The sequence below is a fragment of the Thamnophis sirtalis genome, unplaced genomic scaffold (assembly GCF_051295495.1).
Source record: "Thamnophis sirtalis isolate CommonGarterSnake01/CBP01778 unplaced genomic scaffold, rThaSir2_p1.2 scaffold_4, whole genome shotgun sequence".
NCBI classification, from domain to species: domain Eukaryota; kingdom Metazoa; phylum Chordata; class Lepidosauria; order Squamata; family Natricidae; genus Thamnophis; species Thamnophis sirtalis.
The window spans coordinates 38,845,013-38,967,300 of record NW_028261384.1 but is presented as its reverse complement, the minus strand read 5'-3'; the positions used below and the strand labels follow the sequence as shown (position 1 = coordinate 38,967,300).

The window sequence follows — 122,288 nt, the reverse complement described above, 5'->3', positions numbered from 1 at the left end:
AAATCTGGGTCCGTCTTATAAACTTAATACAGCATATTTTGCATCCCGAATCCTCACCCCTTTCACCCAATTGGCCGTGCATAGCGTTTAGGAGGCAGGCTTTCAGAGTGCTCCTGGGGGCTGAGGAGGGCAGAAATGAGCAAAAAATAGGCCCTTTTTTTTGCTCAGTTTTGATCCCCTCAGCCCACAGAAGCACTCTACAAGCCTCCTAAAGGCTATGCATGCCCTTTTTTGGGGAAAAAAACCCATAGGCCCATTTTTATGAAAAACGGGCCATTTTTGAGAAGTCTGCAGAGTGCAAAAAGTTTTTTTTTAATTTGCCTCTTCAAAATCTTGGTGCGTCATACTCTAGTGCATATCATACTCTAAAAAATATGGTACATATTTATATACCAACACAGAGTGATTTGGGTCATGCATTAAATTAAGGCATATTTTTTTTCTAAATTATGGTTTGTTAAATGATCAGCTGGGATTTTCAAAACATGGTGAAAATATTTGGATAATTTACTACATCTCTCTATCTATATCCATCCATCCAGCTATCCTACTTTGCAACCTAGGTAGTTCTTTAATATTGGTCCATGGGACTCTTAACGTTATGCATGTTGGCTTAATCCAGATTGGTTACCATTTCCAGTTAGCATGAGCTGAAATAGTGGAAACAGTGGTTTTTCAAGATTTAGATAAACCAGGCATTTTCCAGACGTCCAAATTGCAAACATAAAGGCTTCAATCCTACATAAACTTCACCTAAACAAAGAAAATCACTATAGAACTAAGTATGAATCAGATTGCAGTGTGTGTGTATAGAAATGACATGGAAAGAGTAAGACACAAAAGGGCTTTCTATAATCTTTACTTGCTTTCTTTGTGGTCCAAAATCCAGGTCTGTTTCAATAGTTATTGTTTAAGCCAGTGTTTTTCAACCACTGTGCCGCGGCACACTAGTGTGCCGTGACATAGTGTAAGGTGTGCCGTGGGAAAAACACTTTATATATAGTCAATATAGGCACAGAGTTAAATTTTTTTAACATTTTCTAATGGTGGTGTGCCTCGTGATTTTTTTCATGAAAAAAGTGTGCCTTTGCACAAAAAAGGTTGAAAAACACTGGTTTAAGCTAAGCATATCACTCCCATTTAATATATTTAAACAAGTACAAAATGTGTAGTACTTCTTAAAAATAGGGTTGCTCACATAATACATTAGAGACCATAACCTCATTGTCCATCTATAACCAAATTCCTCTTTTGTTCAAAGAAATGTCATTGTAGTCCACAGCAATTATTAAATTTGCAAACCAAATATTGCTGAGAAATTCATCATTTAAAGTACTCACTGTAGTTGAGTTGGAGAGCCAGTTTTTTGTAGGGGTTAAAGCATCAGATTAGAATCCAGGAGATCATGTTCTAGTCCTGCCTTAGGCACAAAGCCAACTGGGTGACTTTGGGTCATTTCCTCTCTCAGCCCCACAAAATATACAAGGCAAATCACTTTTGAAATCTTGCTAAGAAAACTGTAGGTACTTGTCCAGGCAGTCAGACAAGAATCAAGGCTGACTTAAAAGCAGACAGACAGACAGTCAGACATATGGAACTTCTTGTTTCAAGTTCAGAAAAGGAAAAGGGGTGTACTTTAAAAAATTAAACACAATGATGCCTCTTCATAGAATGAGTAGGCACTCAGAGGACACACTCATTGTTAAGCTATTTAGATACATATGTATTTAATCCTTACATTGTGCTGTTAAAATATGACTCTTCCAGGTGCTGAGTATTAAACACTGTAACTCCAACTAATATAGAATTGGCTGAGTTGGTTGGGGCAGCAACCTCCTACAATACAGGTTAGGGGTGGCTATTCTCTTCCTTAATTGGGCATATCCCTCTCTGAAACCTGAATTTAATTGCCTTATAAACAGACAAAAATACCCAACCCCTTGATTTCCCGATGTTGATTACAATACCAACAGTATACAGCAGGTATAGTTGTGGGAGAATTAATAAAACACATTTGGAGAGCGCGAGATTGAGGAAAGCAGCACTCAATACACACAGACTTGCACGTGTAGGGAATGCGCTATCCACAAAACAGTTCCGAGTCTTTTAGACAACGCTGTTCCGCTGCTCAAAAGTTATCGAAGAGGACAAGTACGAGGGACAGTAGGTTATTAAAATTGTCCTTTACCAGCGAGGAAAAGGAGGTGAGAGTGCAATATCCTAGCCGAATTTCCTTTTTTTGCACAACTATTCACGGTGGCAAGAAGATCCTCTTCCGTAATTTGCACTCACTTATTAAGTCTACATTCTCACCAACCACCTCCCCAGCCTCAGATTTCAATTCGGCATCTCCTCACCTATGATCTTCTGGTGGTTCAGCACGCGGGGTGGTTCAGCTATAAGCTCCAAGTACTAAGCCGAGCGAGGATCGTCCTTCGGCGTCAAGGGAAAGCTGACAAATGCCCTCGCCTGGTGATGAGATGGGTTTAGGTACCTGCCTTTTACCTAGCAAGGTTAATGCAAGGTTTCGCTCGAAGCTATTCGGGAGTTACGCCCAGAGATCTCAACTTCTCCTCCCGGATCGAGTTTCAGTAAGGGTCAAAAAAGCTGTTTGATTTCAAAAGTAGCCCTTCCATTTAACAAGCTTTCTTAAGGTCATCGAGAGAGAAATCATTGTCTCCCTTTTCTCGTCTTTTAAAACAAACCAGAATGTATAGAAGTAACCGATCATAAAGAAACAGACTATTTGAGAAATGCAGTTCAATTTATAACCTCAGTAATGATTTATTTGCCTCCGGGGTTTTTTCCCTTCATGAACTCCATTAAGAAAGTAAAGGTTTGATATTTTCTGGATCATACAAAACTATCTCCCTTAGCTATAATTGCCATTCAGTGAAAGTCAGTCAGTCAGTCTGTCAGTCAGTCTCCCTACCCCCCCCCCCTACCCCCACTTTCCATTCTGGGTTATCTTCTGTTAAGTGTGTTTAGGACTAGAGGAGTGGTTTATGGATTTGATCAGGAAATCATGTCTGTTATCATATACTGTTGAATTTTATTTGTCAGTTTTCAAAAGCTGAAATAAGTACAACCAATGTCAAATAGTACCTTATAAATATTTCTGGATTATTAAGGCCATCTCTGAATGTTTCTCAACTGTTGCTTATTGTCAACTTTTCTTCCCTTTCCATCAGAATTTTGTCAAGTATTGCCCAATCACACTTCAAAATCAACTCTCCCTTAGCAAACCACCTTGTAATTTAACATGTTTCCCAGTAAACCATGCATGTCTGCAGATATTGCATTGTATCACATTTGAATAGCTTTTATTACTTTCTCACTTTTACTTGGCACTTAAATCTCTGCAGACTCTTTGACTGTAGAGCCAAATAGCATGACATAATCTTCAACCAAGTAGCACTGAGTACTGAGTCTTAAAGCAATTCCTCTTCCCTGGAAGGCAGAACTGAATGTTCATAGGCAGTCCTGTTCTTTGTAGTGAGCCTAAGGCTGCCAAATTGATGAAGATTTTTCCTCTAGTTGCCAATATTAGAACTGGTGCATGTGTTTTATTTCAAATAGCAAATGTCTGTTGGTATGATTGTTTTATTATTGAACAATTGATGTTCTCGTACCTGAATAATTTAGAACAGAGAGTTCTGCGAGGTACACCTTGCCATTTCCCTAAAACACTGATTTTGAATAACATATTTCTTTATATATATATAAAACCACCTCTTTAACTTCAGAGTAAAAACATACTGGATTAGGCTGCCCCAGCTATAGGGGAAATGTGAACACCTTTCTCTTTCCACCTGAATTTTCTTGTCCTTCTACTTCAGCTACTATTGGCTATTTGCATATTCTGGGATATTCAAGAATCCTGGGGGGAAAAACTCACATATATTGAACACTAAGAAAAGTTTCCATTAAACACTACACTTTATCTTTGATTAGAAATAAAGAGTTGAAGGAAGCTGGTTTCTGGAATATACTGAGGAAATTACCTTAAAAAAGTAAGAAATTTGTTGGAAAGAAATGGGCCTTTGTTAATTGAAGTAAGTAGACATTGTAGTTCATAGATTCCATACTTGAGCAGAAGATTGTAGAGAAACAGTTAAAAAGATATTCCATAATGAAATTATATTGTATGGAATTGACCAAGTCCAGACAGACTTAGTGTGTTAATACATGCTGAATAAATTAATCAGTTGCAGATTATTATTTAACTTGGTTATGAGAAACTAGGCAATGCATCTTAATTGACCTTGAATAGATGCATACAATACGCAGACTATAGGAAAAAGTCTGGTAAAATAAATGAACCTGTCTGTAACTCTGAGGTCACAGCAGTTCATATTTCAGACTAAGACACGCTCTGCAACTTTTTATTAGGTCAGTAAAGTCTACTTTATACCATAAAAGGAGAAGAGGAGAAAGCATAATATACTGTATCCAGTCCTGTGATGGCAAACCTATGGTACGCATGCCACAGGTGGCATGTGGAGCCATTTCTGAGGGCACTTGAGGCATTGCCCTGTCAGCTCCAGCGCACATGCATGCACTGGCCAGCTGATTTTCAGCCTTGATTTTTGGCAATTTTTCGCCCTCCAGAGGCTTCAGGGTAGCCTCCTAAATCTTCCGGAGGGCGAAAAACTGTCAAACGCACAAACCAGAAATTTGGGGATGGACTTCCAGTTTGCCCGTTGGGCTGTTTTTCACCCTCTGAAGGCTTCAGGCAAGCCTCCTGAACAGTCTGGAGGGAGAAAAACAACCCAACAGGCAAACTGGATTCCATTCCCAAACTTCCGGTTTGCATGTTGGACCGTTTTTCGCCCGCCCCAGGGTTCAGAAGGATTTCCTGATGCCTGTGTAGGGTGAAAAATGGCCCAACAAGGCCCACTGGGAGTTTGGGAACAAACTTCTGAGTTGCCCATTGAGCCGTTTTTCTCCCTTTGAAAGCTTCAGGGGGCTTTCCTGGAGCCTGTGGGGGGCCAAAAAGGGGCCAGCACATCTCCTGGAAGTCTGGAGGCTTTAGTGAGGCCTGCACGCTTGCATGGGGAGTTGTGCACGCATGTGCAGGGGGAGGGCATTGTATTATGGGTGGGGGCATGTGTACATGTGACCTCCCCCCACATTCCTCACATTTTTGGCACACCTCGACAAAAAAGTTAGCTATCACTAACCTACTCTAAGCAATTTTATAGGTATAGTGCTCTGAACACATTAATCCCATCAAGATTATAGTAACAATTCACTATTATTATAATAGTGAAATCTTTTGATTTAAACTTTACAGGTGATTGATGGCAATTTCAATCATTTTTACGCAGATTTAAATGCCACTGAGTTGACTATCATATAGTGGTAATATAGGATTGTGTTTCTTAGGTTTATCACAAAAAAATGGATGCATCAAGATAACTATTATAAATATAGTAAGACTGTTCTAACATTTGTAGAAATTACAATTATAATACAGTCCTTTGGAAATCATTTGGAATATTACAGTATATCTAGATCAGCCTGAATTCATCATAGTTGAGTAGACTGCAATGATTAAAGGTCGACCCCTAGGCCACTCAAATGTGGTGTCTTGTCCCCCCTCCTATTTAACATCTACATGAAGCCGCTGGGTGAGATCATATGGCAGCACGGGGTAAAGTACCATCAATATGCAGATGATACACAACTGTATCTCTCTGCCCCATGCCAGCTCAGTGTAGCAGCGGACGTGATGTGCCGATGCTTGGAAGATGTCAGGATCTGGATGGGGGTGAACAAACTTGTGCTCAATCCCGATAAGACTGAGTGGCTTTGGATGCTGCCCCAAAAGGAGAGCCCAGACAGTCCAACCTTAATCCTGGGGGGTGAAAATTTGCACCCCTTGGAGAGGGCCCGCAATTTGGGGGTCCTCCTGGATTTGCAGCTGACACTGGAACACCATCTGTCGGCTGTGACCAGGGGGGCCTTTGCCCAGGTTCGCCTGGTGCACCAATTGCGATCGGGAGGCACTTCAAACGGTTACTCATGCCCTTGTCACCTCAAGGCTGGATTATTGCAACACGCTCTACATGGGGCTACCTTTGAAAAGTGTTCGGAGACTGCAGCTAGTCCAGAATGCGGCCGCGCGAGCGATATTGGGTGTACCGAGGAAAACCCACGTTACACCTGTCCTCCGCGAGCTGCACTGGCTACCAATTGGTCTCCAGACGCAATTCAAGGGGTTGGTTATTACCTTTAAAGCCCTACATGGGTTAGGGCCAGCGTACCTGCGAGACCGCCTACTGCCACATACCTCCCAGTGGCCGGTAAGATCCCACAGATTGGGCCTCCTTCAGATGCCCTCAGCCAGACAATGTCGGCTGGCGGGCCCCCAGAGGAGAGCCTTCTCTATGGCTGCTCCGATCCTTTGGAATGAGCTACCCCCAGAGATCCGGACCTTACCCACTCTGGCCTTCAGGAAAGCTGTTAAAACCTGGCTATTCCGGCAGGCCTGGGGCTGTTGACCTCATTGTTGAGGTCCAGCCCCGATTGAATGAATGCATGTGTTGTGATTTTAAATCTGCCTTTTTCTAATTTTTTTTGTTCCTCTTCTTCTTTTTTGTAAGCTGCCTGGAGTCCTTCGGGAGTGGGCGGCATATAAATTTTAATAATAAAATAATAAATAAATATTATCCTCACTCAGAATGGCATATACAATGTTGCTCTACATCTGAAATCTCTTTTCATAATGTCTGGACAAAAACCCCTTCTTGATACTCTGTTTTATATTCAGGCCCTTTATAGATGGTCCTTGGCTTATGTACATTTATCCAGCATCTATTGAAAGTTACAGCGATGCTGGAAAATAGAAATACAGCCAATTAATGAATTTCCAGTTATTGTACCATCAGCTACATGATCATGATCTGGGCACTTGCAGGATGATTCAGTCACTTGATTGCCATTTATGATCTTTCTTGCTGGCTTCTTCCAAAGCAAAGTCAGACAAAGTTAATGCAGAACACCACAGGGAAGATTGCAAGTTGCTTTGGTAAGCCACCTGCCTTTTTTGCACTTATGTGATGCCATATCCTCCATCGTATGCTCTTCCTGCACTTGCATTTTACCAGAGCATCCACCTCCCTGCCATCCACAATTCACACTAAATCTTTCCTGAGGCTTCCAGAAATTCCTCAGTCTCCTTCATCAACCATTGCATCTACAAACACTGACTTCTACCAGTTCCCATTTGACACAGCCCATATGTCTTCATGTTACAAGAACAACTGGGACTGCTAGAGAATGTTGTTAATAAATTGAGTAGTCATTTAATGTTGTGCTTTAAAATCACATTGCTTGGCAATGACAATTTTGGTTCCAAAGATAACCCAAAGACTACCTCTAATCATTATCCACTAATTATTTCTATCTTTCATTATCAAATACTAAATTAATTTGTCTTTTAGGTTCATTCTTTTGTCATATAATAACATGAATAGTGTTCTGTTATGACTCAGCAGTTCTGCTGAGAGTCTTTTCGGGATACAAGATTCAGTATGCAGCTGGGGCTTGTGGGAGGAGGTTTGGAGATAAAAGGACAGATGCTGACATGCCCCAGTCGCTGGAGTCAACGTCGTTCCTTCACGTGTTCCTTGTTTGGTACAACATTGCTTGATGATTAATCATGATTTATGCCTGTTACACTTGGATAAGTGCTTTGGTGTTTCATGTAAACCTGATCCATGGAGACTGTGGAAGAAGTGAAGTGCTTGTAAGAATCTTTTGTTTTGCATTCTTGTCGGAGACTTGTATTTATGTTATTTTTGGGCTTGAAGCCAGTTTGAACTGAAAACTGATAAAGAAAGACTTCCTTTTAAGTTGCCTGCCTGCGTTTGTTAACGAGCCGTGAAGGGGTGGGGGGACAGAACAGATTGACTCCAGCCTGACAAGCCTTAATCTCAGTAATTATGGAACAGTTTATGGCTGAGAATAGATTAATGGCGCAGCAAATAACAATGTTGTCAGACCAAATTCAACAGTTGCAGAGAGCTGTAAGACCCCCCCCCCCCCAGCCAAGGAGGAAGTGCCCAGTAGCCATGCCAGATAAATATAATGGGAGTCTGGCTATGTTCGCTGCATTTCTGGGACAATGCCAGCTGTTCCTGAGCCTGAGAGCAGAGGACTTTCCCACTGACCGGACGAAGGTGGGGATTCATTATCAGTTGCTCTCAGGCACGGCTGCCCGTTGGGCCACTCCCCTGTTAGTGCAGCAGAGCCCTACGTTGGATGACTTCCAGGGCTTCTGCCAGCATTTCAAATGGATGTTTGAAGATCCGATCAAAGGGGAAACAGCTGCCAGAAGTTTGAAATCACTGCAGCAGGGTACTGGGTCATTGCAGGAATATGTGTCTGAATTCAGGCTACGTAGCCAGGATTCCACATGGAATGAACCAGCTCTAATGGACACATTCCAAGATGGATTATCTGAGGCCTTGCAGGATGAACTGGCGAGGGTGGACAGGCCACCGACATTGGACGCGTTGGTTCACCTGTGTCTCCGCATAGATGCCCGGCTGCAGAGGCAAAGGCCTCACCGGGTATTCCAGGAAACCACCAGTATGCCAGTTCAGCAAGAGACTGCAGTGGACTGGGAGGACCCCATGGAATTGGGTGCTGTCCGACCTCGGGTGTCATGGACAGAGATGGACAGAAGATGTGTGGACGGATTGTGTTTTTACTGCGGGGATCTTGGACACTTGGCAGGGGGCTGTCCCAAGAAGAACAGGAGGATTGCGCAGACTGCAGCCATCCCTCAGCAACGCACGATCAAGTCGGACAACCAGCACGTTGGTGCGGCCATGTTACCCCGTTCGCACAAGATAGTGTGCATTCAGGAGGTGTGGAGTCCCAGGGCGGATGCCCTGCCGAGTAAAGTAAAGAACTCCGACCCTGCGAACTCGCTTCCACCTCGGACTGTTCTACCCGTTGCAACCTGCGCTGCCGTTTGTCATCCTGGGAGCATGCAGTCTCTGGTACGGGATGCGCAGCGGGGTGACGACTGGGTGGAGCGACAAAAGGTGGAAGGGAAGCCGGCGTCTCCATGGACTTTGGAAGGGGATCTTTTGAAGTGTTGGGGCTGGTTCTATGTTCCCGCAGGGCACATCCGTCGACGGTTGCTCGTGCAGATTCATTGCATGTGTGCATCAAAACATTGGGGGTTTGTTCAGAGGTTGCACCTGGCCTCCCATCAATTTTGGTGGTCCCATCTAAAAAATGACATACGGAGGTGCATGGAGTCATGTGCTCAGTGTCATTGGGCCAGGTCTACAAAAAGAACCCCACCGAGATTCCAGTTGTTGTCGACTCCGGTCCCCGCAGCACTGGACTTTGTCTTTAGGGTCCCAGAGGGGTACAAGGGTCTTAGACTGTGCTCTGGGGAGGCTGTCACCAACCCTTCTGGGCCACACCCTGATCATCAAAACCGGGGGAAGGGCTCTGCAGGAGGGGATTGTGTGGTGGCTCAGCAGGAGTTGGTAGAGCTGCCATCAATCTCCGACGGAAAGGGGGTTGGTGGATCGGCCTTGCAGAAGGTGGAAGACCCTGGACAGGGTGCTAAGGCTTGGCCGAAGTCGGTAGAGCTGCCGTCAACCTCCGACGGAAAGGGGGTTGGTGGGTCGGCCTTGCAGAGGGTGGAGGACCCTGAACAGGGTGTTAAGGCTCGGCCAAAGTTGGTAGAGCTGCCATCAACCTCCGACAGTAGGGGGCTTGGTGGGTTGGCCTTGAGGATGACCCTGGATGGGGTGTCGACACCGGGAAGGGTGGAAGGAAACATGGTGGCCACGGGATACCGAAAGCGTTTTGATTCAAGGGGGCTATGCCTCCAGAGGTTTGGGATTCATGAAAAAGGCACCAAGGGAAATGGGTGCAGGTCATCTTGGGGACACGTCATCCCGACCATCAGACCCTGGGGAAAAGGCCCTGTGGTGGGGGATAGAGTTGTGACTCAGCAGTTCTGCTGAGAGTCTTTTCAGGATCCAAGATTCAGTGTGCAGCTGGGGCTTGTGGGAGGAAATTTGGAGATAAAAGGACGGATGCTGCCACGCCCCAGTTGCTGGAGTCAACGTCCTTCCTTCGTGTGTTCCTTGTTTGGTACAACATTGCTTGATGATTAATCGTGATTTATGCCTGTTACACTTGAATAAGTGCTTTGGTGTTTCATGTAAACCTGATCCATGGAGACTGTGGAGGAAGTGAAGTGCTTGTAAAAGTCTTTTGTTTTGCATTCTTGTCGGAGACTTGTATTTATGTTATTTTTGGGCTCGAAGCCAGTTTGAATTGAAAACTGATAAAGAAAGGCTTCCTTTTAAGTTGCCTGCCTGCGTTCGTTAATGAGCCGTGAAGGGGTGGGACAGAACAGTGTTCTAGCTGGGAGAACGCGGTCAGACAAACGGAGGCGAGCCAGGACTTTAAGTCAGCTAACCAGGGACGTGCAGTCACTAGAGGCAAGGGAGGCGGAGCCTCACCAGTCTCCTCAGGAAAAAGAAAGAAATTTAAATATATTTTTTTAAATAATTAAAGCCAAGATAGTTGCTCCCAGATTCCAGCTCACAGTGGCTTGGTGTCTGCTTAGTGTTAACCAAAGCAGGAGGCGAGAGAACTCGGGGCCTCTTTTCCATAAGGAATTTTTTGCCTTCTAAAAGTTAATAAAGAGTTAAAAGGCAAAGAAGTTCAGATGGAAAAGAGGCACTAATTCTCCTGCCTCCTGATTTGGAAGCAGCCAATCGTGTCTTCTTGAGCACGCTTACGTTGGGCGGGGCGTGCTTCAGAGGAGAGAGGAGTGGGCGAGGAGGAGGCTGCCTCTTTGCTGCAGACCTGGGCGCTTGGTGGCTCCCGCGATGCAAAGTGCCCCGTTGCCCCCCTGCTGTCCCGGCCTGCGTCCGCTGCTTCTCCAAGCTCCGCTGCTGGAAGTCCCGGATCACCTCTGGGGGAAGGCTGAGTGAAAAACGGAGCGAAGCTTCTCCGCGGCCTCCCGGCACTACGCAGAGGCTCTCATAGGAGCACGTGTCAGCGGCCGGCGGCCTGGAGCGGCCCCAGCTGTGAGACAAGGGAGCACTTAAAGCAGCCTCTGCCACCGCTGCCACCGCCCCTCCTTCGCCCGGGGGGGCGGTGGTGGCGGCAGCGGCAGCCACCACTGCAGTCTGCAGCTTTGCTGCAGACCCGGGCGCTTGGTTGCTCCTGCGATGCAAATTCCCCCCCCCCCCCGCCGAGGCCGACCGCTGCCCTGCTGAGCCTCACCAGGTATCAACCTCACCGCATGTCACTGCAGCTAACAGTTTATTTTTAACAGGTTGCCAAATGCGGCACTTCACATTTCGCACGTATTAGCTAACTGGCAACAGCTGAGCCCTGTTTGACAGCTCTTTATATATCCCAGCTGTCAAACAGGTAACCAATCCATAACAAGTACATGCCCCCCCTAACTGAATAGACCAGAGAGGAAACTGTAGTACACAACAAATAGCATACTATTAAACACACCTACTTGAAAGACTTAGTTTTTTTCTAAGTAGATATTCACCAAACAGTCATCATTCTCATTCATTCTGTAACTTTCTGGTTTTCATTCTCAACCAGTCACTGACATTACCTGACTTCAGTCATCATCATCCTCAATGTTGCATAACTTTCCCCCAAAATCATCTATGGATCCTTAAGTATCACAATTCATAGAAATGTTAGTTTTGTTGTTGTTATGCCATCTTTATTTTCTACACCTCTGAGCAGCACCAATAGTGCTCCTGCATCCTATTTTCCTTCAACTATACTCTTTGAGGTGAATTGGGTTGAGAGAGAGTAGGTGGGCCAAAAGTCAGCCAGTCAGTTTTCAATTGTCAGCAACTTACATAATTCTATTTTTATGTATAATCACTGTTGAACTAATTAGCGAGTATGCCAACAGAATGCATTTCAAGATCAATTACATGTGTAATAATTCAACATTCCAAGATTATTATCCCTGTAGTGTATTTCTCAATCCAAATATGAACAACTTTAATATATTCTCAGTGGGTAAATACTGCCTTGTCACAAAAGCAAACAGAAAGGAGTTTACATCTGAAGTAGAGTTAGAAAGAAATTGACAGTACTGTCTTCCCATTCTAGGGAGTATGTATATTCAGATTAGTAAAATTTAGTAGTTTAGAGGGTAAGCAACTGAAAGCAGATATTCTCATAACTCCACAAGACGTTCCGTCATCACTCAGATCTACATGTACATCTCTTTTTCCTTTCTTTTCCTTTCTTTTCCTTTCTTTTCTTTTCCTTTCCATGTCATTAATTAATGTTTTTCAAAATATACTCTTTGCAATTTTAGATGACCTTGTGAATATTGCCCTCCACTGCCATCATAGTATTGGTTGGTACATAATGCTTTTTAATAAAATAAAGAGTGTGTTCATTTATCAGTGTCAGTCATTTCCATGACACAGGCAGAACTCTGTTCATGATAAGGATCCAATAACAATCAGTTCTGGAATATTTTGCCTATCACATCAAAAGTAAACTAAAAACTAGTTTTACTTGCTGATTCTATTCCATACAGGACAGAATGTTTAATCCAAAAACAATCTGCATCCCATGATCTAGGAGGTATGGGATTGGGATTTACTCTTGTTAGAGGCACTTTTGAAGATTATATTATACTACATCAGTTTTCAATTTTTTAAAAATCATTTTGGAAGTCATTATCTTTTCCCTTTCTGACATACGGGACACTCTCACCAAGATAAGTGAAATTAAAAGACTAGGAGAAGTAATGCGGCTATTTTAAGTTGACAATTATTTATATTTTGTTTAAATATAACGGCAGGACAGAAACCAGCTGAATAGCTCCCACTCTGATGCTTTTCTAAAAGGTGCTGAAAAGTGATTATTCCCCAGTACCTTTGGGCAAGGTAGCAGACTTGCAAGACTTTGTCTCTTTTTTTCCTCTGGCTTTTCTTGAAGCATCACATTTAGCTAAAATCAAAATGTTTCTTCTGTTTGAAATGACCAACACAAAATGAGACAAAGCATATAATCATCACGATACGATTACACTGCATACAAAAGTCCCTCTTCAATGATTTTCTGCATTCTTCCTTGCAAAATAGCAGAGAAACCTGACATACCTGTATTGCAGCCCCATTAATATTTTTCCTTCCTCTTCACATGGCTAATCCCTTCCCACCATAAATGTCCAAGTGAATCAAAACTTTCTTTGATTTGGACTAGGAATTAGGATTTTAAGGAACTATGATTATTCAATTAATATTTCAAAGACATTTAGTAGTAAATAGTGTCCGTCTTTCAAGATTAACTATCAAGAAATCAGCAGTCAATATATGTGATGAAGATTAGCACTCTGTAAAGTAGCAATAAAAGTCTGGGAAAAGGCATTCTGATAACAAAATATATCTTTACTTACAAAGATCAGAATCATTCAGGCAATGTTTTTCATTATGATGCTTTATTTTTAAAAAAGGTGGATTTTGAAAAAGCAGGATAGAATTTTGTGAATTTTGGTATTAGAGAAAACATCTGAAAGTGCCATCGATATTCAGAAAACAAATACTTAAGGCATAAATAACTAGATTCAAAATGACCAAAGGCTGAACATACCAACTCTCTGGAAAAATCCACTATGTAAGGAATAGTATGAGGAAAGACAAGAAGGGAGTGACCAGCAACCAGACATGAGCTCAATACAGGTGGTCTTTGACCTACGACCAAAATTCAGTTTGGAACAGAGGTGGGTTGCAAATTCCAATTGGTTCACTCCTATTCCTATTGGTTCACTCATGCTCACGTGATCACGCTCATGCTTGTGTGTGTGCCTAATGCTCCTGCGCATGCACAGAAGAGTCTGGATGGGTGGGTGGAGCCTGCTGCCACCACTACCAGTTCGCCTGATCTGGGCCGAACCAGGAGCAATCCATCTCTGATCTGGAATTATGGTCTTAAGTCACGCCAGCCACTAAATGTATCTTCTTATCACTATGTCCAATTTTATCCCCCTTTTTGCAGTGATGGTTAAGTGAACAGCATGGTCATTAAACAAATGCAGCAGCCATTGAATGAATGTTAGGGCTATTAAACAAATACATTGCCCACAATGGCTTTTTTGGGGGCCCAGAAATCAGAAGTAAACATTTGTTTCCAGCAAAAAAAAAGTATTATATCACATGATATGATTACAGAACACTGCAAACAGTTGCAAATATAGTCTTGTTGCCAAACACACAAAATGTGAATATGTGACCATGGAGGAGATAAATGTTGGAACTTTGAAGATAGATCTAAGTATCTTTGCAGAGGTCCATTTTAACCTTGAATCATAATAGTGAACCTATGGCACACGAGGCATTACCCTCTCAGGTCCAGAGCATATGCACCTGCTGGCCAGCTGACTTTGCCTTTCATTTTTGGCTGTTTTTGCCCTGCCCAGGCTCCTAGAAAGCCTCTAGAGCCCAGGGAGGGCAAAAAATGGGTCGCTTGCACATGCACGGGGAGGTCAGGCATGCATGCATGTGGGGGTCAAACGCATGGGGGTTGTGTGCATAGGATTATGGGTGAGGGCATGCCCATTCACGACCCCCCTGCGCTCCCTCCATTTTTGGCACGTGATGGGAAAAAGGTTAGCCATCACTGACCTTGAATGATCACTAAGCAACCGATCGTAAGTTGAGAACTAACTGTACAAAGACAGTGGGTATATCATTGAGAGACTCAAAAAGAAACAGATCATCATCCTGCAGAAAATCTAGGCAGTCAATTTGATAGCAGATATTCAGTCAGACAACCAATGAAATTAAAATCAAATTAGTTTCACTTGCTTTGACATTTCAAATCTGATTGGGCGAAAAACACTCTATAAAGGCCATAAAGAGGGAAGCTTCATGAATTTGTATTTATTTATTTATTGTATATATTTAGTTTGTCACTCATATACAAGATAATAGGAATAAGAATAAACATAAATAAGAACACAGAAAATGGATACAAATATATGGGGACAGTAGGACATAGACATTAGGCACTCTGGTGCACTTATGCATGCCCAAACAACTTGTCCCAAACAACAAGTGGTTTCTTAACAGGCAAACTGCAGATAAAATAAGGCATAAAGTTCATTTTAATACAGAAAGAGCATTAAGGAGAAAGCAGTGAATTTGGGGATTGGTTTTGGAAAACTCATAAAATACAGATATAATCTGAAAATGGTAATCTGAGTAAATCAACTTTCAGAGAAACATATTTATTGATTCACTGAATTTTATGAAGCCTGGATACTGGCAGGAACTGGCATAATAATTAACTATAAATTTACTACAAGTGGTGTATTTGTAACTAATGGAAATATACAAAATGATGTCAGGTTTGAACGGCAATCTGTATCTTGTTATTATGCAATTGCATTTTCTCCCTTCCTCCATGGCCATTAGGTTTTTGTGCAGCATTAGCTACTTGTTTGTTTGTAGCTAATGTTTTTAAGACTGGTTGAAATAAAGAGGGTGGAGGGAGGAAATAAATCAACTTATATAAAGGAATCAGTTTCCTGATAATGTAGTTGGTATTCTGGATACAGTTTCTTTCTTTGACTACATCCTCTCATTTTCCCAGCTGACACTTTCCATAAAATCCACATGGGATATTTAAGTCAAGAGCAATTGGATAGCCAAGTTATACTTCTTCAAATGAAAAAGCTTGGAAACAAGTCTTGATCTGGTGTGTCTTTTCTCTGAAAAGAAATTCAAAGGATTGCATAATTAATGGATACTTAGCATAATTTTTTTTTCACTGACAATTGTTTTTGTGGTGAATGATGTTCAAGATTTAGGTGACTTTTTAAAGATTGGATCACAAATCTTCAGTGATTATGCTAAAGTAAAATTCCCATACATCACTTGCTGCAGTTAAAAGCTAGCTCTTTAAAATTTGCAGTTCTCTTTTAGAGTTATTTTAGAAAGTTGCCCTTTCAAAAATAAAGCAAAAGGAAACTAAATCCTGGTAGTCAAAAGATAGTTGTTGTTTCTTTATCTTCAAAAATTGTTTGAACCTACTCTGTGGGTGTGACCTCCTTTGTGGGAGTGGTTTGCCACCCATGTGACCCGATGGGAATGGTTTGCCGCCCATGTGACCGGATATGAAGATGCTGACGACACTTGTCAGAACCACCTTAAATTACCTCACACACAGCACTGGCATGCATAAGAATATGATGTAAACTTGTTTTTTAAAAGGCATCTTTGGTTTGCATTAAAACAACTTCAACACATGCAATGTTCTGGCTTCCTGGGAGGAGCCTGCTGGTGGTGGCAGCAAAAAATCAGCTGCCTCCGAATTCCTGGCTACGTACCTGTTTAGAGGATCTTCCATCTGACGTCTTATCAGGTTTTCTTATCCTTCAGGCAAGAAGAAAAGAAGAAATTGTTTTGCTGGCAAATGCTCTTCGATTTTTGCAGCTTTTGTGCTTGCGGGAAGAGGGGGGCTAGCCCAAGGCAGAACGGCTGTCCGTGCTGGGAACTTCAAACTGCCTTGTGCGGGACAAAGTAGGCCCCCCCCACTCAGTTCAAAGTTTTGTTTGATTTAATCTTATCACGAGCTGGATACGTATTACGAGTGCAATAATTGTTTATCAATATTTTAGCTTCTTTTCTTTTTCTCCTCCGAAAAACTATCTACTTAGAGGCTTTTAAAATGGCGCCAAGCAGGCTGGTTTCTCTGGTTAATAACGAAACTTTTTGTTAATTGTCACAAGAATTCAAAACAAAGGAGACAAAGAATTCAAAACAAAGGAGATTGCTTATCATTTGTTTTGTTTCACAATGCTTTGTAATTAGTTTCATTTATACAAGAATTTCACTCCCTCATTAATCTTGCTTATCTGGAAGTTAAATGGTGATGAATCTGCTGAACGGTCTTGTTACAATGTTTACTCACTGAAAGTTTTGCCAAGCCTTAAACTTCAAAATAAAAGGGGAACTCAGCTTCTTTACTTAAAGCTGCATATTCAGGCAATAGAGTTTTATTAACTGCAGGCAGATAAATTTTGAAATGGCTTCAAAACTAAATATTAACTTGAAGTCATCACCCTTTACTTCCAGGGGCACATCCTCAGTGCCTGGCACAAAGCTGCAGCCTCCGCTTCCTACGCCCCGTGCTGGGAATGTGTTAACAAAAGAATTTTTCCTGAGCAATCTAAGTGAGGCTCTTAATGCACTGACAATTAAAATGGAAGATAAGTTTCGAGATAATAGAGAGGTGGTAAAGCAGGAGAGAAAAGAGGAAATAAAAGAAATGAAAGAAGAAATCAAAAGTGAAATAAAAGGACTTAAACAGGAGCTGTATGAGAAAATTGATGCTAAGGTTGGTAAAATTAGAGACAAAATGCTGAGACTTGTAACTGTATTAACAGAACATACTTCTGGAATGGAAGATACTCTAGAGGTTCTTAATGATGCCAATATTAACTTGACATTGAAAACAGAGGTGGTGGAACAAAAAGTGGAAAATGCTGAAAAAGAAATTATTATGCTACAGTACCGACAAATGGAGTTCGCATTAAGAGTAAGGGGGCTGCGTGAGGAGAAACAGGAGAACCTGAAACAGATCCTATCGGAAGCTTTTGACCGCCTGATGGGAAGACCAGGGATCAACCTTGACTGGCAAATTGACAAAGTTTACCGCATTAACTCTTGGCTGGCAAAGCAGAAGCAGCTTCCTCGAGACATTGTTATATATTTTACTACAAGAGAGTATAGAAATATGGTATTGCAAGCGTCTTATAACACTAAGCTTCACATTGGTGGTCAAGACCTGACTGTTTTGAAAGAGATACCACCTCAAATGTTAAGAGCCAGGAGAGATTACGCTTTTTTGGTCGAAGAACTCAGAAATCGTCAGATACAGTATAGATGGGATGCACCATTTGGCATTATTTTTACATTTGATAAGCAAAGGTATCGTCTCAACTCTGTATGGAAACCCCGAGATTTTTATTATAATATATTGAAGGCCGGATACCCTGCACCATCTGGACCTAGAGAAAGACCACAAGAAGGACAGGATAGACAGCAAACTACACAACCACCAGACAAGATGGAGCATCTCTCTTTTCTAGAAGTGCAAGGTGTTATGGAACAAAGACCTAGCCGCATGACTACTAGACGAATGGAGAAACAAGCTAAAAAGCAACAGCATCAACAATCATTGGCCATCAATCAAGGAACTACAATAACAAATCTGGAAGCAGTGGGAGGAGCTAGACCTAAGGTTAAACAGGCCATGCAGGAAGCTCTAAAAATGCTTCAGCCAACCAAAAATGACAACTAAGATTTTAACATGGAATGTCAACGGACTGAATTCTCCACAGAAGAGGAAGAAAATATTTCATTATCTCAAACAGTTTAAGAATGATGTAATTTGTTTGCAAGAAACTCATATCAAGTCAACTGATCAAAAATATTTGATCAACTCAAAACTTGGTCAACATTTTGCAGCTTCTGCTATGGAAAAGAAGAGTGGTATAGTTGTATACTTAAGAAAAGCTATGAAAGCTGAATTAATAGAAGCAGATCCCTTCGGAAGATATATTGCTTTAGACTTAATCCTAGAAGGGAAAAAGACATTACTTTTGGGAATTTATGCTCCCAATCAACAGCAAGATAGATTCTATAGAAATCTTCATGCTAAATTAGTACAGTGGAACTATAGTTCCTGTATACTATTGGGTGACTGGAATGGAGTGATAGACACTAAGAGAGATAAGAAGACTTCCCGCCTAAATACTAAGATGCGAGCAAAGTTACCCAAACCTTTCTTTGACATCATGGATGACTTTGAATTGAGAGATATTTGGCGAGAAAGAAATGCAGAGGAATATGACTTCACTTTCTTCTCGGACAGGCATCAATCCCTTTCAAGGATCAATTTTATTCTAACCACTAATGATTTGCTTTCTAGGGTCAAGAAAACAAAGATTGCGGCTAGGGTCCTTTCGCACCCTAACCCAGTTTGGATGGAGTTGGGAAGGGTAGTGCAGGTAAGAAGGTCTTGGAGATTGAATGAAAACTTATTTAGATATGAAAAGTATATTAATGATTTAAAAAATTATTATCTGAATATTTTGTTTTGAATATGAATAAGGGTACATCTATGGAATTTGTATGGGATGCAAGCAAAGCGTATATGAGAGGAGTCCTGATGAATATAAATAAAACACATAGAAATAAACAAGGGTTAAAACGAACAGAACTGGAAGAGGAAATTAAGAGAAAAGAGCTGGAGTTAACAATGAACCCAGACGATACAAAGGTTAAGGAAGCTATTAACATATTAAAATCTCAATTTGACATGTTGATCTCTGACCAGGTAGCCACTAATTTATTATATGCAAAACACAATACTTTTTGTAATGCAAACAAACCTGGCAGATGGTTAGCTTATCAGATTAGGAAAAAAAGGAAAACTTGAAATATATCCAAACTGATTTACAGAGGGAAGGAGGTGTTTCAACAGGAAGAGATTCAAAAGGCTTTTCGGGAATTTTTTACAGAATTGTATAAAGGGGATAAAATTAATGGTTTAGACATAGACAAATATTTAGACAAAGAGAAAATACCTTCAGTTAAAGAAGAGCACAGACAAAAATTGAATCAACCAATAACCTTGGGGGAAATCTTGCAGGTAATTAAGCAATTAAAGTCAGGGAAAGCACCAGGTACAGATGGCTTGACAGTGGTTTACTATAAAAACTTACAGTTAGAAATGGTAGAACCTCTTAGAGAATTATTGAATATGATCCAAATGGAAGGTAAAGTGCCTCCATCTTGGAAGACAGCATTTATATCTTTGATACCCAAAGAAGATCGAGATACTACTCAACCCAAAAATTATAGACCTATTTCATTACTGAATGTAGATTATAAAATTTTTACTAAAATATTAGCAAATAGGTTAATGTTGGTTATTCAACAATTGATACACACAGACCAAACAGGTTTTATACAGGGGAGACAGATGAAAAGTAATGTCAGATTAATTATTAATGCATTAGAATATTTGGGAAAGAACAACCAGATCCCTGCTGCGTTTATATTTTTGGATGCTGAGAAGGCCTTTGATCGAGTTAACTGGCAATTTCTGCTGGAGATATTGCAAAAAATGCAGATAAGAGATAATTTTTTACAGTCAATTAAAGCAATATACCAACAGCAAACAGCACAAATCATAGTCAATGGAAGTTTAACAGACGCTTTTCAAATTGGAAAAGGTACAAGACAGGGCTGTCCTTTGTCCCCATTATTGTTTATTATAACTTTGGAAGTATTGTTGAATTAAATACGGGGCTTGGATGGTTTAAAAGGGATCAAGATTAGGCAGCAAGAATATAGAGTCCGCGCTTTTGCGGATGATTTGGTCATAATATTGGAACAACCGCAGGAATCCAGTATGGCTTTAATGAACACGATTAATCAATATGGTCAAGTGTCTGGCTTTAAAATAAATTTAGGAAAAACCAAAATATTAGCTATAAATATGAATATTAAACAAAAGGAAGAATTAGGAGTGATGCTAGGATGTGAGGTAGTTAAGAAAGTCAAATATCTTGGAGTTAACATTTTAACTTCAAATGGGAAATTATATAAGCATAATTATGAACCACTTTGACATAGTATACAGACGGAGATGAAAAAATGGGAGAAATTGCACTTATCTTTGCTGGGTAGGATAGCGGCAGTGAAAATGAACATTTTACCAAAAATTTTATTTCTTTTCCAAATGTTACCTATACTTAAAAAAGATGCGAACCTTTTAGAATGGCATCTAGGATCTAAATGCCATCTATAGAACATCTTGTAAAATTTGAAAATATGAATATAGCACAAAAATAGGACAGAATTACTTATAGACAGCTTCTTACCTCGGAAAGGGGGGTATTACAATTAAAATCTTTAGAGGTATTAAAAGAGGAGAAGGTAGTTCAAACATGGGTCCAGCATGGGCAATTACAGACTAGGTGGTAAATAGATAAAAAAATTGGTTTTATCCAAGTTGAGAGATCAAAGCTTAATGCGTATAAAGAGGATATATAATGTATTAATACAGATGGATTCGGAAACAGAATTAGTTAAAGATTGTATGATAAAATGGGCTCAAAATATTGAAGAACCAATAATGTTGGATACATGGGGAAGAATCTGGGTAAGAAATGTGAAATTTACACAAGCTCAAAATCTGAGAGAAATTTTTTACAAGATGTTCTATAGATGGCATTTAGATCCTAAAAAGTTGGCTTCTATGTATCCGAATGTACAGCCTAAATGTTGGAGGTGTGGTTCTCTCGATGCTACATATTATCATATATGGTGGACCTGCCAAAAGGTTAAGGCATTCTGGATAAAAATATAGTGGATTATGCAAAATATTTTTAAAAGAAGGATAAAGTTTATTCCTCAGTTATTTTTACTAGGTATATGTACTGACTTTACAGTGGTAGAGACTAACTTGATTCTGCATCTAATAACTGCAGCAAGACTGTTGGTGGCGCAATACTGGAAGAAGGAAGACTTGCCTACAATCCAAGAATGGACATTGAAAGTCACAAACTTAGCCGAGATTTTTTTTTATTTATTCACGCACAGTTTTATGTTTTTTTTGTCTTGCACTCCCCTTCCCATGATTTGTAAGCCGCCCTGAGTCCCCTCAGGGAAAAGGGCGGCCTATAAGCTTTAATAAAATGGAAAAAAAAAGAAAAACGAGATGGCTAAAATATCGGCATATCTTAAAGATCACTCAAATGAGAGATATAAACGAGACTGGAAAAAATGGATTGACTATATACAAAATAAATGCAGGACCAAGAAATTCCAGTTAGCCTATGCTTAAGATCAGAAATGATTTAAACTGTTAAAAGTTAGTTCAGTAAGAAGAAGCTAAGGTCAATGTAGAATGTCAATTTCTTTATTTCTTTTTTCTCAATAGATTTTAGACTATGTTAATTAAAAATCCATACCGTGTACGGGTTCTGGGAAGTCGGGGGGGAAGGAGGAGGGGGGTTGGGGGGTGGAGGGAGGGAGGGGCATACAAAAAAATTGTACTTCAATGTTTTAATGATTGACGAATGATGAAATATTTGTGTTTTTTAAAAGAAAATGAGAAATATCAAAGCAATTAATTGTCAAAACATACTAACATCTCATTAAAAATGCTATATCAAAACACATGCAATGTTCTGATTGCACTACAAACGCAGTAGTCATCCTTACCTTTCACAGAGGCACTGTGTTTTATAAATATGAGCATGATAGTGTAGAATAATCCTATCCAAGGACCAGTGGTGGGTTTCAAAAAAATTTGGAACCTCTTCTGTAGGTGTGGCCTGCTTTCTGGGCCCACTGGTGGAACTGTTCTAACCGGTTCGGTAGATTTGACAAACTGGTTCTACCGAATAGGTGCGAACTGGTAGGAACCCACCTCTGTATTATATATACATCATGAATATATTGATGATAAAGTGAAGTAATAGTAACTGCAGCATTCCTGTTAGAAGTAGAAAATAGTAGCTTTCAAGAATTTTGTTTGCATTTTTTCCAGCTTGTCTTTCTTGGCTTGAACCTGTGTGCCATTTAAGATTTGGACCAAAGATTTGGCTTTAGAAAGTTTTAATGCTGCTGATATTATTAGTTTGTCCTCCTTCATTACAGAAGAGATGCTTAAAAGCAGTGATCATCTTGAGACTAGATGTGTAAACAATCTTGATATGTGCTCCAGGTCCAGAGGTGGGTTATAGCAATAGCAATAGCAATAGCAGTTAGACTTATATACCGCTTCATAGGGCTTTCAGCCCTCTCTAAGCGGTTTACAGAGTCAGCATATCGCCCCCAACAACAATCCGGGTCCTCATTTTACCCACCTCGGAAGGATGGAAGGCTGAGTCAACCTTGAGCCGGTGAGATTTGAACAGCCAAACTGCAGAACTGCAGTCAGCTGAAGTAGCCTGCAGTGCTGCATTTAACCACTGTGCCACCTCGGCTCTTGCCAGTTCTAACTTCTTCTATAGAAGAGGTTCCACAAATCTACCATGCCATTTAGAACTGGTTCCCGCTCCCTTCCCATGCCCATTAGCACCACGCTTGCCCTGCCTGCCGCTCACTGATTGGCTGGCTCACCAATTCCCCTGCCCACCTCTGAGAGTCCTATCTAAACCTTAAAATCTTAAAGCTGTCAACTTTGACCACCCTTGGGGTTTTTCTTTCTAAAGGGTTAGGGATGCAAGGGTCTTGTAACTTGACAGCTTTAAGACTTGCACACTTTAATGCCAGAGTTCCTGAGCCAACATGACTGGAGGAGGAATTCTGGAAGTTGAAGTACACAAGTCTTTAATCTGTCAAGTTTGAATGCCCCTGGTTTTTTTTTCTAAAGGATTGGAGGTGCAAGGGTCTTGTAACCTGACAGCTTTAAGACTTGCGTGCTTCAAATGCCAGAGTTTCTGAGCCAACATTTTGGTTGCTAAGCAAGAGCGTGTGAGTTTCACCACATTTTACAAGTTGGCCATGTCCACCCAGTCATATGACTGCAAAGCCACTCCCACTCGGTCACATGGCTGGCAAGCAACTCCCACCCGGTCACATGGCTGGCAAGCCACTCCCACAAAGCAGGCCACACCCACAGAAGAGGCGTGGTATGACAAAACCGCACGGTGATTAAACCGCGTCGCTAAAGCTGCGACGTCATTACCGCGCTTCATCACCGCTGTGACAACAGCGCGGTGACAGAAGGGCGTTCTACATGCTTTGTTCTTTGCCTCTGTACCTCCAAAGGTAGCCCTCCTCCTCCAGCTGCTCCTGTGGGCTGACAGCAGCAGCGGGCAAAGTGGGCTGCCCTCTTCTTCCTCAACAACATTTCCTTGGACGGGTGGCCGCCACCGCCAGGCAAGCCTGCTTTGCCGGCCCTGGAAGAGCCTCAGCCGCCGCCGCCGCCCACCCTGCCTCTTCCTCCGGGGGAGGCGGCGGCGGCGGTAGACGCAGCAGCGGCAGCGGCTCCAAGGAGATGTTGTTGAGGAAGAAGAGGATGGCCTGCCTCCGCCACGCATCGCCGCCCCGCTTGCGATCCTCTAGGTTTAGGGTTAGGTTTAGGGTTAGGTTTAGGGTTAGGTTTAGGGTTAGGTTTAGGGTTAGGTTTAGGGTTAGGTTTAGGGTTAGGTTTAGGGTTAGGTTTAGGGTTAGGTTTAGGGTTAGGTTTAGGGTTAGGTTTAGGGTTAGGTTTAGGGTTAGGTTTAGGGTTAGGGTTAGGGTTAGGGTGCTTCGGTAGGCGCGGATTTACCATGGTTATGTCATCGTGGTAGGGTCGTTTTTTTCTTAGCAGTTCGGACAGCGCAGATTTGCCTCCGCACTTATGTCAGCGTAGATAATGGCTTCGCGGTTTTGTGGTGAAACCCAGAAGAGGTTATAAAAAAATTTGAAACCCACCACTGTCCAGGTCCATTTGGAGTAAAAACTCACCTGATCTTCTTAGGCTCTGATAAGAATCTTGGAGCCTTAAGGCACAAAATATTTGAGGATATTTGAAGATATTTATGAAGCTAATCTTATTCCCTTCTCTGATCCAGCTTTGCTATTTGACTTTCCTGTAAAAACAAGATTTTTAGTTTTTGTTTTTAAATTAAGTACCAGATGGTTTTTCTTGCCATAGTGAATTATCATTGTAACAGCTTGTGTAAATCCAATATTTCTCTGTGATATAACAGCAGAATTGTCTGTACAAAAAAGTTTGGATATCTTTCATGCAACTTTGAATTTATAAAATATCCATCATAATTTAACATATAAATAAAGATGGAACTAGGATACATCCCTGATAAGCTCTTTTTAAATGCTCAAGATCTTGGATCTACCATTACCAGTAATGGGTTTTGGCTCTCGTTGCAACCAGTACGCTGCAACGGGAGCCGGGCATGCACTATGGGCACATGCGCTGTGCATGCATGCGCACTTACCGCATGTGATGCTCCAGCTGTTTGACGGAGCGTTGCACAGGTACCGTATGCTGCGCATGCAGGCGCAAATGGTCCTTCAAATACAAAATGAGGGCAGGCAAGCGGATCCTCCAAAGCACCAATAGCAATAGCAGTAGACTTATATACCGCTTCATAGGTCTTTCAGGCCTCTCTAAGCAGTTTACAGAGAGTCAGCATATTGCCCCCAACAATCTGGGTCCTCATTTTACCCACCTCGGAAGGATGGAAGGCTGAGTCAACCCTGAGCCGGTGAGATTTGAACCGCTGACCTGCTGATCTAGCAGTAGCCTGCAGTGCTGCATTTAACCACTGTGCCACCTTGGCTCAGGATGGTGGATGCTGCTTCCAGCAGGCACCGATACACACGTACCGGGGTGTACTACTGCCCATTACCAATATACTAGGACCATTGTCATTTCATTGAATCCATGTGCATATAGTACTGCTAAAATTACAAGCAAATAGTTCAAATACAATAGTATGAATTGGGCAAGGGCATTTTTGAAAGCTCCATTGTTCAAGTTGTCTTAACAAAGTATTTCACTATGGCTAATTGTGAAATAAAGTGAAGTATCCACAAATAATTAGCAATTCCATCAGGGTATGAAATATATAGATAGGGAACTAGTTACTCCTTTAATTATGGCTACAGTTGAAAAGTTTAACACTGGATATAGTTTTACAGCATCTCCAAATTGCACCAACCTATGCTATACTGGTGGAGTCACCTGGTTTAATATTTGAGTCAATGGTTTCCACACTTGTGATCGGTCAAGCAGGTGGCTGCTATCACTTTGCCTAGCAGATTTTATTCCCAGATGAGCACTAGATTGTCACTAGATTACTACCAGGGGTGGGTTTCTCGCCCCGTTCCAACCGGTTCGGTTGGAACGAGGCCGGCAGCATCCTCGCGCACGCGTGCGGCATGCGCATGCACGTGCACGGTGCACGCATGCGTACTAGCGTCTGTGCGATGCTCCAGCTGTTCCTGGAGGATCGCGCAGGCACTGTATGTGTCCTGCACATGTGTGGAAGCACAGAATTCATCAAAACCGGGTAAGGAGCGGGCGCGCGGGCGCGCATGGGCGCGGGGGGGGGGGCTTCGCCGTTCCCGGAAGTTACTTACTTCCAGATTCGGCGACCAACTGGATCGCAGGGACCGCCGCGAACCGGTTGAAACCCACCCCTGATTACTACCTTTGTCACAATTACATTTTTCTAAGTGCAGGACAGTGATCAGGTGCCCAGGCAATTGGTTCTTTTGTATCCAGAGACATGAACATGCCTGTAAAAATGGGATTTTAATTTTTTAAGTTTAATTTTAATTATTATTTCAAGAAAGCAGATTGGAAAGCATAGTAGAAAAAGCATACATACTAAGCTAGTTAAAACTCAAATCTTTTATAAGCAATTAGGAAAGACAGCAGAGATCCCCCATGGATGGCCAGTTTCCACAGTACCTGATACCCAGTACCTGGGTTCTCATTGAAAATGGAAACAAAATTGCTCAGGGCTGAAAATCATAAATGTAAAGCTCAGAAACCTAAAGATAAAATAAAAAAGAAGATGCTTTTTTGAAATCCCTAAAAAAAAAAAAAAGTGAGCCAAACCACAGGGAGTTCCAGAATATTTGTCAAAATATCTAGCACTGAATGGAGGAATAATACACAAACTCAAGAGATAGGAAAGGAGTCTGTTAGTCATTTCTCTCATAAACAGCAGCTTCCCCTATTTCCCCTTACATGATGAGAAATCTCATGAACTTGTGCTTGTATCTTTAAAATAAAATGAAAGCTTCGTATAGTAAACCCATCATTCCAGTATTAGATATGTTTCCTCATAGCCCTAGTATGAGGATGAATTATTCAATTTCTGTTGGGAACAATGCAGGATGGTATTCCCAACCTTGCTGCTACTAGCAGTTAATGCAGCTACTGCAGCTACTCTGTGTTTCCTGGAACCATGTTATATGTACTATTTTGTATTCTGCTTGTTGATTGAACTCTAATTCATTATAATCAAAAGTATTACCTTCCAATTACCTATTCTCCTTGTTCTGGATATGCTACCCTACTCCAATAATTGATCACTGCATTTTTTTTAAAAAATATACAAGTTTATACAATGATTTTGTTTTATCAAAAAGGTAAAACAATGGGTTAAAGAAGGGTAAAAAAGCAGGAACTCCCATCAACCTGGAGTCATTGTAAATGTAGCTCAGATTGAACATCAAGTCCTTTTTCTGGTCAAAGGAAAGGAAAGGGTTGAAATCCAGAAAAAGATCTGATAAGATTTAATTTTTAGCCAGTTTACAAAACACATGGAAGACAAGCAGTTAAGAGGAGCAAGGCTGAAAAATCATGGAGCTTCTTTAATTCTTTTAAACTCATGTCATCTGTGGCTCTTGTGTTTGTTTTCATAACTAGGCATGAAATTACAGTATGTATTTGTATCTAGTGTATACAAGTATATTACATAGATCCATGTGTTCTACATTCTTGTATCTTCACTTCATTTCATTTGTCACAGACTTGTTTGTGATGAATGCCCAAAATTCATGTCTGAATTAATTTTTGAAAACTTTTAATGTTTCTGAAAAATTGCAGCTCCTCACAAGAAATAATCAGCTTAGACAATGGAGATCCCATGTAAAGGAGAACATAACATCTAAATCACAAATTACACATGAGTAATGCAGACTTTTTCAGCAAATTATTTAGAAGAAACTTTTAAAAAGCCAAGAAAGAAGATTATAGTAAAGATAAGAATGTAATAGAACTAGAAGAAAATATAGATGAAATATGTATAATGAATCAGAGAAAATGAACATTTTTTAAAATTTGAATAGCACGTGTAATTGGTGTTACTGGTAGCATAGAAAAATGTAAGTATGAATAATAATCTTTGAAATAATGATAACGAATCAGCTAAAGAATGTGCTTATGGGGAAATTCAGGTCTTACAACAGGTGAAATAGAATTGCTTAAGGTAAAATAAAGTTAGGTCAGTATCAGGGCCCTATGTCAAAAAAATTCAAGTAATTGTCCCCAGTCAGGAACTGGAAAACCAGGAGACAGAAGTATTCTGACCATCAGTGGTGGGATTCAAATAATTTAACAACCGGGTCTTGGCCCTAATGATCAGCTGGGTAGGTGTGGATCAGTGATCATATAATTAGATGGGCATGGCCAAATCAATGCTACTCACGTCGATCGGCACTTCGCCTTAACTGTATGTAATAAAGGTTAACCAGAGAGACAGTTCTATAAGCGGATAATAAAGATTAGGCTAGAAACAACACCAGAATATTTCCTTCTTGCTTTCCTTACAGGATTAGCCTTGTAAAGTAGAAAAAAACAAAATGAGAGTTCTTGCAACAACCGGTTATCCAAACGGCTTAGAAAGTTAATAACTGGTTCTCCTGAATAGGTGCGAAATGGCTGAATCCCACCACTGTTTACCATGCTCACTTTTTAAAAGAACTATTCATAATCACAGAAGTGACAGTCAAGTGCTTTATCACTTGACAAGATATGTTATCCTTATCTGCCAGAAAGTGGTTCTCTTTCTCAGATTCATTTATTGTAACTAGTTCAGTTAGTTATTATGAAAATATACAATAAAAAGAAAACACTGTAATCTTTCACCAATACTGTTTTTGGACCAGAGTGTAGTCTACAAATCATCCAAAATTTAAATGGATTACAAATTGCTGCAATAAATAGTTAATTAAATGATAGAATACAGGATATGAAGAATTACAAACTATAAACACTTAAGTAGAGAAAAAGATAAAGGGATGTAGAATCATTTTTTATTATAGTGAATGGAGTCAATGTATAACCATTTTAGGACAATATGTTCAGACTGCAGCATTGGCTCAGCAGGGTTTGGTATACAACAGTAGTATGCTAGGAAAGAACACGTGTCATGATTCTCATTCACAGAATCATGACTTACGTGAGGTTTCTTGATATGCTACTGTTGTTTTTTTTATCCCATACCTAAGTTCATAATCAATCCACTTGTAATAACTGAAATTCTCAAATATAATAATAGATGTGCAAAGAAGGATAGGATAGGATGATATGTAGGTAGGTAGGTAGGTAGGTAGGTAGGTAGGTAGGTAGGTAGGTAGATAGATAGATAGATAGATAGATAGATAGATAGATAGATAGATAGATAGATAGATAGATAGATAGATAGATAGATAGATAGATAGATAGATAGATAGATAGATAGATAGATAGATCTTCTTGGAGGTTGGCCAATCACACTAAATATGCTTTGGCTAGTTTTTAAGTCAGTAAACAATGTGGTTAAATCACAGCTTAGCGTGATAACTTAGCAACCCAATACTTCTGAGCTAACTTAGCAGCCAATACTTTTGGGCTTTTGTTTATTAAATTTTTAAAAAAGAAACTATAATAAAACAATCTGTGTGTGTGTGTGTATGAATTCCTAGCATTGTGGGATCAGATCAGTGGTGAAATTCAGCCATCTCTATCCAGTTCAGGCAGACAGGTAGCGGTGGCAGCTGTAGAATCCTCCCACTTACCTAGGCATCATCACGTCCTGTTTTTGATGCTCTGCGTGCGCTCATATTGGCGAACTGGTAGAGAAGGTAAATTGATTTCATCCCTAGATAGGATATTACTATTATTTCCTGATTCTGATTTTATTGAAGTGTTTTAAATTCACATTCTATTTTCATGTAAGGAAAAATCCTTACATGAAAATAGAAAAAGCAGCATATTCTTATTTCTGTCCAGAAGAGATTAACTACAGGTAATCCTCTACTTATACCACAATTGAGCCCAGAATTTCTGATGCTAAATAAGTCAGCTAAAACTCAGTGTAAAATGAGTTTTGCTCCATTTTACAACCTTTCTTGCCACAGTTGTTAAGTGAATCACTGCAGTTCTTAAGCTAGTAACACAGTTGTTAAGTGAATCTGGTTTCTCCATTGACTTGGCTTGCCAGAAATTCACAAAGACCTCAGGACACTGTGAGTGTCATAAATTACCAAATGTTTGAATTTTGTGATTATGATCACATGATCATGTGACCATTGATGCTGCAATGGTTGTAAGTGTGAAAAATACAAATATAAGAATATAAATATGAATAATAATCTTTGAAAGCATGATATTTTTTTCAATGCCATTGTAACTTTGAACACCCAATAAATGAACAGTTGTAAGTTAAGGACTCTCCGTATTCTTGTATTTGAGAAATTCAGTTATTACAAATGATACTGACAGTCATTCTATTAATGCCTTCTATTAATGATTTCATCAGCAGGGGATGAAATAAACCAACATTACTTTGTTTATAAAATAGAATGGTTGGCTTGCTGATAATGTGGTAAAAGGGGTAGGTGACAAGGTTTTTTCTCTCTCTCCATCTAATCTTCCTTTTGAGGAAGGGCTGTTATTAATTCACAGTCATTTACTAATACACAGAAATTATTTACAGAAAACTTACATTCTGAAGTTTGAGAAACTGATCTAACCTGTTTTTCAGTGTAAATCATACCAATGATGTAACTAACCCCTAGCAAATATATATGTTCATTGTAAGGTCAGTGTTACTTTCCTTTATCGTTCTATCTTTTATCTGTCACAAAGGTGAAATAACCTCTACAGAGTTTTGTAATACTTCCTTTTAAATTTTAATCTTCTTAAATTTCTTCTTGCCATATCAGGATTTTATATAGTCACAAAATTTCTAAATAATCACATAATATGTGTGTTATGGAAAATGTGAAAAAAAATTAAAGTAGCTGAGGTCTTTGTTTGCATATATAGTGACATATACTACAATCATTTTATATAATTGTCTACCATTGTTGTTTTTTTTTTAGAAAAAACCTTTGGATATTCAGGAAAGAGCTCCAGCCCAAGTGAGAGCAATATTTTAGCGTTAGTGACTAAAAAATAAAACACTGTTGTTGTGTTGGTATGGTAGTGTTAAAACACTTCCATACAAGTGATTTATTCCACTAAACAGGGAGAAATTTGCAAGGATTAATTATTCTGATCTACAAAATCCTAATGTTGAGATATTCACTTATCTCAGATACTAAACAAGAGATAAAAATCACCTTTTTTAGATATGAGCATTAAAAAATTTACATTTTTTTGGAGGGAAATTGACTAGATTGAAAGCATAATCCAGCCAAAATTAAGTAATTTGATATTTATCAGTTTAAATGAACAAAAGTTATGATGTAGTTAAGATCAGTAGCTTGGATTCCAGGTGATAATAATGTTCCATAATAGAACGTTATGAAGCTATGGCTATGAAGCTCTCTCTAGAATTGGAAATAGGCAATATGAGTTTCAACGTATGAAAATTGGGCTGTAAACCTGGAATAGGCTCCTAAGGGAAAGATTCAAAATCACCTCATGGTGACCTCATAGATTCCTTTTGTAATATCCTCTTTTGAAATGTATTTTTTACTTCTTAGTTTAGTCTACACTGCTATTCTCCCAACCGAATATTAGTGAAGTATGACCCTTATTATTATTATTATTATTTTTGAGATCAGCCAAGATTAATATTAACAATCCATCACTATCACGTTGCTAAATTTAAAGTATGTAATTATAAAAAGTACACACAGATTAATTATTGGCAGGATCACCATTGGCAAATGCAAATTGTTTGGCTCTTATTTTTTTGTATGATTCCTTTTCTTGTCCCTGAAGTTTTCTTGCCAAGATATCAGAAGTGGTTTGCCATTGTCTGCTTCTTAGGGCTAAGAATGATTGGCTCAAGGTGGCACCCTCTTGATTTTGTGCTTAAGTATGGGATATCCAAATTTCTAGCCTAATGTCTTAATCATTAAACCAAACAGGTTTTCTAAATTAAATATTTAATGCCCTTAAAATTATCTCATCTTATTGCAGAATGAGGTGATGAGGCAACACATTTTGAATTCCTTCTGCAGTGAACTAATGCCAGATAAAGCTGGAACAACTTCTTCAGCATATTACCTTTATTCATCGGGGTGAACATAAGTTAAAGCAATAAATATATATATTGATTATGAGAATGAAAGATCATTACAGAATGAAAATTACTATGCCATAACCAGCCTTTCCCAATGTGGCGCCTGACAGACAATAAGAACCTATAATTCCAAACATGTTTAGGGATTGCGTAAGTTGACATACAGCATATCTGATAAACATTACAACCTTAATATAATTTCTATTTATGTTGTATATTTTACATTGCATTTAAAGAAAAAATACAGATTCATAATAGAATATTGATGATCAACCAATAATTCTCACTCTGTATCAGATTTCTATACCTATGAAAGTATTCACAATGTCACAAATAACATTTCCATGTACATTTAATTACTTTACAGTATTTTACCCCTTTTCCTTAAAGTGTTAATTAAAACCCATTTCCATTTTCAATGCTTCCATATTAAAGACCTACTGAATAATTGCTTGCGTTTCTTGCTTCTTTCAGAGGATGTTATGGTTACCTTAGAGAACTTTCCAATTCCCCTCCTTCCCATCCCTTGCTGGATATCAAGCAAATATACCTAATGGGTGTTATAACGAGAATAACCCTGGGAAAGAGGAAAGGACTAGACAATTGTCAGATAACAATAACAGAATAACAGAGTTAGAAGGTACCTTGGAAGTCTTCTAATCTAATCCGCTGCTTAAGCAGGAGACCGTATATCATTTCAACAAATGGTTATCTATTATTTTCTTAAAATGTCTTCTGTTTTCAACCACAACTTTTGGAGCAAAGTTATTCTCTGACATTGTTTTAACTATCAGGAAATTTCTCCTTGGTTCTAGTATGGTTTTCTCTTTGATTAGTTTCCATCCATGACTTTTTGTCCTGCTTCAGGGCTTTGGAGAATAGATTGCCCCTATTCTTTGTGGCAGCTCTTTAGATATTGAAACATGGTTAGTACTGTCTCTCGGCTGTGCAGTTGATTTGGATTTTGAAAGGTTCATAGGCTGGTTTTAGGTCAATGTGTCTGTTGATGAAATTGCTGTGGAATGCCAGGCTTCAATGAACTCACGGATGTAGCATGTGGTAGCATGAGCACTGATTTTATGTTGCTCCAATCAAACTGGTGGTGTTTGGTGTCAGTGTGGATAGAGATTAAAGATTTGGGATTGTAGTATTTAACTTTAAGTTTATGTTGACTTTATTGTCATTGCACATACAATGAAATTAAATGCCATCTTCAGTGTACATGATACATATAAAAACATACATCCTTCACATTCTGTACAATTAAATTGAAAACCCCTGGTATTGCATTAATATTGCATTATACAGTAGAATTCAACAGTTACTGCTCTGGAATAGCTGTTTTTTCAGCCTATTTGTCCTTGTTTTATTTGTCTGTACTGTCTGCCAGATGGGAATAGTTCAAAAAAAGGGTGCCCAGGATGAGATGGATCTTTAAGAATGTCCTGAACTTTCATAAGGCAGCAGGAGCTATAAAGCTCTTCCAAAGAGAGGAGACACCAACCAATGATCCTCTGGGCAATGAGGTTAACCCTCTGGAGCACTGTCCTATCTGCCACTATGCAACTGGCAAACCATAGAGAGGTGCAGTAACTTAAAATACTCTCTATGGTGCAGCAGTAGAAGATCACCAGCAATTTTTCATTCCGTTATTGTTTCCTGAGAAGTCTCATGTAGTATTATCTCTGTTGGACCCTTTTGACCAGTGCTGCAATGTAAGTGTCCCAGGTCAAGTTGTCTTTTTATCAGGGTCCCAAGTAACACCCCAATAGAATTAAAACTCCGAGGCAGGCATCTTCCTTAAAGTATAAATTTTTTAGAGGTGTCATATTGGCACATTTGGGAAAAACCTGAATCTGAAAGCCCCATGTTTTCCCCACCCAAAGTAAAATCAAAGTTCATTCCTCAGAATTCACATCTGCATCACATGGCCCAATTAAGCAATCGTTCAGTTAACTTCTAGTCACACCTTCCCAGATACTGGCTAGATGTCCTTGACTCCCAAGGGAAAAAATGTTGTTATGATTATACACCCCACACCAGATTTTCAGATTGGTAAAGAGGGACACCTTTGACCGGGGGGGGGGGGGTTTGATTAAAAATTTTATACAGAAAAATTATACAGAAAAATTATGGACTGTGCCGAAATGGATAAATTAACGGAAGAAATACAGTTGGGTGAGCTCTCCGGTGCCCCATGCTTTCCTGCCTCCTTCCATCATGAACCGGATCACAGACAGTGGTCACATTGAGGAAATGGGGATTTTATAGTATCCTTCCCCTGGAGGGGGGAGGAAATGGGGATTTTGCAGTATCCTACCCCTGGAGTGGGGAGGGAATGGGGATTTTATAGTATCCTTCCCCTGGAGGGGGGAGGAAATGGGGATTTTGCAGTATCCTACCCCTGGAGTGGGGAGGGAATGGGGATTTTATAGTATCCTTCCCCTGGAGGGGGGAGGAAATGGGGATTTTAAGGGTGCGGAGGACATGCCTCTTGTCGGTCGAGGCATTGGCTGCCCTCCATTCTTCTGCCTTATCTCTCTACCTTTGCGTTGGGAAAGAGGAGTGGAGTGGGAAAGCAAGACAGATTGCCATTGTCAGTTGCCAGGCTTCCAGCAGGTTGGCTGGACGCCGCCCCTGCGCTCCCACCCAGTAGCAACAGCAGCAGCAGGGCTGGTGCCTGAGTGTATGGCGGAGACACCCACAGCCTTCTCCGGCTCACTGATTCTCCCCAACCCCGCGGTTTTCCTCTTTCCAGCTGGGTGGCAGGAGCGGCTGGGATCTCCCTAGGTCAAAGCCAAGAGGAAGGGGGGAGATTCCATATGAAGGCATCCCGAGGCTCTACTTTAACCCATGCGGGAAGTTTTTTTGGGGGGTTACATCTTTTCCCTGGCTTCTCCGAGCTTCGTTCCTCCCACTTCTGCTCCTTCACCGTGGAAAGGTGCCCTGGGGCTTCTCCACACGCCCCCCTCTCTATTCTTTTCCTCAGTTCCCACGCCCCGGCGGGTCTGCACAAGTTCCTCACCCAGTTAAGCGCGCCTTGGATCCCAGCCCCAGGGCACCTTTCCACGGTTGGCCAAGCTCCTGCTCTCCCCGCAAAAGGTAGCTTCGCCGCCGCCTCTCTCTATTCCCTTTGCCGGTGCAAACTACCGTCAGTCGCCCCGCGCTCATGAAAACAAGTCCGGGGAGAGTAGTGTTGGGCAGGAAGGCTGGCGGCTCCCGGGCGGCGATCCCACGACCATCCGCTCATGGCTCTTCCCACCCGGATGCCCAAAGCCTTCCAGCCCGCCCGGGACAAGTCAGCTGCAGTGCAGCCAGTGGTGGGCAGGAAGGCTTTTGGCAGCTATCCCACTGCCATCCGCCCGCTCACTCGCTATGCTATCCCGCCCATGCTCGTCACTTACTCTCTTTGGGTGAGTTCGGAGAAGCGGCGGCCCCGGGAGCCAGGAGAGCTGGGACAGGCTGGGAAGCAGACGGAGCCGGAAGGGGTCCCGCGGAGGAGTCTCCGGCCATTGCGCTCGCCTAGCTCCCCGGTCCCGAAGTGCGCGAGAGATGCTTTGGCGGAAAGGCACCGCTTTCAGATCCCGCCGAGGGCCACACACACAGATGGCTCTTTTCGGAGAGGCGGAGGCTTTCCCATGGCTTGTCCGGGTAGAAGTGGGGCTGGAAAGGCAAGCTCGCTCCCCCGCCCATCCGCCCGCTCACTCGCTACACTACCCCACCCATGCGAGCGGCAGCGGATGGGTGGGGGAGCGATCGATCGAAGAAGGCACCAAAATTAAAAAGTGGGATCTTTTGAGAACGGCCCGGGACACGGGAAAAATTATGAAAAAGCATGCCTGGCCTGCCAAATGCGGGACATCTGGTCACCCTAAACTAGCCACTTGCTCCGCTTGGTCTCCATTGATAACCAAGGGCTGGATGTCTGATCTATTCCTTCTATAGTCCACTGTAAGCTCCTTGGTCTCCTTGATATTAAGGTTCATGCATCTTAAGGTTGTTGAAACTTAGAAACCATGCCATGTTAGGATTAGGGTGCCCCTGGCAATTAGGGTTCCTAATTACTAAGCTAGAATTACACTTCTTCAGCAGAATGAGACTTAGTGTGGTAGAAGGAAACTTTTAAGATCTGAATATTGCAGCCTTGGCTCTAAGGCAATAACAGCTGTGAAATGGTATTGATAAATGGTTTACTGTAGCTCTACACTTAAAAACATAGCTGAACTAAACAAAATCTTATCAGGATGACAGAACATTGTGCATACCTAAAATGGTCCACTAATTCTAATAGTGTGCCCTATCTTTCCTAATAGTGTGCCCTATCTGTGTGTTTCATTACAACATAATTCCTAGCCAGCTGATTTGAAATTCTGGAGGTTGAATGTTAGGTCAAACACTTCCAGAGAGCATTGAGTTGGGCAAGGTTATTCTAGATACTTAGAAGTTTTTGGTCACATATAAAATTATTCTGCTTTGTCTTCTTATCTGACAACACAAATGCAACATGAAAGCAAGTTCTTGTAATATGTCCCATGCAATAATATTCACCCCAAATGATCCCTGAGGGCTGTTATGAGCACAAACAGCATATCCATTGCACTGAATTTATAGGCAGCAATCTCTACTACCACGAGATGGCATAGTTGCTCTTTAAACCAGTTTGAGCTGAGCTTGCTTCTTTGAAATGAATGAAACCAAGCCTCCTCCTCCTCCCTAGCACACTCCTGCAAGTGCAGGCTCTGCTTTTTGGTTCATTGAATGCCACTTTGCATGGTCAGCTGTGTCTCCAGGATGCAGGCCTATGCCTAGCAGATTGCATATCTTTGAATGAAATGAAACAAAGGATTCCAATCTCTCTTAATTTTTCAAATATGACATCCCCAATGTCATTCATAATTTAAACAAAATATACTCGTTTAGAACTGAACAGGTCAGTTTTGGACTGTGTTTGTCTGTTCAACAATCACATTCATATCAGGTTGAATAAGTCATAGCCAAAAAGGGTAGCTATTCAAATTACAATACCCTTGCCCCTTTCTTGGACTTTTCATCTCCACCACAAACTTCCCAGGAATAATCATAATTTTTTTTAATGGAATAGACAGAAAGTTGAGTATTCTAATCAGGGAAAATTCTTAGATATACATTTCATTATCTTCCTGTTCCAGGAAGTTTAGAAGCTTAGATTAGCACTGATAATTTACGCAAATTAAATAATCATTTGAACCACATTCTTAGAGGCACATTTGAACTTCTATTTGCCATTGCTTCGTAGGTAATGTTATACATAAAAACAGTATAAATTGGTTCAGATTTCAGATGTATAAACATATATGGGCTTTCATTATATAACTAGATCAGCCTTCAGAAGAATTCCATTGATCATTTGGGCCTTGTTAATCTCTGCTTGCATATTTGATTCTGCAATATTAAGCTCTACAGTTAGTATGACAATCTAACTAAGAAAATCAACATTAATTGGGTAATGATACTTTTTTTGTCTTTGAAGAGGTCTTGCTTAATTCATATACCACTTTAAGTTGTTAGTTAATTTGAGTTATTGCATTGACAATAGTATTCAAATAATATTCAATTATCTATTATTATTCTTTTTCCTAAAGCTCCCAAAGCCAGATGAACTACATGTGCCGAAAGTGGGAATATCTCTTAACAGTTTGAATTGTTAAGCAAACAAAACAACACAGACAACATGATGTTTATTAAGCACTAGTTAAATGTAATAGTAGAAAATCAATAAAACTGTATTTTTTTAAAAAAGAAAATGGGAATATCTCTGAAAGTTGTAAGTATCTGTTAAAAAAAAGGAGGTTTAGAATATCTGTTCCCCCAAATAAGATTGTTACTAGGCACATTATTGTGAGTCTCTTAAAGAAGTAAAAACCCAGATCTGGTCACATGCCTGTTTTGTGAATGCTCCCACCTTTAGGAATATGGATCTCCTGTGCTTTGGGGAAAATAAATAATTCATAAAAAGTTTGTTTCTTGGATAAAAATCAGATTTGGCCTTAAAATATTATGCATTAGCGCTGCCCCTCTTTAATTTACAAGTAAACAATTATAATAAGATAAATTAATGAATGGGTAGCTGATCCTAGATGTCTCTTCTAATACAGGAACAGATAGAGACCAGTCTCTGAAATGTTTATGATTTTACATCAAACTTCTAAGAAAAATTTCAGATCCATAATCTTTTCTGGCTTCAATCTAATACACAAATGAGATAATTTTAACAGAATCTTGCTAGTAAGAATGATATGGACAATATCTGAGGCTGGCCAGAGTGGGAATATCTCTGAACATGCCATACTAAAGAATCCTTTTGTATTATCTGAAATGATGCTGTCCAGACATGGGAAATGTTCAGGCAGAAACACAGTAACCAGTTTCAGTGTTGTTCTGGCCATTGAGAGAAATCAAGGTGTTGAACAGTCAGATGGGGCTGCAAGTAGAAAATATTCTAATGCATAACTTTCTCCAACAATCTCTAGAGAAGATACTAGATATGGATGTTATGGGATATTTTCCTTGTTTCTATTCAGTGTAAATAAACTTATTAGAAACACAGAGTTTATGACAACATTGTCTAGGTCTGGGACAAAGTGAATATAGAAGAGAAAGGACTGATATAAAAAGAAAGGAGAAAATGAATCTCATTCCTACAGGTTGTATCAGATTTAGAGACTTCATTTACATTGAGACAAGAATGGTGGACAAAAATACATTTCATGAAATTATTTACAGCATCAAGTCTTAGGAGCAAGTGAAATAGTTCCATTTGGTATTATGGTCCACAAAACCATCCAAAGGAAGCCTATTTTCTAAACCAGGGCTGTCAAACTCCCGGCCCATCACGTGCTGGTCACACCCACACCCAGTTTAGCAAAGGGGAAAAACTCCTGATACATCACATGATGCTGCCATGATGTGAGTTTGACACCCCCATCTAAGGTCTTCAAAAAGGAGTAATGGCATTTTAAGCTTATTGTATTGTTTCCCTTTCATGAACATCAAAACCAACAGATGTACATAAACAGGTATGTAAAAAAGAAAAAAAATAAGTGATTCTAGGTGAACGTTGTTGTAATAAGTCTCAGTGGAAAGACAGTAGTTCTGTGTAGTTTTACTAGCCACAAAAATACTTGACAAAAAAAAATGCTTGGCAAAACCCAGGGATAATAATTCAGATTTCATTCAGGTTTCTCTTTAAAATTTACCCTCAGAATAAAGTGATACATGTATGTAATTTTTAGGTATTTTTTTATTTTTAGGTATTTATTGGACATTTATAGGCCGCCCTTTTCCCTGAGGGGACTCAGGGCGGCTTACAATCAAAGAGGAAAGGGAGTGTAGGACAATACAAAAAGAAATGTGAACAAAAGTAAATTAAGCAGTAAAACTCAACATTCACTCAGCATTCGGGGGGGGGGGGCGAAAGTAGACTTATCCCCAGGCCTGACGGGCTAGCCAGTTCTTGAGGGCTGTGCGGAAGGCCTGGACGGTGGTGAGGGTACGAATCTCCACGGGGAGATTGTTCCATAGTGTCGGAGCCGCAATAGAGAAGGCTCTCCTCCGAGTAATGACTAAATGTGAGAAAAATTAAGCTTCACCATTTTATTATTCGTCTTAGCTGTAAATATATAGAATAAAAATAAAATATTTGATAGATAAATCCTATAGAAATAACTTTTACTAAAATTAGTAGAAAATTAGTATCCTTGATTGCCCAGGATGAGATGCCTATTTAGTTTACTGGTTGCTATAAACTACACAGGGATCTGAGCATTTTCATGTATAGATATTATTAAGTTTAGAAATGATTGTTCATCTTAAAAACATTCTCATTTCCAGGCCACTGACATCCTGGTAAAATTCAAACATCACACCCCAAGCAATGTGGTGTTGTGGTTAAAGCATACAGTATACTCTCAAGTATGGCAATTTACCAGCAAACGTGTGATACAGAAAACAATGATTAAATATCACATTATCATGGTTGCCATCTTAACTATTTTGAACATGCTGTGGATACCATTATGAATTGCTATCAATCAGGTCACTCTACTTCACAAAATTGTGAAGTTAAAAAATAAAAATGATCAAAGGATTAGTATATATTGCTTAACTTGCTATAGCAAAGGTGGGAAATAGGCTTAATAAATAGTCACAAACATGACTTGTCAGATGTTTAAGACAATGGACAATTTGAGACAAACTTGGAAGAGGAGTAGCAGAATCTGGGGAATGGAGTTAAAAGATGAATCAGCCTAGAATCTGTTAAATCCAAACTCCCTGTAATTTCATTAACTTTTACTTAGCACCAAAATGGTGCTGTTAGTTGAGAAGATTCGTGAGCATGGGCATGAGAAATAAAGTTCAATTGGAGCTTCATGTTTACACTTGGTCTTTTGTGCCTGACAAGCCTTACGTGCATGACTCATATTTTCAAGAGATATATTTCAGGTACGGAAGAATAAACAACTCTTCAATGAAGAAATTATTAGTTAAAAAGGAGGAGGAAAAAGGTTCCTATAATGGAATTTCTCAGAGAGGAATGGCAATTTTTTAAAAAAGGTTTTTTTTTTTTAAAAAAGTGTTCAACAGCTCACCTTCAATAAAATAGATCTAGTCACCAATACATACAGTCTACATAGAGTTAAATGTATGTCAACAGACTAACAGTTTAAGTTCAGTTGAAAGCCATATTTCATAATAGTTATAAATAGTAATGTAATAATGTCATATTCTTTGTCGTAGTCAATGGGATAATGGGTGGGAATGAGGTGGTGTAATTCTTTGATCGACAGATTAAACAATCTCTCATATCATATCAGAAGGTGCACACACTTGGTACTCTTATTTATATTTCTATGTATCTTCAGTTTCTTTAAATTAAAGACCCTTAAATTGCAAATATTTTCCTTTAAGATATAGCCCTTTTAAAAATACGCAGAATACTTGTTATAAATCACAAAGTTTAATCCATAAAATCTACATGTATAATCAGAAAATAGATGTATCTAAAAGATTCTCTGGCCTCAAAACTGCAATCTAATTTTTCTGGGTTGCAGTCAAGCAAGAAGGCTTGGAAGAGATCTTTCAATTATGTAACAGTAGAAAAGAAAGCTTTGTGCTTGCTTAAGAACCTTAATTCAGCTTAATGTCTTAAGATCTCATGACAAGCAGAATTCAAGAGATATATAACAAACTGAAGTGCAACACTGAGGTTGTTGGTGACTAGGGTTTTAAAATAGTTAAAAAAATAAAAACAAATGTTATCACAATGAATATTTTTTTAAGAAGCATACCCAGATGTTGCAAAATATTTAATGTACAAAACATCCATGTATCCAACAGGTGGTTTGGCTAAGGTGACCAGATTTTCAGATTGGTAAAGAGGAACATCTTTGACCGGGGGGGGGGGAGGTGTTGATTAAAATTTTTATACGGAGCAACAAAAATTTTCATACAACGCAAAAATAGTATTGTAATGTTTTTTTTTATTTCAACATAACTACAATTTACAAATATAAATTGTAACTGTTGCCAAACATCCAAATTTTGATCACGTGACCATGAGGATGCTGCAATGGTCGCTAAGTGTGAAAATGGTCGTTAGTGTGAAAAATGGTCATCAGTCACTTTTTTCAATGCCATTGTAACTTTGGTCACTAAGCCCATTATACCACCTTTCTTGCCACAGTTCTTAAGTGAATAAATGCAGCTGATAAGTTAGTAACGTAAGTGAATCTGGTTTCCCCATTTGACTTTGTCAAAAGGACACTGAAACCATCATAAATACGAATCTGTTGCCAAACATCAAAATTTTGATCGCGTGACCATGAGGATGCTGCAACGGTCGCTAAGTGTGAAAATGGTCGCTAAGTGTGAAAAATGGTCATCAGTCACTTTTTTCAATGCCATTGTAACTTTGGTCACTATACCACCTTTCTTGCCACAGTTCTTAAGTGAATCTTAAGTGAAGATGTTATATCTTAAGTGAATCTTGAGTCTTAAGTGAAGATGTTATACAGTAGAACCTCTGGTCACGAACAGTTCTGACCAAAATATTCACACACACCCCCCGCTGCTGATTTCCCTTCTGCACCATTTTTTTTATAAGCGCCAAATTTCCAAAATTAGGTTTGATTCATGACCAAATCAGTTTGCGACCAAAGTTATGGAACGAATTATAGTTGTGACCAGAGGTTCTACTGTATTCATGCCTTTACATACTCTATATCACCTCAAAATGTTGCACAGCCTTCATAAGTTTCTAATACAGATAAAATTAAATACAACATCAAAACCATAAAAAAAGTAAAATTAACCTGGCTGGAAAATCCTATGCCTGTCTTGCTATTATTACTAACACACTTGCTGCAGTATTTGATGGCTAAAAGAAAAAAAATATTGTTAAAGTGTATATTATATTCACTCCCTGCTGCGTTGATTTTGAATTCATTAAAAGAGCTTATTTTACATCAAATCCCTCTCATATTATTCTCCTATGTTCAATAAACCCTAAGAGACAGAATACTATACATGAAATTCCTGTAACTGTATATTTAGTAAATTGTGGAGCTGAGCTGAGTTTATCCAATTAACTCAGTTTTTGGACTTGAGTAATCACATACAATAAAGGAAATAAAACTATTTAGAATGAAGTGTATGAATAAATGAAGTTGGGTATTTGTGATTAAGGGTGTCATGCAGAAACAATTATAGTTTTGATCAGGAAAATACCCTAAAAAAACCCTTTGTTCTTTCAGGTTTTTTTAATGATTTTTCCATGGCACATCATAGTGTTACACATATTGTTTTGAATAAAAAAACAGCAACTGCACATTTTAAAAAACCTACATTATTTTAAAATGCACACTTACCAGCAGGCAGAAACTCCAAGTCAATATTTTTCAAAGAAACTTTCCCACCATTTTGGAGGAGTCCTCCAACCTCCGTGCCCCTTCCCTTGGGAAAATCCAGGAAGTAACAGTCGCTTCCCTCTCTAGCCATTTCCTGCAGTTCTATGGTACTAGATCATTTTTTAATTATAAAAGTGAGTAAAAGTGGCACGGTGGGGGGGGGGAAGGTCCGTTTTGTTGCTTTAACGTTTTAATATCTTCAATGAAAGTACTGAGACAGAGAGAGGGATTAGACAGGGTGTCTTTTGTCTTGCCCCGGTTAGGATTTCTTAAGCAAATCCACTGGGCTTTCAACATGAAGCCAGAAAATCGGGACTTTTTTAAAAGGCAGAGGGAAAAATTGTTATAAAGCGTGCTTGTTACGCTGAAATCGGTACGTCTGGTCACCTTAGGTTTGGGGTAGTTACATGTTTTGCTCTGGTTCTGGAAGGTTCTGTTCTGATAATGGACCAAAATTCAGATATTTAGTGGAGAGTAGAAAAAGCCCTGAATAAAAATGCTGATGGACATTTTGGGAGACATTGTTGGGAAAAGTGGATCAAGTGTTCCTCATTTTTGGATTCTGTTTTTGTCCATAAAAATCAAAATGTTACTGATTTTATTTCTGTCAAACTATGGTTGATACTAGAACATGTAGGATGTCAAACTTGGTGCTTTTTTGTTTTATTTAATTGAAATTTTATTGTTAAATAAAAATAACAAGCTTCAAACATTGATTAGAGACAATAATTGAGACTGTATTATCTAGTAGTAATTTAATGTTCAACTATTGTACCTTTCATAGAAAAATAGACTTTCTCACAATATACTAATGTGACAAATCAATAAATAAATGGAAACAAGAGTTAGTCACAGACACTACAAAATATTTAGTAAAACAGAATAGGAATTCAACTTCTTAAAATTATTAATTTGATAAGATATTATTCTCTGCATATTTCTTTCCTAGAAAGAATCTACATAGTAAAATCTAAATCCACAAAAGCACAACTGATTCACCCTTTTTTGCTTAAAAAAGGAAAACAGAACAGTACACATTATATAAAAGCATCAGAAAACACTAAAAAATATACATTTTCAGTTAGGTTTAGTTTAATTGTATCTATATAGGAAACTGTAGAAAAGCCTGATCAGAAATTCTAGATATTGTACTAGACAAAATATTTTAACACTTAGTACCTTTTTTTGAGTGTGCAAAATAGGGACCTAACGACAATCCAAATAAAACCACAGATTTTATTTTTCCAGTAATAAAATTTGTTTTGCAGTTGTGCAATTTAAGCATTAACAGAGCATATGTCCAATTTCGTAGTTCTGTTAAAATAAAAAAATAAAAATAATGTACAGGATATGTGCATATTTTCAGATATTCAAATTTGCCTGGAAATTGCTATCGGTATAACACACCAATAGAATACCAATAAAAATTCCATCAGCAGGGTATTAAGATGTGAATTTCATGTACGATCAAGTTTTAAATACTATTGTATGTTCTGCACACTTAACCAAAAATTAAATCCCTCTGCTTTTGGATAAAATTTTGGGCTTAAATATATTAATTTTCATTTTAGTTGAGTAGCTTTAATTTGGATCATACCATCAGATTCATGATCTAGATTTATTCTTATCTGGCAAATTTGCCTCCTCATCTTTTTCTGAACAAAACCAATAAAAATTACTCCAACTGAACACTTTACTATATTTTTTTGCATAACAAGTGAAGAATTCGATGTATTTTACTGCAATATTTTAATTAAAAAAGTTCATTACATTTACTCCTATCTTTTACAGAAAAAAATATCTAACCGATTTTTAGGAAGACTTTGAAGCAAACTAAATGCAACAAGAAAGTAAATAAACATTATGTAGTGATCAATTTCCTGACTCATAGGATTTGTGCTTCATTTGGAAATAGGGTGTTTGCAGACTATAGTAAAAAAAAAATACATAAAGATGGCGACTACACTGATGCTTGATGCAGCAAAAAAAACAGGCTAAGCTTTATTTTTTTACTGTCAATGCCGCCATCTTACTTCTTTGACCTTACTCTGTAGACATCTTTCCTTAGGCATGTGGTTTTGCCTTCTAAGATATACTCACCTGCCAGGAAGAATAGACTCCTCATAATAGCTTCTGAACATTTGCAAGCAATATTGTCATGGAAATATATTCCATGAGAATTACTACTGTATAAAATATGTTTGGGACAATTTCCATATATTTTGAGCAAACTGGATGAAAGCATACTTTTTCACTTTCTTCCAAACTAGTGCAATTAGAAAATACTGGGCTTCCAATCCACCAAGGTTGGAAGAATACGGAGCAACTGTACCTTCTAACAGAGTTTTTAATATTCATTTGTTTTATCCCTGCTTTCACTCTCTCCCAAATGTTCAGAATGGGAAGACTCATGGATATTTGATTTATTTATTTCTGTCAGTTACAGTTTTCTAGAACAGGATTTTGGAGTTTGTGATTATAATCCTCATCCATGTTAGCTACTTCTAAAGTGAGAACAGTGCATTTTTACCACAAATGTTTTAATTAATAATCTATAACACAACTAAATAAGTTATATTATGTTAAAGTGCTACAATACCAAATGGCCTTAAGAATCAATATAAAATCCAAGTTCCAGAACACTTCCATGTAAGCCAATGTTATCCTATCACTATTAAATGGGACTCAACTGTATGCTAATCTAAATACATTTTAGCTGCAACCAGTATTTTAATCACATTAAACAGTAGTTAATGCACATTTGTTTTTGTTTTGAACAAGCAGCTCTTTCTGAAACCTAGGCAGTGTGCAACTAGGTTCCCAAGTCAGTTTTTTTTTAAAATTACAGTGTTCAAAATTGTAAATCCCACAGCATTAAAAAATATATTTTAAAAAACATTCTCAACCAAGAAAACAAAAGATCTGAAGAAACAGATTCTTGTCTTCAAGAGCTGCATTTGAATGCTTCATTTATTTGTCTCCTGCCAATGTTTATTTCTTCAGGCTTGTCACGCCGGTAAGTTACTGTTTTTGCACAAACAGTAGGCAAGAAGGTCTTATCCTTGAAGGAGAAAATATAGCTGGTCAGAAGCTATAAAGACACAGCCAGCATTATAATTATGTTCAAGAAAATAATCATCAGTTACCTTTTTGGCTGCAGGCACTCTATAACCTGCTGAAGACTTGATTCTACTATGGTCACAATATACAATTATCTGACGGATTATGCATACTTTAAGCAAACCAATCAAAAACGTTATTATAAATATAATGAAAAATATTCTGAAATAACTCGGATCATCAGAAAGGCATTCTGCAATGAAACAGTAAAAGCAAAAAATAAAAACTGACCCTCACAAAACAATAATATTGTGAGAAAACCCAGACAATATATTTCGACTGCAAAACAAACACCTTACTAAGTCAACTACCCTGCTTCCCTGAAAATAAGACCTCCCCAGATAATAAGGCCAATCGGGCTTTTGAGTGCATGCACTAAAATAAGCCCTCCCAAAAAATAAGTCCTCCCTAAAAATATTGCAACACAGCAGCAGCAATTAAATGACCACGCTCGCCGCCTCCTGCATCTCAAAAATAATAAGACCTCCCCGTAAATAAGGCCAAGCGCTTATTTCGAGGGTCAAAAGAAAATAAGTCCCTGTCTTATTTTGGGGAAAACACAGTAGTTAATTAACCAGCTTATATTAACAAAGTTTGTCCATGTTAAAAGGAACTCTCTAATAATAAATATGAATAAATTGATAATGAAGTATTTATTGTTGGAAATATATTCTGTTTTTCTGCTGAAATATAGTTACTACTTAAGGTCACACAAAAATTATATAAAATTAGAAGAGAAACAACAAAATTACTTATTATTATATTTTTTTTTACTGATTTTGTAAGTAAGAACGAATGTAGTTAATGCACATCTTAAAGAGCATATATAATAACTTATAATCTTTGCAGAAGGACACACATAAAAGATTCCCTCTAAATGTATGGCCAAAAGAACTGCTCTTTTACATCTTAAAATAAGGAAATATTTCATAGTCAACTAAGCTTTTAATTGGAAATCTGCATTCCATTCTACCTGCACCCTTTCTGCCAATTATTTTCTAACATTTTTTAGAATCTCTTGAGAGTTACCCATATCTGCAATTATTCTTCCATTACAAGTAATTGAGTTGTTTTTGATATATAAGATAAAGTTTTATTGAACTTGACAAGACATGATTGACTTGATGACATCAAGGGAAATTTCTAGGGAATAATAAGGAAATGATTTGGCAGTGTGCCTTTCAATGTCTTTCTTCAAAATTCCCCATCTATATACTAAGGAGATTGGATTTACCATTCTGAGATTAACTAAAGTCAGCTAAGTGCATCATTATCTGGACAATTATATTTGTGCTTTCAAATCAGTGGTGACTCCTGGTGATTGTAGGTGTATTGGCAAGATTTTTAGGAGTAGTTTGCTTATTGTCTTCTTCCTAGGATCAAAAGAGAGTGATTGGCCCAAAGTCACCAAGTATGAGACCATACTTGGTGACTTTGGGCCAATCACTCTCTTTTAGTCCTAGGTAACATAAAAGGCAACAACACTGAGCAGGTCTAAATGTAGTGAACACCTTAATTATTATTCTGGAAAGGCCTAGGAGTTCCAAGTGAATCCCATCATACACAGACACTAACAGAACTGAAAAGATCATAAAGATAATATTTTGCCTAAGGAAGTATAAGCTGCTATAGTGGTGCTTGTCCATTGAAAAAATTCCCAGAAGGAACAAGATGAGTTTGTCTTAAAAGTTAAAAAATAGCTTCACATTTTCTTTCAATGGGATGTGCAATAAGGACAGCCTTTATGCAGAAATGACAATATATAATGATGATCTGAGGGAACAATTTTTCTTGAATTATTCTGGCCAGCTTTGCCAGTAACAAAATTAATTCTCAAAGGTCTCAGACTATGTAAAAATCAACATTTTTTCAATATTACTTTTACTGTTATTAGATATTGCTTCCCACAGGAAAAAGTAGTAGTCTTAGAACAGTTAAAGCATTAATACATAAACATTCCTCTGAGTTTTCTTAATCAAACTGAAAACTGAATGTGATTCATATGTGAGGAGGGAAATTCTAAGTGTTTAGCAATATGCTGGTGAAAGAAAGGGCAGAAGAAGAAAAACACTAAAATATATAATTTGATTACCATTGGAAATTAATCCACAGCCATTAATTTACAGACATCTACAGTATCCATTTTTAACTATGAGTTCTAATAAAAGGAATTGCACACCAGGCAAATTCATATCTGAGGATTAAGAAATATTTCATAAACAAATCTTTCTTAAAACTCATAACAATGAAAACTCTAATTTAATAATTAGGTTGAAGAAGGCTGATATATAAATACTTCAGTTGGTATTTTTTTTTTGCCTACCTGATCTTTCAAGATAATGCATTCTATAATTGCAAGTGGTTTTGCATTGGCCAAGTGTATTATGTGAAGAGTTGAAGTGTCGGCAAGATTCACAATTGCTGTAAAACAAAATTAAGCAGACCGGGTTTTTAATTTTATTTTTGTCTCTGGACTTCATAGCAATACAAAATATTAGCCATGGATGTAAGTCTGAACATTGATTCATTGTCTCAGTACCAATTAGAATAAGAATTATTATTTCCTATTTAATCAAACAAATGGTTTGAAAACAAATAGGCAATCATAAGGATTTCAGCTAGCTGTGAATAGAAAAGGCTTCACAAGAAATATTATAATTTATTTTGTCTTTCTTGGAAGGCCTGCTCATTGTGCCACATTTCCCTGTTTGGCAATAATTCTTGGATGGAAAGGTGGAATCTATGCTGCAACAATATATTTCAAAGTTCACTTTATACAACAATCATCATTTTGTCTCAGCCCTTCTCAATACCATTTCATTTAAATGGACTCTGACAATGTACACAATATTTTGAGTTTGAAACAGACACCACTGGTATTATATTATATTTATATATTCATACATCTTCCCAGTTCTATAAGGAGTCTGGGCAAAGAGATAGAATATTGAATATTCAGCTCCTTGAAAACAAGGTTGGAAAAAGATGGTCTGATCAATCTTTTAAAAGTGTTTTGACGCAAAACAAAATATTTATTTTTTAAAATACTCCAAATCCCTTCCCCTAAAGATTGTCATCTGGTGGGACTTTGGAGGCATACAACTTCTCTGTAGCCCTCTCAGCCCTCTGGAAGAGCCTCCCACCTGATTTGGGAGACTGTCACTCTTTTAGCTTTCTGGAAGGCCATGGAGACCTAGCTGACCTAACTGAAACACCTAGCTAGGATAGGAATCAAGTGAGGAGGTCAATAGTTTGGCTGGTCTGTCTTGTGGGAAGGATTAGCATTTTTATTCTTCTACTTTTATTGTTGTTTTTATTGGTTGAGCCACCTAGGACCACTTTATGAGATAAACAGCTATTAAGGTTTTTTTAAGTAAATAGTGAATGAGAATGGCAACTCTAGGCAATTTTATTTTCTCTAGGCATTTCATTTAAGACACCTTCTCCTCCCTTTCCTCTTCTTTCTCCTCATTACAATTAATTTACCCTCCTGAAAGCCAAAAAACTATGTTACAGACAATTGATATGTTTTCTCTCCCCTGAAACTCCTATAAATTAAAAAGTAGACTCAAACTACTTTGTGAAGCAAAAAGTTCATAGAGAATTTAATATATTTGGATTTAGAATATATTTTTTTTAAAAATGACAAATATTTCCCAAACCACAGACTTACCGCTTGTCATTGCAAACTTTCCTACAAGAAGGACAGAATTCACACAAAGATCCTAAGCTGTTGGGGTCAGCACACCTGCATTTCCCACATACACAAATTCCTCTTCCACTGCAGATTTGGCCATTTGAGTTCATGCAGTGTTTTTGCAAAGATAAGGCGCACTGACAGCGATCACCTTCCCAGCCCCTAAAACACTTGCATTTGCCAGCTTCACATTCTCCATTGCCTACAAAAGCAGATCAAGAAAGAAAGAAAAAAAGAAAGAAAGAAGGAAGGATGGATAGATAGATGGATAGATAGACCCGATTACATTATTTGCTAGAACAATCTATTAAGTTATTCCATATTATATTTTTAGGCAGACTCTTTAGAACAAATGTCACCCTACTTCATTATGAAACCATAAAGTGTATTTTCATGAGGAAAATACTAAAAATATGAAAAAATATTTCTTTCCTTCAGCTTAGATTTTATTCCTGCATAATACACTTGGTGTGAATTGTAAGTAGCACTTTAACATCAAAACATCAAAGTTCTTAGATTCATTCACTGGCTTCCAATTGCTTTATCCAGCACAACAAAATAGCTATTATCTTTAAAAATGTACTGTCACCTCAGGCCTTATTGTTTATATATACCACTACTTCAAAGCTTGTTCAACTTGTTTAAACATCTCCAGGCTCTTTTAAATGATCCTGTTTTTTCCCCTTTGCTGCAATGTACATTCTTTAAAATGATTGAACATTTTCTCTTTCTTCTTGCATATAAACTCTGCCGACCTTTTCAGATGGGGCCATACCTACTTCCAGAACTGGGGGAATTACTTTCAAAAATGGCAAACCAATTCTGCAATGTCTAAATTGGAGTATTTTGGAGAGAAAAAATCTAGAACATTTGTTACCACACTACATTTATTTTTGCTTATACAGTTCTATGTTTTAAAAGTGATTTGCAAGAATGAAACTGGGGTGTGTGGATGTGTGTGTGGGAGAGAATATGCTTCTTAGCCTGGGACTTAGTATTAAGAGAGATTATAAATCATATGAAACTAAAATATGAATAAAACCTTATAAAATTCCAACCTTACCAGCACATAGTTTTCCAAGGTAATATGGGCAGGAAAAGTCATCTTTTTCACAGTATTTACCATATATTGTACCATATTTGTTTTTATAGCAAATGCATTTCCCGTTTACACATTCTCCCTGTCCACTGCATAGAAGATGGTCCAGTTCCATCTTACATTGCTCCGAAGATAATTTTTCACTAGAACCACATATTCCATCCTTGCAGGTGGATATTTCATCATCAAGAGGGCTTTCATTGATGCAGATTTTTTTGTGCTTTCCACTGTCCTCACATTGACACACACATCTTTTATGGATGTTAATTCTAGAGGATTCGTTGAAACCAAGGGGTTTTATCATCACATGGTTTCTTCTGCCAGTTGCATCACATTCTTTCATGGCAATAGAAATATTAAAGAATACCTATGATTAAAAACATGAAGTATTGAAATTACTACATCATGCAAAATGTCTCAATGGAGATTTAGGGGAAATGAATGTGAGAATTTTGTGCTGATTTGGAACCAACCAGAGATTTCTGTCCTGACAATTGAACCATTGCAGAGATGGAAAATCAGCATTTTGGATGAATGATATTGTGCTTCTATTTTTCTACTGGGGGACTTTTGATTTTGATTCTGTTCTGATTGATTCCTAAGCTTCACTGTTCTGTAAAAGAAATGCTAGCTTGACCCATTTGCCATTCCCACTTATAAATAAATGACTTCAAGTCAGTAAGACTTTTGGTAAAATGATAAGTATTTACGATGACTTGACAAGAGCATACAGGAATTCTAGAAAATAAATGTTAACTTGATTTGAGCTTATTGGAAAGTCTAAGAATAAATCTTTTAGTTAGGATTAATTTAAAATAAAGCTCCCCAAAAAATAAACTATGGCAGAAACATGGAGAACGTAAGAACTTTAATCCTCTGAAATTCAGTTTTAAATCCATAGAAAGCCTTATTCTATTGAAAAATGTCCACAATATCATGAACAAAATATTTCATCTCCCTTGTTAAAAAAAGAAATGTTCATACTTCAGTTGAGGATTTGACGTTCTTGCATCCCTCTGAACCCATTTTTCTACTTCCATCAGGACAGATTGCAGTAACTTTGACATGTATATCTTTGAGGGTGTTATCGACTTGAATTTTCACTTCAGAAAGCAGCTTCTGAAAGAAAATAAGAGCAAAATAAAAATAATGATAGTACTGCAGCAACATATACTACCAATTAGCAAGTTCTACTCAATTCATTTGGAGTGAAATAACCTGTTGTTCCAGGAATAAAGGAGACAATTGTTTTCTGCACAGATTTTTGTTTTCACAGCCGTGTGATTCAATGGTTTAGGATGACCTTCCTTTTCATTCTGATGCCACAGGCAATTTCTCATATTACCCTCTTAATTGGACATTATGTGTAAGTAAGTGCTTAGGTACAGGGCGGGGCATAACCTTTTCCTAGGGGGTCACAGCAAGATCGACAGCAGTTTACAACTTCCGCGACACCTCATTTTAAAGCCCATAAAAAACTGAATTGAATGAGCTATTAAATGTTAAATTTGCTTTAAGAATGGCTGGAAAATTCGATTCGGAAGAACAAAGGATCATTGACAGAATAAAATGCATTGCCTTTCGAGAGGCTCGCGATGCTGGAGCGACGTTTATTAATCGAAAATGGATTGCAAACAAATTGAAACGTCATCCGGATTGGGTTACTGATAATTGGAACAAAACAGCCCAAGAATGTTTCACAAAATTTGGAGAAGGGCGTCCTCTGCAACTGTGCCAAGAAAGCAAAGCCATCATTGCAACTGGCAGTCGCAAACAACGAAAAGGAAACCGAAAAGTGGCCCAAGAAATCCTTCAAATTCGTGGAAAACGAGTTGATCAAAGGACAATCGGCCGATATCGAGAACGAGAAGGTTTGAAGCCATTCCACGTCATTTGCAAACCATTGAAAACTCAAACACACGTTCAAGATCGGCTTTGGTTGTGCAATTGGTTGTCTGAATGGACCGAGGAAGATTTTCTTCATTTGGCGCCATCTGACGAATTCTTCGTTTATGCCATTCGAAAACCGAATTTCCAGAACGATCGAATTTGGACTAAAGACGTCGACGACATCGCCAAACATGAACGATATCGACAAATCGTTCGCAATCCGACTTGCATCGGGATTTTCGTCATTTTCACAGCCAAGAAACTGCATTGGGTTTTGAAGGATAAAGGGGAATCCTGGGATGGCAGTTATTTCCGTGAGAAAATTTTATTGGAGAATGTCATTCCATTTCTCAGTGATCCAGACAATGTCTTGGTGGTTGGTGAGGCTGTCTTTCTTCATGACAAAGCTCCTTGCATGCGTGCAAATGCGACTCAGCAATTGTTAAAGGAAAACAATGTCGAATTTTGGGGCAATGACGTCTGGCCGGGAAATTCGCCAGATCTCAATCCGGCAGAGAACATTGGGGCCATAATTAAGGATGAAGTGGAAGCTCTGATGATTCAGGAGCAAGGTCAAAATCGATATTCGGTTGAAACTTTGAGAATGAATTTGGAAACTGTGTTGAAAAATCTGGAAAATCGAACGGAACTGTTTGAAGATTTGTTGTGTTCTTATCCACCTCGTTTGAATGCTGTTCGAAGGGCTAATGGTGGTCATACTGACTATTAAATCGTGTCAATAAACTCAGTTTTTGATGGGCTTTCGAATGGTGTATGAATTATTTGTGTTGTTATTACAAGTGTTGCTGTGACCCCCTAGGAAAAGGTTATGCCCCGCCCTGTATTAAAACAGCAACTTGTTTGAACTGTCTGCTATTAGTTCAAGATTATGAGAGTTTTTCACCTGACTGATGTCCAACCATCAACACTACCTAAAGCATATAGGAACAAGAACACCTGCAGAAGTGTGTGTGTGTGTATCATTCGAAAAACAAGAATACAGCAGCAATGTAAAAAGGGGATACTTAATGATATATTTTTCAATTTGCCTACAATGCTATGCAATAATTGCACATATCATATATATGCTATATATTCAATGGCTTTAAACAGGCCTTTTTTTCCTTTGAAGAAGAAATAAAAATATAGCTGGGATTTTCATAATATAAATATGACAACACAAATTTATGGCATTATAAGCAAAATGTGTTTGTGTACTATGTAATAACAACAATTATCACTGTCAAATGCACATATTGTGCAATAGTCAGGGTTGAAGAACAAAATGCTGAATTATATGAATCACAGCAAAATCATAAATATGCTAAGAAGTATCTATGATAAAAATGTCATATACATGCATAAGAAATACTACTAGCAATATGAGAAGCACAACCTAACTGAAAATTGGCATGAGAAAACAGAAAGATAAGTGTGTAAAAATAAACCTGCGGAAGTAGCAGGCTTTTTCTTTAACAGCATTGAGGTAGGCAGTCTGCCTCCCAGATTTTTTGGCACATACCTTCCAAAATCTTGCCATAAGCCAAGCTATCTGAGGTTACAGAAAGTTTACTTGAATTCCAAAACATCTGCAGGATTTTTAGTTTATTTCTCAAAACAATCCAATGTTTTACAGTATTAAAAAGATCCTCATTGATATGAAAGTTGTAGAACTCTTAATATATTTTATTCAGTTTATTGTACATATATCAGTTCTAATTGTTATCCCAAAAAGCAATTGGTTAAAGCAATCACATTAATTTATACAGGGAATTGTATTTTTATACTTTATAGAGGTACACGAACACATTAAACATCTTCCTGTATGATATGTTTAGAATCTACAGAACTTCAATTATTTATTATTGTTTATTATTAACTTCAATAACCACCATATTATAATGATATATTAGTGTCACTGGAGCATACCTTGTAAGCTTCTAGTACCAAATCTCCAAGATTTGCTGTCTCTGATTCTATTTGTTTTGCAACAGTTCCAGGTAGCAGAGGCAAAAGATCCTGTGAAAATATTAGTTTATGGTTATAATGCCAATGTATAGCTTGTCTCAAAGTAACAGAATTGTTTTATTTTTAAATATACCTTATACCAGTGATATTGGCTTCCTTGGACTGCAAATATTACGTTAATATTGTTGTCTATGAGCTTTTCAGAAAGTTGGCCAAGTGATGGGTACTCCTATAAATCAGAAAGAGGAGTCATAATGTGGCTTTTATAGATTATTGTAATGACCAATTCTAACATTTTACTTAAATAAACTAACGTATGTTCATATACACATGAATATAAATAGTTCTTTAAAAATTCCTATTCCTTTTAAAAATAAACTACATACACACATTTGATTTAGGACCAGGGCCCTTCATACAATTTACTAGCCACCTATGAACATGCAATAAAATTAAACCATCATACTGAACACTTACTAAAATCCAACCATCGCCAAAACCATTGCCAAGTAATGGAGAAGCTACAAAATTTCCTAGTAAGATAATTTTATACAAATATCCTTTTCACATTAATAGCCCATAATGCAACTTAATATAATCTTTAACAAGATAAGATTTTTTCCTGTTTAGTAACAGAGATGAGTTACAAAAGTATTTATTTATCATCCCAAGTGTAAGGGCCAAAGCTGGCAAGGCAAAAATCACAGAACCGTTGGGCAAACATTTACCAATTGCTTCTGGCGACTGTCAAAAGTCTGGCTAAGCAGCCATTTACTTGAAAAGGCAGAAGAAAAAGGTTTAAACTCTGGGAGACAGACTACATAAAAAGTTTGACTTTTTTGCACTGCGGTCGCCAAATCAGCTGTGCATACATGATTTTGTTCTTCTTTGCAATAAAGAGCCTAATTTAGCTGAATCTTGTGTAAGTCGTCTACTGTGTATGCCAAATTCTTAGTAGGAGGTAAAGTATATGGACAAGAAAGATTTAATGCCAAATCTGAGCATGGAGCTAGTCACCTAACCTTTTATGATTGAAAAGTTGGTGAACATATACTTGCATTAAAAAAAACATCATAGATAGCCCTGGTCAATTTGCATGTTTTGATAAATTCTTACATGAATAAACGCTGGTATATTCTTTAAACAGCATAAAGTTAACATGTTTTTTACAGATAAGAAAACACTCAATGTAAGTGCAAAATTTTGAACATACTTTCAGTCAGTTCTTTGGGACAAATAATAAATTCTAAATGTTCTCTAAAACCATCAAAAAGAGTTTGTCTAGAGTATTTTTTTAAACTACAATTATTTGCAAAGTTCTTCTGTCTCAGAAATATTTTTAGGTCTCCTTTCAAACTGTGCATGTTTCATATCTCTTTACAAATTTTAAATAATATTTAAATCTGGGGATTTTAAAGGCCATTCCAGCTTGCCACTGACGTCTTCCAGCTTTGTTTGAAAACTTCATACAGAATGGAGAAAATGAACATGGCTACAGACTAAATTTATGGTACTTGTTCAATAAATAGACCTTCACAGTAGGTTTTCAATTTCTAGGATATCTAAGTTTTGAAACATTTAGAAGCACACAATGAAATACTTTTAAATCGAAGAAATATGATGTTATAGTAATTAAAAATTCTGAACACTGTTTTTCTGAATGAACTGAGACTTTTAAAATAACACATGTACAAAAGAAACATGCGTAGTGGAAATGGAGTCACAAAAAAATCTTTACTATAGTAATTTTTTCCATTCTGGATATAATTGCTTAAGTTTCTTGACTTTAAAAAGACAAAACAAAAATTACAATGCAGAACCTAATGAGATATCAATTAATCAACAATCAACAACAACAAAAGGTGTGCAGTCACATTTCAACTTTAAAGAAAAATTTCAAAACAATGAAAACCTGAGTATTCTGCAAGTCAGGAAAGGGACAATCTTGTAAAACCATGCAAGTGCTTTAACAGACATATTTTGCATTACGCTGGAAGATGCATAAATCATCTCTGTTTGCATCATCAAAGCAACTCTTTTTCTAAGCTTGTACAACTTTAGGAATTGCTTCTAGAGCTCCCTGTATGCATGTCAAAGCTTAATCACTTCAATTTTATTGCAAAGTGATATATTTGGGGGGGGGGGGGGGAGGAGAGAATGTTTTCTTCAGTTTTTCATATTTCAATAACAGTATAAAGCCAATTTTCAATTTTAATAGTCCTAATATCTAAGAGACTCTATATTTTTCTTGCGAGTATGACCAAGAACAAATAGGTATTCTCTCTGATCAATTAAAACCATGAAATAATTTGAATAAGTTCCTTTGAGCAGAAGTTCATATCTCTCAGAACAAAAATATTTCTAATGTTTTAGGAATTAGTCCAAAAGTAACATTTCATTATGAAGTATACCTTACCATACTGTTTGCTTTGATATACACATTCTCTTTCAAATGACATTTTCCATCATTTGGAATTACTATCCCTGCTAATTTACTGTCAAGAGCCAAATGAGATGTCTGATCAGTCATCATGAGAAGCAGCCGTTTTGCTTCTTTACGCCAACCAATATGGCTCTGCAATAAATAAAGGAATGTAATATATGTAGTTTAATTTACTTTAGTTTACTTTATTGTCATTACATCTCGTGCAACAAAATTAAATGCCATCTTCAGTGTACATTACAAGTATAAAAATAAAACATAAATACACATCCTTCACATTCTATAGAGTTGACTTGAAAACCCGATATTGCATTAAAATGGAATTATATGGTAGAATTCAAGGTAGTTACTGCCCTGGGATAGAAGCTGTTTTGGGGCTTGTTTTTATTATCCTGTACCATCTGCCATGTGATAATAGTTGAAAAAAAGGGTGCCCAGGATGAGATGGCTCTTTAAGAATGTTTTGAACTTTCTTAAGGCAGCGGGACCTATAAAGTTTTTCCAAGGAGTGGGTAACCAATGATCCTCTGGGCAATGATGTTAACCCTCTGGAGTGCTGTCCCATCTGCCACTTGCAATTAGCAAACTATACACGGGTGCAGTAAGTTAAAATATTCTCTATAGTGCAGCGGTAGAAGATCACCAGCAATTTTTCATTCAGTTGTTGTTTCCTGAGAAGTCTCAGGTAGTATAATTTCTGCTAGGCCCTTTTGACAGTGCTGCAATGTAAGTGTCCTAGGTCATGTCCTCTTTTATAACACTCAACAATTTAAAACTGGTCACTTGCTCCTCTCAGTCTCCATTGATAATCAAGGGCTGGATGTCGGATCTATTCCTTCTATAGTCTACTATAAGCTTCTTGATCTAATTGGTGTTAAAGACCAAGTTATGTCTCCACACCACAAAAGCAACAGGTTCACCTCATCTCGATAGGCAGACTCATCCCCCTCCCCCCTGGAAATGAGTCCCACCACCTGTATCATCTGAAAATTTAATAATAGTATTACTGGCATGAGTGGGAATGCAGTCATGCACATAAAGAGTATAGAGTAATGGACTCAACATGCAACCCTGTGAGGTACCAATGTTAAGAATAAGGGCTGAGGACAGGAAATCCATGATCCAAAGGCAGATTGAATAAGAAAGCCCAAGATCAATAAGTCACTAGTCTATGTGGAAGTATTGTGTTAAATGCAGATCTAAAATCTACAAAAAGCTACCTCACATAGTTATAGAGCCAAGGTGGCGCAGTGGTTAAATGCAGCACTGCAGGCTACTGCTAGATCAGCAGTTCAGCGGTTCAAATCTCACCGGCTCAGGGTTGACTCAGCCTTCCATCCTTCCGAGGTGGGTAAAATGAGGACCCAGATTGTTGGGGGCAATATGCTGACTCTCTGTAAACCGCTTAGAGAGGCCTGAAAGGCCTATGAAGCGGTATATAAGTCTACTGCTATTGCTATTGCTATTGCTATTCCCTCCTTCCCCGTTCCAAATGAATTAGAGCAGTGTGAAGAGTGATGGCTATAGCATCCTCTGTAGATCTAATTTGTTCTGTATGCAAACTGGTGTTTATCAAATGTATGTGGAAAACCAGAAATGATATGCTGGCAGACCAATTTCTCAAAGCACTTCATGATAATAGAAGTAAGTGTCACTGATCTCTAATCAAAATGTAAGGGAAAATACAAGAGTTAAGAAATATTGTACTGCTTTAAAAAAAACCATTTGTAAATTCCATTATGACAGGCACATCTGGAATTCTGTGGGCACTATGGTCGTGGGGAATGAATATGTCCAACTCACAAAAATGGCTGAAAAAAATTGAAATGGCCTATAATTAAACAAAAATACCACACTAACCATAGCAAGTGCCAAGGGAGAAGGTCACATGGTTGACCAGAAGCTCCACTATAGTGATCCAGGACAACTGAAAAGGGTTTAAATCAAGAATCTGAAACATTGCTGGTTGTATCAAATCTTTCATTTCAAGGACAATTTATTTGTATCCAAAGTTTCACTGTAAATATATCCCCAAAAGTATTTTGATGGCTATAGAAGGCAAAATGGGATTATAAATACATGAAAGAATGTAAACCTATACATATTATATGTCATTTAATATAACATTACTGTCAACTTGTAAAGTGTTTCCATGACTTTTATCAAATTGACATGGGAGGGAGAATTCCATACATACCTTTGGCCAGAGTTGGATCTCAGGTTTCTACAGCAGGTGTGTGAAGCGCAAAGTTCACACCTGCTGCAGCACTTTGTTGGTAGATATGATTTATGACACAGACTGAGGGGAGGGGAAACACAGGGGTAAAGTTCAGAGACCATTAAGTGGAAATCAGTTTCGGCTCTGCAGAAGAATATGCCAAAATGTTGCTCCTCATAAATGACTGGATTTCTTTTGAACTTTGTCTCGAGGCTTGTAAACTAACTAGGGCATCCTTTGGAAACTTCACAATTACAACATTACAAGAATAAATCATCCCCAAAAGAGAAAAATAAAATGTCAAATTATCTGTTATTGCTTACCTGACAAACCACTGCCTGAAGCATAGCATCAAAGCCTCCTTCAGGTGTATCAATATTTCCAGATATTTTCTGCTTATTAATTACGCTTCTGAATTCTGATATTTTGTCAGTCAATGATAAAACATGAATAAAACCATGAGGTGGCATACAATCAAGTTCATAATCACTGTTTGGATGAAAGAATAGTAACTTGTAACTCCCACAGAATTTTTTTTTAAACTAGTTGCATATGGCAATGTAGCACAGCAAATAGATATTTAAAACATTATACTGATAACCTCAAGGCTTTATAAACTGAGAGAGGAATTATCTTTGCTCTTCACTGGTAAGCTTTTATTTAACAAGTCTTCCTTTAATTCAGGTTTCTCACTATGACTGGTTATATCAGCATAGTTCAGGAAAAAAAACACAACTATTTTTTGGGATGTGCTATTCTAAGGATATGAAAGAGTGTAAGTGTCAATTATTTACATTTGGTGGCAAAGTTTCTATAAATATCAAGAAGGGGACAATTTTAAAAACATCTCTATTTTTTCTATCACTGAATGTGTACAGTATAGCCACATAAAATTGTGACTTTAAGGAGTAAGCTGGTCTCATAAATCTACCTCTAATTTTCTGCCTAAGAAGTGAATTATATAAAGAGAAAATATGCCATTTGAGAGAGAAAATAATACAAATATATATTTCTTATTTTAAAAAATGATTATTTTCTAATGCAATTGGTGTCAGTAAAAATAAACATCATTTCCATTCTCCTACTACTAACCTACTACCAAACATACATCAGCAAATGAAATGTAAAACTTTTAAAACTAGGGTGCAAATTAAGTTTTTTTCCAAAATTAGTATTACAGTTAAATGATTTTTATCAATGAATATTATTTATTAATAGTATGAAACAGGTGCATCCAAAGAGTATGGTAGAAAAAAGTTGATAATGCAACCAATGATGCCACTTATAGTCTTCTACTTTTTAATGCACATATGCAAAAACAATAGGCATTGTTTGCATCATTGCAATTGCACTCTCAACTACTTACAGATAGTCCTGGAAAATTAAAACTTACAATTTTGGGATCAAACAAATACATTACCATCCTTATCCATAATACTGGAGTAGTCAGCTATCTAAAGCTCCATGTTATAATATGAGTAATTTATTTATATGCCGCCCTTTTCCCTGGGGGGACTCAGGGCAGCTTACAACTCGAAAAGGGAGGGAAACAAACAATTGACACATAAGACAATACATCATTAAAAGCACGACATTCATACTATTCGGGTGGGTTACAGTCTTTAATCCCAGGCCTGACGGGATAGCCAGTTTTTAAGGGCTGTGCGGAAGGTCTGGAGGGTGGTGAGGGTACGAATCTCCACGGGGAGATCGTTCCATAGGGTCGGAGCTGCCACCGAGAAGGCTCTCCTCCGCGTAGTTGCCAGTCGACATTGACCGGCAGATGGGACTCGGAGGAGGCCTAATCTATGGGATCTAATTGGTCGGGTGGAGGTAATTGGCAGTAGGCGGTCTCTCAAGTACCCAGATCCACTACCATGAAGGGCTTTGAAGGTGATAAGTAGCACCTTGAAGCGTTCCCGGAGATCGACCGGAAGCCAGTGCAGCTCGCGGAGGATAGGTGTTATGTGGGTGAAGCGAGGTGCACCCACAATCGCTCGCGCGGCCGCATTCTGGACTAGCTGAAGTCGCCGGATACTCTTCAAGGGCAGCTCCATGTAGAGCACATTGCAGTACTCCAGCCTAGAGGTCACAAGGGCACGAGTGACTGTTGTGAGAGCCATATTATAATATAACAATACATATTTATTTAAACCTTGTAGCAGATAAAGCAAATGCAAATTCACTTATTAGTTATTCTACTTTTCCAAAAGAGAATTAGACACTGAATGTATAAGTGTGCACCCATGAATGCCCCATTGAATTATGTATATCTATTTTTTTAACAATACTTACCTGCACTGATTATGGATTCTTTTTGGATGAATACTAATATAGGGTGATACTGTTTTATCTACATAGGATCCAAATCCAAGTTGCAAATCAATTGAGATATTTTCCATCTTCTGAGATAATTCAAATCCAACAGAGTTTAATCGTTCTATATGTCTGTGCATAGATGCAGATACATCAACTAAATAATAAAGATCAACAGGATATTTTTCCAGTGGGCGGACTTTCAGCATAAAACTTGCTTCAGAGCCTAATAATGCAAAAAAGCAGATCTACAATCAGTACTTCTGAACATTCACATTACTTTAAAATCAAATCCTATGCAGAATATTTTTCCAGTTTTACTAGTTTAATTTAGTTTAGCTTTTAAAACTGTAAGTATTAAGTATTAAGTGTATTTTACACACACACACACACACACACACACACACACACACACACACACACACACCTTTTCAAGCCATTCCATTTTCTATGCTTTTCTCATGATCTTACTGACAAAGAGGCAGTTTAGTTGAAAAATTATATAATTATACAGTGTGTATTACTAAGTATAACAATACTTTGGATTTCAGATATGTACAGGTAATCTTTGACTTTCAACAGTTCATTTAGTGACCGTTCAAAGTTACAAAGCCACTGAAAAAGTGACTTATACCCATTGCAGGGTCATGTGATCATCTTTTGTGACCTTCTGACAAATCAAAGGAGAAACAAGATCTACTTAACAACAGTGTCACTAACTTAACAACTGTAGTGATTTACTTAACCAAATGTTGTAAAATGGGGCAAAATTCACTTAATGAATGTCTCACTTGCAACATAAAATTTGGACTCAACTGTGGTCATAAGTCGAGGCTATGATCATAAACTGTATTTACAAAAACTTTCCAATCCTGAGTGAATGAAATGCCCTATCACAGAGATGGTTAATCTTTTTGGCACTGAGTGCCGAAACTGCCACGCGTGCATACACATCTGCTGGAATGCCGGAACACAGAAGAGAGCAGATGTCCAGTGTGCATGCGCAGGCCAGAACCCAGCTGCTCTCTTCTGGGTTCCGGAGTACACATGTGCACTGGTGAGCTGCTCAGGTAACCCTCACTGTTCTAAACAAAGCATCTACCAATGACAAAGTGATTCCTTTCATGCTAGCTTATGGTTTGTTTGTTTTTTCCTTATAAACTGGAGTCAAGTGCTCTCTTTCTGGTACTGAAAGAAAACTGTATATGCAGGTGAAAATAACAAAATGTAGCTGAAATTACCATCCCTTAGTTATTAATTTGGGGGGGGGGGGTGTGAGGGTTTCACTGCAGCTCCAAAAGGAAAAAATACCCCTATTCTATTCCCTTTGTTCAATTATTTGCTAATGGAATATCATCTAGTGATATCATTCTCCTAAAATGCTAAAAGAAATGTCTCCCCTTCTCCAAATAATTTACCTTAGAAGCAGTTCTTTTTCTAACAAAGGTGATTAAATTGACATATATTAAACTGTATTTAGAAGGACAAAAGTTGGGATTTCATTAGGATCATGGTCCAATAAAAATGTTTGCATACCTTTCTTCTAGAAATAAAGCAGGAAAAAGACAAAGAAACAACCTGGCCAATACTAGTGAACAAAGGCTACCAATGCATAAATACAGAGAACAGTTCCTAAGGAAAACAAAGCACAAAAGAAAGCAAATTTGGATCAAAAGGTTATTCTAAGAAATAAGATATTTTATGATAGATTTCAACTTGATTATTTAAAAAAAAACCAAGATTTACTGGATGAAACAAATTTAATGTTAAACTTATTCAGTTTTAAAGTATATAAATTACTCTAGTATTAGGTGAAGAAATAATATTTTTGTTTCAAATTGTGAAATATCTGCATTTAACAATTCAGAATTGTGCATGAATCTATTTGTTGCTTTTAGCCCTTATTGGGAAGTTGGTATACACAAGTGGTGTACATACACACACAAAAAACCAGCATCATTTTGCCTAGCTCTGCCCCATTCAGGCATGTAATATTTCCATGGGCTAAGAAAAGAGCTGAACTTTGTGTCACAACACTGTGATTATGATGCTGTTACTGTGAACCACTTTTCCTCTTCTTCTGATGGTTCTATGTCTATTTAGATTCACTGTTATTTTTTCAAGTGCTTGGACTACTGCATGTGGCATGACATTCTTGTGGTTGGAATAAAAGCTATTATTTCAATGGCAGTTTCCCACTTGGATAGTCCATAACAAATAAGGGAGTCTCAAATAAGAGTCACAACAGAGACATGGCAGAATATAAGTAAATAATAAATAAACAAATTCTCGTCTCTTACTCTCTGATGATGTTATCTTGTTTGGGTAATGAAAGGTCTGCAAGAAATCAAACAAGCTCAGAGAGCACCAAGGACTCCTCTTACCTAATTTCCCACATGAAAGGGGGGGGGGGCACCAACTATAGTCTAGCATTAATAAGGATAATTCTCAGAGAAATTTAATATATGCCCATCTGCTCTCCTCCTTTGCTGGGGTCACACATTTAGAAAAAGCAACTGCTATCTTAGGTTATCAGAATTAGGTATGTATGTCACTTTGACCAAAAAATAAGATAGGAATAAATATTGTATCTGTCTCTCTGTATTATCTGGATGTTTATATTATTTTTTTTAAATGTATGTTTTGTATTCTAAAGATGTCAAAAGATATCATTAAGATAAATCCATTTTACATCAGGGTTGGTATTTCAATAGTGGGGGGGGAGTACAACACTCTACCAGGGGTGAGTTCTAGCCGGCATTACTGCTGGTTCGCTTGTGCGCATACTGGATGCGCACTGCACGTTCATTTCAATGGAAATTGTTCTGTGCATGTGCAGAATTCCAAAAAAAGATGGCTGCGGTGAGAACAGCGGTGACTGGGGAACTGGTTAGGGAGTGTGGCCAGCCTGGGTCTCTGCCGGTTCTGCGACCCAGGCCAGCATACCACTACTGGTTCAGCCAAACTGGTAGGAACCAACCTCTGCATTGTACTTCTATAGTAATTAAAAAACTGTAAGACATATTGTATATCCTCACTTATTACTGTTCCTGCTCCTTTGATAGAAAGTAATGAAAAGCATATGATATTTCAAAATGATATTTTTCTCCTTAGCACTTTCCGTTCGAATTTATGGAAACTCATTTCTTGTAGCAGAATAAGTAATAATCTATTCATAACACTACTTCAATGAAATAGTACCTCTGCCACAACTGTAATTTCCTGTGTTTTGCTAATGATACTAAGAAAATTATGTATGTTTATATAAACAGACAAACTATGTGGCTTTAGGCAACCCCTACTTTTTCTAACAGGGTTGCTACAAGCCAGGGACATTGGGATTAACTCATCTATTTTATGCCAATTTCCTTGAAAGAGGATAAAATGTGAAATATGTTAGAACTTTAAAAAGCTGATTTTCAACGGACTAAGATTTTTTTCCTGAAATGTCAGCTGGCTCAAAATACTGCATTCTTTTATTTTCAGGCACACAGACATCTATTATAAGGGGATAGAATGGAATAGGATAATGAAAAGATTGGCCAAGTTGCCCTGAAAAATAATCTAAATTTATAAGATCATTCCTATTGGCTGAAATCAACTTAAACCGTCTTATAATCATCTATGAGTAGATTTTAGAACTATAGCAGGAGCTTTGCCATAGAAAACAACAGACAATTTTCATACCACTATGTGCATTTCTGCCTATGCGCGAAGGCCTGTGTGCATGTACAGAAATCTGGTACAACTGGGTTTATCCCATCACAATTAATCCAGAGTAGATTCCCTTTTACAGATATTCATGTTCTATATATACTTATAGTTCCCTGAGGTATAAATAAAACACTGATGAACCCTGTAGCAAAGCCCTTTAACAGCACTACAGTTACTTAGGCTTTTATTTAATATAACTTTTTATACCAGAAACGTGAATAGCTAAACCTTGACCTATGACCACAACTGGGCTCAAAATTTCTGCTGATAAGCAAAGCAGTTGTTAAGTGAGTTGTGCCTCATTTTATGCCATTTTGCCACAGCTGTTAAGTGAATCATTCAGTTTTTAAGCAAATCTGTCTTTCCATATTGATTTTGCTTGTCAGAAGCCAGGTGTGAAGGTTACAGATGCTGATCACATGACCATGGGCAGTACATAAAATATATGCCAGTTGCCAAATGCCCAACTTTTGTTCGTGTGACTATGATGATGCTACATCAGATGCAATTGTGAAACCTGGTCATGAGTCACTATTTTCAATGCTGTTGTAACTTTGAATGGTCATTAAATGGATGGTTGTGAGGACAACCTATAATCTTTTCTTAATAGGGAGCAATTAAGTAGTTCTCCCTTACCGACAGTACTGTAGATGTATTTAGTTGGTAGAAATTTCACAATGCTAATTGAGCACACTGATGCATTTTAAAATTTCCATGCCCTGGGCAATGTTCATAGCTGAGTGGTTGTCTACGCTAGGATTTTGTGTGTGATTTTATGTGAAATAGAGCTGTCTCCCCAAAACTTTTGGGCACCCAGGACTGATTCCATAGAGAGAGGGGGCATGGTTTTGTGTGCTGCTTGCAACTTGCGGATAAGTCTTCACCTGTTTGTGCGGCCCAGTTTATGGCATGCCGTGGATTGGTGCAGGTCCATGGACCCGGGTTGGGGACCCCTGAAGTAGAGGATTCTAAAAGAAGGGACCATTAATAGAGGTACTTGCAATCAGTATCAGTTGGGCTACATTTGTTTCCTCTATGTTTGTCCGTGACTGCAAAAAAGGTACTGGTATTTGCCTTAATTCTATGTATGTTGAAAGAGTAGAAAATCTACATTGCTTGCAACATTAAAATGACATATTTGTTATGATAATGCCAGGTGATTGTAAAAAGTGAACTATCCAAATGCTGCGATTAGAACTTTCTCTAGTACCGAGGAATGAAAGCTATCACTAAAATCAGTATAAATATCGAAAAGGAGGCCTGCATACATCAATGCAATGCACAATGCTGTTTTATGTATTTATTAGATTTATACTGTGGTCGATTCCACATGAGTCAACACTAATCTTGCTAGGTGATGCCCACTGAAATACTACAGTTATGAAACCCAAAGTTTTTCAAGTTAGGCTTGTAAATTGATTGTATTGTACTTTCTTTGATCATAGGCAAAACTAGAAATTATGCTTTCAATGCAGCTGGAATCATCAACTTAGAAAATATTATTGTAAGCAAGTTAATTTACCAAGAAGAATGACGAGTCTTGGTACAATTCACTAGACCAATGATGAATTGTGTTGATGTTGAAAACAATAATATTTGGGTAGGGAAACTTTAGGCAGATGAATAATAGTCTGAAGTTCCCCTTCACTTACAAAGGATTAGGGACGAGGTATATGTTTGGCAAGTAAATTCTGCTACAGTTAAATAGTAACTCAGAGAAAATTCTTTATATGTATCTGGTTCATACATCTAGATTTTTGGAGCAAGATTTCTGAATAAACCATAATTCAATATGTTAATGCTCATGTTAACCTTATGTTTTTACAAGTGTAGTTCACCAGCTCTCAACCTGCTAGATAATTCCTAGAAACTGAATTAGCTTGTCAGAATGGAATTTTTGTTTTCTTTCATTTTAATCAGCAAATTCAATATCTAAATTTCCAAACCAAGAGTAGTCCAAATAAACAATTATTTCTATTCTTGTCTGTATGAACATACCTTTGGCATTAAAACAAGCTTATATCTGCATGCTCTTCACTTAAAGAGGAGGATATTTGCAAGAAACAAATCTGTATTCAATTCTGAAAATATATTGCTTCCAATGTGCTTCAAATATCCTCAAATGCATCAATAGCTGCAACATGCACCACAACATGTAACCTTATTGGCTGACCCCTTGAGATTCTCATTCAACTTTCTTCTTCCCATTGCCTCATCCAAATGGTTGATTATTGAGTGCCTTTTCTGACAATTCTGCCAAGTTCAAATACAGTGCAGATTTTACTCAAGAGTCTCAAACTAATGAACATCCCATCAAGGGATCATACAGGAAGCATAAAAAGATCACCTCGATAAGGGATCCTCAACCCCAAGACTGTGACCTATCTGGAACCATGTGAATGGTGAACTGGGGCGCAAATGCACAGCTTGACTTGGGTAAGCAGCAGGCGGGGGTGCATGCACATGCCTGCACAATTCAATGTACTCAAGTTGAACTGCTTGTGCATGTGCATGTGTTCTGGCCTGCCATCATGCAAATTGAGCTGAGCACACACATGCACAGGCCTGCCGCTGACCTAGATGCTTAAGAGAAAACAAGAATCTATTAAAATGCTTAAATCATATCTAAATATGTTTATATAACAGGAAACTTTGCTATGCCATAACTATTGAATTTGCAAGCTGTTCCCAGTGCATTGTAAATTCAGCCTTCTTTGATTTTGTCCCCACCATCTGCAGAATGCAGATCCTTTTGAGTTTGCTATCAAGTTAGTGTGAAACAAAATTGGAAATTGGGAGCATGGTGAGCTTGTCAGTGATCCCAGTTAAAAAGCAAGGCCTACCGGTAGGAAAAATGCAGGTTCCAACCAATGAGGGCAGGGTTTTCCAAGTTTGCAGAGCAGCTGGAATATTTTGCTCCTGGCAATACATCAAGGCTACTTTGCAGCCAGCACTGAATGAATGACAGGCATTGTGCAGCAGAAGTGAAATATAATGTTTACTGGTAGATATCCACTTTGTATGTGTTTATGTGTGTGTATTTGTGTGTCTGCACATTCATGCACACAGAAGATGCATTTTGGAATCAGAGTCAGGTTTCACACCTGGAAGAATATTCCTGTCTTCAATTTAAGAAAACAAAATCTACCTAAGAATTATAGGCAATGTAAACAAAGTGTCATTTACAGAATTTGGATGTAGAGAGCAGTAACTAAATATAGAGTGATTAACTTTAATGATCCAATTTTGATGAACAGCTAGTAGAAATTAAGACAATAGATAATTGCATCAGCCAGATTCATTAGTTATTTAAGAAGACAGCAAGGACATTAAAATTGTTGGAACCAATTATTCTAAGTAATTTTATACCAACTCCACAACTAACTGAATTAGTGTATCCAAAAGATTATGAAGTTGTATTTTTTGAATAAGTTAGAATCATTTCATTTGTTTTCTCAAAACTGAGTACATCTTCAGAATCTGTTAGAATCCAAGATCCTTTATCTTCAGTCTCCTAGTCTGTGCCAAAGGCAAAATGTAGTTTTTATATTAAACAATATTTCTGATATCCAAACCTGGACGCAGGTGCACTGAAGCTTCTCCTGGTATAACTTGAATGTTAGCCTCATTGCTGGACACCGTTACATCAACCTTAGGACTTTCTAGGAAATCTGGCTTGCAGCCTCTTTGGATTAAATGTGAAACTATGTCACATCTTTCTTTCAGCTTTGTTCCTGCCATGAAATCCTGTTTGAATTGGGGGGGGGGGGCAAAATACATAATAAAAGTATAAGAAGTTGGAAAACTTTAATTTCCAGAAAATATAATATCATATAAACAAAAAGTTATTATCCCAAACCAACAATAAAGCCAACATCACCAAACCATTTATAATACCACTGTTTTTAAAGACAGGGGAGATATTACTGCGCATTGCAACAAAACTGGATACAGGTGGGAATAAAGCTATTCAAACTATTTTATAAGAAATCAGCATCAATAGTAAAGTACATAACTTTAAGACCAAGTACAAATGCCGGTATTCATCTTTAATGCCTGTAATAGTACATGAAATTTTATTTAAAGGATCATATAGAGCTGCCTAGCAAATCCGAAGCCCTTTCATGTGCTCATAGGAGAAAAGATGAACTTTATAGCATTCCTCATTAAAGAGATAAAAATTATTTCTTTCTTTTCTTTTGGAGAAAGCACTGAACATTATTAATTCAGTATTTTTATAATTAGGAGATCATAACAAAGCATATTCCTACATGTTGTTTTGCCAAAGGTTTGGTTACTTATTGGAATATAAAGGTAAACATAAAGGTTCTCCTTGCACATATAGTCATTCCTGACTCTATGGGGCAGTGCTCATTTCCGTTTCAAGGCCAAAGAACCAGCGCTGTCCAAAGACATCTCCATGGCCCATGACTAAACGCTGAAGGAGCACTGAACGCTGTTACCTTCCCACCAAAGGTGGTTCCTATGTTTATACTTGCATTTTAAGAGCCGAGGTGGCGCAGTGGTTAGAGTGCAGTACTGCAGGCCACTTCAGCTGACTGCTAACTGCAGTTCGGCAGTTCAAATCTCACCGGCTCAAGGTCGACTCAGCCTTCCATCCTTCCGAGGTGGGTGAAATGAGGACCCAGACTGTGGGGGCAATGTGCTGACTCTGTAAACCGCTTAGAGAGGGCTGAAACCCCTATGAAGCGGTATATAAGTCGAACTGCTATTGCTATTGCTATTTTTACCTGCTTTCGAACTGCTAGATTGGCAAATGCTGGGACAAGTAGCGGGAATTCACTCCCTTACATGGCACTAGGGATTCGAACTGTTGAACGTCGAACTTTCTGATCAACAAGCTCAGTGTCTTAGCCACTGAGTAATCACATCCCTTTGGAATATAGAGACAACTTGAATATAGAGATAATTTATTGGAATATAGAGACAACTAAAACCTTGGGCAGGAAGGTTAGTGGCCTCTATCTGTCTGCTGACTCAAGATAGCTCCTTACTTTAATAAAGAGCTTTATTAGATGAAGCACCAGAGAAGATTTATTTATTTATTAAATTTGCTTATACCCATCTCACTGTAACGGAGTGAGTCTGTTAAAAAAAAAAGAAAATGAATGACAAAACATGGGAAAAAGTTTGAACCTACTGTGTGCCTTTCATGTGTATCTGCTCTCAAGACAATGTTCACGTCAGTTTTATGTGTTTTTGTGTATGTGTGTGCCTTCAGACCAGTGTTGACGCCTGGTAACTGGAATTTGCTAAGTGTGAGAAATTCCAGGAATTTCCCAAGCACCATTCTGTCAAAATCGAAGTGTTGCAAAATCCTACTGTATAGGTAGAGAAAGAAACATAAACAAATAAATAACAGCTGACTAATACAAAGAAACTGTTTACCTCTTGAACACACCAACCACATTCAGGACCCACCGCAAGACAGGCAGTACATGTTGCTGCATTTGATACGACACATCTGTTGTCTGCTACAAAAAGAAATAAACCATTAAACTGATTGCAAACATTTGAAGGACCAAGCCATAATTTATAAAATGTTAATCCTTGTATTTATGGTATCTTTTATTTTAGAACTAGGCAGCTCTTCTGGAAAGCAGGGGACAATATCATCAGACTTCTGATCTTAACCAAAATAGGAAGTGATGCAATCATAACAAACAAAGAAAGACATTCATGACAAGTTGTTGGTAGAAAGTCTTTTAGAAACTTCAAATTTGAAGTAAAGTTTTCACCCTCTCTGTTTTTGAAAAGCAACCAATCAACCAAAGGCATCAGAACAATTTTGGTTAGTGAGCAGTAATCTCTTTGTGATTTTTGGAGATTGGGCTTGCTTCTTTATCCTCAAGCCAGGGATAAGCAATGTTTACCACTAGAGAAGCTATTAAATTACAATCCCCAGCATTCATGCTTCTTAAGGATGATGAGAATTTTTGATCAACAGCTAGAATGCCATATGTCACTTATTCTGACTCATCCAGTTACATGCAAACTGCTACATGAAGTTTGGTCCTGCTTAGTTCATTTATGGCAATTCTGCTACAATTATACCTTTTCAAACATGGCAAGCTGAAGAAGGCATGGGATATATATTTCATAAAAATTCAACTACTACCTAACATTACTATTACATCTATTGCCTGTCAACTTTTCTTATATTAAATCTTAACTATCTTATCTTAATTAAGCATTTTTTTAAAATATACTTTACTTATTTTCCATTTTCATAACATATAATCACATGTATACTATTACATAGCCAATATCATATTGTATTAAGTAGTAATTACATCAATTCCTCTTGCCATCAACACCCAGAAAGATAAAAACCCATTATTAGCTCTTCTGCTCTCCATACACCTCTTTCTTCTGCCTCTCTCCTCTCTTCCCTCCATCATCCTTTTCTACTCTACTTCTCCTTCCTTTCTCCTTCTCCTCTCTCTTCACTCCACTCCTCCTTATTCTCCTCATCTTCCTCCTTACCCTCTCTCCTATCCCTCTCTTCCTATCTTTCTTCTCTCCTCTGCTTCCCATCTTCCTCTCATTCACTCGGTGTATTTCAGCTTCTGAGCAAATTCCATTCTATGTTGATGGTATTTATGCTACCATATCAATATACTTAACATATCTTAGTTTTAAAGAAAAAATAAGAGAAGACAGTATACATGTGTAATCATATTACTTTAAAACCTAACACCCCTCGTCAAGCCTAATATACATCCCTCCCTCCCACCCAACCCCCCCCCCCAGCCTTCCCTCCCCTGACTTCCCAGAACCCATACACGGTATAAATCTTTAACAAAAACAGTCTAAAATATATTTGAAAAAAGAATAGAAAATTGATAACATCTTTAAATTGAACTTAGTTCCTCCTTGCTAGGCTAACTTTAAACAATTTATATCATTCCTGATCTTAATCATAAGCTATCTGGAATTTCTTAGTCCCATATTTATTTTGTATATAATCGATCCATTTTTTCCAGTCTCGTTTATATCTCTCATTTGAGTAATCCTTAAGATATGCAGATATTTTAGCCATCTCGGCTAAATTTGTGACTTTCAATGTCCATTCTTGAATTGTAGGTAAATCTTCCTTCTTCCAGTATTGCATCACCAACAATCTAGCTGCAGTTATTAAGTGCAAAATCAAATTAATCTCTACAGCTGTACAATCAGTAATTATACCTAACAAAAATAACGGAGGGGTAAACTTTATCCTTTTTTAAAGAACATTTTGCATAATCCGCCATATTTTTATCCAAAATGCCTTAACCTTTTTGCAAGTCCACCATATATGAAAATATGTAGCGTTGAGAGAATCACATCTCCAGAATTTGGGTTGTAAGTTCGGATACATAGAAGCCAACTTTTTAGGATCTAAATGCCATCTATAAAACATCGTGTAAAAGTTTTCTCTCAAGTTTTGGCCTTGTGTAAATTTTACATTTCTTACCCAAATCCTTTCCCATATATCCAACATTATTGGTTCTTCAATATTTTGAGCCCACTTTATCATACAGTCTTTAACTAATTCTGTTTCGGAGTCCATCTGTATTAATACATTGTATAGTCTCTTTATATGCATTAAGCTTTGATCTCTTATTTGTTTAAATAAATTATTCTCGACTTGCATAAAACCAATTTTTTGATCTGTTTTCCTCCTGGTCTGTAGCTGTCCATACTGGAACCATGTTTGAATTACCTTTTCCCCTTTTAATTCATCCAAGGATTTTAGTTGTGACGCAGTGGTTAAATGCAGCACTGCAGGCTACTTCAGCTGACTGCAGTTCTGCAGTTCGGCTGTTCAAATCTCACTGGCTCAGGGTTGATTCAGCCTTCCATCCTTCCGAAGTGGGTAAAATGAGTACCCGGATTGTTGTTGGGGGCAATATGCTGACTCTGTAAACCGCTTAGAGAGGGCTGAAAGCCCTATGAAGCGGTATATAAGTCTAACTGCTATTGCTATTGCTATTTCTAGGGTAAGAAGCTGTCTGTAAGTAATTATATCCTGTTTTTGTACTATGTTCATATTTTCTATTGCATGTCTAGGAATTGCCTACATGGGTATCTTATCATTTAATTTGTATTGATATTTTTTCCAGACCCGCAGTAAAGCATTCCTTAAAATTCCTTAATGAAGCATTTTTGTTTCAGATTAAAAAGCTACTTTAATTTGGCCACATTACTGTGACTACTACTGTTTATTTTCAAACGATATCCCTTGTATATTTGATATGTTGTTAGAGGTTTGTACTCTACTAAAGGACAGCATGCCACCAACTATTTTCATCCCTTTGTCAGAGGATACTGGAAGACAGCCATTGAAATATAATCTGTTTTGTGTTCAGTCACTTTGCAGAGTTTCAGTATAGCAACCATATCCATAGAACATGAAACTTAAAAGATGCATTTATTTCAAATTCTACAACAGAAATGGTAACATTTTGTTATTAAACGATAGGTCTCTTTTTTCAGTATGAAATGAATAAACCAAAATGTCAATGACTCTTTTCATTAAAAATTGAATGCCAATATATTAAAAACAATTCTGAAATTAGAGCAGGCCAAAACAGAGACAGAACACCCTTCCAAAATATATACATACTTAAAACCACATGGCAAAGAGATGGACATGAGCCCCATGCTTATAACCCAATTACAAGAAGTGCAGAATCTGATGGTTTAAATTTTTCTAAGACTTCATTTCAGTCTGTTTATTCGAATTCATATTTGAAAGATAATCATGTTGCATAATATTTACTTAAAACTTCAGTTTATATGCTGCATTATTTCTAGCATATGATTAAAACCTTAAAAAAAATCATTTACCTTTCTATCACCAACTTTATATAGTCCACCAAAAGTTAGAACACTGAAATGTATAGTGTCTGGAGACATATTATAGGGCAAAGAATATCAGTAAGATGAATCATTCTCAAACAATTAGCCCATTTAATTTTGTATGATCGCTATTCGTTTTCTGCAAATTGTTGCCTTCCTAAAGTGTTGGCTGATGCCTTCTAATGTTTTCTTTCACCAAGCCCACAGTTAGAAAGGCAGGTCTTCCCAGTAAACGGCATTAGCACTCCAAAATCCTAGAAAGGAGTTTATCCCAGCCCTATTTAATAATTGAAGCTTATAATTTAGGTTTTCATTGCTTCTTCTCTGATTCAATAAGGATATAAGGGGAATGGAAGATAAAATATATAGATTCTATTATTCCAGCTTATTTCATTAAAGTATACTATAGTCTAGTGATGGCTAATTTTTTCCATCCCCCCCCCCCCACATGCACCCAGTCCGCCACACACCCCATCCCCCAAACATGTGCGGCAGAGATCTGATGACCAGCTGGCTGGCAGGAGGCGCACACACATGCATGGTGGAGCTGACTAGGGCAACAGCTCGCATGCCCACAGAGAGGGTGCTGCGTGTCACACGAGTGCCATAGGTTCGCCATCACGGCTATAGTCTTATTGTGGGATTGTTTATTTTATATAGCCTGCTTTATACAGCTGGCAATGGCATAATATTTTTTTATTGCACTCTGCTGAATTTTTAGCCTTCTAAAACTGTGCACATTTTGACAGTAGGGAAAAAAGTTAATGAAGCTTTTGCCCAACTAAATTTTGATATTAATATCTCAGAGTCTAATAACAAATCAACTACTGCCTACCTAGAGAAAACAGTTAAGAAGGATCACCCGTAACCATCTTTTTGAACCATGTTTGTTTTAAGATCATATTTATAGCGTTGCAAGGAAACAAACATGAGAGGGTTACATATTTTAAAAAATACCATTAAAATCTGTTTGGTTAATAATAAGTTCCAATAATTTCTGATAGAAATAACATTTATAGATATATTCATTCAGAATTTTTTTTCTGCCAGTCTATTTCTAAAGAATTAGAATTAAAGCACTTTACCTTTTTTTCTTTTTTTCTAAACCTAATAATAAAGCTGAAAATATTTTTACAACTTGGCTCCTTGTAGAATTTTTTTTACTATTTTATTAGCAGAATCCAAACAAAACTGGTAGAACTGAATATCTATGTGGTCAAAAATCATTGGGCAAGATTTTACTGGCTTTAGTTAAATAATAAATATGTATCAATGAGTATTTTAAAGCAAGAGAAGCCACATGTTGGCTCCAGTTCATTAAAGAGTCATATATACAGTATGTATTAAACCCTCAGGCATAGCTAATTGTACAATGTCAAACTGTATATCAACTTATGCATTTCATTTCCCTAAATAAGACTCAATAGGCCAGGCATTGCAAGAATGAATACTATGGGGTAAGAGTGGGGAATGTGTTACTTGGGCAAGATAAAATTCAATATAGACCTGATTTAGATTATGACATATATACTATGCAAGCCACAGAGTATTCAAATCAAATTCTTTATTCTGAAAATTAATTACATAGACTCTGACATTATAATTAGCTCTCTTAAAATCAGTCTCTTCTCTAAGACCTGTACATGGTTATTTAATCCACAGTAAGACATTTGATTCTCAAATTCTAGATCAGGAGCATAGTGGAGAAACAAGGAGCTAGATCTGTCCAAATTTCAGACAGTTCTGGAATTAAATGTTTGCCTCTCTCAATATTTTAGAGGTTACTCGTATCTCAGGAAGCCTTAAAGTTACTAAAATAACTGTATTGGACAGTCTTTAACTCATATTAAATGAATTAATTATGACAATAAGTACAATTTCTTAGCAAAAGTATACTTTCCATTTGTGCTAAGATGTATGTTTTGTTTATTTTGATCAAATACTATGGAGAAATTTGTTCACATTAATTTTACTCCTGAAAAATTTCCTCATTGCAAGCAGATGAATCTTTTAAATCATCTGCATATATTTGAATTAGGTTCTCATTAAAAACTAAATAAGCTTTACCAACAAAAATAATTCAAAAGATACTATTTTCACCTAAATGCAAATCTCATGTTTCCTCCTAATAGAATGAAGGTTGCTCACTTTTAAGCAAAGTCCTAGTATTCAAATGAATCTAATATGTATACTATTCAAACATGAAAACATTAATTATTCTTCATCTTTGAAACATTCTTTAAAATGTTTAGTCCATTTTGTTTTCCTTAAGGATTATTATAAGCTTTTTTCATGCACCTTAATATTTCTCTTGCAGTACCAATAGTTTAAGAAATTATAAACTGAAATCATTCATGTAACACTTCTCATAATTCTTTAACTTTTTTTCCTGTCCTGCTTGAGTGACAACGAGTTTGAAAGTAGCAATGAATTTCGAGTTTGAGTTTCCTAGCATGTCAAGAATAAGTTCTTTCTTGTGAATATAGCAAACAAAAAACAAAAACAAACCAGTTGCTAAGCTTTTTTATACCAGTCCTGCTTGCTTATTCAATCATGTTAGACTCTGAGCTAATATGCACTTGAATTCATCAATTGTTGACTGCCACGTCAAATGATATCCTCATATACATAAATGTAACACTATTGTAGGCCGTATTATACTCTTCAAAAAGTCAACAGGAATACCACAAAGATTTCCTTGTTGGCTATGCCTACCAAGAGACCTTTGAGGAAGTCACTGGCAAGGCTTCTTATAAGTGCTGTTCAGAACTAGGAAGAAACCACATCCCACCACATGCTGCTAGTGTTCTTTTACACTATGGTAAACATGTGCAATGACCTCCAAACCCTTCCCTATTACTTCCAGAAATTTTCTTAAACTCTCTGCAATTTGTTTAAAGAAAAGGTATGTCCAAATTAGCTCTTTCTCATATTTATCTATAATCGTTTGGCTGTAGTGTAAATACGATCTGTTTATTTTAAAGATAAAAAGTATTAGAGATAAAAGTGCTTGATTTAAAAAGAGAGCCAGTTTGGTCTAATGGTTAAGGCACCAGGTTAGAAAATGAGAGACTGTGAGTTAAAGTCCTATCTTAGACATTAGCCAATCACACTTTCTCAGCCCAACTCACCTCACAGGATTATTGTGGTGATGAAAATAGGAGGAGGAAGGTGTGTTGGATATGATCACTGCTATTTGTGAAAATAATAAGGGTACAAATAAATAAAAGTATATCTCTATGTTAGAATCTTAGCTATCATTCTACAAAGTGTGAACATTCATTTGATTTATACTAATGAACTTTCTAATCAAGTTAAGAAAATGAAACCCTAGTTTTAGATAGAATAATTAGTTTAACTTGAGTAGCTGAATACTTTGTTTCAGAGCTGGAATTACTTAAATCTTATGTCTGAGTAAACCAGCTTCAAAAATAAAGTTCATGATCCTGGATCACTGGCTTAAATCATTGTCAGAACTGTGCCTTCATGGACATCCAGGGCTGACGCCGCTACAACACAGGATTGTTGTTGAAATTTCTGTTGCTGGGCAGTCCTTTTTGGACCTAAACTGTCCCGTAGAGACGGTGATAGAGAAGAGTACATTCCCTGATCTCAGGGGCATCACAAAGCCCCTGATCGATCTAGGAGAAGCTTTTTTTTCAGCTTCAAGAAAAGCAGCCAAAGCTGCATAAGGTTGGGACAGCCCCCCTGCAACAGAAGCAGAGCAGGAGAGATAGTGTGTCGAAATTGGTGAGATAAATTTTATAATTAGAGAAGAGAACACACAAAAAGTATTTTAGTAATTTTAGTAAAACTAAAATTGAAGATAGAAGAGAGCAAGCGGCAGATTAGCTTGAATTAAAACTATTGTGTTGTCTTTTCCCCCCCTTAATTTTGTTTCGTTTCTATGGATGGGAATTTTACAAATGCCTCTTACTTTTAAATTGGATGGGGCCTTTTTCTCCTTCTTCTTCTATTTTCTTCCATTATTTGTATTTGTGGACTAAGAATCTCTTTCCTCTAAATGCTCGGCCGGATCGGAACTTTTAAACACTTTTTTTCACTCTTAAACTCGGAGCTTAAAGAGGGAGCTAAAAGTAGAGAAAAAAAGAAGTAATACTGCCATCTAGAGGCTGGAGGCTTGGTTACATCTGTTAGCTCAAGGCCATTGGCTTTGCTTACTGAAAGGGCCAGAGAGAAAACACGTCTTGTTTATACAGGTGTTCTTTTGAAGTAAAGAGAAAGCCCTGACTTGAAAAATTACACTGAATTTATTTGAAACCTAGCAAAAAGTCTTGGATGTCCTAGTGGCAGGGTTTACAATTTGGAAATATAGTGTAACATGAAGAAGAAGAGGAATTAACATTGCAAAGAATCATGTTAGAAATTTTAAAAATCCTAATAAGCACAGAAAGAATAGAAAAGAATCTGGAGTTTATAGAATAAAGAACAGAAGGAATGGAGGGAAGAGGTGGGAATATTGATGAAACAATGATGAAACTTGAAGATAAGAGTTCAAAAAATTGCAGAAAAACATGAACAAAGTGATGAGAAAATTGTTGATGCTGACAGTAAATCGAGAGAGGAGGGAAATGAGACATGTGGAACACTAAAAGGAGAGGTAGATGAACTGGAACTCTATCTCATGTTTCAAAACATAGATGAAGAAAGGGGAAAAAACTTGACAGAAACAATGAGAGCATTTTTGGCAGAAGCACCAGTGATAACCAAAGCCCAGCTGATGAAAGGAACAGATGGAGGGTCTCGAGTCTCTACAAAATATACAATGAACAACAAGTTGCCAAGAGAAGTTCACATAAGACTTATCAAGAAAACATTTAGAATACAGATTCTACAAATGGCAAGAGATATTGGACTGCACTACTAGTGGAAGGATACAGGATGATGAAATGAAATGTTACAATAAAATTAAGCTAAACATAGTTAAATTTTGAGTATTATGTATAAGACAAAGTAATAATAGTTATAGTTAAACAAATGATTAATAATGATAATAATCCATTTATATATACTAGATTGACAATATGGAATTTTATATAAGCTGTAAGTGAAGACCATAGAGATGATGTGGAAAAGCTTTTTTTTAAATAAAAGATAAACAATTCTATATAGAATAGAATATAAAGATGTAATATCATTGGCTGAGTCCAGAATGATGTAATGAAATGCCATAATATAAATTTAGTATGTAGTAATAGCTATTTTCAATGAATGTTTAATAATCATAATTATATACATATACATTAGATTGATGATATGAGCAATGGAATGTGATGAAATGTGTAAGCTGACATATTATATTAGAGAAATTATTATAATATAATAATATTGTATATAAATATACTTGATTGACAATATGTGACTTTATATAAAATTTAAGGGATGACTATGGAAAGGATGCACAAAAACCTTGTAACCAATCGACACACTGTATGGAATGGAAGATGTTTTTATGTTATGTGTTGTGTTTGTTTCTATTTGTTTAAAAAATAAAAACTTTAATTAAAAAAAAGAACTGTGCCTTCATGTTCCAATTTAGACAAACTACATTTACTTGAAAATAATAGACTAATGACTCTTATTTCTCTTACGGACAAATCCTGGGGGGAGTGGGGGGTGAATAGCTCATTCTCTGGCCACTAAACTGTGCCTTAAATTATATCCAAACATAACCAAAAAGTGTGCATTCAAATAATTGAATTATTACTAAATGGTTCAATGCTATCCCTATGAAAAAGCATGTGTGAATGACCTTGGGAGATAAAAGAGTCATAGATGGAATAAACAGCCCACAAAAGTAGGAACGGATTTTCAGAAAGGATTTTCTTAATTTTCCAAAGAGTAAAAGGAAAGCAGAGGAAAAATATTTTTGGTTTGCAACATTCTGTTAATTTAACCTTAGGATAATGATAAACTAGTACGCCTCATTGTGCTCCTCATTATCTCTCAGGGATAGCACCCGAATACATTTTCATGCATAATCCAGATTTTTAAAAATATATTGGCATTGACTTTTCTACCAAAAAAGACATTCTTCTCCAGTCCCCATGTTTTGTGTCCAAATTTATTTCTATTCAGAAATGAAAGCCTCAGAGCCCTTGTTCTCATTTCACGTGAAATTCTCCATGTGGCTCAAATTACATAATGTATAGGTACATTAAATATATTCCAAAGAAAAGCAGTCCAACTGAAGAATGTACAGGTAGTCCTTGACTTACAACCACAACTGAGTCCAAAATTTCTGTTATTAAGCAAGACAACTGTTAAGTGAATTTTGCCTCATTTTACAATCTTTCTTGCCATGGTTGTTACATAAATCACTACAGTGTTAAGTTAGTAACACAATTGTTAAGTGAATCTGACTTCCCTGTTGACTTTGCCAGAAGGTTGCAAAAGGTGATCATATGACCCTGGGACATTACAACCATCATAAATACATGCTGGTTACCAAACATCTGAATTCTGATTGCATGACCGTGAGGAGGCTGCAATGTTTGTAAATGTGACTTTGTAACCTCTAAGTGAAATCTTCCAAAGATCATGAAAATGCTACAATCCTTTCTGTCCCTGGCAAGATTTAAATAATAGACTCAAAATGGCTATCTTTCTCCCAAAGAATGGATGAAATGGCAATAAACTCCCCATTATCAGTGATCAAATCTGAAAACATGCAAGATTTGAAAACATGCAAGGCACCCCCTAAATACCCTATATTCCACACATCCTTTTACAGCACTTTTTAATGTAATCCTGTGGAAGTTTTCATTCTTGTAACATTTATTTTTTCTTCTTCTGATTCAACTAAAGCAGCAAATGGAAATAATAGCAGATAAAAGGGTGGGCAGACTAAATGGAAGATGTTTCCCTAGACAGAATAAGCCCATTTTTGCTTAAAACTTCCAACTAATCATCCTTCAATATTTTTAGCTCTTCTGTGTAATCTACATTTTGAATCTCCTAAATTCTCCTATTTCTCTTTTAACTGGGCAATTTTTGCTTATTGTACATGGTTTTTCTTACATTAAACATTTCTAGAAAGATTCTAGTAAGCTTTGAATCATTATACCTGCCAAAGTAGATGATTCCCAAATTCTAGTTAATTAATATTAGACTTTCTTCTTGCTGTTAAAATATATTCATTTGGTAACCTTCAAATTACTGGGGGGGGGGGAATTAAGACAACTTGTTGTGAGAAATTATTTTGGCATTCACCCGTGTTTTAATCCCAACATCAGATATCTGTTTCATTTGGCTGAACTAAGTTACCATTTGGTGAAAGTCACAGGAGATTCTTTGTCGCTAGGCCATAAAGCTGTTCTTGCTTATCAGCATTCTAAACTTTTTCCTAAGAATTGCCAGATTTGAGGTCTATTTTCACATTGTGTTTCTTTTCATAAATTAAGTACTCTGTTTTGTTTATGTGGGCAGGAGTAACTAAAAGAATTGGCTGAAATGATAATCAAAGATTTGCTAACTTCTCACTGACACGGTACACTTCAAAACTAGTCCTCAAGAAGTGCATTAAGAGATCTAAATAACCTGCTACTATGAAGGAGAGGCAAGGCTTTCATTGTTAACAAATGTATTCTTATGTCTGAGAATATCTTTGTTGTCATACAGAAGCTATATAGCATGGTCACAATACCAACTTAAAACATGGTAAAACTTACTTTTACATATTTTACTTTTTCATTTTAAATAGGCAGCACTTTGATGGAAATGAACTCTCTACTAGAGTACTGCTAGTACACTAGTATACCTGCATGGCATGAATCCAATCTGTGCTAACAATAGTAACACAATGTACAATAAGTTTACACCTTTAGTAGTTAAGGACTTAGTAGAGAAAGACACTAGGTGAGTACTAAGAGTGGGCAAAGCTTCTTGTCTGCTTGCAAGATGCTTAATTACATCCTATTTAAATTAAATTTTGAATAGAAGAAACATAATGAGCTATTTTTATCAATATGTTTCCATAATAAAAGCCTTCAAGATTAACAAATGTATTTAAAAATAAAATTTTGGGCATTAAAAATACAGATATGGTTCCAGCTGATTTAAAATTGATGGCATATCACTGAAATGGTAGAATCTACTACAAAAGCTGCATTTAAGCATCACATCGCATTTAAGGAGACTTTTACAAAGTCTCCTCTGTCTTCCTTCCTCCTTTGCAAGAAAGTAAGCATTAAATGTCATTAATTAGCCATTCAGAACAGTTTTCCATTCTTTTTGAGTGGGATAAATAAAGATACCAAAATCAGATCTAGGCTTTATAATTATATCTGGCTTAGCTTAAAACAAGTTTGATTTTATATTCCTTTGGATTGAATTAAAATTTAAAAAAGCAGGTATTATATAAAAATGGATAGACATATAATAACATTTTGGGCAAATGATCTATACATCTTTGATTCTTAATAATAAAAGTTAGCATATTCTAACAGCTTGAAAAACAGTAAAATTTGGGTTTTCACATAATCCTCTTCTGTGGCAAAACAATAGGAAGGGAAGTTCAATGTTGCTTCCATATTTGATTAAACATAATTAAAATATTATATCTGAAATGAACCTAATCAAACTGCAATTTGTCTTAATTTGCATTAGTAAAAGAAGGCTAGCTTTAGTTTTTGGGGATAGCTCAGGCCATGAAGTAGATCAGAGTTTATAGTTGAGGCATACTATGTAATTTTGATTAATTGAAATCAGAAGCAAACATTCCCAAATTCCCTCCCATAGCTACACTGGAAGAGAAAAGGGAGGGGCAGAATAGAAGCCAGGGATTTCTTCCACAAACCTTTGTTTATTGTTATGTCCAATATGAGCTATTAACTTGTCAAATATTTAACAACATATTTGTTCCAGCATGAATATTTTAATTGACTCCAGGCAGAAACTTGGTGTATAAGCTAAATGCAAAGAAAAACATTTACTATCCCCCAACAAATATTGTTATGTTTTAAATCAAGAAATGAAACATGATATCCACTACATCAATAATAAAAACTTTAGCTTCAATTTCCAAATTAGATTAATTTGGTGTTTCAAGAATATTTGCAAATGTAATGAATAAATTAATCTGGAATCCACGTGTCATAATTATGTAATCTGTATAGAGATCCTGTTCTTAGATAGCTTCATATCTGTCATAGTTAAAGGCATACTCTCCATGGTATTTAGGCATGGAATGATTTAGATGTTTACCAGAAAGAATGATGCTTCTACATTTAAGACAATTCTGCTCTTTCACAAAAAAGGTTTAGACAAGAAAGCATCATGTTCCCAGAAAATTTTATCTCACAGTTAAATTATTTGGGAAATTGAATCTTTCTTTCAGGTAAATAGATATTATAGCATTTAATTCAAATATCAGACTAAGTTAAAGGCAATTAGTCTTTGGATTTCAGTTGCCGCTGGGTTCTTCTTAGCTAAGATGCAAATAACAGCACATTTTAAATTGCATCTAATTATATATATACACACATATACATACATACATACATACATACATACATACATACATACATACATACATACATGATGTTTACAACCCCCGGTATGCCCGAATATGGGAGCAAGATTACTACTTCCATTCTCTGTCCTTCGGCTCGTCACAAGAGACCATCCAGGCAGAAACCCAATATTTTTACTGTTGCCTTTTTGTTACATTTTGTTGTATTTGTGCTGATAAATAAATAAAGGGAACTAGTATAGATCTATTTCAAGCTATTTAGCTCTCATATTTAACTATTTAGCTTGAAATAGATCTATATTAGTCTCCCTTTATTTATTTATCAGCACAAATACAACAAAATGTAACAAAAAGGCAACAGTAAAAATATTGGGTTTCTGCCTGGATGGTCTCTTGTGACGAGCCGAAGGACAGAGAATGGAAGTAGTAATCTTCCTTCCATATTTGGGCATACCGGGGGTTGTTAGATACCTATCACCATTTGCTGATAACGGATAAGAGCCTGTGGCCTAATGGCTAAGATATCTGCCTAGTATATAATATAGCCCAGGTTCAAATCCCAGTAAGGGTATGGCTAGCTGATGAGAGCTAAATAGCTTGAAATAGATCTATACTAGTCTACCTTTATTTATTTATCAGCACAAATACAACATATATATGTGTGTGTGTGTGTGTGTGTGTATGTATATGTATGTGTGTATGTATGTGTGTATATATATATACATACATACACACATACATATACATACACACACACACACACACATATATATATATACACACATACATACACATATACATATACAATGTTGTATGCCACAAATCACTTTCATACTAGATGGATAAGAACACAAATATGAGAAACAATCTAATATCCAGTCTCATTCCAAAACCTGATTCCTCAATGTAAGCATCCTAGATGTGTTGGATTCCAACTTCTGATTAGAAATTCTCAGTGGTAATCCCAACATTTCTGGACATCAGGTCAGAAAAAGTTTACTGTACAGTAAGGCAATCAGCAAACATGACAACATCTTACAGATCTAATTGAACAATTCTAAATATATAGGAACCTTTTGGTTTCTTCCATGTAAGAGTTTTCCTGCCAAATCCAAATATTTACTTCTTATATAGTGCCAGTTCATAGAATAGAAATTATAATTAAGAAAGGTATCAACCTAAAACCATCTTAAGGGTTTCACAATAAGGTAAGATTTTAAATTTTGGTCCTCTTTTTCCAAAAATCCCTAACAGTTCAATAGATTCTCTAAAAATATACAATAAAATATTTTAGAGAAAAATTTGAAATTATCATAGTGCTGACAAAGTTTGCAAATGTAACCTGCTTGCATAAGTATCCTTGTGCTGATCACCAAAAGACATATCAGTACATCACATAATATAGTCAGTGGTACATGATGACTGAAGACTAGTGAAATAATTTTATAAGGAGGAGAAAGAGGTGAAAGAATTTCTTCACATAGATTATTTTCTTGAACAATCTCAATTGTTTCTAAAAAATTCTATCCATTCTTCTATTGAAACTCTTTCATTACTATTATTTCATGGGGGGGGAGGGTGTGAAACAATTGCTCATATTTTATTTAGGCAATGAATTAATACATCTGTGGAGAAAGTCTAACATTCTTGTCCTGTTTATAATTGATTTGTCAAGTTCTATTCAGTGCAACATGCAAATAACCATATACCCTTCATGAAGGAAAAAACGTTCCTCAGTCTGGCATAGTTTTTTAAGCAGAGAAGTTGAGCAGACTGAATTTTCTTATTCAACTATCCCAAAATCCTGGACTTCATGGACCAGGGAAGACCTACCAAGCAAAATCTCCTGCAATTTGATGACACCTATTCAAATATATATTATAACCAATGGAACTGAAGAGCAATAGTATGCAAAAAGTAAAGTCTAGGACTATTAAATTATCCGAAGTTAAGTACAGAAATGCTTCCAAAAAGTAGTAATTAGTGATAACATCTTAAAGTTTTTCATTTCATGCATATGGAAAACATAAACTGCAAATAGTTAAACTCAGTGATGCATCATGCTGTTTATTTTCCAGAAGTCTAAATTTCAGTTGTTTGTATCTACAAGCAGGACTTTTAGGACCTCAGGGACCACTAAATTCATAATTTTAAATCCCACAGACTACTAATATTAATTTTTAAAAAGATGAATAATATTTAGTGAAATATAAAAAATGCAAATATTTTTTCTGTGGACACCAAAATTTTCTCAGGGACCACAGTGATCCGCAGACCACTGGTTGGTGACCACTATTTTAATCCACCCCCTCAAGCAGAAGATCCTACTCAAACCATCTGGAAATTTTTTTTGAAACCACTGCCAATGTCTCTCTCCAAAGTCAGGATAAGCATCTGCTAGGACCCCAAAATCAAAAGACACAATATTACTTAGGATTACTTTTCAAAGAATGAACTCAAAGGATATGAAGTTCCTTTCTCTTCTAAGTTTGATTTACTTTAGACCAGTCACTCCTGCCTTGTTTATAACATTAAACCCTTTAGAAGTGTATAAAAGTGCTCGTATAAATTCATATCTATAACTTTATATTAGAGCTACACTCTAAGAAAACTCAGATTTCTTGGAATTATCGTGTTAAATTTAACTAAAGCTCGAGTTTATGCGTGTTTGGACCAAATCCCACTAATGTTATAACGAGGCTGACGCGGATACAACTGCAAGCAGCCGGTCAGGTGCATCTCAAGGATTACGTGTGGACAGACAGGCAAAGAGGGAAGAAGGGAGAGGAAAACATGATGCGATTCAAGATGGGAAGAAGAAACTTACGGCGCTGTCCCGAGCCTGGCACAATCACCGCGAGAAGGCGACTCATTCCCAGGACCGGGCCGGGATGCCGCTGGCATTTGTGCAGCGAGACGAGCCCGACCGTTAGGAAAGCCAGGAGTGAGATCCACATAATGTAGTTTTGTTCTCCTCGGAGGTCGTGCATAGTCCCGGAGCAGAAGCTCGTCACGGAGTCGCTAACCCTGTAGAGACCGTGGCGAAAGCGACAGGGGGATGAACTACCACCCCCACCGAGACGCAGGTAGTAAGCAGCGGAGCCGGAAGGGGAGCGCGGCCGCATGTTAGGGAGAACAGGGCCATCCCTCGGCCGAAATCACAGGACGAAGGCGGCAGAAGCGGCGCCCTGCTTCTCCAGAGAAACTCTCCATCCGCCTCGTCGCCCCGTTTAACTTTCTTGGATGCTGCTGCTGCTGCCGCCTGCAAAGCAGCTGTTGACAAAAGCCTTTTGTCCGCCTGTCCTCCGCCTGTTCTGGCAACCAAAACCAAGTTCGCAGCAGAGGAACTAGAAAGAAGAAAGGAAGGTGAAGAACGAAAGCCTATCTGTGCCAAGGTCTCTCTTCTCTGATCTCCGGAGTGTTGGGGAAACTGTCGAGGAATGGCGCGGGTGCTTGGGCATCGAAAGGCTCGCTTGATGCCGGTGTGACTCCCGGCCGGCTGCTCTGCTCCCTTCCTTTCCAGCAGGTTAAGAGCAAAAACCGAAGAGACGTGAGGGAGGGAAAACGGGGAATGGGTGGAGAGCGGGGCGTAGACCTGCCTCCAGCCGCCCTTTGTTTTGTAGCAGCGGCTCAGGCTCTCGCCCCTGCCTCTATTGTTCCATTCTGGGTTGCAAAGCCGCGAGCCGCTCTCTCCGCCCTCCGCTCCGTTGCCGCTTGACAATCAACCCACGCTCTTCTCTCCGAGAGCCGCCTAAAGCCCAGATTAGACTTCTCCGTCATTGCCCGTCAGCAAATGTGTGCGTCTGCCTTTCGGAGACGGTTGCATAGCTGTTTCGTGAACACGTCTGTGAACGTTAAGCGTTCCGGCTAGGGGGCGCTCAAACAGAGAAGAAGTTGGATCGACCAATCAGCACTCAAGGCGCGCACCTCAGCAAAACGCACAATTGGGATTTGGGGGATGTTTGTGTTGGCCATCTGCAGTCGTCTACAGCCAATGTACAACTCCTTTGCAGTATAGGTATGTAGCAATGCCAAGCAACTGCATTTAGGCATTGCTTAATATCTGTGCTGAGAAGGGCTTGATGGGTAAGTATCAGTGGCAGATAGCTGCAGGTGGGCCAACGCAAAGCGTCCCAAATCCCAACTGCGCTATGTAGAAGTACACATCCTGTTTAGATGGGTTCACCCGACTTCTTGCTGTGTTATGCTGCTTGAGCATCCACAAAGAGTTAAAATTTGCAGATGTATAATTGCAACAGCTACGCAACTGTCTCTAAATGACACATACATTACCAGATGGGCTGTGACAAATAAATCTAATCCAGGCTTAAACCAAGTTAAGGCCACCTGTGTCCAGCATGTTCATTTCATCCAGAAAAATCACTTACCACACTAGAAAAGTGAAAGGAAAAGTTGCAGTGTTTGAACTGTGGAACCTTCGCTCCCACATTCTGAATAGTAATACAACAGTGGGTAGAAATGTGGAAAGCCCATTTGATGAAACCACTCCTCTCTGTTTGGTGGCTTTCCCAAGATAACTCTGTCATCAAAACTGGGATTCCAGCCAGTTCATAAGGGAAAAGAAACCAAACTTAACCTAACATGAAAAGCTTTTTGTATAATAGAGGAATGGTTGAACAGCATATTGTTATTTTTTTATTGTGTAATTTCAAGCAGAATCTTGACAAGAGGTTGCAAAGCTGAAAATTGGGTGGTAATATGAAGGATCATATTTGTTTCTGCTTGTCAGTTCTGATCTCTGATGTTAAAGTTCATTAACTATAATTAGTGGTAGGCAAGCCAACATGGCAGGAAAGCCATCATCCATGATTTTATGAGTGGGAGGTAGGAGAATTGCACTCTGATAGTAGTTTATTTGAAGTGATTGCTTCATGTTGCCTTAGGGTAAACCAGGCCTGTATATTCTTACATCAGTCAGAAATTAGGTTTTGCTGCATTTATAAACAATGCTGTGAAAAATTCCCACTAAGTACCGTATAGTGGGATTCACTTCCACTATTTTAATCTGGATTTAACTCAGTGTATCTTGGATTCATTATATTGTATAAGTGAGTCAGCTTTAAAAGTGTAACTAATGTAGCTCCACCTCATTCCTATGTTCCAATTTCACAAGCCAGTTTTTAACCATAGTTTCAACTCAGCAGTCTAATTCTAGAATATATTTAAGCTATAAATTGTGTTCGAATAGGTTGGAGCTGTCCACAATATGTCCACAGGTGGCTGGTAAGGCTTGTAAGGCCTATAAATAATGATTAGCAAAGTACAGTAACATGGTATACATAGTGTTAAAGGAAACAAACCATTTTACATCTTAGCACAATATATGAATGCAGCCAGAATATTTTCTTTAAGTTGTTCTAGAACAGTAGTTCCCAAACTTGGCAACTTTAAGACTTGTGGATTTCAACTCCCAGAATTCTCCAGCTAGTTCTTCTGGCTGGAGAACTCTGGGAGTTGAAGTCCACAAGTCTTAAAGTTGCCAAGTTTGGGAACCACTGTTCTAGAACATCTACATCCCAGTATTTACTTCGTTTCAATGACTGACTCATTCCTAATAATTCTATTCCAGGAATAGGTCAGGTGTCACATATGGATGGATGGATGGATGGATGGATGGATGGATGGATGGATGGATACATATAGCAATAGCAATAGCAGTAGACTTATATACCGCTTCATAGGGCTTTCAGCCCTCTCTAAGCGGTTTACAAAGAGTCAGCATATTGCCCCCAACAATCTGGGTCCTCATTTTACCCACCTCGGAAGGATGGAAGGCTGAGTCAACCCTGAGCGGGTGAGATTTGAACCGCTGAACTGCTGATCTAGCAGTAGCCTGCAGTGCTGCATTTAACCACTGCGCCACCTTGGCTCTTGTACATGATACACTGACAGACAGGCACACATACACACATACACACACACAAACATACAATACAATATAATACAATGCAATACAATACAATACAGTACAGTACAATAGTAGAGTTGGAAGGGACCTTGGAAGTCTTCTAGTCCAACCCACTGCCTAGGCAGGAAACCCTAAACCGTTTCAGACAAATGGCTATCAAACATCTATTTAAAGACTTCCAGTGTTTGAGCATTCACAACTTCTGAAGTCAAACTGTTCCACTGATTAATTGTTCTAACTGTCAGGAAATTTCTCCTCAGTTCTAAGTTGCTTCTCTCCTTGATTAGTTTCCACCCATTGCTTCTTGTTCTACACTCAGGTGCCCTGGAGAATAGTTTGACTCCATCTTCTTTGTGGCAACCCCTGAGATATTGGAACACTGATATCATGTCTCCCCTAGTCCTTCTTTTTATTAAACTAGACATACCCAGTTCCTGCAACAGTTCTTCATATGCTTTAGTCTCCAGTGCCCTAATCATCTTTGTTGCTCTTCTCTGCACTCTTTCTAGAGTCTCCACATCTTTTCTACATCGTTATGACCAAAACTGAATGCAGTATTCCAAGTGTGGCCTTACCAAGGCATTATAAAGTGGTATTAACACTTCACATGATCTTGATTTTATCCCTCTGTTTATGTAGCCTAGAACTGTGTTGGCTTTTTTGGCAGCTGCTGCACACTGCTGGCTCATATTTAAATGATTATCCACTAGGATTCCAAGATTCCTCTCGCAGTTACTACAAGTGAGCAAGGTACCACCTATACTGTACCTGTGCATTTCGTTCTTATTGCCTAAATGTAGAACCTTTCTCTTTTCACCATTGAATTTCATTTGATTAGTGCCCAATGTTCAAGTTTGTCAAGATCCTTCTGTATCTTAAGCCTATCTTCAACACGGCTATTCCTGCCAGCTTGGTGTCATCTGCAAATTTGATGAGTTCCCCATTTATTTCCTCATCCAAATCATTTATGAAGATGTTGAAGAGTACTGGGCCTAAAACAGAGCCTTGTGGTACTCCATACTGCATACTTCCCTCCATATAGATGCAGTTCCATTGAAGACTACACATTGAGTGCAGTTGGTCAGCCAGTTACGAATCCATCTGGTGGTGATGCTGTCTAACTCACATTCTTCTACTTTATCTAGTAATAGGTTATGATCTACCTTATCAAATGCCTTACTGAAGTCCAAGAAAACTATATCAACAGCATTCTTCTGGTCCACTAATTTTGTCACATTATAAAAGAATGCAATGATTAGTCTGGCATGATCTGTTTTTGACAAACCCCCTGTTGGCTTTTGGCTATTACTGTGTTTACTTCTAGGTGTTTGATAATTCGTTGCTTGATTATTTTTTCCAGAATCTTTCCTTATATATATATATATATAAGATTTTTTACAACCCCTGGTAAGCCCGTTATGGGAGGAAGCTAACTGCTTCCATCATCTGTCCTTCGGCTCGTCACAAGAGTCCATCACGACAGAAACCCAATATTTTTACTGTTGCCTTTGTTATATTTGGTTTTTTTTTTTGTGCTGATAAATAAATAAAGGGAGACTAGTATAGATCTATTTCAAGCTATTTAGCTCTCATCAGCTAGCAAATCCCAGTAAGGGTATGGCTAGCTGATGAGAGCTAAATAGCTTGAAATAGATCTATACTAGTCTCCCTTTATTTATTTATCAGCACAAAAAAAAACATATATATATATATATATATATATATATATATATATATATATATATATATATATATATATATATATATATATATATATATATATATATATATATATATATATATATATATATATATATATATATATGAATGACAAGTAAAGTCAACAAGGAAGCCAGATTCATTTAACAACTGCATTCATTCACTACATACACACACACACACACACAATTATATCTCACCTTTATTATTTTTGTAGCTTGTAAATTGGCTTTCATGCCTAAAGCAAGATTAGAATCTAGCCTGGTGCCTTAACAGTAAACTGTCCCCCCCCTCCGAATATTCTTTTGATATCCAAATGTGTACCTATACACACAAACCCTCTTTGAATTATACAGTAAGGCTTAACGCGAAGATTCTAAAACTAATATTTCTGAAACTTCCTCTTCCCCTTTTGAAGAAGTGTCCAAAGAATCCTAATCCCAACAGTGCAGGTAGCCCTCGATTTATGACCACAATTGAGCCCAAAATTTCTGTTGCTAAGTAAGGCAACAGAAAGTTGTTAAATGAACTTCCTACCATTTTATGACCTTTCTTGCCACAGTTCTTAAGTGAATCAATGCAGTTGTTAAATGAATCTGGCTTCCTTGTTGAATTTGCTTGTCAGAAGGTCATCACATGACTCCAGGAACATTGCAGCCATCATAAATATGAGTCCGTTACAAAAACAATTTTGATCACATTACCATGAGGATGCTAAAACAGTTGTGTGAAAGATGTTCATAAATCATTTTTTTTCAGTGTTGTAACACTGAATGGTCATTAATGAACTGTTGCAAATCAAGGACTACCTGTATGCATCATCACATAGGGTTCGCCCCCCCTTATTCTTGCTTTCATCCTCGCAGGGGCAAATAGGATTTCGGTGCAAATCCCTAGTTGCCCAAAATTTTTCTGCTTCTTGTTTAGATCAAAATTAAGTCTCAGCTATACTGATTCGTTCCAGACCATGAGAAATCTCTGCTTGAATGAAATTTATAATTGTGGAATGCCTTCAAGACTATATCCCATTCAAATGTATCACACAGCTTAATATGTAACATGATATAAAAACAATTAGTACTGTTATTCAGTTTATTAAGGCCCATAATTAGCCAGTCCTGATTTATATCCAGAAGCCATTATAATCTAGATCATATTACTTGTCTAGCCCAGTACTGTTTACTTCGATTGCAGTTATTTTCTCCCAACCCCTTATATCTAGCTGATTAGTGCATACAGCTTAACTGGGATTATCTACATGGGTTTAGCATTGAGCTATAATGGTTCTTCCCATAATTCAAAGCGTTACCAACTCTGTTCCAAATTGGGCTGTAATTGACAGCTCGTGCAAAGTTTTCATGGTTGTAACATTAAGACCTCAGAATACCGTATATACTCGAGTATAGGCCGACCCGAATATAAGCCAAGGCACCTAATTTTACCACAAAAAACTGGAAAAGTTATTGACTCGAGTATAAGCCTAGGGTGGGAAATGCAGCAGCTACCGGTAAATTTCAAAAATAAAAATAGATACCAATAATGTTTTTGAATATTTATTTCAAAGAAAAACAGTAAACTAGCGGTGTATTCAATGAAATACTTCACTCACCTCATGATGCTGATGTCCCGCTGTGATGATGATGTCCCGTGCAGCCGCGTGAGCGATGTCCCGCCTCCTATGACACACGGCACAGTGATTCCTATCATTGGATCACTGTACCAGAGGAGGTGGGACATCGCTATGTGGCTGCTTGCCATAACAAGGAGGATGTGGGACATCGTTGCAGAGCGGCAGGAGGGGAAGGAAGGGGAATCGTAAGACAGCCCTGCATTACATTAGAACGTGAGGAGGGGGGATGGTGCGGTGCGCGCTGCGTGGCAAACTGACACAGAGGGAGGGGAAACTCATAGGGGCACTGGGCCATTCACGAGTGTCACCCAGCGGCATGGCCCCGCCCCTTTTTCTCCTCCATTTCGGGCAAATTTTTCACTGACTCGAGTATAAGCCGAGGCGGCTTTTTTCAGCCCAAAAAGTGGGCTGAAAAACTAGGCTTATACTCGAGTATATACAGTAATTAACTTGGACTGAAAGACTCCATAAACATTGGAAGACTACGCACATACACCTTCAAAGAAATACACAAATAGTAGCAGAGAGAAATAGTAGACATTAATAGACATTATTTCTAGATACTTCCAAAATGAAAAAAAGAGAATACAAAATAAAGAGCCATTGTTTTTCTTCCCACTATTAGGAGTGATAAATATGATTCATTCTGTCTTTTCTCATACTAATTCCTCTAACAATTATTAACTGTGGATGTCTTCTTTCATATCCCTCTGTAAAGCTGAACATAATGCTTTTTCTCCATTTCCTGTGAATCATTTTAAATAATATTTTAATAAGTCTTATTGGGCTACCCTGGATTAAAGATACAAATGAAAAAAACTGCATGGATGGTTTTCCACATTACAAATTTACTATTCTCACTTGATAAGAATAGTGCCTGATGAGCAAACAGCAATGAACAAAGGTTTCTTTTAATAGATTAATGAATGGAAAGTACCTTTTTTCAAACCAAGGAAACTCCCTCCCTTTCCCCCAGGTATTTACTCCAATAAGTGTTGGCTGAACTCGCATACATGTAACCATAAGGCATATTTTGTAAAACTGGATTACTAAATAGGTCATAATAGATGGCTCACTTATAATGCTAAGCTAAAAACAAACCAATTATATATAGCTTGTGACTTAGCTATTGATCTCTCAGTTTACATACTATTCTACATTTTGGGTCTAGGATGGTTTTTTGGCATCTTGGAATATTTTCTCCCTAGTCACACATAGTATCCAATCCATGTTATCTAAATTCTTGTCATGCAACAAACTATGCCAAATAAGGCTTACTACAAACCAAAATTAAGCACTGTGGCTTATCATGCTGTTTGAATAAAGAATAACAGAATAATAGAGTTGGAAGGGATTTTGGAGGTTTTCTAGTACAACCCCCTGCTCAAATAGAAGATCCTATACCAGTGATGGCAAACCACAGAGCTTCTCCGTGGGCACGTGCGCCATTGCCAGTGTTCTTCCAGGTTCCGTTGCACACATGGACACCAGCCAGCTAGTCCAGCGCACATGAACACTGGCTACCTTCTGGATTCTGGCATGCACATGCATGTTGTCCAGCTGCTCTCTTCTGGAAAACGTGCCTTCAGAAATTTTGAGTGGTCAATCACTAAAGATGTTTAAGAAGAAACTGGACAGTCATTTGTCTAAAATGATATAGGACAGTGGTGGTTAACCTTTTTGGCACCAAGTGTGGAAACTGGAGCAGCGCATGCACCAGAATGCCGGAACCTGGAAGAGAGAAGCTGACCAGAACATATGCGGTGTGCATGCTCACTGGCCAGCTGCTCTCTTCCGGGTTCCGGCACTCCTGTGTGTGTGGGTGCCAAAGGTAGTATTTAGCAGGTTCTGACCAGTTCAGGAGAACTGGTAGAGAAACTTTGGAGTAATTCGGAGAACCGATAAATACTACCTCTGTCTGCCCCCCTCCCCCCACATCTATTCTCTGCCTCCTGAGTCTCAGCTGGTTGGGAGCGAATGGGGATTTGGCAGTATACTTCCCCTACTATGCCCACCAAGCCATGCCACACCCACCAAGCCACACCCACAGAATCAGTAGTAAAAAAATTGAATCCCACCACTGATTTTGGCTCCAGTTTAACCATCACTGTCTTATACATATTTCACATAAATGGCTATTCAGTTTCTTCTTAAAAATCTTTAGTGATGGACTACTCACAATTTCTGATGGCAAGCTATTCCTTTCATTAATTATTCTCACTCTCAGGAAATTTCTCCTTAGTTCCAAATTGATTCTCTCCTTGATTATCTCGATTAGATTAGAAAGCATTGATTCATAATTTATATGAATCTTCAAGTTAGTACATTTTACAAGAAGCAGAAACAAATACAAATCCAATACTTTTAACAAAGATCTCTACTCCTAAAATGAATGTAAATTGTTTCAGTTGTTTTTTAAGTAAGAAATGCTTTTTGATTAATTAGAATCTATATTTACAATTAAGTGTCTGGTGGACTACTTTATTGGAAAGGCGAGAAAATAACAATATGTAACATAGTATATTTCAAGGTAAACAATGTTCTTTCTTCTCCCTCATACAGAGTCCATACTCATAAGTGTATCTCTAACTTCAACTAATAAAGTTGCCAACTTTCTTTTAAAAAAAATATACTTAGCTATGTTTGAATCTTACTGAAGTATCAGAGAAAGTTTTTATGTAACTAATTTGAATTTGATTAATCTCAGTAAGAAATTACAACGTTTCAGTCCTAAACACAGAAATATTCTCTAGTCTTTGAATTTAATTTGTAAATATCAAGACCCTGTAAAATATTGATTATTTAATTTATTATTTCATTACAATATAAATAATATAACAAATATTCTGAATTTAAAACATTTGGAATCACATCAAATCAATCTTCATTTGATCATAGACCAGTAAAAAAACCAATTAATTAAGATTAAAGAAAAAATAGATATATATTAAAATATCTTAAAGCGGTTAAAGTTAATAGTGTATGTTATACTGTGCAAAGTATAGAACAGCAAGTACTTGATTGTGATCAAGACAATAAAATCAGATTGATAATATTATTTTGAGGTAAAACAAATTGGAACAACCAGGATATTCAATAACAGTAGAAATAATAATTCTTGGTGAGCTGCACAAGGAGAAAAATACAGAATAACATATTTATTGATGCAATTATTTGTCTGCCACATGGATTCCATCTCTTTTGAGAGGGGATTTTTTGGTATCTTGTTTTGGTAACAGCTGTTGGGAAATATCTTAGGAAATTATGTTAATTTAAGTGCTTGTGTTAATTTTAATTCTTCTGATTATCTATATAATTCTAAGTCTCCCCTGCTTTTTTACAAAGTGTGAATGCGTTGAAATATTCAAAATACTATAACTGTTGAAATTATATTTTAACCAACATGTTTTACTAAATTTAATGAAGAAATTAATCCATTTGATCACTTCAGAATTCAACCACTGCTCAGATGAAATCTTTTCTGTGAGCATTTCCCTCTGCCCCACATACACATAGACTGAAATGACTTCTCCTGAATGTATAGATAAGGTATACTTTATCATTGTTCACTATTAGCACAATTATGTGTACAGGTAGTCCTTGACTTAAAACAGTTCATTTAGTGACCATTCAAAGTTAGAACGGCACTGAGCAAACTGACTTATGACTATTTTTCACAGTTACAAACTTTGCAGCATTCTCATAATCATGTGATCAACATTCAGATGCTTGGCAACTGGTTCATATTTATGACCATTGCTGTGCCCAAGAGTCATGCGAATTGACAGAAGGTCAATTTTGCGACATCCTGACAAACAAAGTCAATGGAGAAGCCAGATGCATTTAACAACCAGGTTACTAACTTAACAACTGCAGTGAACAATATAAATGTGCAGAGTCAATTGTGATCGTAAGTCAAGGACTACCTGTGTTTTAATTTTCTTGAGTAAATATCATTATGTTCCAATGGGGCTTATAGCCTGGCAAGTCTTGTTTGTGAAGGTGCAGTTTTATTTGAACAGAAATCTGTGGTCTTAATTTGAGAGATGCATTGTAGTTGATTGTTTTAGTTTATTTATTTCTATGGTTGAAGAATGAATACAGTCTCCATATTTCTCTTAAGGAAAATAGTGAGTGTAAAGAATTTGTTTCTCCTAAAACATGTTCACAGATCTGAATTAATATGGCATTAGAATTTCATGTTTTAATAACAAAATAACAGAGAAGAATTAATTAGCATGTGAACTCTAGTAATAGTCTTGATTTACAGGCATTGTAAATCATAAAATAGGTTCCCAAACCAATGATGTACTGTCCTGAGCTTTCAGATTTAGTCACCTGTTACTATGTCATGCAATTGGCAAAATGATGCAGAGAGAAAACTTTGATTCACAACTATGTATTATTGTCTTTAACATGTCATTGCCACAAGGAGATTATTATCTGCTATTTGATTCTTCATTGCTCTGGTCATTTAATAGGCATTTAACAGCTGCTTCCTCCTCCTCCATCTCCATCATATATTATTAAAACTGAATACTACTGTAGCATGCAAAAATAGTTCCCACACTACTATAGCTAGAAATGAATCATACCATAAAATTTGCTGGCCTTAAAATCATTGGGAAAAGTCCTAGGATCCAACATAGACATTTTGCTTAAAATCAATGTGAGTTTTAATGAAGGTATATAATCTTTCATTTTGTTAAAGTGACTGCAAAAATGATTGAAGTATAATTTTTTGAGTGACTAATCATGTTCAGTCCAAACGTCACATGCTTTTGCTTCCTCCCCATCTCTCTATAAAATCAAAGACCCTAAGAAATACTTCAAAGTGAATTGTTTTTTAACTGGAGCTTCCAGGTTTTTTAATCCACTCATTCGCTTTAATCAGAAGCCAATCATAACAATGGCTTACTTAATGCAACTTCTCTTATCCTTAGATCTACTGTTTTCAATGTTTTTCAATGTTAATAGGAACATTCTAAAGGAAAGAGCCTAGGAAAGAATCTAGATGCAGCAAAATTATTCAAATAACACTAAATTTAGCATCATATTACTACTCAAAGTAGTGCTCCAATAAAAAGAATTCAGTATTATATATTGCACAATATTCTTCCCACACATGTTTAATATCATTGGTCCATGTCAGTGAATAAATCTTTTTTTTTTTGAATTACACAGGATATTCTTATTGGGATAGTAAAAGCACTGTGCTTTCATTTTGACTATTTCAGCACTTTCTTGGTTGAAAGTCAACAACAGGCTTCTGTAAATCACATACTCAGAGTTTGCATGCAAGTTGGCGCCTGCAGCATGATGGAAAATAGTGTGAAGGACAAATAACAGGCCACTACCATATTGTAAACCTCTTTGACCAATATGATCTAATAATTGTATTAAGTAGCTATGCCATATGGTTAAACTTACATGCTGCAGATTTATATACATTTTTTTTTCAAATTTACTAATGCATGCTAAAATATATTTACAAGTTTAACACATGATTTGAATTCTGCTGCCTCTTTCAAACTTGTTCTTCATGTCCATACTCTTGATCCCTTTTCCTATCTATTTTTTCTGCTTTCATACATTGAACAATGATAATTTAACAATATTCTGAATTTGGTATATATAACAGTTTCTCCTTCTGTCCTCCATAAATAAATTCCCACTGCAATTTAAAAAGGACTTACCTCATCCTACCAACATGAAATTTGCATTGTAGTGTCACTCAGAAAAAAACTAAACAAAGTGGAAAGAGACAAGAAATAACAAAATTTTAAAATATGGATGGGGTAGGAAGGAAGAAAGCAATAGAAAATTTAGGGAGCTAAAAATAACTCAGTGGGAATAAATGAGAATAGACAAAGACATGTTCTTACTGTTGATCATCACATCCATAATACAGCATCTATTGCTGTTTTAGAATCTTAAACAGGAAAAATAACAGAGGAAGGGAGGGAGAATGGGTAAACAGCGAAAATATACACAGCTTTGGTTACATGTGCATAGATTAAATTATAGACTCAGTAATTACGAAACTGCACTAAAGACTTTTTGAAAATACAATTTTCATGGAAGGTTTGGAGCAGCAAGAGTGGTATAATTAAAAGAAGTAGCATCACCTATATCCTTATTTTGACTCTGCAGCGGTAAAACATTTTCTTCCAATGATCAGATATCATAGAACTGGAATCTCCAACAAGCTCTTCTGAGATATACAGTTTATTACATGAGCATTATAAAATGGGCAATTAATATAATGGCCCCTGTTTTACATCTTTATAGTTTTCAATACAATATTAACATGTAAATTTATTCATCATTGACATATGGATCAAACTCCATATTTATGTCCTGAATTAATCTTATGGAGAAATTTGAGTTTTATATGGGATTTAATATCATTCATCGCTTTTAGGGTGGAAGAAGCAGTGATTTTTCCAAGCATGTCTACAGGGAGTTCCCTCCAGACATAAAGATTACATTTTTCCTGGGATAACAGGAAGACTGTATTTTTTATGTGGGTGGAAAACGTGGATTGTCCTTTATCCTTTTGGGAACTGACATTTGGCTAAGCGAGTCTATTTCCACTATTTCTTCCTAAAAATGAACAAAATGTTCTATGATCTGGTGGAAGAGAGATAAGGAATCCTTTGCAGATTTTCCCAATCAACAGACCATTTATATGTACTAATATCTCTCAGTACTAAGATGATTATGATGATAATAATAATAATAATAATAATAATAATAATAATAATAATAATATATAACACATGCTGACTTTCTTAGTATTGCTTGAATACTAAAAGATTGTTGAATGTCAAGGACACAAGTAACATGCAAGGAATGTGGTCTGAGATATTTCATAGTGTATATCTCATGAGTAAGCATGATATAATTTTTTAAGAAATTGACCCAAAGAACTCAGTTTTTCAGTAATTCCAAATAGTTTGCATGCAAGAAGAAAATGTATTTTATACTTTCACTTATTTGAAAATGACACCAAAAGTGAAAAACCAGAAAAACAGGCCACAGTTGAATTCTGGAAAGAATTGTGGGAAAATGCAAAAGACTACAACAAGGAAGCAAAGTGGATACATGACTTTGAGAAAAGCATTGGCAACAAACAAATGCAAGTATTAGAAATAACAACTGAGATGGTCAAAAATTGAGTTAAAAAGGTAAAGAATTGGACATCACCTGGAAAGGACCAATTACATGGTTTCTGGCTCAAATATCTGACCAGTTTACATGCAATATTAGCCAGGCAACTGAATGAAATTTTACAAAAGGGCCAAATTGATGAATGGTTGACAACTGGAAAAACATACTTGATTCAGAAAGATGCAACTAAAGGAACAACACCTGAAAACTACAGACCAATAACATGCTTGCCAACAACCTTCAAATTACTCACAGGCATTATTGCAGATAACATGATGGATTATTTGGAAACAAACAACATCTTGCCAGTAGAGCAAAAAGGCAACAAAAGAAGGAGCAGGAGCACAAAAGATCAGCTTCTAATTGATAAAATGATATTAGAAAATTGTAAGAACAGAAAAACGAACTTGAATATGGTCTGGATTGATTACAAAAAGGCATTTGACTCACTGCCACATAGTTGGATCATAAAATGCTTAGAAACAACTGGCATTAGCAAAAATATTACATCCTTTACTGAAAAGGCAATGAAACAATGGAGAACTGAGTTGGCAGTAGGGAATGAGATCTACGGAATGGTTAATATCAAGCGAGGAATTTTCCAGGGTGATTCACTTTCACCTCTTCTCTTCATCATCGCAATGATCCCACTATCAGTAATCTTAAAAAAAATGAAATTAGGCTACCAAACAGCCAAAGAAGCTGAAAAAATTTCGCATTTACTATATATGGATGATTTGAAACTCTATGGAAAGTCAGAAATAGAAATCCAATCATTGACAAACACAGTCCGAATATTCAGCACCGATATTTCAATGCAGTTTGGCATGGAAAAATGTGCCACTGTATCCATAAAAAGGGGCAAAATCACTGCATGTGAGGGAATTGAAATGCCCAATGGCCAATTAATTAAATGCAAAGAAAATGAAGCCTACAAATACTTAGGCATTCTGCAGTTGGATAACATCAAGCATGGAGAAGTAAAAACTATTGTCAGGCGAGAGTACACCAACAGAGTTAGGAAAATTTTGAAATCTAAATTGAATGGTGGAAATACAATCAAGGCCGTAAATACCTGGGCAATACCAATTATAAGATACACAGCTGGTATAGTTAACTGGACACAAGCTGATTTGGACCTTTTGGACCGAAAAACCAGGAAACTAATGACAATGCACTACAGTTTACATCCACGTGGTGATACTGATAGACTATATCTGCCCCGAAAATCAGGTGGCAGAGGATTATTACAAGTGAAGCAAACAGTTGAAGAAGAAAAACATGCACTGGCTGATTATTTAAAAGAAAGTCAAGAAGATCTATTAATCGAAGTAAAGTACAAAAATCTACTGAAGGCCCAACAGACAAAACAAGAATACAGAAAAGATGTGATAAAACCAAGAATGGAGAGTTGGCAGAACAAAGCACTGCATGGCCAATTTCTGGGGGAAAAAAGATAAAGTGGACAGTGAACAAACTTGGTTATAGCAATAGCAATAGCAGTAGACTTATATACCGCTTCATAGGGCTTTCAGCCCTCTCTAAGCGGTTTACAGAGAGTCAGCATATTGCCCCCAACAATCTGGGTCCTCATTTTACCCACCTCGGAAGGATGGAAGGCTGAGTCAACCCTGAGCCGGTGGGATTTGAACCGCTGAACTGCTGATCTAGCAGTAGCTTGCAGTGCTGCATTTAACCACTGCGCCACCTTGGTTCCTAGTTATGGTTATGGTTAACAACAGGTACATTAAAGAAAGAAACAGAGTCACTAATCCTGGCTGCGCAAGAACAAGCTATCCGCACAAATTCCATTAAGGCCAAAATTGAAAAATCCTCTGATGATGCCAAATGCAGACTTTGCAAAGAAGCTGATGAAACTGTTGATCACATACTCAGCTGCCGTAAAAAAATCGCGCAACTGATTATAAATTGCGGCACAATTCAGTAGCACAAATGATCCATTGGAATTTGTGCAAAAATTATAATATTAAAACAGCAACAAACTGGTGGGAACATCAGCCTGAAAAAGTCACCAAAAATCAGATGGTCAAGATCTTGTGGGATTTCCGTATACAAACAGACAAAATACAGGCGCATAATACACCAGACATCACACTGGTTGAGAAAAATAAGGTCACAATCATAGACATCGCAATACCAGGTGATAGCAGGGTCGCCGAGAAGGAACATGAAAAAATCGCAAGATACCAGGACTTAAAAATCGAAATTCAACTACTATGGCACAAACCAGCAGTGATAATTCCAGTGGTAATTGCTATACCAAAAGCACAGGAATTACATTTAAAATAGTTAAAAATTGACAAAATCACCATCAGTCAAATGCAAAAAGCCGCACTGCTTGGATCTGCACGCATATTACAAAAATATGTTACGACGTCCTAGGCCCCTGGGTGGGGCCCGACTAGTAACCAATGCCAAATCCGGCGAAACAACTGGCCGCTGTGATACAATTGTATAATAATAATAATAATAATAATATATACACACATGCTGACTTTCTTAGTATTGCTTGAATACTAAAAGATTGTTGAATGTCAAGGACACAAGTAACATGCAAAGAATGTGGTCTGAGATATTTCATAGTGTATATCTCATGAGTAAGCATGATATAATTTTTTTAGGAAATTGACCCAAAGAACTCAGTTTATTCAGTAATTCCAAATAGTTTGCATGCAAGAAGAAAATGTATTTTATACTTTCACTTATTTGAAAATGAAAGAGCTGTGTGTTTGTGTGTGTGTGTGTGTGTGTGTGTGTGTGTGTGTAATAGCAAAGTCCTCTCCCCTTCTACTTTTCATTTGTGTGAAGTGTTTAGATACTCAAAAGCCAAAATGTATAGTGGCCCATGAAACCTTTAGGTGGCAGGCAAGGGCTGCTGATAACTTCTACAGGTATAATTATGTTTTAAAGTCAGCATTCAAAATATCCTGTTGCTAACTTGTAAAAGCTATCTCCAGCTAAGTACCTTGACTTTTGCAACATGCATTAGGTTATGATGTAACTTTTTACATTTTCGCTGTGTTTTATCAAATAAGATTACTGATGATAGTTAAAAACCAACATATGTTGTCCTGAAGCAGTCATTCTTTTTTTTCTTTATAGTTACATTACTGCCATGTAATCTCTTGCCATTAGCTGTAGTATACCATCTGCAATAATTCTGACAATTGGTTGTCTTATTGTTAAAATTGCTGATTAGTGAGGATTTGGAATCAATAGAGGATTTCATTTTTAATTTTGTTTAATCTATTTTTTTTAGCAGGAGAGTACAGGTCAGCAGATATTATTTCCAAATCTATAAAGAAGTATTTTAGTTTAGTAATAATTATTTAGTGCTGTCAATTAAAAAAGTTTTGCAATTCTTATTTTTAATCAGTATTTCATTATTAATACTCAACAGTTTGACTTGGCATGGGTTCACTAGGCTGCTAGGTTCTAGATTCAGCTAAAGCATCTCATGCATTCAACATGAGGTCATGCCAAAGTAAAATTATCTTATTGCTATCATTATTTTATTAAATGTTATACTTGTTCATTAATTTTATCCTAGCCCCTAAATTGTTCTTTGCCAGGATGAAAATAGCCACTTCTTTTACATTGTATAAATTCAGTCTGGTACTTCTTTTCCTGTCCTTCCTGTAGTTTAATGGATTTTTTAAAGTCATCCTTTTTGAATTTGAAGCTGAGTGGCTGCCATCCATAACTGGCATATCTCTCCTGAAAAGCTCTATTTCTCAGATCTCACATTTACAATACAATAGCGGAAGGGACCTTGGAGGTCTTCTAGTCCAACCCCCTGCCTAGGCAGGAAACCTTATACCGTTCCAGACAAATGGCTATCCAACATCTTCTTAAAGACTTCCAGTGTTGGGGCATTCACAACTTCTGGAGGCAAGCTGTTCCACTGATTAATTGTTCTAACTGTCAGGAAATTTCTCCTCGGTTCTAAGTTGCTTCTCTCCTTGATTAGTTTCCACCCATTGCTTGTTGTTGTACCCTGCCTTGGAAAATTTACATGAGTTTACATTAAATTATTCCAGTGATGTAATTTTCTTTTTTATGCTGGTGTGTAAATGTGACTATTCTTAATATTTAATCAATAATACATAGATTATGTAACAGTTAACATATTTTGGGTTCATTAGAAACAGAGGCATCAAAATTCTAGAAGTACATATGAAACTTTAGTGCCATAAACAGAAATGATATGATGGTAATAAAGTGAAGTTATTTATAAATGTGGTTATTTATAAATGTGGTTGTATACTGAATATCAAGATAGTTAGAATGTGATACTTTTGTGGAATGTAGAGACATGGTTGCTTTTCTGAACTGAAACAATAAGGAACGATTTCAACACATGAAATTGATTAATATGCTTCTTTCATCCTGGATCAGAATAATGGGGAATTAATGGAACTATGGAATTCTTTTTATCTTCCTGTAACAGATTTAATAAGGCATACAGTAAATGTTATGGATCTTATTTGACCAGATGTTTATACCATAATATGAGATTTAAAGTGGTACATAAACAAAATATATATTTCGGATATGAGGATTTTTACTACACTGTCTCTTTTGTAGCCTTCTTCTTTAAACCCTAAGAATTATCATACATTATTTGGTTGTTGAACAGGCATTTACAATGAACAACATTCTGTACAAGAGTTGATATTCTGGGTAAATCACAGGTTTTGTATTTAGGAGGCCTTAAATCAGCAGTGGGATTCACTTACCTTCCCTACTGGTTCGCAAATGTGAGTGTGTGCCTTCTACACATATGCGGTGCTTGCACATTACGCTGGAGTGGATGGGAGGAGCCTCCCACAGCTGCCGCTACTGGTTCTCCTGAACAGGAGAGAACTGCCTGAATACCACCTCTGTCTTACATTGTACCTTTGGTATCTTCAGTTGAAAGAATCAACTGCTGGAAATTGCTATTTTTGTCCAATAAACAAACACTGATGATCATAGAACAACAAAGAAAAAACTGATGTAAAGTAAGAGACCTCTTTTTCCAACCCTTAATGAACCACTAAAATAGTGCCTTGCTCGTTGTTTTGAAAATAAATGGTTGTAAAGATAGGAAGATATTGTATTTTCTTCCTTTTCTTTAAGTCTCTTGCTTCTGCAGTTTGTCTCTTTGGACATTTTGTTCCTGGTAAGATCTTGTAAATGCCATTTGGAATGAATTTCTGCTGATGCTGGAAATTTGCAGATCTACATTCTGAAACAGTAGTAAGTAAATTTTCAAGAAACCTGCCAAAAAGTAAAAGACACACATTTGTCATCATGTGAACAGTTTAATTAGGTAGTTAACATATGCCCATTAAATATATAGTTTTCAGAGGCAATGTTACCTTGAAACAAAAGTTGCTTGCAATAATGATTGGGAAGAACATTGTGATAACTTTTCTTGATGACACTTAATTACACTTTGATCCATTACAAGGAAGAATTGTATGCACACTCATAGATAGCAGGACGCTTTAAGGAGAAAAGGACATGTTTTACATCAGAACTTCTATCACCATAGGAAATTATGAAAAAGTGTATCTGTGTCTGCATGTGCATATTATATTAACATTGCTATTAAATTAATGAGCCTTTAGTATAGTTTTCTATTGCCTAGGATTGAAAAACCTTCCACTAATTATAGAAATAAAGTAGCTATTTTTCTTCATTAGTGTATGTGAATAACGTACTGTTTATTTTAACTGACGTATTTCTCATGATAATAGCAGTAGACTTATATACCGCTTCATAGGGCTTTCAGCCCTCTCTAAGCGGTTTACAGAGAGTCAGCATATTGCCCCCAACAATCTGGGTCCTCATTTTACCCACCTCAGAAGGATGGAAGGCTGAGTCAACCCTGAGCCGGTGAGATTTGAACCGCTGAACTGCTGATCTAGCAGTAGCCTGCAGTGCTGCATTTAACCACTGCGCCACCTTGGCTCAGTGATAATAAACACTATTAGAATCTAATGAAACTAAAAGGAGAATAGCAGAAGAACTTATATGAAGGCAGAACTGGACAACCTCTGGTTGATCCAGTGCCAAGGGCAACATATTTGTGTTTTTCCAGAGAAAATGTGGTGAACTAATAGATTGTAGCTCCCAACACAATCTCTCACACTTCCCATCCATACCATATGTTAGGAATATAATTCTAACGGTTCGGTTGGCAACAGTGACGTGCAGTGAGGTTTATGGCTGGTGAGGCAAAAAGAAAGAAAGCGTCTTTTGGCCACCCCAGCACTATGTCCAACATAGAGGCGTCCCACTGGCTTTTGCTTGCTTTCTTGAAAGTGGCTTTTGGCCGCCCCTGCGCTATGTCTGACAGAATCATCCCGCGACCCACCTCTTCTGGCAGGCTGCCCCGACACAGAGAAAGAAAGCTGGCAGGTGCCCCTCTCTTTTCAAACAAGCCGCTTTCTAGAAAGAAAGAAAGTGCCAGCCCACCAGCAGAGGCGGGTAAAATACCCGCCTCTGCTGGCGGGCTGCCCTGACACAGAGAAAGAAAGCTGGCAGGCTGCCCTCCCTGCCTCTCCTACCCCCTTCCCTCTAAGTAAAGAAACAAACACACGCACACACCCCCACACACAAATTACTTACAATTACTTACAAATTACATTAATTTTGAATTCCTCCCCCTCCCTCTGACCCACATACCTTTTCCAGCTGTTTCACAATCACAGAGGATTTCAACTCTGCTCCTGTCTGCCATCATGAAAATGTAAAAATATAAAAGGAAAAAGGCAAGTACTGTTGAGGTCAGGCTGGGTTAGCTGCTGCCAGAGTCCCCAATGGGTGACTCTGTTTAACTGTTTAAAAAAGCCTCTAAAAAAAGCCCTCTACAGGAGGAGGCAAGAGAACCATGTGCCTCATCTACATAAGGAATTTTTAAGCTTTTAATCCTTGCTTAACTCTGCTCGAGTGATCATAAAATCAGACTAAATGAGGCACGTGGTTCTCCCACCTCCTCCTGTAGAGGGCACTTTTTAGAGGCTTTTTTAAACAGTTAAGCACTAAGCAGAGTCATCCATTGTGACTCTGGCAGTAACTACCTCAGCCTTTTTCCTTTTACATTTTCTTTTCTTTTCATGATGACAGTGGTAAGGCTCTGCATCCCCTGCCTCCCCTGATTGCATGTCACTGGTTAGCAATATATAAAGCGTGTAACAATGTTGTATCTGTTTCTTTAAACCACACTGTAAAATGTGACTGGTTCCTGTTTTCTTCAATCAGCCATAAGAGGGAGCCAGAATGACTGTTAGCTCTCTCTGTTCATTAGATGCTGGGCTGATCTGGAAGTGCCATGAGCTATTGTAAGTTTTGCAACTGTTGGCAAACTTTGTGTACCGGACTGATTATATGATACTCCACTATGTGATTTGGATTATCCCTTAACTGAAAGACATTGATGACTGACGGTCTTATCCGTGTATGACTTGGACAGTTTGATGGACTCTGATACCTCTATTTTCACGAAAGTAAAAGCCTATTTAAACTGCAGTGTCTCTGTATGCTGGTTTGTGTGTCCTCCAACACAACTTTCACAACACTTCGCTGAACTTACTCGCTCTCCCAAGAGGGAGCTTACCTAACACCATAGTTCATAATTCACTAGTGAAATTGCTATTACAATATGGAGTGATAGCCATTAATTTTAGGTGTCATTAAAAGTGACCTTACAAGTGACCAGATTGTTTAATGGAAATTAAAGAGTCACTTGAGTGGATGCCATAGCAAAAATTGCTGTTATGAACAAATAAATGAATAAATATGTATTATGATTACTAAATGTTTCCTTTAAGATCATCAGTATTAATAATATCCACTTCTTAGTGGAAATATCAGAAGGAAGGCAGGGCACTTATAATTGGAGCCATTTTGATTTACTATTCCTCTTTCTTTCTTGAAAGATCCCAAAGATTCTTAAGCAAGCACTACACTTACATATTATCCAATCAATCCGAGGGATGAATGGGTAAAAATGGTAGGGTTAAGTATATCCTTCAAAGAATGTGCTTGTGTCCTCCACCATCCCTAAAATCAATCATCTGAACCTTACCAGGGGGGAACCTTTACAGATATTTCCTTTTTTTAAAGCAAGAAGTTTGACCCTAGGACTTTCAGATCACAGTTTATATAGACTTTGAAGCAAATTTATAATGAAACTCAATATTAAAAATGTGCTTGTAGTACTTATTGAAAATAAAAAAATTAAAAAATAGTGCTTCATAAAGAACTTGTAGGATAAGCTTTTGAATTCAGAAGACGTACCCGTTGTTTAAAAAAATCTTGTAAGAAGCTAAAGTAAAATAACACACGTTGAACGTTGATTTTATACTACATAGAAAAGTAAATGGAGAAAACAGTTTTAAGATGCTGAATACAACATGGTACATTATTCATTGATGGTTGAATAGTGTTTGTCTGCTAAGCTTTAGAAGCAAGCAAAGTACAGTACCTGTCCTAATCTAACTTTTAAAAAATCACCTGAAAATTGATGGAAATGATAATAAGTAAGGATATTCATGTCTTCTTTTAGAGGTTTAAAGAAACGTTTGATTGCTTGCTGTAGAAACAGCACCCTGGAAAAACTAGGTCTTTTGTCTGATATAGCAGTCTATATTTCTTTATTGATAAATTACTGTTTGCTGTATTTTAAGATTTCTTTTTTAATTCTCGTTTTGAAGCATGTGCTCATCTAGTTTACTCTCATTTACTTATGATTTCTATCCTTTTTTATTGTGAACTTTGTTATAACTTATCTCATGATGTCAGTTTCATCTGGAAATCATTGTTTACCCTTACCTCATGTTCAGTATGTTCAGTATCAAATACATTATGAAACCATTTTATGATTAGCTCATAATTAAATACCTATCATATAAATATTTGTGCTTTCAATAGACTTTGGAGACAAAACAACATTCACTAAATGTTTGCCTGGAATTTATCAGTATAATCACCAACATACATATTATCTGCTTTCCCACTCCTTTTTTGGTTCTGTATTCTACTGTCAAACTACAGCTGCAAAATTTATTATTATGTAATGCAAATCTTTGTTTTTTTCCCTTCTTTTCAAATAAAATATGTGGCAATAGAAATGTGAAAATGACTACCTTATAAGAGAACTGTTAGCCAACATTTACTCAGAGCACACATATAATCAGCCTATTTAAAGAATTTAGAGAATGCAGAGGTCTGGGGAAATCAGGCATTAAAACACTACAGGTTGTGATAGCCCATTTAATGTGTCAAAAGTTAGACTTGAAAAGTTGACATAGAAAATGAAAGCTTCATTACCTCCTAATGAAATAGATGCTGACCCAGACTTGGGTTTTGAAGCAATAATGCATTAATACTCTGAAAATCTAATGCTCAGCACTTCAGTGTTGCTTAATAAGGATTTACAAATAAGGAAAGTATTTACTTTACAAACAAGTATTTTTTCCTGCACAATATAGGAAAGATGACTATGTTGAGATAAACTCTGATAATTCCCCAGAATTGTTGTTTCAATGAAGACTGAAAACTCTTTCTCTTTTTTCTTTCTCAAAAGATATCTTATATTGGTCACATATATTCTGGTCCACCTCTACCATAATATTGTATGCCAGAAGATTACTGTAGTAGACACACAAATGATAATTGTGCCATTCCCAGTTACAAATTCTATAGTAGTGTCTTCTAATTATTAAAAATATTATCAATAAAAGAATTGGGAGACACGAGGACTGATCTTCAACATTATGTTTATTCTAAAAACCTCTCCAGGTCCCAAAGGCATTCTTAAAAAAATAAGGATGATGATCTAGGCCAGAAATGTCAAACTCGTGTTATCAGGATGGTGTCACGTGACGTATTGGGACTTTTCCCCCTTTGCTAAACTGGGCGTGGGCAACAACTGAATTAAGATATGTGGGAAATAATGGCATTTGTTATGTGAGTTTTTCTGTCTGATCATCAAAAGTATTTTGCTGAGATAGAGATTAAAAAAAAAAATTGGCAAGCAGAAATATGTAATGGCCTTTAAGCAGGGGTGAAATCCTCCCAGTTTGGCCTGGTTCAACCGAACTGGGTGAGCTGTGAGCTGCACAATTGTCAAGATTTCCCCACCACTTTTTAAAGCATTTTTTCCTGTCTATTCGCCTGAACTGGCAGGAAAAAATGTTTCAAAAAGTGAAAAAAGTTGGCCACACCCACCCAGTCACATGACCCCCTACCAACCCTAAGCCGCACCCACAAAACCGGTGGGCAAAAAATTTAGATTTAAGGCTTGGAGCCTGGCTTTACCATTTCCAGTTTTCTGGCCATTGTTATCTCTTAGTTCAATCAGTTTATCTTCTGTAAAACAGGAGGTTTCAGATAGTTTCACAATCTGGTTTTTTTAGTGTATTGTGAGGGAAAGACGCAGGAGCCATGGATCAGAGAGCAAGATGTTTATTAGAAGATGTCAGCGATTCAGATTCTGTTTCAACTGACATGGTATTTATACTCTCAGGCACAAGCAACTGTCATTAACTGTCACTTTATTACCCAATCACAGGCTGTGCTGTGTCCAGCCAATCAGGGCGCAGCACAGGCTGTTGCTGGGTATACAATAGTTTTGTGTTTTGAAATCATACTAGATCTTTGAACTGTTTGCCATGTTTTTTTTTCCTTTTTACCCATAACAGTTTGCCTTCAGGAAAATGTGAACAGGAGGGGTCGATCATGGATGCCATTTTGTGAGAGCAGCTGCAACCATTCACCGATAACTTTGAAAAACTTGGTTTTTTTTAAAATTTGCTGCTAATCAGTATGCAGAATAAATGACCTGATAGGACAAATAGGTATAGGAAAGTAACATTTTGATCTAAACAACTGGAAGAATTGCCTCCTGTTGGGAACTATTTAGCTTTTCTACAGCACATGCCACTATATTTATATATTTAAAGATGTAAACAAGCAAACAAGTCTTTCAGTTTGACAAGGAAATATGGTTAGATTTTATTGTTGCTGCTTCCTTTGGGAAAGTTGTTTCTTAACTTCAATAACATTACCATTAAACATGAATGCCAAGGAGAAGTAAAAGATTTGCCCCCAACACCAAAAACAAAAAACAAAAAACAAAAAAAAACCCACAGACAGAAATAAACTTTATAAGTTCAATGTTTGAGGCTTCTTCTTTTTGTTTTGCTTTTTGAGAAAGCCCCGTCCCATTTTGCCATGGGAGCAAATGGGTTGCTATGGAGACCGACCGGTGCAGTGGCAAAATATAGAGAGCTAAATCTCTCTAGAGCAAAGAAATGAGTACACGGCCTACGTCAACCATACATCCTGTAAAGAAATTGGTCATTCTTTTAGATAACTGTCGTCTCAGTGTTAAAAGAGAATAGTATAGTTTATGGGAATAAACTTAAAATGGAGAATTTTTTATCTTTAAATCCCATTGATGATAGTATAGATCTTTTTTCTGGAACTAAACTATTTTTGGATTTAATTAATTTCCTGTAGATGTGAACAGTTAGAAAAGAATTATTGCACTATGCAATCGATTATACCAAGCTGTAGCTATAGAAGTTAATTTACCAGTAATAATTTGAAGGGGGAAGAAAAAACTTACAAGCAACAAAAATGAAATACATGAAAAAAATATAAGTAGGATGATATCTGTATAATCCTGAAGAACTACGTATATTAAGTTTTTCCTCAAATGCAAGAGCTTCCTAATGCAAGGAACAAAGTGCAAGTTTTGGAGATTAGTTTTATCAGGAAAGGATTTTGCAGCATAGACAATCTCTCACATCTGGAATTCTCCACAAATGTTTAAACTAAAATTCCCAGAATTTTCAACCAGCTGACTCATGTCTGTTTTAATGGGAATTGTAGCCCAACATATTTAGAGGTTTGCGTTGAGGCATTACGGTGTGGCAGGCACAATCATATATTCAAAAGCCAGATAACTTTTTTCCAACTTTCAATTTTTTTGTTTGATAAAGTGATAATAAAAATCATCATTAGAATTTGAAAATAATAAATATGATATAAAATAAATTACCTGTAAATACCAATAAACTCTGGAAAAACACCTTGAATAATTCATATTAATGTACTTCTTGGAGTAGGTTAAATTATACACTAGAAACCAAAAAAATATTTAAGATTCCCAGCCAGTTTTGCATAAATGAAACATTATGAAAAACAAAAGTACAGCATATAATGTTAAATCATTTCTAGAAACACTATTATATATTTATATAAAATCAGCCAAAAGAAGTTTTATGTAGTAATTGTGAAACTTCATACATTGCTGAAATCTATCAAAGGCTATTATGGCGACTGATTTCTATTATACTAATTATTTTCAATATTTCTTTAAGAAGCTAGAGTTAGATTGAATTAGCTTGTGTTCTAATTAATGACTACATGATCAAAACTTCATAGTTAGTGTTCAAAATTTAAGCATATTATTTTTCAAAATTTTCTTTTTGTTCTCTATCACTAAAATTTAAGTCCTTAAGGCTTCTGATTCTGAATGCATTCTATAAGATTTTTATTAATATTCATTAATAGACTTTCCTCCATGGATTTACTTCATCTCCTTTCAAAATTATCTAAATTAGGATTCCTTAATGACTTCATCATTTACTTTCTGGCTAGAATATGTTCTCAAGAGAGCCACAATCTCTTATAATATCACTAAAAGGCTTCCAGGTATGCATACTCCATATAGTACTTTTAGTGGAAATGTACATAAAGGAAATTTATATGCCCTTTTATAAATAGCCTATTGACTTGATTTTGTAATTTATCATAACAGCACTAGGACTATGAATAAATATTATTTTATGAAATATTTTACTTGATGAATTAAAGTATTACTTTTCCTATTCCCACATTTGGAGTTTGGTTGGGATTTTTTTTTTGTATAGTGCCATGGAGATATTTTTAAATAGAATAATAATAGTTCCAAATAACCTTTCAAAGAAAAAGCAAAAGAAGAAACAAAAATATACATGTCATATATTTATAGATACACATACATGGATAAAAATTGTATTAAAAACATTACAATGAATGGAGGTCATAATTCATTATAATTTACATCACTAATCTATATTAATAATTTATTGGTTTATAAATTGTTGGTAATATCTGTTCTGCAGTGCACTGAATAACTGGGGCCATGTTTGCTTTCCAGTGCTGAATATTAAATAATAATCTCTCTAAGGTGAGAACGGAAAATCTACTCTTTTTGTCCAGGTGATCAATTGTCTGCTTTCTTGAATCATTGGTTTGCTTTATTTTGAAAATTAATTAAATATATATATTTTTAATCAGACTGTCAAAGAAGCTAATTAGTGAAACAACAATGGAATTAAAATAGATTTCTGCTTATTATTGAATTACCTACAACTGGTCTCTAGTTTATTCAAAACAAGTACCTAGATTTTTTTTCTTACTTTAGTCCTCAACTTAGGACCACAATTGTGCCCAAAATTTCTGTTACAAATGAGACAGTTAAATGAATTTTGTCCTATTTAAACTTTAACATTGAAGTTTACAAAAAAAACATATTTTCTGTTACCAATGTTAAGGCTTCTTCTTGAAGTTTATAGAAAACTCACACAGAGAGATAATTATTAACATTTTGATTCTCACCACTCACTGGAGCACAAAAATGGAAGTGATCAGAATTTTATACCACGAGGTTGAAAGTTTACCTACTAGTAAAGAGGGAAAAGGAAAAAAACTAAAACACATCAAGGAATCCTCAGAACTTGTGATCATCTTAAGTGGGCCTTCATGAAATCTGAAACATGACCCAGCAATAGCTCCTCCATTATAGACAAAGAAGAGAACCAGCGTAGCGATATTGTCATTCCAGATATTGCAGGAATATCTGAAAAGCTCAGAAGGATTTTCAACCAACCTAATTGTTACAAAGCAGTAGACTCCACCAAGGCAGGAGAATACTCAAAGCCGATTGGCTGAGCCATCGGATAACTCCCTATAAAAGGGCTAGCTGTAAGACAGGCCAGTGCTGGATTTGTAAATAGTTGTCTAATAAAGAACTGTTGTTCATCACTGAAGCCTGAGTCTTGTTTCATCTGTTCACCTGATCTAACACTGGCGACGAAGGTGGAATCAGAAGACAACTAGGTAAAAGAGCTGACAAAACAATCCAGCAATACAACCCAGTCAGAGTGATCGCGGGCATGTGGCCATTTGGAGCTGCAAATTCAAAGTTGCTTCAGCACAGCAAAATGTCTACAGATGTCCTCCAGCTCCCTTCGATCCAGCCATGGAACACTGAGATTCCTACATGATAAAGTTTGAGTGCTTCATGGAAGTCAACGATTTTCTTGGGCTATTGGACAATCAAAAGAGGGCTATGTTCCTGAGCTACTGTGGGCCACAGGCTTTGACACCGCCAAAGCTCTATCTGAACTGATGCCAGTCCAGACGGTCATCTGGTTGGCATTGCAGAATATGCTAAGAACACATTATGCGCCAAAGCCTTCTAAATTCCTGCCTTGTGCTGGCTGCAGGGGAAACCACCAAAGATCAGCCTGCCATTTCAGGGATGCCATCTGCCAGCATTGTGATTGAAGACAACACATGGCCTGAGTCTGCAGAGGGGAACTACCATCCGCTCAACAACTGAAGAACATGTTTAGCCAGTCAGGGAAACCAAGACTACCCAGACAAGAGGTTTGAAAGCTCCAGTGGAAGCAAGAGAGTGGAATCAACTGAAGTCTTCCAGACAAAAATCTGGCAAGCCAGCACACAAAAAACCAAAAAGTTGTGTCACCTCCGTATCAAGGGGTTGCTGTGCAGCATAAAAATCGATATCAGGTCATCCCTGACCATCATATCCTGGGCCACACTCAAAAAGACCACCCCGAGTCTGAAAAGGCACAAGCTGAAGCACCGAGAGCTGAGACTCAGTGACTACCAGGGGAATTGCATCCCCATACTGGGCTGTGGCACATTTTGTGTCCAATTCAAGAGTTTTGATGGACTGCTCTCATTGACAGTGGTCAGTGTCTTGGACTGGTTCAAATCTCTGGGCATGGGAGTAATCGGCATCAATACCATCTGAGATGGAAGTGCCAAAGAGTTGCTCCTCAAGTTTGAGGACATCTGCAGCGAGAGTCCTTCCCAGATGGTCCCTTTTGACCTCTGACTTAAAATTGATCAAGAATTAGACATACCAATTTGCCCAAGGGATTCTGGAGCCAGTTCATCATGCACGCTGGGAGACCCCTATTATGACCCCAGTAAAGCCCGATGGGTCTGTCCACATCTGCATGGATTATAAGTGTACCCTAAATAAAGTTCTGCAACAGAGCACATACCCGGTGCCAATCATCCAGCACTTACTGCATTCCCTTGGCCCCGGGGAAAATATTTGCCAAATTAGATTTGGTGCATGCATATTCACAATTGCCAGATGATGCCACAGCAGAGGCCCAAACCATAGGGGTGCATTCAAATGCACTAGATTACAATTCGGCATTAGCATTGCCCCTGGAGTGTTCCAAAGCATCATGGAACAGCTTTTGCAGGAGATACCAGGAGTCATCCCTTATTTCGATGACATCTTGATATCCACTGCAAATAAAGAGCACCTTTTCAAATGTTTGTGAGTGGTTTTGGCTAGAATTAGAGAGAAGGACCTCCATTTGAAAAAAGAGAAATGTCAAATTGCGGTACCAAGGGTTGAAATCCTGGGCTATTTGGTAGATGGCTCCGGAATTCACCCAACAAATGCAAATATTAAAGCTATTCAGAAAACTTCCACACCTGGCAACCAGACCAAGCTGCAGGCGTTCCTCAGATTTCTCAACTTTTATAGCATTTTCTTGTAATAACCGTAGCCAAACCGTTACACTGGCTCCTCGGAAAGAAGGCCAAGTGGACCTGGGGCAGAACTGAAGCTGCCACGGTTGCCATTGTCAAATGGATGCTGTCAGCTGACCATTTCCTGGTGCAATACAACCAGAACCTCCCATTGGTGTTAACCTGTGATGTGGCACCTTTCAGTGTTGGGGCAGTCCTCAGCCATCACATGCCCAATGGAACTGAAGCTTCATCATGTATTACTGTAGGATCCTGTCTGCCGCTGAGGACAACTATAGCCAGTTGGATAGGGAAGCACTGGCTGTGGTGGCAGGGATCTAACGGTTTCATGACTACGTGTATGGCCAGGACTTTGAACTTGTCACGGATTATAAACTTCTGCTCTTGGCTGGGGAACGATTCACTCCTGCATCCTTCTTGCCGCGTATGACCTGCTGGACTGTTTTCCTCATTCCTCAGCTATTGCCTCATTCATTGGCCAGTAAGATTTTGGGCCCTCCGCAAGTGCCATTGCCTGAACCTTTGGACGATCCTACCCCTGAGGCATTGGTATTGCTCATAGATTGCCTTGAGGCTGGCCCAGTGTCATCAAATGAGGTCACCTGCCACTTAGCAAGAGACAAAACCATCTCTCAGGTTCTGAACTGGGTATGGAGGGGTGGCCCAAGGGGCTGGTTGGGGCTGAGTTTAAACCATCTATTGCAAAACAAAATGAACTGTCTGTATTGAGAGGATGTCTACTGTGGGGGGACCAGGTTATTGCTCCACCCAAACTGTGACTTGCAGTATTAGAGGTCTTGCATATAGGGCATCTGGAGATTGTCCAGATGAAATCTTTGGCAAGGAGTTATGTGTGGTGGCCTAACATGGGTAGGGAGATTGCAGAGTGGGTAGCAACCTCCACACTGTGCTAGAAATCCCAACCAGCTCCCCCAGAGGCACCCACACATGAATGGGAAAAGCCCAAGGCACCCTGGTCTAGAGTGCACATTGACTTTGCTGACCCCATACACTGGTAAACTTTCCTTGTAGTTGTAGATGCCTACTCGAAATGGCCACAACCATGGCAGAGACAGTCATCAAGGTGCTTCTGAGACTTTTCTCCATGCACAGCCTGCCCGATGTTCTGGTCTTGGATAATGGGCCCAATTTATGCCCATACAATTCAAGACCTATTTATCAGAGCAAGGAATCAGACATGCTCTGGCCATCTCATTCCATCCAGCTAGCAATGGCTAGGCAAAGAGGATGGTACAATCTGCAAAAGAAGCCCTATCCAGGATGAGGCCTGGTGATTGGCAACCCGAATTGATCAATTCCTCCTTGTACAGCACATCACGCCAAGTGCCAAGACTGGCAGAAGCCCCTCTGAATTACTAATGGGTCGCCGGCTGAGGTCTCTCTTAGACTGGCTGCAACCAAACTATGCTGCTGAACTACCCACTGATTCGATCAGTCAACTGCGGTCATTTAGAATAGGGGATCAAGTGTATGCCCAAAATTACACTGGGAGCGCTCTCTGGGTTCCTGCCACAATTGTAAAAATTACCGGTCTTCATGCTTACCGCTTAGAGCTCGAGGATGGTAGAAATTGGAGGCAGCACATTGACCAACTCTGAAACCGACTCACTTCCATTCTTAGGCAACCAGAGGTAACTCCTGCAAGAGTTAGCCAAAGGCCTACCCAAAAGGAACAATCCTTCCTTCCACAGACTTCTCAATCCTGAAAGAGCCGGGGTACTTATTTGGAGAAGTTGGAGGCCTGCAGTGAGTTCCTGGCAAACTGGCTCTGAGAACTCCAGCCACGCCACAGGGAAGTTTCCAGGAGCTTCCATCAGTCAAAGCCAGAGAATCAACAGGTCCATCTGACCTAACCAAAGTACCAGCGCCAATTGAACTGTGCAAGTCTGGGAGGGTTTCTAAGCATTCCACCTATTTGTGTGACTACATCACTAGTTGGATTACTCAATTAAAAGGGAAGGGGTGTTACATACTGACAGCCATGTAGTAGCCTCCACCAAGGTCCTACATTCTGGTGGAGAATACTCAAAGCCAATTGGCCGGAGAATACTCAAAGCTCCCTATAAAAGAGCCTGATGTCAGACAGGTCGGTGCTGGATTTATAAATAGTTGTCTAATAAAAAGCTGTTGTTTGTCACTGAAGCCTGAATCTTGTCTCATCTGTTCATTCAATCTAATACTAACATATATGTATACTTTAAACCTGAGGTTCCCAGCCCCCAGGCTGTGATCCACTCCTGGATTGTGGCCTGTTCAGAACTGGGACACAGAAGTGACGGGCAAGCGCATATGCAGCTCCATTTATGCAAACGGCAGATGTGCATGCCTGCCACTTGTACAAATGGAGCTGTGTGTGCTGTGTGTGCTGTGTGTTTGCCCACCACTTGCAAAGAACCGTTTCCTCTGCCCTCTCTGCAGGCCCACAAAGCCATCCAAATGGTTTTATTTATTTTCAATATTATGTTTATATATTTCTAAATAGTTTACATTATGTATCATTGAATGCAATGTTCTACTTTGGTAGCATTCATGGTAATATTTATCTTCAAAAATAGGATAATGAAACTAATCACATATCTTAATAACATCTTTTTACCATGTTTTCCCCAAAATAAGACCCAGTCTTTTTTTTTTTTGCCTCCAATAGAGGTACCACATTTTATTTTTGGTGGATGTCTTATCTGCTTACCATAGGCTCATTGCATCTTTCGCCCCACTGCTTGATTTCTGTAGCTGCTTGCAGCCGTTCGTGACCAGATGCCACATGGTGCATTGTGTCAGTGCTGCCATTGTGGCAGGACACCACATGGCTTGTCCATTGTTTCTGCCACTCACAGCAGGTCACCGTGTGGAATGCTACATTGATTCTGCCATTCATGGCAGGCTGGGTGTGCTGCTGTGTATGCAAATAGTGGCACGTGGCATCCTGATGTGAGCAGTGGCATTGGCACAACCTGACATCCTGCTACAAATGGCGGCATTGGTGCAATGTGCCATGTGATGTGTGACCACAGATGTTGGGCAGCAGTGCAACAGATGTTGGGGGATGGGAGGTATGGCTGCAGCAGTCCTATGTAAGTTTATACAGGGAACGTGGTGCACCTCCCCACCCCAGCTTGATTTTTATGCATGCCCTTCGCCCACCCTCTTTCAACCAGACAGTGGGATGGAATGGCCAGGATCTTAACTAAGACTTATTTTTGGAATAGGGCTTATATTAAGTGCAAACATAAAAATAAAGCTATTGTTTATTTTTGGGGTGGGTATTATTTTTGGGAAAATGTACTTATAAATTCCAGAGTAGGAGCTTCTGTTGATCACTTTTCAGATGATGTTGAACAATATTGCCAACTACCTTAGCAATTCTGGTTGCCTCTGATAGAAGTCCAATATTTAAAGAACATAGGATGTTCTTTGTTTGTTGTTGTTATTGTTTATTGGATTTATATACCATCCTTCTCCCAAAGGACTCAGGACAGCATACAACATTTAAAAAAACCACATATTACATATTGTTCTCTTGCCTTTCAAGTACAGGTAGTACTCAGCTTACAATCATTAGTTTAGTGACCATTTGAAGGTACAACAGCAAGGTTACTTATGACCATTTTTCACATTTATGATCATCACAGCATTCCCATGGTCTCATGATCAAAATTTGTATTCTTAGAACTGGCATGCATTGTATTTATGACAGCTGCAGCATCCTGCGGTCATGTGATACCTGTTGTGCCCTTTTGACAAGCAAAGTCAATGGGGAAGCCAGATTCACTGTGCAACCATGGTGTAGAGATTCACTTAACAACTGTGTCAAGAAAGGCCATAAAATGCAGCAGAATTCATTTAACAACTTCTTGTTTAAAGTCAAGTATTATCTGTAGAATATTTGAGCCATACTATTCTCCGGATTGATGACATTCAATCATCCATGTACCGGTAATTCGTCATCACATTTCAATGTAGCAATATTGTCACTGTTTGTTATATTTAAATTTAGCTTAAATTAATATTATATGAATAATTAATATATCATTGTATTAGACTAAATAGTATACCTTATATAATTACTAAGCCATTTCAAAAATGAATGCCCTCCTTTAAATAAAGTGCAGCTATAGTTTATTTAAATGCATTCTTAACGTACAGTATAAAAACTCAATACTACTAGAATCAATTTGTCAGTGAAGAGAAAGTTTGATGTAGTGGTTAAAACATCAGCCTATATAAATCAGGAGACTATGAGGTTTCGTTCTTAAAGGTACAAAATCAGCTGGGCTTTAGGCCTGTCATTTTCTCTCTGCCCTAGGAAAGAGGTGATGGCAAGCCACATCTAAAAAACCTTGGCAAGAAAACTATAGGGACTTGTCCAGACAAACACAGAATCAGACATCATCAAACAGAAGAAGAAAAAATAGTAAATAAGTAAAATAGCTGACATTGAAATGAAATGTTCCACTTAACATTTGTTTAATTTTTAACCATACAATTTTCCTCATGTTTACATTTTTTGTTTAATTGGTAGTTAAAATTTAACTAAAAGGCAACTCCTCATTTTTCATTCTAGAGCATATTTTACATAGAGTCAGAAGTTAAGGATAGGCAATACTCTGGAACTGATAGTTAGAATTTTGAAAACACACATACACACATTCATTTTGGTCTGGAATTTTCACTTTTCATGCAAATTTCAGCTACCAAAGAGAAGAGAAGAGAAGAGAAGAAAAGAGAAGAGAATTCTTTATTGGCCAAGTGTGATTGGACAAACAAGGAATTTGTCTTTTGTGCATATAATTTTACAATATAAATTGAAGAGATACAAACAACATGATTATAGTGATAAGTGGGAAGAGATAGATACTAGGAAGGATGATGATGATGATGATGATGATGATGATGATGATGATGATAATCATCATCATCATAATAATGCAAAAACTCAAGAGGAACAAAGGACCAACTGCTGATTGACAAACTAATCCTAAAGAATTCAAAGAAAAGACGAATCAACCTGCTCATGGCTTGGATAGACTATAAGAAAGCATTTGATTCAATTCCCCATAGCTGGATCAAGAAATGCTTGAAAATCTTTGGCATCAGCAGCAACATACAAAAATTCATGGAAACTTCAATGAACCGCTGGAAAACGAAGCTTATAGCTAATGAAGAAGTACTGGGTTGAAATTAATGAAGAAGTTGAAATTAAAAGAGGCATTTTCTAGGGTGATTCCCTTTCACCCCTATTTTTTATACTCTCAATGCTACCACTGACAAACATTTTGAACAAGATGAACTATGGATACGAACTTGCAGAGAAAGGACTGAAAATTTTGCACTTGGCGTACATGAATGATTTGAAGCTGTTTGGTAAAACAAAAGCTGAACTGAATTTATTAATTGAAAGCACAAAAGAATTTAGCCAAGACATTGGTATGCAGTTTGGAATTGACAAATGTGCAACAATGGCAACCAAAGCAGGCAAGGTCAAAGAAGATGATGGAATAGAACTTGAGAATGAAGAAATAATAAAGACAGTAAAACCAAAAGAAGGCTACAAGTACTTGGGGATTTTAGAGGCCTCTGACTTAATGCATAATAAAGTCAAAGAATGAACTTCAGCCAAATACATTCGATGAATTCGCAAGCTATAAAGTCCAAATTGAGTGGAGGAAACATCATAAAAGCCATAAATACCTGGGCTATACCTGTGATTCGATACTCTGCAGGAATAATTGACTGAACCCAGATGGACTGGACCCAGAAAAACAAGGAACCTTATGACAATGAATCATGCTTTTCACCCTAAAAGTGATGTTGACCAATTATATCTACCAAGAGCAGAAGGCGGTCAAGGACTCCTACAAGTAAAACAGATTGTGGAAGAAGAAAAACACAGCTTGAATAATTATATCCAGAAAAGTGAAGAACCAATGATTAAGGAAGTAAATAAAGGAGGCCTTTTAAAGACAACTAAGTCAAAAGCTGAATATAAGAAAGTAATTGAGAAGCAAGCTGAAAATTGGAAAAACAAAGCTATGGATAGCCAATACTCAAAAAGTATTGAAGGCAAAGCTGACCAAAAGCTAACTTGGAACTGGTTAAAATCAGG

General features: G+C 37.5%; 1 protein-coding gene across 3 annotated transcripts; it reads right to left on the bottom strand.

Moving 5' to 3' along the window:
* Positions 1–43,739: 43,739 nt before the first annotated feature.
* ITGB8 (integrin subunit beta 8) lies at positions 43,740–87,639 on the bottom strand. Of its 3 annotated transcripts, none has more exons than XM_087712769.1 (14): positions 86,650–87,639; positions 70,874–70,959; positions 69,040–69,211; positions 61,730–61,976; positions 59,758–59,923; positions 57,190–57,348; positions 54,907–55,002; positions 54,735–54,824; positions 51,900–52,034; positions 50,880–51,282; positions 49,793–50,018; positions 48,443–48,540; positions 46,146–46,312; positions 43,740–46,060 (listed from the first exon to the last, which is right to left on the bottom strand). In XM_087712769.1, the coding sequence occupies exons 1-14, from the start codon at positions 86,945–86,947 to the stop codon at positions 45,944–45,946; spliced, it is 2,460 nt and encodes an 819-aa protein (XP_087568895.1). In that variant the 5' UTR covers positions 86,948–87,639; the 3' UTR covers positions 43,740–45,943. The 3 variants fall into 3 exon arrangements, with proteins under 3 accessions (XP_087568895.1, XP_087568896.1, XP_087568897.1); XM_087712770.1 differs by having other exon boundaries at positions 70,874–70,956; XM_087712771.1 differs by lacking the exon at positions 46,146–46,312 and having other exon boundaries at positions 45,950–46,060.
* Positions 87,640–122,288: the final 34,649 nt, after the last annotated feature.

Excerpts from the sequence above, each read along its gene's own strand:
- ITGB8 (XM_087712769.1), bottom strand. The coding sequence starts at position 86,947 with ATGCGGCCGCGCTCCCCTTCCGGCTCCGCTGCTTACTACCTGCGTCTC. Across the intron at positions 51,283-51,899 it reads ACGTCAAATCCTCAACTGAA|GTATTCTTTAATATTTCTAT; the intron begins GTATGAACATTT and ends TTTTAATCATAG. Across the intron at positions 50,019-50,879 it reads CCTTGGAAAACTATGTGCTG|GCAATGGAGAATGTGAAGCT; the intron begins GTAAGGTTGGAA and ends CTGCTTTTGTAG.